The sequence below is a fragment of the Anabas testudineus genome, chromosome 15, assembly GCF_900324465.2.
Source record: "Anabas testudineus chromosome 15, fAnaTes1.2, whole genome shotgun sequence".
Lineage (NCBI taxonomy): Eukaryota > Metazoa > Chordata > Actinopteri > Anabantiformes > Anabantidae > Anabas > Anabas testudineus.
In genome coordinates this window covers 613281-757459 of record NC_046624.1, presented here as the reverse complement: position 1 = coordinate 757459, position 144179 = coordinate 613281, and the positions used below count along the sequence as shown (strand labels likewise).

General features: G+C 38.6%; 3 protein-coding genes across 8 annotated transcripts in view; 1 reads left to right on the top strand and 2 right to left on the bottom strand.

Moving 5' to 3' along the window:
- Positions 1–15090, bottom strand: part of pitx3 (paired-like homeodomain 3) — a 17498-nt gene extending 2408 nt beyond the window's left edge. The window contains exons 1-3 of the mRNA XM_026355656.1: positions 14914–15090; positions 8280–8397; positions 4725–4930 (exon numbers count right to left, since the gene is read on the bottom strand). Coding sequence (XP_026211441.1) covers positions 4725–4930; positions 8280–8388 — 315 coding nt within the window. The 5' untranslated portion in view covers positions 8389–8397; positions 14914–15090. The remainder of the gene's footprint in view (positions 1–4724; positions 4931–8279; positions 8398–14913) is intronic.
- Positions 15091–27634: 12544 nt separating this feature from the next.
- gbf1 (golgi brefeldin A resistant guanine nucleotide exchange factor 1) lies at positions 27635–117741 on the top strand. 3 transcript variants are annotated; one of them, XM_026355423.1, is made up of 40 exons: positions 27635–27906; positions 34283–34387; positions 36031–36097; positions 59342–59473; positions 69322–69440; positions 69669–69777; positions 70308–70368; positions 75813–75867; positions 80850–80997; positions 81349–81560; positions 81653–81821; positions 81942–82153; positions 82531–82629; positions 82726–82920; positions 85325–85517; positions 85788–85925; positions 86002–86090; positions 86174–86376; positions 87190–87313; positions 88340–88465; positions 96008–96090; positions 97265–97501; positions 97793–97886; positions 98821–98997; positions 99162–99226; positions 99478–99601; positions 100600–100671; positions 100888–100982; positions 101084–101237; positions 101470–101695; positions 103528–103682; positions 103779–104028; positions 105323–105531; positions 106513–106663; positions 107165–107295; positions 107495–107596; positions 109892–110005; positions 111549–111726; positions 112699–112887; positions 113171–117741. In XM_026355423.1, the coding sequence occupies exons 2-40, from the start codon at positions 34292–34294 to the stop codon at positions 113419–113421; spliced, it is 5604 nt and encodes a 1867-aa protein (XP_026211208.1). In that variant the 5' UTR covers positions 27635–27906; positions 34283–34291; the 3' UTR covers positions 113422–117741. The 3 variants fall into 3 exon arrangements, with proteins under 3 accessions (XP_026211208.1, XP_026211206.1, XP_026211207.1); XM_026355421.1 differs by having other exon boundaries at positions 105323–105543; XM_026355422.1 differs by having other exon boundaries at positions 27649–27670; positions 105323–105543.
- A 1463-nt stretch (positions 117742–119204) lies between these two features.
- On the bottom strand, positions 119205–143865 carry LOC113158990 (core histone macro-H2A.2). Of its 4 annotated transcripts, none has more exons than XM_026355425.1 (9): positions 143623–143865; positions 142192–142364; positions 139590–139696; positions 137429–137626; positions 135119–135223; positions 134606–134705; positions 134414–134503; positions 120741–120915; positions 119205–119760 (listed from the first exon to the last, which is right to left on the bottom strand). In XM_026355425.1, the coding sequence occupies exons 2-9, from the start codon at positions 142361–142363 to the stop codon at positions 119595–119597; spliced, it is 1113 nt and encodes a 370-aa protein (XP_026211210.1). In that variant the 5' UTR covers position 142364; positions 143623–143865; the 3' UTR covers positions 119205–119594. The 4 variants fall into 4 exon arrangements, with proteins under 4 accessions (XP_026211210.1, XP_026211211.1, XP_026211209.1 ...); XM_026355426.1 differs by having other exon boundaries at positions 143696–143865; XM_026355424.1 differs by having other exon boundaries at positions 143715–143865.
- Positions 143866–144179: the final 314 nt, after the last annotated feature.

Genomic DNA, 144179 nt, shown 5'->3' with positions numbered 1-144179 from the left:
ATCCACTGCCTAAATAGTAACCTTTACTGCCTCAGTACTGCCCGTTCATCCTCAGTTGTTTGTGTTGACAAAACCTTTATACAGTAGATAGCATTAAAAGCTAATTGGAATGATGAAGCAATGGTGGAGAAAACAAATTCCAGGAGATATCAGTGACCTGCACACCACCAGTCAGTAATGGTTGGAGGTGAATGGAGTGAGTCATTTTCTCATAGCTTTACTTATGATTTAGATGAATGTTTTTTTTTCATACAAGATAAAAAGCTGTTATTAAAGGAAGAAGTTATTTTTAAATTACTTTTTGCTTAAGAAATCCAAATGTGTCAGTAGTCGAGAAAGTTTAATTCTAAAGTACATCCAGTCAGAGCATCCTAACCCTTCTCAAATACTTTCAATAATATTGTGTGCACATGTATTCAGAATTTTGAAAGACATAATGATCCCAGAAAGTAAGTTGAAGTGTATCATCAAACAGTCATATTAAGCAAGGCTTATTAAAACTAATCAGTGACTTATTTGAATAGTGACATCCTAATGAAAGAAATGTCATGGAAGGGCAATCTTCACATTTGTCATTTTATGGTCCTATATTTGGAGGATATAATTTGGATTAAGCTTTAGTGGAAAATATAAATTGAGGGTTTTTAGATAGAAACGTTTAATTTCTGGGTACTATAAAAAGTACAAATACAGTCTGACAAAACCCTCAATTTTATATACTGCACACGTTAGAAAAAATGTGTCTTGCATGAAAATAATTTGGTATCAAATGTTTTGTCTCTCTAATCTTTGTAAAACTTTTAAAGGCCTTTTTTGTGTTGATACTTTATTGTCTCTCACTCCTCAGCCAACACACTGTGTGTCATCTATTTTCTGTTTGTATGTATCTGATTTATATTTGATGAAAATTTGAATCCAGCAATCCAAGACTTCAGGTGATGTAAACACTAGTGTATATTGCCTGTCTATGGCAAGTCGGAAAACCAGAATTCCCAGCAGACATGTCTAAATAAGTCTGATGCTTTGATATTTAAAGTTCCTAATGGAAAATTATATCTACAGTCATGTTGCCATTAAAGTGTAGATTGTTAAACTGGATGCAGTCAGACACAAAAGTTTCAAAAATTGCGTCACTGTTGAAGTACTTTTGATCCTGACTGTAACACGAGCCATCATTTCATGTATGCTACACAGCATCACCTTCAAAATCTGTTTTAATCTCTTTTACTTACCCTCTGTTGGAATAATATCCAATCTGAATGTTTAGTGTCAATGCAGTAGTGCAGTAGTAAGCTCATGAAAATGAGTCAGTCACATAGAGTGCTCTCACAAAAACAAATACATTATACTATGTGTGATAGAGTCAGCACACCAGTGATCCCCTGACTAAATATATATAATATTTACACTGGGCCACCAATATAAAGACTGGTGGTGACCTGGGCATTGGTGTACTCCAACTTTCACCAGTGGAGATTAACTCTAGCATACTAACTATTAAGAGAATGAGCTGTTTAGATGATGGAGGGCAAAGCGGTTTGTGTTATCACTCCCTAAAATCCACAGTTGGAAATGATCTTAAAAAGTCTATGTTCTTTCATTTTTAGTAACTAATAGAAGGACATGGCCTCATCTAACCTGGTTACGTCAGTGTTGGAAGACGGAAATGGATTCTAGGTTAATACCACTTGAGCACTTCCTTCACTGTCCTTTAATGAGACAAAAATATATTGCCTCAGCAGCTGCAATAGTGTACTGTCCAAAACCTATCGTTCAGTGGAGCCTGGCTATAAGGCTTTGTCAGCTTTTTTATACTTTTTTCTGTGTTTCCTGCAGAGCAGGGGGTAAAAAGTTTCCAGGACATACAGGACATACATCCCAAGTTAAATGCATCCCACAACTCACAAAGCTAAATGTATACAATTAGCATGAGCGCTGGTGACAAATTCCATGAATGTATGTTGAATGCCATCTAAATATTTGCAATATCAGAAAAATACAGGTGGATAAACAATGGATAAAGAAAGCAGCGTAACACACAGAATTGCTTTAGAAAGTATTAACTCCACTTTCACATTTTACAGAATCTGGAATTTATATTTTTGTTTGTTTGTCCACTTGCTTTTGTTTTCTTGTGGCCGCCTCATTAAACATTAGAAACACCTTTTAATAGAATGCACTCCAGTACAACTCCACCACCCACTATAACCTCAATAATACACATACAGTAGAATTATTTCAGTTTCCGTTTAACAGAAGAAGAGGTTTGTAGAAGGCAGATTTGCTGTATTAAATTGCACAGCAGTGCAAGTGAGTGTATGATTAATGATAGAGTGTTTGGATGTGAGCCATGGCCTGTTTGGAATTTAAAGGACTCTTAGAAGATGAGCTAAGAGATAGACTTAGACTATGCAGATATAAAGTAAATATAAATTTGTCTCAAGTCGTTACGTTTTACTCTGTGTTTAGGTGGGTGTAGGAATCAAAAACAGAGTATGTTAGGTCAGTCTAAAGCTAAAGTCGTTTAGGTCTAGAGAATGCTTGTAATGGGGCGCAGCAGATTTAGGATGGCATAGTCTGATCACCACTGTGGGAGCCAGGTAATAACATCCTGTAGCACGAATAGTGGACTTCTATAGAAATGATGAACCAACACTGTACTGATGCTGTCTTCTACTGACTTTGGTGATACCTTGAAACCTTTTTAAAATGTTTGATTTATAATCAAATGCCTGCATAACTAAAAACCGTCTGGCTGTTTAGATTTAGTCTGTAAGTGTTGTCAGAGCAAGTAAATAGCCTGATGCAAATATTTCCCTTTACATTTGCTTCAATTAAAATAAAGCCCGTAGAAAAATCATTAAAGATTGTAACAAGATAGAAAGAATGACAATTATTGTCCAGCTTGAATCCAGAATCTCCAAGCTAGAGTTCTTGGTGTTTTATTGACCAGATCTGAGATTTAGAACGTACATCAGGGTGAGAGATGTCCAAACTACAGGAACTCATCTTTGATGATTAAGAATAGCTCTCTGACAAATCATATGAATCAAGCTGACAGGCGATGTATTTTTGGGCATGTAGGAATTTGCCTACATGCAGAGGCCAGTGATCGACTTTAGGAGTGAGAAAATGTGTTGTCTGTTGTCCTTTCAAAATAACAACCAAGAGTGCAAGCTATGTGACCTTTCATCCAGCCAACATTAATTTGATCTATTACTGGTCAGGCAGGCCAACAATTGTATTGTCATCCATCAGAATGTGTCCTCCTACTCCATATAGCTACAATGACCAAACCACTGGGTGTGGGCACATTATTTTGCACCTTTGACATTTAGGTTTAGCATGTGAACTTCAGCTTGCTTGGGAGGGAATGGAATATCTTACCTAGTAACCATCTAACCTACCTAACACTGGTGATATATGTTATCTGACCGAGGCTATCTATTTAGCTTTGAGATTGATAATGGTGTATTTCTAGGTCACTGGAAAATGTGTAAAAATAATAATAAACTGGTTTCCATGTGATGAGCTTCTTATTCTATTCTATTCTTATTTTTATGTATGGTAATAAATGCATTTAAACTGTTTGAAAATTGTGCATTGTGAAATTGTGCTGCCAAAGTCTCCCATGATGTCAGACTCACAGACTGGTGTAAGAGTCGTGCCGAGATATTTGCTTATACATTTTTCTAAATGTTCCCCTCTAATCAGTCAGAGAATTTTAATTATTTCTGCTGGATTAGTAGTTTTTGGAGCTTCTTATTTATTATCATTTCATAACTACAGCTACATGAAGTGATGGGCAAAGCGTGACAGAGCATGTAGCAGAGCATGATGGAGCAGGGAGACAGAGGACTCAGTGGAGCAAAATGGACTTGTTTTGAGTAGCATACTGTGTCATATTGTAGCTAAACCTGTTATAAACTTGTATAAGACTGAGGTTTAAATCCCAGTTACGGCCTCCCTCCGGCAGAAGTTCTTGGGCAAGACCTCCTTATATTTAACCTGTGCCTGCCTTTGTACCTTTTAAGTTACTTTGGATTAATGTGACTTCCAAATAACTAAATATAAATGTAATGTAACTTGTAACAAGGACAATTTTGCTTTTTTTTTATTGAAACTCACTGATTTGGAACCAAAGAATTAAAATCTAAGAGTTACATTCAACCTCCTAAGTGGGTAGGAGGAATGTGCTGTGTTCTATGCAAATGAATCACCTCTGCACTAGGTAATAGTTTTAAACCAGAAATGTTTAAATCATTTCTCACAATATAAATTCACACTAGAATTTTGACATACACTGGATATAAGTGTTGGTGTTAAAGGAAAGGTGGCCTCGTTTGAGACAGTTGAATCTCAGTTTGGTGTTTCGCTTGTACTAGTGTGTTTTGGAATGCAGCATTATCTTCATTCTTTCTGGTGTGCCAGTTTGTTCACCATTGCCTTGTATGACACCAAGAGGCATACAATAGCTGAATTAAATGACCCAACCATTGGTGCCTAGTAAATCAAAACAAGGTAAGAACCCTGCCCAAGTCAAAGTCTTTTTTTTTTTTTTTGCCTCTGTCCATCAAAGTATGGTGTTTGCATATATCAAACAAGGCATGTATCATTTGCAAGTAACCACCTTCTTTTTTCACCTTCAGCCAGAGAGGATCTTGTCACTGAAAAGAGCTGCTGTAATGAAACCATTAGAGCACTATCATCCAGTGTGTACCTACCCTGACCCGAGCTTCAGTGAGGTTGGTCCACACTGCAATCTCCTCTCTGGTGCTCATGTCAGGATAACGGTTCCTCTGGAAAGTAGCCTCCAGCTCCTGGAGCTGCTGGCTGGTGAAGTGAGTCCTCTGCCTTCGCTGCTTCTTCTTCAGAGAGCCGTCCTCTGTGGTGGGCTCATCCAGCTGGTTCTGATGGGATTTCTCTGTGTCTGCAGAAAAACAAGAAGAACATTTATTTCTTGAAAACACTGCTGCTGCTGCTTCAAAGATAGGTGACAGTAGGCAGAAAAACAGCATACACCAGTGAGCCCAATATAATACAGGACAGTATAGTAATATAGTAATATAGTTGATTCTTGACCATAAAAAAAAAAGTATTATGACATTTAAAAGTTTAGGGGAAAGAATACAAAGTGGAGTTTAGACAGTTTCCTTTTCTGTCAAAGAGAACAAAAAAATTATTAGATTATTTAAACCCAGTTTCATCTGGTCTAGAGGCTGAATTCTGCATAAAGAAGAAAAAGTGTCATCACCAAAAATGCTGGCATATCCTGTATCTGAATCAGTATCTGTACCACAAAAAGGATAAGGGTGGGTGGCAAGTTGCAAAGAGAGAATTATTCCACACATACATTGAAACATGTGCAGAGGCAGTGAGGGATTGCATTTGTCCCACAACGCAGCGAGTTTAAAGGACCACACATCCATGTTATGTCTGCCAGGACTCCTCTATGCTAGATCTGACAATTTGAGGACCTCACAGAAAGAAGTGAAATTAGTTGGCTAGCTAATCCAACGGATCAAGCTTTTGTGACTGGGGCAGGCTGGGCTCTGTTTGGTGAGGGCTTAGCTCTCTGTGAGCTGTTTGAAATGATCAGTGGGGTTTAAAAAGAGACTACAGGGCCACCAGCAAAACCAATATGGGCCAGGCCAGGGCTGTTATCTGGCAGTAAACTGACACTGGCTAGGCTGTCACTTAAGGCCCAACTCTATAATACAATACAGAGGAAAGGGCAGGCCTTTTTAGAGGGATGCACTGACCAACAAAAACAGCAATCTGACTGATAATGTGTCGACATAACAGAGTCATTTCAGGTCAACTTCACAGAGCTTTCATCTGGAAAACAGCTAATAGAGGCTTTTAAGAAAATCACTTTTGAACATATGGCGAAAAGAGAAAACAGAAGAAGAATACAGTGTAAATACATATATTCACAGAAGTAAAAATGGGCCATGTTGTACGTTTGATTAAACAGTAATGATGACTGTCAAATCAATCTGTTTTCTCCAGGTCACAGCTTTCAAAAGCAGTCTGCCATTTGCGGTCGTATGGCTCAAATCAAAGTCAGGTTTACTGGAACAGCAAAAACAGACACAGAAAGCAAAGGTAAAGAAAGGGCGTCATAAAAACACATGCTATTGTGAGATAGTAGCCTGGGGCGTGGGCATGTGGAAAGGCGTGGCCGTGGTATTAGCCTACTCTTCAGTACAACCAAGTGCAGATGTAGGGTTCATTATAAAGGACAACAAAAGCCGACAATAGAGGACAGGAAATGTATTTGTATTGCAAGATGGTTTCCCTCTACTTGTACGCAGGCACCAGAGGACACAAACTTGGCCTTTTCGCTTGAGGAAGTGCTCCCTCAATTTAGCTCTGTGCAGATTCATGACACAAACAGTCCAAAGAGATGTTCACCTGCTTCTTAATCATTTCCACTCACAAAATTCACTATGAGTGGAAGTAGAACCATCTTTTAGCAGCAATGGAAACATCATGAGGGTCAACACAGGGTTTGGAGCTGAGACCACTTGCAGCGCCTCATTATTCAGAACTCACGTATAAATGCGCACATGATGTGTTTACTCACACCAGCGCGTGCACGGTTTGTGTGCACACGCATCCATTTTGGGCCTCCGGACATTATTATTTGCTTGAATCTCCTGGAAGAGAAAATGGCCCTGCCAAATGTGGACAGATGACAAATCTGAATACAAAGCAAAAACGAAGCTTTGTCACATCTGGAAATCTTCTTGGTTTTTGTTTTATTTTATTTTTTTATTTGTTCGGTTAAATGTAGATATATTAGATTAGATTAGATTTACAGTTGCACATTTTATTTCAGAAATCTTCACCCATACAATTATTTTCACTGTTGAGTTATAAAAATCCTTTTTAATTGTAAAATACTTCATCGTATTATTTATTATTTATTAATTATTATTTCACCATATTTTAAAGGGGAATTGAACCGTAAGAAATATGTGATGCTTTCATTGTGGAAATATGGATTTTATTTCTAAAAGATTGTTAAAAAGGGTAATAATTGAAAATAATAATACGCCATCCCCACATTGAAAATGTGGGGATGCCCCCCCCCCCCTCCATTCCCTGCAATTACGGTTTTATCTTCGAAATAAAAGAAGTGAGGAATTATTGACTGGGCCTGTTTTAATACACTCATTTTTACATTTAGACTTGTTTTTCATGGGTTACATGACAAAAATATCCCACACTTATTTCCAAAAGAGTTTGTCGGGACTGAATATGAAACCACACACAGATTAACAGTGTGTTACACACACACACACACACACACACACGGTCCCAAGCTGCGTTCAGGTTGGAGCTGAGTGGATTGCGATAGAGAAAATCCTCGGGTTATTATTTGTCTCACTTGGTCAGATTACAAAACTGGGCCTGTTAACATGGTCAGTTAATATAACACGAAGAACAAGGAGACTACATGAGAGCTCTTAATAATTCTCATACTGAACCATCACTAAATTGACCAGCTCGTGTTTACGTGACCACAGGTAAACTACAGGTAACACACAGGTCAGACACAGGTCAGACACAGGTCAGACACAGGTCAGACACAGGTCAGACACAGGTCAGACACAGGTCAGCTCCTTATTGTTTCGTCACATTAGAATTTATTTCAGGGAGAATTTTCTTTTCTTTTTTTCATCATCCATAATAAGTTTAACGTCAGCCTATGTTTCTATAAATGCTTTTCATTTTTTATCATTAGGCCTACTCTCTATAAAGATCATTGAAATAAAACAGATGATTGAATAAGAAACCCGATCAGCGTTTTCTAGCTTCTATCTTTGGTCCTGATCTCCGGGCTTTGAGTCGGATGCTCTCAGGAGGCAGACGCTGCTCTTTTGCAATTCATTTTCATATTCAAAGTCAAATGCGTGATATGTTATTACAGCCCATCACCTCAGCCTGGAAAGGTCGCTGTGTAAAGACAGCATCAGAGAAACTTAGACATCGCGATCACAGAGTGTGTTGTGGACGGGAGTCAGTCCAAGGTTGGGGGGGGGGGGGGGGGGGTGCAACCTGGACTGACTGCCCATCTATCTCAAACATTCACGCTCACATTCACACCTACGAGCGATTCCGAGTCACCAGTTAACCTGCATGTCTCTGAACTGTGAGGGGGGGGGGGGGGGCACGGTGTCAGCCATTACAAAAGAAAACATAGATAAACAAAGAACAACAAGAAATGGTTTGGCAGTCCTGGTGTGCACACGGTGCTGGAGGCTACTGACCGCTGTTGTCCTGGCCTTTACAGCCCTGCTCGTGCTGCGGGGTCCCGGAGTCGGAGAGAGACAGCGCCGGGCTGCGGGCTTCACTGTCTGTCAGCAAGTTAAAGTCCATGACCAGGCCCTGCAGACACACACAAAGACACACACGTCAGGCTTCATCCTTCATCCTTCAACAAAGAGTGTGATATCATCAGTGAATATCATGATGAGTCCATGTGCAGCTGTTTTTATTTCTTTATTAGAGGGAATCTTATGATTCCACCTCTACACACAAAGGGGCTCCAACTTAACACCATCATGTTGTTTCCGCCTAATAACTGGGGTCCTTTTGATCCCTCTCCTAATGATATTTAATCAGTATTCTTTACTATTTTCCAACATCTATTTCCTTTTTTCCAGTAGTCCAGGATCATCAGCTCCCCTCTCTTCTCTCCTGTTTTGATCCCTCATGCTTCTCATTTCCACACGATGGATGCCCACTCACAGATGTCCACATCACCAATAAAAGTTCTTATTTCGCCCTGAGTTTTGCCTCAGGCTCTTTGGGTCAACCGGACCCTCTGACAGGTTTTTGAGTCAAAGTGTTGAATCCTGACAGCAGGGAGGGAAAACGACAACTTTTAAGCATTACATTTAATTTTTATACAAAATTCAATTTCTAATTCATTCGTCGGAGTAAAAGCATTACCAGCTTCCTACTGAAAACTATCCATTTTTTAATATCAGCATAGTCTAGATGTGATGTGTGTTTGCATACATGTTTTAATTTGTTGGTGCATTTTGCTATAATATTCTGTTCTCTTCAATCTATGGCAATTACTAATCCCAGTCCCTTTACTGGAGACTACATTGACTAGTTTGGATTACATGGAGAGAGCAACATAATAATTATTGCTGTAAAATACACATTAGCATTCCAAGCTGAATTCTAGGTGGCAAGTTTGATGTTGCTCAATGGAGCCTAAAAATAGTATTTATTCAAGAACGGTTAGCACTTGAAAATAAAAATGGGGACACATATTGTCCAAGCTAAGAGAGGTTTGGGATGATTGTTCTGCTCCAGTGCTTACATAGTCAAAAAGAAGCACAATATTTGTTTACCACTTCATATATATTTTATTGAAAATCATTCTAATTCATGGCAACGACCAGGCATGTAGCCTACATTTTGTTCTAATGTGGCTTAAATATGATGTATGTGATGTCAAGTTAAAAAGAAAGAAAACACATACAAATGTAAACCACTATTATTAGAGGTATAAAAGGGCATAAAGTGACGACGGAGTCTCCCTGTGTGCAGTGAGTGTGTTGTACTTATAAGCTGTTTTGGTGAAAGGGCTGAGGTTAAATATGAAGCCTCAGGATGGGGTGGAAAGAGGTTGGGGGCTTCGTTCAGAGTATAGCATGGCATCTCACAACCAACCACCCACACTGTCAGCACCTGCTGACGTGACATTTTGAACATCAGTAAATATATAGCCTTTTATTTTAGCCAGTGAGATAATATAATTTATTTATAATTCAGGAGGGTTACATTTAAATTGTATTTATTTATAAACAATTTATATTTCTATTTATTTTTATTTTTAATTATATTTATTCCAAGAAGTATCAGAAGCGCACTGCACAACAATGCAATGTGTATACTATCATATACTTTTAGGTCCTCCTCAGCTAATTAAAAAATGAATCATGACCACAGTGTCTTAAATTCTAATTCTCTTTCTAAATTCATCTTTTTTTGATCAATTTTATCTCCTTGCGCCCCATCCAGACTAAAACATTTTTTCTCCCCCTGATAGCAGAGCGTTTCAAAAATGACAGCAGGTAAATCTGACAACACCCAGTGCGAGTTTGAGAAAACAGAAATTGTAAAAACACTGTTATGTCAGAGACCAAACAGATGGCGTCAGTAGTGCATCATTTTACTCTTAAAAGAATTTGGGGTTCTTTGTTTGAACAGAAAAAATAAGCTTGGTTTGCTTTTTTGCAATAATCTTCTATTATGTGATGAAGCCAAAACTCCTAACTCATAGTGAACGTCCTGCTCACTGTGGACGATGTGAGAAGCAGAGATGGATATACAGTACTTTACAACTTATTCACTTTTCTGTGATTGGCTGCTTTTCTGTCCTCTACACATGCTCATAATGAGGACAATCAGCCCTTTTGGGTCTTTTTATGTGGAGAAAAGCAATTGAAGAAAGAACTAGAATTGCGTGTATTTAAGCATAAAAACTGGGTATTAGAATTTACTGCTAAAGTCAAAATCAAAGTAAGCCGTCAGCAGAAATATTTTGGTAAAATATGTGTAACATTAAAAAAAAAGGTCAATCATTTAATGGTTTGCTTTGCTGTGTTTTAGTTTCTGATCTAAAATCTTTCACTGATTTGCCATAAAATCTGTGAAAAGTGCTTTTCATCTTTAAAACATACCAAGTGTAGGCTACCATCCTGTAACAAATGACGCTTTGCAAATCACGTATTTTGCTAATGAAAATGATCTGGCATAGACGGTGCTCTCTATAAAGAAATCTCATAAATAGAACAGATGTTCAATTGATCATCTAAACAAAGCCATCACTAACAGCTTCAATCACTAAAGATGCATCACATAGATATAAAGCATATCTTGTTAATGTAGAACCTTTGTTGAACACATTTATAATCCTTGAAAAGATATGGAAAAAGCCAAAGCAACTTAACACCTAATTATTCCAAATGTATTATCCACTTCAAGGTGCATGGGAAATTCATTAAAAAACAATAAACATGAGTGGTTTTGTCATTTTGTCCCCAGCCGCTGCGGCCCACGTTCTGCTGGTTCCATAAACTACAATGATATGGAATTTGCACAAAAAAGAATAATGTGATAAACTGTGGTAATTTCCTTTCAGCTCTTCCTGCCCCTCACTTCTTGTGTAAAGGTTCAGCAGCAGTTTTTTAAACCACAGAATAGCCTATATGTGACATCTCATGACTCAATCAATATTTTGTTCCAAGAAACAAATCTGCGGGTTAATTTTAGCAGAACAAACAGCATCTCAAATCTGACCTGAAGCACATTTGCCGTTAGAAAAAACTAAAGAAACATTTGCTTTGATTTCATGTTTAGCATATGTGAGAATGAATTCACAACAGTTGAGCAGGCTATCACTGCACCCCTGGGAAAAAGATGGGAGAGTGAGGATAAGGTCAAGCCCCCCAGAAGAGAGATTACCTCAGTGAGCATGCTGCCTCTGTGTTGTGGCTTTGGATTTCTATAAATCGCTAATATGGCTCGTTGGGTCATGAGGATCAGTTTCAGCACACAAATAGTTTTTTTTTGTTGTTGTTGTTGTTGTTTTTTTTTTCTGTTGAATGACCCAATAATAGCAAACAATGCATGTTTGTGTTAGGATTTCAAACCAAGAAAATGTGCCAAAACGGAAGGTTATGGGCAAAAAATGTTATGGACAAATGATCAATGTGACCAACCACTGTGCTACATTCAGGCTAGTTGATTTAAGATCCTTCTGAGTTCATTGAAACAACAGAAAACTTCTTCAAAAAAAAAAAACTTCATCTTTTGATTTAGGCAAAACTGAGGTTTCCTTCAGCACAAAGGAATTCAACTCACAAGCTTATATATTATCTTCAGCTATTTCTGTTTAATTGTAAAGCAGTGTTACCTTTGTAGGAGATGTGTGTTGAGTCGTACAATCAAAGGCAGAAACAGCTCACTGACTACAGTGGAACAGATGATTGTGTGTATGAACGAGCTAAAGCTGTGTCTCTGTGACTGCAGAGCCCTGATCTACAAACAAAGTCCCATATTTTGGTCAGAAATATGACAGTGAGCCTTTCCAGGGGGCTATGTCCACTGTGGCAGTAGTGGATGGACAGACGGTGTGGTGTCAATGTGGTGCTGAGAGGCTGGCTGACTTGGCAGCCAGGAGAGTGCAGATGATGCAAGCCAGTCATTTTGTCCATTACAAGGTGTCAGTTGCCCCCTCCGCAAACACACACAAACACACACTCCAGATGATTATATTTCCAAACTCCAACCCTGCACCCCCCAACCTCTATGCTCAGTGTGGGCTACAAGCAGTCACTGAGCTAACAGAGTGACATGATCAGCTGACAGTGATTGTAAGTGAACCACTTTAAGGCTGAAACTGCAGACCTGTGGCTGTGTTTATGTTAAGGATTCTCTGTGCTACCAAGTACACCCTAGTGTGAGATCACTTTTGAGGGAAGTTCATGCAAATCAATAACTGAGCCCATTTTGGCATAGCTACAGCACAGCTGATGAGCTATTTCCTGGAGACACTGATGGAGCCACATTCATCTTTCAATACCTCCGACATGCTGCTGCAAAGCCTGGAAACTCAAATAAAGCCAAAACATTGGGACAGTTCAGAAAGTGATCCAAAAAAAAAAATAGAGACATAGAGACCACCACAGTCTCTGGTTTGTACAAGCTGGAGTGATACTGAGACTTTAGATGTCCTAATGATAATAATAATAATAATAATAATAATAATAATAATAATAATAATAATAATAATAATAATAATAATAGAACCCTAAATCATCTCCTTCTTCTGGAGACTGCCGGGTCCATCTGGCGGTGCGCGTTGCAGACTGCTTGCATTTCCACGGACTGCAGGCATTAACCCGGGAATTATTCATAAACGCGTCGAGAATTAATTCCCCGGATTAAGAGTTGATTAAGATGTGTGTCACTTTGCTGTCTGAGAACTTATTAAGGGCCTCCTCGAAGATGCGGCAGATGGAATTTCAGTCCAATGTTTGTAGATGTTAATTTCAGCTCTCTTATAACAGCTATTTGCATATGATTGAGCAGTGAGGCCGCGGCCGTCCAGCTCCAGAATCACTGGCTGTGTGCAAAGAAAGACGCGAAATAATTGGCTCCGTGAGCCAAAAGCAGTCCACAACAGCAATAAACACAGCGCTGGTCCCCATCAAGAACGGATTCAGGTTATCTAAACCGGCCTTCACATCTCTGATTTAACCGTGTAAAACCATCTTCATATAATCTCATTCAAGAAATGAGCCGCATAACATTTTTATTACCAGTTTTATTCGGATGAATCGGCTCCAGATCATCTGACGACGGTGCGTTAGGTGCTGTAGGCTACAACCTGGAATTTGTGAATTTCAGTTTTGCAGCACAGAGACGGCAGCTCAGCTTTATGTGGAGGTAGGTGGAGGTTAAGATGCCAGGTTGGTTATTATTTAGGCTGTGTGAGTTAAGATCAGTGAAGCTGATGATGAATGAACGTGATCCAGGATCCAGCGCACAGCCTAGTTTGAATTAAAAAGCACAGGATGTAAATGATGACAACACAGGCCTTCTGTGATGCTGGCCTCTCTACAGGGTACTCCGGGACTCGGCCTTCAGACCTGCCTCTGCTGAACACGACTGGATGATGACCACTAAAAATATTTACATTGTAGCCTGAGGACAAACGTGAATTTCGATTAAACAAATCTCATTTTCATATGTGCTGGCCCGGCTCGGATGCAAAAGAGCTTATTAACCGAAAGGCCTGCTGGAGGACATGTGCCCGGTGATTGTTCAGGTGAATCTGCGTCGCCTTTGATTTGAATTGAATTAAAAAAAAAAAAAAAAAAAAAAAAAAGCCAATTTAAATTGCTGTACACATGGGACAGTATAGAAATGTATTTAATACGAATTACGCCTTTTTAGTGCAGAACTTTACAGAACAAAATGCATTACAGCTCCTCTATTCATTTAACACTGCCTCCAAATTTTCACAATGACAGCAACAATTTTTCTTTTAATTACAGACATGCAATTATTATTGTTATTATTATTTAGGAATGATTTAAAAAGGTAGAGCTTTCGTGCTTTGATATATTCTTCTACATTGACACACTCGGTCTAACAGCGGCTTTGGACTGGGCCAGAATGAACCTCCCTTTAAAATTGAGACCGGACTAAAAAATCCACCTGATAAACCGGGACTAATCTTCTAACGTCCTTTAATAATATAGTTGTTGTTATTATTATTTTTGGAATTGATATTGTCGTCAAGCTGACCCTGTGCGCGTCCGTGTGTGTGTGTGTGTGTGTGTGTGTGTGTGACTCCTATCAGTTTCCTGAACATCTCCACATATTTGACTTTAAATCATTTCCCTGCGTCCGTCCGTGCGGAGCCTTTTCGGGACGTGGACGCGGACAATCCCGCTTCTCTTCAGCAGTGTCCCTGCTCCCAACAGGCCTCGCACATGGACACAGGGGAATGAACCTATAGTCATAAAAACACCGCTGAAATAGTGGCTCATTTCGAAATGCCAATGATTATGAGTAGAATGACAGATGCTCGTTTGAATCCATCACATATTTCAATCCGCTTTCATTAGAATGTTTGGAAGTCTAAATGAAACTTCTGCTGGAGGCCACATTTTGTCCTTTTGCAGCTCTACAGGTAGGTTAGATTAGAAAGTTGCAAAGTGGAACTTAAATGGCAAGTGACCGAGCCCGTACATGACACCTGGGGGACATTTGCTCAACTTTTAGGCTCAATTTCTAACGCGCTGGATGAATGAATCTCAGACGCACACGCGCAAACACAGAAATAGGACAAAACCGGTCAAGTGGACTTACGTGGAGTCCCGAGCTGGTCAAATTAATCCGTGGAAAGTACAAACGGTTTTGCAGCAGGCTGATGGATGTCCTGGCCTCGGGTTTGCCAGTGACATGGACAAAAAGTTCCCAGTCAAAAAGTGGTAAAACGCGTCCTGAGCCGCTCAGTTCCTCCTTCTTGCTTCTGTGTTGACAGGCATGAAGACGGTGGAGGAGTGAGGCTTGATCCCCACACAGACTATACAGAGGGAGGGACGGAGGTGAGGGGGGGAGGCAGTGTGTTACAGTTCCACGCTAGAAAGGACGGCCCCCCACTCTCTCTGGCTCTTTTTCCGTTGTCTCTCTTCCGCGCACTTGGGGAACCCACATTCACGTATAGTGAGTGAGTAGCTCTCCAGTTCTAGAAGCTCCCAGTCTCCAAACAAACGCCCTGCAGCCTCCACTCCCAGGCTTTGTACCAACCTGGACTGTTACTGGTACCAGGGCCAGCTATTGCCAAGGTGTGGGAACTTCTGTGTCGTTATATTTTGTAGTAGCAGCAGCTTGTAATTGTAACACTGTGTTTATTATAAATTGAAATGATTGAACATAATGAAATATTCCCTGGTGTCTTCAACATATGAGTTGACACAATTCCGACTGTAGTTATAAATTAAGTAAAGTAGTTCCCCCTCATGTCTGTTGTGCTCTCTTCTGTAAGTATAACTTGTAAGCACGGACAGCCATTACACACATATCTGCTTTCCTTTTAGGGTTCTCAGTTCAGTCTTTTCCTAGTGTTGTTACTTTGGCACATTCTGCCACTGTCTCTTACTTCACCTACATCCTCAGGTCCCTGGTCTCTGGCAGTTCCCATGAACTGACATTCTCCATCCAGCCACCAGATGCCCCTGGACTTTCATTACATTACCAATCACCTGACCATGCACCAAACTTCGGTTTCAGACGACTCACCTGTTTACGGTTTGTTCATCAGTTCAAGTGGCTGGCTTCAATACCACCATTCATCATAACAAGGCATCATTATATTAAAATGAGGAGAAACAGCTACGACTCAATTTAATATGTCTTTTTACATATTAAACATTATTAAACATCACGTTTCATTCATAAATGGGGTTTTTACACAAAAGAAGAGTGTCTATAAAGTTCTGACCCTCTAGAAATGCATGCTTGGAAGTTTATTAATAGTTTTTCTCCTTTAAAAACTAAATTTTAAGGAATATTTTGTTGGTGGCCTAATGGCGGAGAAGTGAACTTGTGATGGGAAGGTCAGTTCCAATTCAGTTCAATTGTTCCTCACTAAGCAACACCAGTGAGGAGCCCTTGAATAACGCCCTTAATCCAAACTGATCCAGGTGTGAATTTATATAATTGTCCGCATGTTGTCTGGCTGTTCCTGTAAAAGAGAAGTAGCCTCTTAAAGGTTTCCTAGAATGCACTTTATGGACATTTCAGTACATTTATATCACTCTATGGTGCATGTTGGCCTACGCGCTTAGTATGTTAGAAGTGCACTTTCTCCCACACTAAAGTCTTTTCAATCTACTGTCAGAGCCAGACAGGAGGGACCTGTGGGTTACTTTTATTGTAAATGGACCAGTGCTGGAAAAGCTGCTGAAGATTTTACATCTCTGTGGACACCTCTCCACCACTTGAAAATAAACATGTGTTTAATACTGGGTTTGCATCGCAGCTGAGAATTGTGTAAATGTGTCTTTCTGTACAGAGGGGCAAATCCCAGTTACCCAAATGCAAGGAGGTTTCCTGTCAACCAGAGGTATCACTGCAGACTGTTGGTACACAGCTATCTTGGAGAAGTGCAGGTTTTGGCCTAATATATTACAGCTGCTTTAGATAAAGTTTACAATAATTAGCTGTTGCAGCCTTGACTAGTTAGTTACAGTGTTGCTGTGAATTTGTCTGATGTTATATTTCATAACAAAATTAATTTCGGCTACAACTCACCTGGCAACTTCAACAGCCATAAAGAAACTATCAAAGATGTCACCTAGACCTAGAGGAAGGAGATCCAGTCTGAGTAACCAAGTGGGGGAGTCAACAGACAGGAGAGTTATTCAAATTTCTCCCAGATCATCATCTAAAAGAAAGCTCTTTAATTCTAATTTCCTTCCTCTGTGAAGCTTCTTATGTTCTGTTATTTAAAGGGTTCAGCTGTTGTTACACTGTGTTGCTGTATCCTGACTGATGTTATTTTTTCTACTTCAATTTCTATTACTGAGAGCAGGCTGAACACATACACCTTTTTGTATGATGGGATTAAGCAGCAGTACAGCAGTGTATATATGACAGTTATAGCTATTCATTCAATTAATGGGGTTTTACAGCATTAGCACAAACACACAGTCATTACTAATACACACTTTCTTCTCCTTTTTAGTTTGTCATGTTGGACAAGATCCTGACAAAAGGATCCTGAAGGATGATGAGCCTCCACCAACATTTTGCATTCAACAAATGCAGGTATCTCAAGTGTTGTTACTATAATCACAAGAACATCTTTGGTTTGCTGTTAATATTATTTTTGATTTGTTTTATCTTTACTGTACTTGAAGACTGGTTCCCCCTGTATTACAATGACAATGTTCACTGACTACATCAAAACCATCAGCTGGAGACCCTTCCTTCACAGGCCACACATTCAGAACAACTGAATTAAATACATACAGAAAATATGTAATGTCATTTTTTAGTGAAGCACACAGAGAATTAAAATCTCCAACCACTTATTTTTGTATGTCTTATATTACGGAAGGTATGTGGATTATGGATTAACTTTGAGAAAATATTTGTGGACCTGTCACCAGAGGATCTCTGTGCACAACATGAGCAACCAGAAGAGTACGAGGTCATCGCCATCGAGTGTCCTGGTCTGTGTCTTGCTTGCTGGGAATCCACAAAACACACTGACTGAAACACCAGCTTATTTCCTTCATCAAGGGAGGCACCAGCACCACAGCACTCTGAAACATGGGAATCCTGAGAAAATGAAAACATATTAAATATTATTAATATAATGTTAATATAAAATGTTAATAATATGAATCGTTTTTTTTTATTTTAGGCACCTGCTACACTTTATTTACATGGTTATTTACACAATCCTGACCTTTCAGAACATCCTGTTAGAAAGGATTGTACGTCTGTATGGACCTCTGCTGAAAACTGTTTCCATGAAAAAAATCAACTTCTAGGTCTGATTTCAGCCGAACCAGTCGCCCTCACTCAGCCACAGCATCCAGTGTATTTAAGGCTCTCTTCATTATAAGACAGGCCAGAGGAGGCGAGCTACACATTTTTTCGGCACACATTCTTGAAACATCCAGGGCAAACATACTTTAGCCTGAAAAGTATAACAGGGGACCTTTGATGGAAGCCTCCAGCTCCCTCACAACAGCTCACTACAATGTCAGCATTACTTCTTTGCTACACCAACCCACCTGTCACTATACTGGTCAGTTTTACCCTCACTCTTAAGCACATATGATCTGCAAAAAATAGAAAAGCAATTCTCCCCCACCAGCAGTCTTAGTGTTCCCAGTCTCCCACACACTGTCACTGCCCTCCATGCAACACTGAAGTGGTGTAGCAGCACAACAAAGTCCAAGGGCCTTCAGCATCTCTTCCCACACCCATGTCACTTAGGGGTCACATGAGTGTGGGGTGTCTACCTATCTGCCACTTCCCCAGCCCAACCATGCCAATAAGATCTCCTTCAGCCTGATGGTTTCTTTACTTTTGGTGTTCACTGCTACAGCATCCACGTAGTCTTCTGACCACAAATCACAAAAACCACATTCGAAGTGGTTTATCAAAGGATTGACTATTCATACTATACCATATCATATACATTAAACTGAGCCTTTATTATGATATGTTTTAAAAAGTGATCAACAACTAAAGCATAGTATAACACAATTATTGAAAGTTAGGCAAAAGTTTTATAAAGCTTGGTACATATACCACCGTGACTGTCACCACGATGTTATACAAACATTTTTCATGTATGACTATTAGGTAAAAATTTTGTTTATGAAATGTCTTAACAGCTGTTGAATGTGTTTACCTGCAATTTGACAATCCTGGTCTCTTTAAAATAACCTGTAACTACTTTGTGTTTAGTGCTAAAAAGTAAATATTGGCATACTTTACTAAGATGATATACTGCACGCAGGCATTATCACTGTGACTACAGTGAGGGAAAAAATTATTTGAACCCCAGCTGATTTTGTAAGTTTGCCCACTAACAAAGAAATGATCAGTCTATAATTTCAATGGTAGGTGTATTTGAACAGTGAGACACAACAATGACAAAAAAAATCCAGAAAAATGCGTTTCAAAAAGAGTTATAAATTAATTTGCATTTCCACGAAGGAAAGAAGTATTTGATCCCTTCGAAAAACGTGCTTTAGTACTTGGTGGCAAAACCTTTGTTGGCAATCACAGAGGTCAGCCGTTTCTTGTAGTTGGCCACAAGGTTTGCACACATCTCAGGGGGGATTTTGGCCCACTCCTCTTTGCAGATCCTCTCCAATGTTTGGCAACTCGAACCTTCAGCTCCCTCCACAGATTTTCTATGGGATTAAGGTCTGGAGACTGACTAGGCCACTCCATGACCTTAATATGCTTCTTCTTGAGCCAGTGATTTGTTGCCTTAGCCGTTTGTTTTGGATCATTGTCATGCTGGAGTACCCAACCACGACCCTTTTCAATGCCCTGACTGAGGGAAGGAGGTTCTCACCCAACATTTGACGGTACATGGCCCCATCCATCCTCCCTTTGATGCGGTGCAATTGTCCTGTCCCCTTGGCAGAAAAACACCCCCAAAGCGTAATGTTTCCACCTCCATATTTGACAGTGGGGATGGTGTTTTTGGAGTCATAGGCAGCCTTCCTCCTCCTCCAAACACAGCGAGTTGAGTTGATGCCAAAGAGCTCGATTTTGCTCTTATCTGACCACAACACTTTCACCCAGTCTTCCTCTGAATCAGTCAGATGTTCAGTGGCAAACTTCAAACGGGCCTGTAGATGGGCTTTCTTGAGCAGGGGGACCTTGCGGGCACAGCAGGATTTCAGTCCTTCACGGCGTAGTGTGTTACCAACTGTTTTTTTGGTGACTATGGTCCCAGCTGCCTTGAGATCATTGACAAGTTCCTCCCGAGTGGTTCTTGGCTGATTCCTCACCGTTCTCATTATCATTGAAACTCCACGAGGTGAGATCTTGCATGGAGCTCCAGACCGAGGGAGATTGGCAGTTAATTTATGTTTCTTCCATTTGCGAATAATTGCACCAACTGTTGTCACCTTCTCACCCAGCTGCTTGGCGATGGTCTTGTAGCCCATTCCAGCCTTGTGTAGGTCCACAATCTTGTCCCTGACATCCTTGGAAAGCTCTTTGGTCTTGGCCATGGTGAAGAGTTTGGAATCTGGATTGATTGATTGCTTCTGAGGACAGGTCTCTTTTATACAGGTAACGAGCTGAGAGGGCTGCCAATGTCAGCTCGTTACCTGTATAAGATCCACCTGGGAGCTAGAGATCTTGCTGACGGATAGGGGATCAAATACTTATTTCCTTCATGGAAATGCAAATTAATTTATAACTCTTTTTGAAACGCATTTTTCTGGATTTTTTTTGTCATTGTTGTGTCTCACTGTTCAAATACACCTACCATTGAAATTATAGCCTGATCATTTCTTTGTTAGTGGGCAAACTTACAAAATCAGCTGGGGTTCAAATAATTTTTTCCCTCACTGTATGTAACCTTGCTGATATTAGTTTAAATTGTGCCATTGTGCCCAAGAACAGACAGAGACATAGCCCCTAAGATGGTGGTAGAAACATAGTCATTTACTCTGGTGTAAAGTTCAATTTCAAGTTAAATGCTTACCTTAGCATATGTTTTATGACTTCTACTAAACAGGATGATAATTGATAAATGCAAAACAATATAAACCGCATGTGATTCAAAATGCCCTTTTATTTTAAATGTAGTAGACGCTTGAAATGTAGGAGAGATAAATGGTCCTGCAGTTACACAGATTCAAAGAAAGCTTTGAATCACACTTGATAGTGTAACACATTCTTAACACAGCTGGGAACGTTAAGATATAATGCTGCTTTTCACAAAGGCAACATTTGTTATTTTAGTGACCTTTGCTTGTAAAGCTGGAACTTAGACTTAGACAAAAGTAACCACCAGAGGAACCAACAACCAAATCCAGAAAGCAGCTGTATTTGTTTTTCTGCAACACCTGGTGTGAAAATTTGCTTATGCTACATGCCAGCAACTGATAAATATGTTTTTCTGCATTCAGTGGTTCAGATGATAATGAACAATACCGATGAGGACGCTAGAGGTATGAGGAAGAAGAAGCAACCTTAAGACACCAACCGTCCAACCAGTCAAAAGACATTGCCATCCTTTGGCTTTGTTGTATGCAGCACAAGTAGTTTAATATACATTAAGTCTACAAGTAACAACATGTAGACCTGTAGTCATGCTGAAAAGCTGTGTAGATTATAGTGAGCAGCAAAGTCTGAAAGTTTGTGTTAGCAGACCGTCTTTAAAGCAACCCCTCCGATTACAGATGTGTAATTCTAGCATACTTGGTGTGTCTATATTCACCATAAAATCATATAAATCTACTAAAATGGATTTTGCATAATATGGGCACTCTGTGATAAAACAAGTTTCAAAACAGAGGGACATACTGTATTATAGGTGTGTCATGGTCAAGAGGGAAGTCCCATTCATCTAACCCAGAGACGGTGTTAAATGACCTCATGTCTGCTTCTTGGATCAGCATGAAACCCTCCCAGCTGATGAAATACATAAATTAAAGGGGAGAAGTCAACTGTGATTCTTGAGTTGATTTTTTTTATTTATATATACACTGCTCAAAAAAATAAAGGGAACACTTAAACAACACAATGTAACTCCAAGTCCATCACACTTCTGAGTTATCAAACTGCCCTCTTAGGAAGCAACACTGATTGACAATCAATTTCACATGCTGTTGTGCAAATGTAATAGACAACAGGTGGAAATTATAGGCAATTAGCAAGACACCCCCAATAAAGTAGTGGTTCTGCAGGTAGTGACCACAGACCACTTCTCAGTTCCTATGCTTGTCACTAATAAATGCTAGAGGTGCTTTCACTGTAATGGTAGCATGAGACGGAGTCTACAACCCACACAAGTGGCTCAGCTAGTGCAGCTCTTCCAGGATGGCACATCAATGCAAGCTTTGGCAAGAAGGTGTGCTGTGTCTGTCCCAACACCGCGCAGGACGTTTGGCATTTACCAGAACACCAAGATTGGCAAATTCACCACTGGCGCCCTGTGCTCTTCATAGATGAAAGCAGGTTCACACTGAGCTTGTGACACACGTGAGAGAGTCGCTCTAGAGAGACGCTGTAGAAACTGTTCTGCTGCCTGCAACATCCTCCAGCATGACCGATTTGGCAGTGGGTCAGTAATGGTGTGGGGTGGCATTTCTTTGGAGGGCCGCACAGCCCTCCATGGGCTCACCAGAGGTAGCCTGACTGCCATTAGGTACCGAGATGAGATCCTCAGACCCCTTGTGAGACCATATGCCAGTGCGGTTGGCCTTGGGTTCCTCCTAATGCAAGTTTGTATATATATATATATATATATATATATATATATATATATATATATATATATATATACACACACTAGTTTTGGGTTTACTTGTTTCAAGAGGCACTGCCTGATGTGAACCATGCCTCGCAGAAAAGAGCTACGATCAAGAATTGTTGACTTGCATGAAGCTGGAAAGGGTTACAAAAGTATCTCCAAAAGCCTTGATGTTCATGTATCCACGGTAAGACAGACTGTCTACAAATGGAGAAAGTTCAGCACTGTTGCTACACTCCCAGGCGTGGTCGTTCTGTAAAGATGACTGCAAGAGCACAGTGCAGAATGCTGAATGAGGTAAAGAAGAATCCTAGAGCGTCAGCTAAAGACTTACAGAAATCTCTGGCACATGCTAACATTTCTGTTGACACATCTACAATAAGGAAAACATCAAACAAGAATGGAGTACATGGGAGGACACCATGGAGGAAGCCATTGCTGTCCAAAAAAATATTGCAGCACGTTTGAAGTTTGCAAAAGAGCACCTGGATGTTCCACAGCACTAATGGCAAAATATTCTGTGGACAGATGAAACCAAAATTGAGTTGTTTGGAAAAAACACACAACACTGTGTGTGGATAGAAAAAGGCACAGCACACCAACATCAAAACCTCATCCCCACTGTAAAACATGGCAGAGGGAGCATCATGATTTGGGGCTGCTTTGCTGCCTCAGGGCTTGGATGGATTGGTGTCATTGAGGAAAAATGAATTCCAGAGTTTATCAAGACATTTTGCAGGAAAACGTAAGACCATCTGTCCGCCAACGGAAGCTCCACAGAGGATGGAAGTGATGCAACAGGACAATGATCCAAAGCATACAAGTAATTCAACAAAAGAATAGCTTCAACAGAACAAAATACACCTTCTGGAGTGGCCCAGTCAGAGTCCTGACCCCAACCCGATTGAAATGCTGTGGCATGACCTTAAGAGCGCCATTCACACCAGACATCCTAAGAATATTGCTACATTGAAACAGTTTCGTGAAGAGGAGTGGTCCAAAATTACTCCAGATCGTTGTGCAGGTCTGATCTGCAACTACAGGAAACGTTTGGTTGAGGTTATTGCTGCCGAAGGATGGTCAACCAGTTATTAAGTCCAAAGGTTGACATGCTTTTTCCACCCTGCACTGTCAATGTTTACATGTAATGTTCGATAAAAACATGAAAACATATAATGTTTGTGTACTATTATTTTCTTTTTATTATTTTTCAGACTGTGTTTTTCTATTGTTGTGAGTTAGATAAAGATCAGATCACATTAACAAATTAATGCAGAAAACCATGAAATTACAAAAGGTTTACAACGTTTTTCTTGCCACTGTATGTAACTGGCAGATGGTAAACATTGGAGATGTTTCCAAGTAAACAAAGAGATGGAGATATATGGATGCTGCAGTTCAGGATGGTGGATAATTTCTCTGTCGGTTATCCCATTTAAAACATTTTACTTTGTTTAGGTGGGTTCTGTGTATGGTTTTTTTGTATTGTATTCATTGTGAATTGGTGTTGCTGGTCATAGAGATTTCTATCCATCTGATTTCTTCAAAAGTCGGTATTGGGTTGAGAACGCGAGATCTTTTTCCCCTTTTGTTATGGGAACTGTTGTTACTACGTCTGTGATATGATTTTATAGAGTTTACAAAGTAATTTCTTTAAACTTGTAATTTTCATAATTTTATCTGTTAGTACAGAAGGCTGTAGTGGGTTGTTAGTTGTATTCATTTTTTATTTTATTGTGGATTTTATTTGTTGGTATTGGAGAAACCCAACCCATACTTTTCCATTAAGATATTATAAGATAGGAACTGGTTATTCTCAAATAGTTGGTGAAGGTGGTGAACTCCTTTGTGCTGCCAAGTTGGCCAGGTTTATTTGCATATATTTGTAGATGAATTGTTGCAATTACAAATCCTGCAGGTGCTCAAACATTTTGCAAAGAGCAAACAGAGTTCTGACCCAAGTAGATTTTACAGGCTTTAGATTTTACAGTAACAGTAACATGGCTGCATCTGATCGCACACAGAGATAGATAAATAAAATAATAGTTCTATTATTATAGTATTATAATAGTAATCCTCTGATACAAGGTTATTTATATATATAACTTATATATATACTGTATATATATTTTTTCATCCCTTTTTTCTTTTTAAAACAACTAAACAGAACATACCCAGCAAACCAATCTACAAACTATCATATTACAGCAGTGCAGTTTTAGAAAAAAACATGACTCAGACTTTCGAACATGTGAGTGAGGCTCACCCTGCTAACCAATCAGAGAATTTAATATATATTTCTCAGAGAGGAGTAAGATTTGGGCCATTCTTATTTTCTATTATTTCATAAACAACAACTAAAGCTTGGCAAAACTTAAGAGGGCATAGGAAAGTCGATTAGGTTAGAGTTTCATGCTACCTCTACCTAAGTTACATTGTAGTTTTAAGAATGCAGATTCCTTATTATATACCAGTACCACAGCATGTGCACACAAAATAGAAAATATATATCAATCTTTTCACTTGCCCATCATAAACGTCACTCATCATAAACAGCAATTGCGGGCAGAAGTATTAGGATACACATGGGATGCACAGTTAAAGTGCCCATATAACAGTTTTTAAGCCCCCTGAGGGGCATAAAAACTGTTTTTTGAAGTCCCTAAAATGAGCCTATATTCTGTCATGCTAAAAGGTTGACAACACTGGGACTGGTTTAAAGGTTTATTTTTAAGAGACTCAGGAGGAGAAATAGGGAAAATAGAAAGGGGAACAATAACAAAACTTTGAGCCAGGAGTTCTGGGCAGGGGATTGCAGGACTGCTGAGGATTCCAGGAAATGTAGTACTGACGGGGAGTCCAAAACAATAGAGTGGGCAACAGAAAGTGAGGAGCAGGGAAACTAGGAGAGTGCAGGAGACTGGGTCAGGGGATTGAGCAGGGGATGCTGTGAAATGTAGTCCAGGTAAGGGATAGCATGTAATGGTGGCAGGCATGTGAATGAGGTCAGTCTGTGAATAATGGGGCTGAGAGATTTGCACACAGCAAAGCAATATCTAGAGCAGAGGTCAATTCAGAAACAATGCTTACTATCTAGGAAGACAGTCAGAGGTAAGCAAACAATTCGAAGTCCAGAATCCAAAAGACAACTCCAGGAGAGCAGAAACAGGTCGGTTCAGAGGGGGGACTTACAATTACCAGGGGTTGGTCAACTTTTTAAAGTCTGAAGTGTTTAAGGTGAAGAGGAACGATGAGAGAACCGTACACTGGGCCCCAGTACTACAAACTAACGCAAAGGACATACAGTTGAGTATCCTGACAAGCATCGATATTCTCCAACTTTTTCTCTCATTGCCCTTTGTCAGCGTTTCATGGTTTTTAGAAATATCGGTTGTTTAAGATAAGAGCTAATATTGATAAAATTTAGGTATGTGTTTTCATTCAGGACTAATTACACTTCAGACTACATAGAGAGGAGGAGCTCAAATCAACCCACAATTGGGTAGATATACAGTATATGTATATTATACACTGCCTGTCCAAAAAAAGAAGTCAAACACTCCAATATTTCATTGGACCACCTTTAGCTTTGAATACTGCACACATTCACTGTGACATCATTTTGATAAGTTTCTGCAATGTCACAACATTTATTCCTGTCCAGAGCTGCAAAATAATTTTTACCAACATCTTGTATTGATGATGGGAGAGTCGGACAGCTGTGCAAAGTCTTCTCCCACACAGACAATGGGGTAAAGCTCTGGACTCGAAAATGGTGTGATGTGTCATGCTCCCTGAACCACTCTTTCACAATTTGAGCGCAATGAATCGTGTCATTGTCATCTTGGAACATGCCAGTGCCAACTGGCAGGAAAAAAAGTCAATTTATGAAATAACCTGGTCATTCAGTACATTCATGTAGTCAGCTGACCTCATTCTTTGGGCACATAGACCTGACCAACTGCAGCAGCCCCAGATCATAGCACTGCCCCCACAGGCTCGTACAATAGGCACTAGGCATGATGGGTGCATCACTTCATCAACCTTGTTACCCTCATGTGCCCATCACTCTGAAACAGGGTAAATCTGGACTCATCAGACCAAATGACGTTCTTCCATTTAAAAGTTTATCAATCTCCTCAGATGTTTTCTTTGCTTGATTCATGCCAATAATTTGACCCTTCTGAAACAGATTAACATCTTTTCCACGGCCACAGGATGTGTCTCTCGACATGGTTATTTAAGAAATGAGAAGCTACTTACTGCATAAGTTATATAACATGTTGAATTACAGTTAAATTCATTGCCAGCTAGAAAAGAAAAATAATAATCCATGCAGTAATTATCCAATGGGAGACTCTTAGTTAGTTAGTTAAATCAAGGTGATAACATAATAAAGTCATGTAATATAATATCATAAAATTATAACAATAACAGATGTAGGTAGAGCAAACATGACTAAAAATTCAGTTTTGTTTTCTTCTACTGAACCCTGTAAATTCCTCTAAAATCGTAATGCCATTGTTAGGTCACTGCTCAAAAGAATGCATTGTCATTAGTTTTCTAACTCAGTAGATTCAATATAATTTTCAGTTTCAGCAACAAATGGCTCAGTGGATGTAAAATTTGGACTAAAGGATATAGCACTTATAACATATATAAGCAAGATAGCATCCGTTGCATTTTATGGTTGCAGTTTTCTTAATTATCTTAATTATAACTGTTTTCAAAGTAAGCCTACAGTGTGCGACGTATTATGACTCACCGACAACGTGCTTTCGTCATCAACCCGGTGCAACCAAACTTACGCTATTAATGTAGGCTTTGTCCCGCCCTCTTTCTCAAGTCATATTTTGTTTTCTTCACGGTCTCTCTGAATCTATGTGACTAGAACCCTACTAGAATTCTCTAGAGCTCTCTAGAGCTCTCTAGACGGGTTAAGGAGAAATTCCCTGATGTATTTTAAACCCACATGCCTCTTGAACCGGTCAGTTTAATAACCTGTCAATCAAAACTGTATCACCGTGCTAGGTTGAGACTGCAGAGCTTTTTCCACGTCAGTGTGTTTACGAAGACCAGATTGACAGCTGCAGGAAGGTGTTTAATCTATTCACTTATGGATAATTTTTCTGAAAAGTGAATGACATAGCGGTGTTTGTAAATAATAGTATATTAAGTAGTGGAATGCCCGAAGTTTGTAGCATTTCTGTTTGTAGTAGTGAAGTGAAGTTTGGTCATCTTCATTCACTGTTGGCCGGCTAGCCTGCTAGCTTGCCGAGCTAATATAGCATTAGCTATAGCAGGACTCAATCTTTGGAAAGGGCACAAAACAGGTAATACATTTACTTCTGGATATCCACTAAATTGTGGTCATTGTGTATTAAAGTGTACATTGGTTTGTTTGTTTATTAACGTTAAATGTTTTAAACATCTAGTAACCCTTATCCAGCAGTGTCGCTAGCTAGTTGAGCTAGGCTAGTTTGGTGTCTGTCACGTTTATGTGCAGATATGTTTACACAATTCAAGCAGTACAGTGATAGATGATAACTGATTTTATTCTACGTGTTCTCTCATTGTATGTTGTTTATCCCAGAGGACTGTCAACATCTTTGCACTCAAGTAGTGTGATGGAGGGTTAGCATGTTGGCTTTGTCTTTGAGTAGACGCTACTGACTTAATCTCATTAGCCAGCCGGTAACTTAGTATCTCACCTGACAACCTAGGAGCTGGCCTCTATCACTTGCTTACGGTGTATGATGATGATGATGATGATGATGATGATGTATGATTATGTTGTTCTTAAGACGTATTTCATTATGACTATATTAGGGTTAGGGTTAGGTATAGGTTTGAAATTGCTTTTGCTTGTTATGTCGACCAAGTTACAAAGATATTTTCAGTATCCTGGAAAGTTAATTTTTTTCTTTATTCAACAGGTGAGCCACGCATTTGTTTTCTCAAATACGACATACTGTAGATTCAAGTTTTTTAAGATTGATTGCATCCATGTTTCCCTGTCTTGTGTCTTTATTGGCGTCCCATCAATAGCATTCCAACTGATACTTCCAGTCAAAAAATGATGGTTAAATGATATGAGAAATTCTTACCACTCCACTGTGCTCCTCTTGCCCAACATAAACCATCATCATCATTATTATTATCCTATTATCCACCTGAGAACCTAGGAAAAAAAGTATCTTTCAACTTCCCTTCCATTCCTTTTTTGTGATTTCATTTACATTTACATTTAGTCATTTAGCAGACGCTTTTATCGAAAGCGACTTACAAGTGAGGAACAAGGCAAGCAAACAAAATCAAGTAAAGACAGACAAAAGTCAAGGAGAAAAAACATCAAAGCAAAGTGCTATCAAAAAAGCGTTTTTGTTTCAAGATGTGAGTACAAAAGAGCAGAAAAGTGTTTTTTTTTAAGTGCAAAAGAAGATGTGGAAGAGTTCTGATTGTTCTGATTTCCTGCCTCTTTTGAGCTAAAACAAAAATTCACAATTTAGAAATTTATTCAAATATTTTTATTTCTTTATTTTACAGCATGTCCACTGAGACATGTCCACAAGATTTGCAGACCATTTTGTAATAAAACTTTCTAAATCAAACTCTTTCTCTTCTTCACTCTCCTCACTGTCATCTTCTCTCTTGTCAGTGTTCTCAGGTTCTAGGTAGTTAAGCAGCTCATTTAACAGCTGCAGGTTGAATTCCAGGAATTGTTCAGTGTTTTTTGCTGATCGGTTAAGAACTATGCTGTTAGACTTTGTTAGAATTTGTGATGGCAACATCAAAGAAATGAGCAATCAAACGCATGGTCAATTTCTTGGTTTAGCTTGTCATGTGATAGAAGCTCTGAATGCTGTCACAGAGGTCCACACCACCCGTGTCGTCATTGTATTCCCTAATTACTGTGGATCTTCTCACCTGGACTTTGGACCATCTGCTGCAGATATCTTTAGGATCTTTCCCATGTGCAGTAGAAGCCATCAGGACTGGCTTGTTGTCATACTATTTTGTGATTGCCAAGTCAGGATCTCCTGACTAACATCACTGATGCTCCCCTCCCTTTTCTTTTCAGTTGTTTGTCATCAGGCAACCGACATGGCTTTGGGAAACGTTTTTTTTGTTATGGTTCCTATAGCTAGTTAGCTACTGGCTAACCCCATTAAAATGTTTATATGTCCCTTGCAGTTGACATTCATAAAAGGGCAATTATTTTTCAAGACAAAAAGTTTAACTGAACCACAAATTGTTATTAATTCCTGACATGTTGAAATACAAGAAAATAAGTGATTTTCATAGGTAAAAATATATGATATCTTAACAATATTTGACAAACAAACAGTTTATTGCTGAAATACCTAGACTCTCCTCGTCTCATCTTATAATTGTTTGAATGTCCCATGGCAACTTTCACTTTAGGAAATTTTCTTGATTACCTTGAACACGCTTCTAGCAGAACTCTGTTTGGATAATTTGTTGGTTTCCAGGCACAGATGTGATTTTTAATGTGTGCGAAATATGATGTACCATCGGATTTCACTACCAGTAAACTCAAGTGAAACTGGCTAACCTGATCTGCCTGCTCTCAGCCAAAAGGTTTGGTTTGGTGTTGCTGTTGCTGCTTGTGAACTTACAAACTTTGTTGTCTACTGTACTTGACCTCCCTAGCTGTATATCTTTTTTATTACAATTACACTATTGGTCTATTCTGTCATTTTGTATTTTGTCATTTATGTGATTTTTACTCAGCTGCTATGATGTCAATTTCTCATTTGGGCGATTACTAAAGTGTTACGTTATCGTCAGTTTGCAACATAACAAATAAAAAAAAAAAACAACCCCAAAAGAGTATGCTGACAATCAAACAGTGAGAGGACCACATGTGAGTGTATCAGTGACAGCTATACAGCCAGCGTCTACAAGACCAAAACAATTCAATTCAATTGAGTTTATTTATATATTGCCACATTACAACAAAGGACAAAACAAACAACTTCAGTAACATATTTTAGAAAGGCACTTAACAGGAAAGGGGGATACTGGAAAGAGGTAACTGATGCAGTAATGTTTATAATTCCTTTAAAAAAAAAGTGCAAAATTAGGGTTTCAGAATACCACAAAATCTGTGGTATAAGATCCTTTTTTTTTCTTTTTAACATGGCTATTTCCCTGTTGAATGCTTCTAATAGATCCAACACAAAATTGTATTTTTTTGGGGACTTTGGGACGGTCATGCCAAAAGCTTGATGTTAACCAACTTTTTGCATTCCACTGCTAGCTTTGATGTGTGCCTTTATGAGCAGAACACAGGCATTTTAGCCAGTGTAGTGCCGCGGGGGAACAAAAGTCTACTAAAAAGTGTGTGAAGATTACCTTCTAGTTTTAAATGTAAGTTTTTATAAATTCTTTATCAGGCAAAACTGGTAATTACCCGCTAATGGAAATCCAGTAGTATAATGTACTACAATATCTACCTGTGTCTATTGCCTAGATATCAAGCAGATCTTTCAATTCAAATGAAACATGATAATGATTTTCAATTTTCTGTTTTTATCAATAAGTTCTGCTTTTTGCCTCCTGCCCTTAATTGAATTTCATTTTAATAGTAATAATAACAGCCACATGATTGCAAACAACCCATTATTTCAAGGTTTCAACTGTCTAGCAAATGGTACGCTGAAAGTTTTTGAGATATTCACCCTCTTTCATTATTCTGTCCACTCTTACCCCTTTTTGATCATCACCAACTTGGTGCTAGTTCTGGACTGGTGCTGGAACCACATCATTACATTGCCATGTACGACTGCATAACGCTACCTATCTGCCTTCACACAAGTGTTTCTGACTTTGCAAGCCTAAACTTGCATCCAACACTACTGATCTAACACGTGTGCTGCTCGTTGTAATTTCTATGTACCGCAGTTATGTGCGGGGTAATATGTTTTGGTCTTTGGTAATACAAAATATCTGATCTTAATGTTAGCGTTTGTTAGCTTTAGCTAAGTAGCATCAAATTCTTGATGAACTGTTGAAGCCTTTTAGATGGAAGGTACAATGTCTTTAATAACTTAAACCAAGTCCAATTGTGATTGAACAGCATTTGCTTGGGATAATCATGACCTGGATTATGGGTGTTTCTAGGATCAGACCTTTATCAGTGCTTAGACCCTAATAAAAATGTGAGATGCATAGTGCCTTGCTAAAAGGTTGAACACATCTGCTAAAACACTAATTTTATTGGATAACAGTTGCTGCATTATTTTTTTCTATAAAAACATAATATTTAAATTTACAACAATACTTAATATTGTTTTTGTAACACAACTGTAATTGTAATTTTGGCCAACCTCAATTCAATCACTTAATTTACAAAGGTAGTGGGATTATACAAACTACTCAATAAATAACCACATTAAAAGACAGTAACTTTTGTCATGAACTACTAGTATCAAATTAAAATAACCTGGTTCCTCCTCTCTCTTTCTTCTGACTCCATTCTGCTCCCTCTCCTTCTCTCCCTCTATGTCCTCCTCTCTCCTTCTTTGTGCTGTCAACCAAGTGGCAACATAACAATCAAATAGAGAATTTATAATCTAATAAGATCCATAGAAATACATAATGTTATTTAACTTAACATTAACTAAAGAGCAATAATATTGAATAGGTTTCTGCAGGAGATCTTTCTTTTTTTCAATTTGGTCAGCTGCACATTTTAGTCGAGAAGGTGTAATTTCTTTATGCAAAAGCTTCTTTCTTGGACAATCTTTCAAACCATGGCAGTGTAAACCAATTATATGTCAAAACATTTTGAGGAAATATTATACATCATGCTGAAACATCTAATGGAATGATCAGAAATCAGGTGAATATTCCTGACTCAACCTGTGGCTCCTGAGTTGCTGTGCCATTCTGGGAGGATTCCTTTGTCCTTTTCCTGTATGAAGAGTACTGTGCAGCTCTATTGTGTTTGATAGTATAAAGGCTTAACACCACTGATTTAGATTAGAATTGGCAGGTAAAAAAATAATTGGTAGATCTCTAATGAAGTCAAATTTATATGACTGTCATCAGCTATAAGCCTGTCATCTGGCCCCTACACCATCTCCTTTCCCTCTTATACTGTCAACCTTTTATTATTTAAACTGGCATCTTACCATGAATTTAAAAGTATATGGCCTCTGCCACTCAGTCTTTATACTCATAAATCTTCATGTAAAGCAGAAGTATTATTTGGCATTTCTTTTATGACACAAGGAAAAAGGTTAATCCAACCATTTTAGGGTATATGGCTTGTCAAATAGGAACAGCCTGTCATTTTGATTCTGTTTGGTTATCTGTATTGGTTCTTGGCATTGTCAAGGTAGTCATGGAAATTTGCTGTCTGGTTCTTAGACTCTAGAGTCACTTGATGGTTAGAATTCTTAGTTTGACTGCTTTTTATATACTTTTTGAAACATCTTAGATAGTCAAAAATGATTTATTATGTCTCTGAGAATATTATTTCCATTACTGTTTTTTATATTTTTGCAGTGAGAAATGGTCTTTCAGCATTCTGCATTATCATATTTGTGTGTGCTTCAGAGCTTTATTTGTATTCCTTTGCATTATTTGATGGGTTTATTAAAAAGGCTGGTTTATGTAATTGGTACTATATAGATAAAGTGAATCCTAAATACACAAGAGAAAAGAAGACTCTTAAAGAGTTTCTTAAAATGAACTACTTAAAAATATTTTTATTGCTTAAGTCTTTCAAAACTAAAACCATTTATTTGATTTAAGGCCTATTTTACATTATGGGTTTTAAGAAAATATTTTTAAAAAATGGAAATACTACTACTAATATACATAAATACACTCCCTCCAAAAGTATTGGAAAAGTGAGGCCAGTTCCTTTACTTTTGCTATATACTGAAAACATTTGGGTTTAACATCAAGAGACGAATATGAGACAAAACTTCAACATTTCACCTTTCATTTCCAAGTGTTTACATCTAGATCTGATACACAACTTAGAAGATAGCACCTTTTAGTTTTGAAGCCACCCATTTTTCCTGTGAGCGAAAATATTGGAAAATGTGCTTGACAGGTATTTTGTTGCCCAGGTGTGTCCTATTATATTGATTATTCTAACAATAAATAGCACTGGATGCTCAGTTTCACATTTGGGTTTTGCCTGTTCAAACTGCATTAAAAGGTGTAACCAACATGAAAACCATAGAACTATCTATGAGTGGAAAAACAAGCAGCTGTGGAGCTGAAAGAAAATTGAAAATCAATCCATTGCACAAACATTGGCCTTATCCAGTATAACAATTTGGAATGTCATGAAGAAGGAAAAATAAACTTGTGTACTAAGTAACATACTTCAAACGGGTAGCCTAAAGAAGACAACAGCAGTTGATGACAGAAACATTGTGAGAATTGTGAAGAAAGACCTTGAAACAACTGTTAGTGACAACAACCTCTAGAGGGCAGAAATAAAAGTATAACATTCTACTGTTCACAGACTTCATGAACAAAAGGATTGATTGGTATTTGGACAGCATCCTCTTCTCAGCTACAACTACTTGTTCTATATATCATATTGAACATGATATAATCATAAAATAATTTGCAACAGTACATGTATATAGAAAGACTATGAATAATAACATAATGCTATTATGCTAAAATTGCCAATACCCTCTTCTGTCATTCTCTCAGAAATACAGCATGGTCGACAAGAATATCTACATTGTTCAAGGTGAAATCAGCACTGTTGTTGGAGCTATCAAGAGGAACTCTAGATGGAATACCCACACACCACTGGTAAGTTAAATACAACAATTACATATACAGATTTTTAACAGCGTTAAGGTTTGATTTACTAAAAATATAAAAACTGACCAGTGGCTAGGATGGAAATTCATTATGGTCACCAAAGTTGCAGGGTAAGGCAAACTTAATTTTCAATAATGTGTTACTGATTTTGCATTAAGGGTTGGCTTATAATGGCTGATGTTCAGATTGAATGTTTGTATAGTCAGATAGAGTGACACAGTCTGACTGAATGAACCAATCAGGATGTGCTTAAAATGTGAACTCTTTCTGCTAACAGTTGACTGGTTAACAGTTACATGGCAAAATAAGTGCTATTCTCTTGTTAGTTTATTTACACATAAGCCAATAAAAGGTCTACATGTGGTATAAATTGTTAATTGTCTGTAAGAAGTCACTGAGCTTTTTGGCTTCATATTGACATCAAAGCACTGTTAGTGTAAAGCTATCATTAGACTGAAAAAACATAATGAATTTGCTTCATAAAACCTCTGGTAAATTTAAATTAGCATAATATATGGTAGAATTTAATGCTGTTCATGAACTTAAACAGCATTAGTTACATGTCAGCATTTTTACAAACTGTTAATGAACCACCGCTTCCTTACATTTGCACGAGTGGAAATCAGGCAAACATTAGCAGTGCTGTGTGTGTGTATATCAGATTGATGATCTGATCTGACACAAAGATTTATGTCATCCATGTAAAGGAGGTAGCTGATGTTGACTCCATTCTATAGTCAGTATCTGTAACTGGTCTTGCTGATAACCTGGCTTGGGGGGGTTCAGCAGTGGGGAGACAGCATCACCTTGGTAAATTCCTCATGACTCATGCATTTGGTTTGAAATTAGCCTCTAGGGTTACTGAGCAGTAGTTTTGTGGGATTGGTTCCATCAGGATGAGGGTGGGTCCCATTCATAAGCAGCTGGTTCGTTTTTGCTGTGTGTGGTGTGTCTATATACACATGCCAACTTGTTTTATGGAAATTCATTTATGGGGACTGAATTAGGACTGAATTCAAAGGCGCATATACAGTATGCCAATGTTTCTGGTAACCTTATTGCTCAGACATGTGGCAAAATGGCTTTAACTTTAAATAATGACATACTCGTTGTTTTGCTAGCATTTGAGAAGTTACACAATTTTAAAAACTTTGAGACTGTGAACTTATCCTAATTTAAAGGTTCTCTGCCTTGGTTGTATTTCTCCCTTGGCAAAGTCCACTTAAATGTCTGAACGTAAAAGTCTTGACTTCACTTACATCATGAGTGTTTAATTTAAAATTTAGTGTGGTGGTGTACAGAGGCAAAATGCTAAAAATAAAAAAGACCCCACATAATTGTGCCAATATTTATGAACCTGACTTTGTAATACAACAATGTGCTATGTCTGTCAAGAATCAGCATGTTGGGTATTTCTTCAGAGGCAAAAACAGCTAAATAGGGTCTCCGTGGACACAGAATTATAGATTGCATACAGGTGTAAATGGAGAGTCTGTCCTGACCCTCACAATTGAGAACAGAGGAAATTTAAGATCATGGAAAACATTGGGGGCAAGCTGAAAGTATATATTGGCTTTTAGATGTCTTGGCTTGTTTCTATTATGTATCTTATCATGTATTTTTCTGCTTAGGATGAAGAACAAGACCCATTACTCAACACCTTTGGCCACCTCAAGGAAGTACTCAACAACATAAAAGGTATGAAATGAGCTGTAACACGAACCAGACCAGCAAATGCAGTTATTTCGAACATGTTACAGTGCAGCGGCTGGAAGGTGTAGTGCTCACCTTTTTGTCTGGGTAGTAACTTATTTTAATGATAAACAGGTTTTATTTTAAACAAGTGCTCTGAATAGGTTTCCAACTTGTACAGAGAACAGATCAAATTAAATATGTGACTCTGCTCTAATCTCTGGACAATATGCTCTGTGGTGGCCAGTGCATTTTTGAAATTGATGTGTCATGCTCCCTGAACCACTTTTTAACAATTTGAACCCGATGAATCCTGTCATTGTCATCTTGAAATATGCCCGTGCCATCAGGGAAGAAAAATACATCGATGAAATAACTTGTTCATCCATATATATATATATATATCTTCAGTTGCCACATGGCCTCATTCTTTGAACACATAACGTTCAACCTAGACCTGGCCAACTGCAGCAGCCCCAGATCATAGCACTGCCCCCACGGGCTTTACAGTAGGCACTAGGCATGGTGTGTGCATCACTTCACATGCCTCTCTTCTTACCCTGATGCGCCTCTGGAACAGGGTAAATCTTGATAAAGTTCACAACCAGGTGGTGATGACAGCACAGCCCCTTTCTTCACCTGAGTGTCTAAGATATATGGTCGGAGGTCAGATGACACAATCACAAGTCGATCTCCAACCTAGGGTTTACTGGTGCCATTTGCTGTGACGGACATCCTTATGCTTGAACATGGTGTTCGTTATAGACAAGGTATGACTAGCACAATAGTGTGAATTGATATGTCAGCAATGCGTTAAGGTAATTTCTTCAAATTTGCTACAACTGTCCACTTGGAGATCAAAGGTCAAGGTACTGAACATTCCCCGGAGTTCAGTGAAATTCATCAACAAGAAATGGAAGGAATATGGCACATGTCTAAATCTGCTTAGAACAGGCCGTCCACACAAACTGAGTGACTGTGCAAGAAGGAGACTAGTGAGAGAGGCCACTAACACACTGATGACTACTCTGAGGGAGTTACAAGCTTCAACAACTGAGATAGAAGAGACTGTACATACAACAACTGTTGCCTGGGTTCTTCACCAGTCAAAGCTTTATGGGATAGTGGCAAGGAGAAAGCCACTGTGGAAGAAAACTTATGTTAAATCACAACTTGAGTTCGCAAACAGGCATGTGAAAGACTCCATGGTCAAGTGGAAGAGGGTTCTTTGGTCTCATGAGACCAAAATGGTGCTTTTTGGCCATTAGACGAGACCATCCCCACTGTGAAACACGGTAATGGCAGCATCATGCTGTGGGGATGCTTCTCGGCAGCTGGCCCTTTCAAGGCTTGTTAAGGTAGAGGGTAAGATGAATGCGGCAAAATATAAGACAATCTTGGAGGACAATCTTTTTCAGTCTGCAAGAGCCCTACGGCTTGGGAGAAGATTTGTTTTCCAGTTGTCTTTGTTTTTTCCAAGACAATGACCCGAAGTATAGAGCGAAAGCTAAACAGAAATTGTTTATCCTACACCTATCCACACGGACTCCATGATGTGACTTCAGCCAAAGGTGCATCTTCTAAATACTGACCTGAAGGGGGTGAATATTAATGCAAACACTGATTTCACCATTTATATTTTTATTTAATTGACATTACTTTGTAGTAAACTGTTCTCACTTTGACATTAATGAGGTATTTTTTTGAAACTTTTTTGTCAAAGTCGCCACTGTTTATTGACCATGATTGATTTATTATGTCAATAAAAGGATGAAACATCCAAGGGGGTGAATACTTTTTATAGGCACTGTTTGTAAACAGCAACTTGACTGGTTTGTGGAGGTCTATAACCTTACTCCAAGTGTTTAGCCTGTGCTGACTATTGCATTTATTTGTTAAATAAAACATCTAACATTGACAGTTGCAGGTTGTTTCAGCTGTCACTAATGAACTTTACCAGACATTGAATCCACGGCTTGACTTAACTTACCTTTTCCCCAAGAGCACATGTGTTCTTAAGTTGAAAAATTCAAGAGAACATAAAGAACTTTAGGAACACATCTGCAATAAATCTACAAATACATTTTTATTTTAATGCTGTTTCAGAGAGTCTACAAGATCTTGCTAGGCTTTAAAATTAATAACACATTTGTCAGGTTATATAAAGTCCGCTTTTGCTTTAGCCTGTTCATAGCACTTGTTTAGGACATACTGACATCAGATGGGAGACCACAGGCAGAGCTGACATTGCCCTTTTTCTTCAAGTTTATGTTTGCTTGGTGATAAACAGTTTGTACTCAATTTTTACTTATAAAGCTTTTAATGCATGTACAGTATTGCGTGCATAGATGTTGCCAACTTTAATAGTGTCTAACCTGACCTGATTGTGTAAAGGACCAGAGCCTAACTCTGAGTCAATAACAGACACACAGAGAGGAGAGACTGCATCATAAAACAGACAATTCTATTTTCAGATCTGCTAATTTCTGAACTTTGCTTTTTTCTCTGCTATATAGTTCATCTCTTTTGCTCAGTTACAGACTGCATGTGCAGAGCAGCTGTCCCACTCTCTTAACCATATCCATGCTTTATCAGTGCTGTGACAAATGCCAGATTTCTATTGAAATTGAACGGAACAAGAAATACTAGTTAGAGCTAAATAGTCAACTGAGACAAATAGTGTGCATTTTTTTTAAATACTCTTGAGGTTTTTTTTTATCTGTTGGTGGGGGAAAAATACATTTGATGGCATTACAATGGGAAATCAGATGACAGGACACAAGCAGAAACATTTAAGTCCTTTTCTACTTTTCTGATTTGAATGTTGTTACTGATCCTTTGGTAGTCCAGTTGTGTATTGCCTGAGAGTCCCCTCACCCCACCCTACCCCCAAGTTGGCTGTGAGGACAATCCTGCTGTTGTATGTTGTCATGCCTTTGCTATGAGAGTCCAGGCAGCTCCCACCACACAGTTGTAGATGCAACACATGGAGCTGCATTGTCTGGGCCCCCACCACTGCTGCCTTCCTCTAGGGAATGCCTCTGCTACTCAGAGATGGACAGGCACTGCTGGCTGAACAAGGCTCCACCACACTGGTTAACCCTTCTCTTTCCCTTTCTTCTCCCTGTGACCCTGTCCCTTCAGCACTTAAATTACCAAAGGACTAAGTAACTCTTTGACATTCCTTAAATGTTTCCATATACTTGGTGTATTTGACCAGAATGTCAAATGAACATAATGTTGAAATCTTTTCAGTCAATGTGTTAGTAATGAGTCTACGATATTTGTAGGCCTGCTTGTATCCGTTAGCCTAAATATCAAATATTACATTCATGGCCTAATGAGAGACAGAATGTAGCTCAAATAACTATAATAGAGCAGAATTCTGTGGATGACAGACTGATCAATTTGTTTTGTTTTTCAGCTGCACAACAATCTAACTAGCTGAGTCTTGGAAACATAAATATTGGTAGGTAGGATATCTTGTGGGTGGGCTGTGTTGTCTTGCTTTGAGGCTTCCCAGCAGCCCAGCTGTCTACTTAATGAAAGCACAGTAATTCCATTCACTCTGGTGTGTATCTCTGTTCCCTCTAGCAACACAAGCCAGCCAGCAAAGGAAATATGAATTTGGGCCTCTCGGCCCTTCTCTGACTATCGTCTTTTATTTTTTTCTTTCTGTGTCACTTTCGCTTGCTGGCTGAGATTCTCACTCCTCTGGCGGTCTTGCTCTGTTGTAACTAGTGTGATTGACAGGACCATGTGCCACAGGGCTGGAGAGTAGTGTATCATCTGCGATTTTAGTTGCGTAAATATAGCATGGAGTGTTGTCAAGCAGAGATAAATAGTTCTGGGAAAGGAAGTGTTGTCTCTGTTTTCTGAAAGCAGCAAAAAGCCTTCTTTCAACTCCTGGAAAATCTGAGGTTCTCTCAACTTCTGAACAATTGCAAAACAGTTAAAGAAATGGGGACAGAGATGGACCTTTGTTTGTGATGCTTCAGCCTTGCTTAATCAGCCCTAGCAAAGGGATGTAGTTTTACCTAAAAAATAAATGGGCTTGAAATATTTTAATAAGGTTTTAGCTTATTTCAGATAGCTAGTGTGTGGAGAAAGCAGTGAAATGTTCACTTGTATAATATTAAGCAATATTAATTCATACATGTCAACATTTTAACACACAAACCAGTAGCTATTATTTTTACATCTTATTCAGGCAGTGCTGTGGAATTGAAAATATAATTTATTCAGTGCTTCATATAAATGTAAAGATGGACAGAGAGCCTTATTGTAATTGGTAACATTAAATCTGGTACAATGTTTTGGGTTGTGGATTGAGTATTTTTCTCTTATCATCAGTCAGACAAATCTGCCTTGATCTCTTGTTGAATAATTCTGTGGATGTATTTTATTCCTGGGCTCTACCTCAGAAAAACTGTGTGGAGAACAGCCTTACCTTCTGATTCTGTTTGCTTTTTACTTTTTTCTTATCTGTACCCTTTTTATGCAGAAATCACTGAACCTCAGCTTGTCAAATCTTTCACCCTCTACTTCTGTCAACCCCCCTCTGCTGCAGCGAAGGTCAGATTATTTGACAAGTCGGCAATGGAAACAGTCTGTTCCTAAATCCCTTCATTTTTATTCATAAAAATAGAGGTTTAGAAGCCCTCACAGACCCCAGATACAAAGCCAGAGTGGCCTTTTGACTGACAGCTTTCTTTTCATCCAAACACTAACGAAATTCACAAACACACCTCTAATTGACTTGAATCACCACCGCAGCACCTGAGGTATCAATCAGAGAGAATGGTGGTAAATCTGCAGCATGAACATTGTGGAAGATGATTACCCTCCAGCTGATTCTTTTAAAGTAATTATACTGGTTTACCCAATTTTCTAATTTGATAATTTTTGGAATAATGACAAAATAACACATACATCACATAGTTTGAGGTCTCATTAATTTATCTACTCATTTATCTGTGTTAAAACAAAGGCCATCAGTCAACAATGTTTTTCTTTTCCCTTTTCACATTTCACACAAATCCATGTATCATTGGCAACCTTACTAATTGATTACATTCTATTGTCATGTCAGTCATTAAGACAGTATACATAGACATTTCAAGGTCAAGAGTGGCTGTGTGTGTGTTTGTGTGTTTCATCACAGTTCCCTGATGTGTACTTTGGGGGTTACAGCCAAACACTTGGGAACTGGATGTGGTGTTTAACCCCCCTTCCATCCCATCCACCCACCCCCCATACCTCTCCTGTTCCATGCCAAATGATCTTCACACATATATCACTTGCAATTGAACCAGCAGAAGGCAGCTGGCAAATGCCAACAAAGAGGAACCATAATTCATGTTGCTGAACCACTTATGCAAATATGTTTACTCATGAAGGCATTCTGAGCAAGAAGAATGTGCCTCATGGCAATTCTTTACATGTCTGCTGCATGGCCTTGGTGTCCTGTAGCTTTAAGTATGAGATCACAGGTCAGATTCTCAGTCCTGCTGTTGGTGTTATTTTTATGACATAGTCAGAAGACAATAAACCAAGTAGGCTGAGCTGTCATTTACAGTTATGTCTTGTCAGATTTACTGACATTGCATGACATTTAGTAAGCATTGAACCTGAAAAATTGAGTCACTTTGAATTTGTGGCTTGTGAATTGAGATTGGAAATTGGAAATGTTGATTTTCTTCCAATTAACTACTAGATTGCTTAAGCTCTAAAACAGTTTACCTAAACTTTGCTTTAGTAGCTCCAATTGGTCATTTCTTTCTTTCTGTCTGTCTATCTATATGGTAAGATAGTTCATATTGATATATAAGTTGATACAAACTACTTCTATTGATCTATCTAGGTTGTTAAAATCCCCATCAAAAAACTATGATTAATCAGAGTGCCCCACTCCTGCCTCTCCCCTCCCCAGACAGACTGCCACCTAGTTTTAGTCAGTAGCTGTAAATCTGGCCAGTTAACATTGTCCTAACTGGGGGCTGACAGGCAGGGCTTAGGCTTAGTGTGAAGAGGGGATGCAACTGTTGTCCTGTTGCAGAGGCTCTCAACAATGTGCTGAGTGGATGAAGAGTCCCTGCATAGGGCTATTAATCATGTCAGCCAGGGTGTCTCTTGGGTGGGTGAGGGGGTTAGATAGAAGAGAGGGTTGAGGGTGCCGCAGAGGATCTGGATGTGCTGACAGGAACAGTGGGCAAGATGTGAGCAAAACAAACTAGCCCCCATGAGCCCCAAAAGAGGGGAAAAGGAGGGCAGTCTGGACCAGGGCTTGGACAAAAGAAATGTGCTTTGCATTCATACCAACTCCTCCAGCATGCAGCGGGGAGTCTGCACAATTTTGATCTTGTTTACATCAGACTTTTTACACCTAACACGCATTAGTCACGCCACAAATTGCAGTCAGTTCTTTAAAACTGGAATTTATCTTAGAAAACTGATTATTAGTGTTGTTGCTGTCCTAAGTGATAAAACCTGTCACTTAACCTAATTGTGATCACAGTTTATTGTTAAAAGTGAATACTGATGTATGATCAGATTGTTTATACTTCATATATACATTTGCAGTTAGATTTAATGGTTTTAAAGTCAGTGTCAAAGTGGACCTTAACAATGTGCTATGCTGTGGTGGACTATAACAGGTATTTTGGTATGACAATGCAAAACTAAGGTAGAGGATACATGCAACATACAGGACGTTAAATGATGTTTGTTCTCTTATACACACATTTAACTATATAGCAATTGGTATATAATGATATAATATATAATGAAATAATAGAAAACAACAGAGTTTGGTGTTGGATGCTACATTGAAATTAATGGCAAAGCCAAGCAATGTGAAATATTATTTCAAGAAGTTATCAAATAAAGTTATCTTTGAATATTTAGTGTTATTAACATCTTGAATTGCCTTTAACAGTGGTACAATGTGTATGTATAAGATCTCCACTGTCAGTCCGTTTACATGCACTCAATTAAATATAGGTTAAATAGGTTACTGGAAACACATGTATACAGGCAGCAGATGAGTAATCAGATTTCTCCTCTACCTTGGGGTGATTTTGGAAGCTGGGTTCACAGATCTTAACTTTATGGAGACAGAACAGACTGCTTTCTGACTTTTTTTTTTGTCAAGCTGACTGTCAGTGCTCCTTTTTATAGTGCAACTTATCTGAATTAAGGAAATACACTGTGAAAGGTGACTTATTTAGACATCTACAGGGCACTTGTTTGTCTGTTGCTTTCAGTTTAAGTTGGATTTTGGCCAAACCTGATTTAAATGCAAGACAGCATCACTCCATGTAATGATCTCCTGTTTCATCCATCCGTACTTTTTAGTAGCGTAGAGTCGTGTTTGCAGCTTTTGTTCTGCACATGCACTCTTGCATAAAGCTGATTAGAAACCTGGTTACGTGTAGACATGGCAGAGTAACTGGAGTTCTGTGGGAGAAATCTACCTGGGGAAATCAAGTTTTGTTATTCCCCTACCCTGGTTGCAGTAACCAGGTTTCCTGTTTACATGGCAGTTAGGAAATCAGCTTACTCGAGAAAGCTGACTTTAGCCCGGTTACTTGAGTCCATGTAAACACACTGATTAACATTTTGTAGTAAGGGCAGAGATCAGGGCAAGTTTATAAAACTATTTTTAAACCTGTTTACAGGTTTGCATGATTGGTTGGTCAATAATTGATGACACCGTGAAACAAAGTGAAACTGAAGAAGATTGAAACGACCATCACTGTCAAGTCAAATTTTGTAACCTGCTGGAAGGCCGAAAACCCAAGCATTAATGAGGGCATCATGAAATTCTTATTAGTTTTCTAGTATTTACAGTGGCAAGAAAAACTTTGTGAACCTTTTGGAACTTCATGGTTTTCTGCATTAATTTGTCATAAAATGTGCTCTGCTCTTCATCGAAGTCATATCAATAGAATAACACAGTCTGCTTGAAATAATACACAAAGATTATATGTTTTCATGTTTTTATTCAACATAACATGTAAACATTCACAGTGCACAGTGCATACAGCTCTGAGGCCTGAGATACCTGCAATTGGGTGGACTCTCCTTATGTACATGTCCCTAGCTGTAGTAAAAATAGAAACATATTCCTATCCCAGTGATTTGTAACCACAAATTGGCCTTCAGGTTGTAAGACTTTAGTCTAGTTAATGGAATTGCACCCATTCTATTGTCTGCTGTGCTGCCATGCTTGTGACTTTGGAGTGTGGGTGGGGGAGGGTTGTTGTGATAGAAAATAATGGCTGATATTAGTATTTTGGAGAAGCACTGTCTTGCTTGTGTGGCGCTCACATCCTTAAGCCTTTGGTGTCTCAGTGTGAATCCCACACTACCTTGATGGACTGGGTTAATAAACCTCTCAGCAGCCATTCCCCAAAATACACACACACACACACACACACACACACACACACACACACACACACACACACACACACAGCTGCTTGTTATTTCATGCTCCATAAGGGTGCTGTGAACACAGACATTGTAATACACATATCCAATTAGCTAAGCACACTGGTCTTAAGCTGGAGTTCTCACAGATACATACATGCTCTGTTGTACTGGATAGTATTTATTTTCTTGTCTAGTCACAGATCAGTAAGCATGGCTCTTTGTATCAAAAAGGACTTCATTCACATAGAATTTCACATTTTTAATCCTTGCAGATTCTTTACTGTCTTTCAGTTTGTCTGATCCCTTCTTGTTTATAATATCTTATCTATCTTGTTTACAAATGCAGTTTGCAGTCCCTCTCAAATGATTTTATATGCATCTGTATATGTCATATGATACAGTGAGATTTAAAGACAGTTTATAGCCTTATTATTTTAAGTTCTATCTGACAACTATCAGTCGTGGAACCAGTTTAAATACATTCACTTAAGGGCTGTAAAATAGTTATGTTTGTATGGCAAACTATATAAACTTTTTAAAAATGAAAACTAATAAAACAGGCCTCTACAAAAATGATGGTATCTGTAGAAAACATTGAAAATAATTTGACCATAGGGACATGTTAAACTAAAGTCCTATAATTAGCATCACAGGCGTCTTCAAACTTGTCAGTCTGACTTTCTAAAATGTATTCACTGTGCTGTTTAGTACCATGGTGTGTGCCACACTGAACATAGACAACAGAAAATAAATGTTTAATGGTCTGCACGTATATAGCGCTTTTCTACCTAACTGGTACTCAAAGAGCTTTTACACTGTGCTCATTCTCCCATTCGCACACACGCCAATGGCAGAGCTGGCGTGCAGCTGACCTGACCCACAGATCCGGTAGATGACTGCTCTATCTCCTGAACCACAGAGGCTGCATGAAAGGAGAGAGTTGCCTCAAAAGATTAGAAATACAATTAGCCACAAACATGTTTAAGGTAAAGGCTCTAAGACGATCTTTAAGATGTTCCTGTGACTACAGTTGCACATATTATTTAGACGTTTAAGGTACACAGGACTGTAGCCAACCTCCCTGAATGTAAATGGTAAATGGTAAATGGTCTGCACTTATATAGCGCTTTTCTACCTAGCTGGTACTCAAAGCGCTTGACACTGCTTCTCATTCACCCATTCACACACACAAGCACGCACACATTCACACACCGATGGCAGAGCTGCTATGCAGCTGACCTGACTCACCGGGGGCAACTAGGGGTTCAGTATCTTGCCCAAGGACACTTTGGCATGTGACGTGGCAGCCGGGAATCGAACCACCAATCCTGCAATTGGTAGTCAACTGCTCTACCTATTGAGCCACAGCCACCCCAATGTGGCTGCAAAAGGAAAATTTATGACAAATTGAAGAGACAGATAATACTAATGGTAACCAAAGAGCCCAGATGAAGTTCCAAAGAGATTAGATTTGAAATCTAAGGACAAGGTACATCAGAATCAGATCACACCATCAGTCAGTGTTTAAGCCAAAGTGGACTTAATAGAAGACAAGTGGGGAGGACCCCGCTAATGAAAGTAAATTGTAAAAGAAAACAAACCACAAAGCTTCTGGGAAAATGTCCTCCGGACAGATGAGACGAAACTGGAACTTTGGAAGTCACATCAGCTCTATGTTTACAGATGCAAAAATAAACCATACAAAGAAAAGTACACTGTACTTACTGTGAAAAACGGAGGAGGCTTGGTTATGTTCTGGAGCTGCTTCGCACCATCTGGCACAGGATTTCTTAAATCTGTGCAGGGTTGTATGAAATCTCAAAACTATTCTGGAGCAAAACATGCTGCCCAGCGTCAGAAAACTTGGTCTTTGTCACAGGTCATAGTCCTCCGACAGAATAATAACCCAAAACACAGCTAAAAAACACCCAAGGGTAACTAAGAACAAATCACCGATTTTTTATTTCAAAAAAAAAAAAAAAAAAAAAAAAAAAAAAATTTGATTTCAAAAGGCTGTGCACCATCATTTTTGTCCAGGCCAGTTTCATTAATTTGTTTTTTTAAAAGCTTCTTTTGAACCACAACTCAAAAGCAATGCCTGAAGTTTTTTAAAGTATATTTTTAGCAAAATTTAATTTATTATTACTTTTATTCTATAAAATAGGAATAGGATATAGGAATATAATTTTTAAACCTGAGACAGCTGGAGCAGTTTGCTCATGAGGAGTGTGCCAAAACCTGTGGACAGCTACAGAAATCTCTTGACTGCAGTGATGGCCCTTAAGTTTTAGTAAACTTTTATTTAGTATTACTTTTGTCATTTTCGCATCAATTCAATGACCGTTGTGGGTTTTTCTTTCTTTAACCATACGGTACTAACATTTCTTTTCACATCTGTATGTACCACCATCTTCACTTCCTGCTTTCTAGGCCAGTTTGTACATGGCATTGGACTGCATAGAGATGTAGCTTAGACATTCTAAATTGTAGATGGCATGACTGAAAGAAGCTCTAACTAATTTCAAACTATAAATATTAATTGTGATTGTGAGAACATTCAGATTTTTTAAACAATAAGTTGGCTAGTTTTTATTAATAAAATGTAATTCAATTGTATTTTTATAGCGTCAAATCATGTCAAATCATGTCAAATCAGTCTTAAATGTAAAGAGAGTGTCGGCCTATCCTGAATTGTGAACTGGTTCCACAGGAGAGGAGATTGATGGCTAAAGGGTCTGCCGCCCACATTTGGACACTCTAGGAACCAGAAATAGACCTGCACTCTGAGAATGAAGTGTTCTGCTCGGAAAATATGGAACTATGAGGTCTTTAAGATATAATGGAGCTTGAAAAATAATTGCTTTATGTGTTAGAAGTGTTTTAAACTCTATTCTGGATTTTACAGGGAACCAATGGAGAGAAGCTAATGTAGGAGAAATATGATCCCCTAATTATGGTCAGAACTCTGGCTGCAGCATTTTGGATTAACTGTAGGCGTTTTAAGCAGTTATTGGAAGATTCTATGAATTAGTCTGAATTGTGGAGTAGAAACTTAAAGTACATCTAAACCTTTATGTATTTTATTCATGCTTGACGTTTAACAAATTGATTTGTTTCATCTTGTTTCATAGTTAAATTTAGCTGGGTGTCATCTGCATAGCAATGGAAATGTATTGTTTCCTAATAATATTTCCAAAGGGGGTCATATATAAAATGAAAAGAATCTGTCCAAGCACAAACCCCTATGGAACTCCATAACTAATTTTTGTGTGCAAGTCAGACTCATTAACATTAAGTTAAATATACAGTGAATCCAGAAAGTTCATTGGACATGATTAGGAAAGGCATACAGCTGTCTATATAAGGTCCCACAGTTAACAGTGTATGTTAGAGCACAAAACAAGCCATGAAGTCCAGGGAATTGTCTGTACACATCTGAGACAGGATTGTATTAAAGCACAGAGCTGGGGAAGGGTTCAGAAATTTTTTTGCAGCATTGAAGGTCCCATTGAACACAGTATTAAGTATTGTTTAAGTGAGGCTTCAGTATAACTGGATAATTCACTTGTACTGTAGTAAAGTTAGGATGACTGTCCCCTTCTGTGTTGGTACCTCGCACTGAAGTAAATGATGATTTAATACATTTTAAAAATTTGTCAACAACGTTTTCAGATAAACATCTACTGTAGTGTAATTTTTATTTGGGTAAGGTAAAGTTCAGTATAGTAAATTCAAAGGTGGGGTTTCGGGGAAAAATATTTAAATGATCAATTTTAGCACTGTATGTCAGAACAAGATTAAGGGTATGATTTAAACTGTGTGTAGGCTTTGATCATTATATATAATTTGAGTAAAACCAATAGAGTCAAGCAAATCAGACAACTAAGGAGATTGCTGAAACTACTAAAATTGGGTTAAGAACTTTCTAACGCTTTATTAAAAAATGGTAGGATAGTGGGGAACCATTGTCTTCGAGGAATAAATGTGTTTAGGAATAAATCTTGAATGATCGCTTGATCACTTGAAAGTTTAGTAAAATCCAATTGTAGAAAACAGTAGAACTTATGGCTATGTTTAATCGTGAAAGTAAGAGCATTTCCACACGCACAATGCAAAAGTAACTCAAGGGATTTGGACTAAACAGCTGTGAAGCCTTAAGAAAACCACTTGTCAGTGAGGCTAATCGGGGAAAAAAAAGCTTTGATTTGCGAGTGAGCATAAAGATTGGACTTCGGAGCAATGAAAGAAGGTCATGTGGTCTGATGAGTCCTGATTTACTCTGTTCCAGAGTGATGGGTGCAGAAGGGTAAAAAGAGAGGCAGGTGAAGTGATACACCCATCATGCCTAGTGCTTACCGTAAAAGCCTGTGGGGGGAAGTGCTATGATCTGGGGTTGCTGCAGTTGGTCAGATCTTGGTTCAGCAACATTAAGTGCCCAAAGAATGAGGTCTGCTGACTATGTGAATATACTGAATGACCAGGTTGTTCCATCAATATTCCAAGATCACAATGCCAGGATTCATCGGGCTCAAATTGTGAAAGAGTGGTTCAGGAAGCATGACATCACACATGGATTGGCCACCACAGAGTCTAGTACATTTTTCCTCTTTTTTTGCCAAATATTTTTGACCTCACCTTTGTCCATCAGTTTTATTTTTTATATACTGTTGCTTATGGTCAACTTTTTTATCTTATCTTATTGTTTTTCTGTTTGACGACTTTTTCTTTTTGTCAGCTTTTACTCTTCATCAACTCTTCTTTGTGATGTTTTTGTAGATAAAAACATACATGTATATAAACTTACGATTTCAACATCGGTCAGCAGCTTTTAAACTGTCCGCATCTTTTTGGCAACAGATCAGTTCTCCCATGTAATTTCTTCAGAAATAACCTCATTTCTAGTCAAGTGTTTAGTGAATCATTTTTATTTACATACATGCATGTGGTTAAATACTTGCATTATAGAGAGGCTAGCAGTCCTAAAGTAAAGTAGTGCTACAGCACAGGTGGGATGGATAAAACACAGTAGGGATAACAGCAGCAGAATGAATGGCTTTATTTTAGCGAAGGCTAAACATCTTAAAATTTTAACGATTCTTTATGACTGGCTCAGGATATCTCTAAGATGAATTAATTTTTACAGCTATGTCTTTTGCAGTGATTGTGTGTGGCTTAAATTGTTTCAGGCCACAATGTGTCATGTGACTGCTATGTTGAAATTCCCTCACAGTCTATAGCTGTTCTTAGGAGCTTGTGATCATCTAGGTCCTTGGTTTATGATGAAAGAACCTACTAAACTAATGACATTTCTGTCAGCCTCTGCTATACTTTGTGTCTAGTGCCAAGTTTGGAAATGTTGCCATACTAATAAACTAAACTCAGATGGTGGTGACACCACATGGTATGAATCTTAACTTTGTCATTGTGCCATCCACTACCAATTACTTCACCATGACTAGTGAAGTAAAGAAGGATCTCAACTGAATTTTGGACCTCAGTGTTATCCAACTTTCAGTTGGTTTGCTGTGCAGAGTATTACAGCTAAAAGGCCTATTTTGTAAACTTTTATTTGGGCTGTAAAGTATTGTAGTTGTTTCCTGCTGATGATCTATATGAACTAAGATATATGTACTGTAGATGTTAAAGTAGCTGTCTTTGAATAGATCATCATAGCATCGTAGATTGTAGACAGATTAAAAAATAATCCCGTCCTATCCTATCACAGTGTTGACTAACTAGAAACATTTAATTCTGTATTTTTTAAGGAATCTAGTGTTAATGCAGTATAAATATATACTATATGTTTATTCTGCATATCTCTACTGTTGTTTACCGAGACATTGCATTTAGCCATACAGACAATATCAGCTACACTCACAGACACACTACCCAAGCCATTTTCTTTACAGGTGACAAAAGGGGTAACCAATTGTTTTTCTGTTTATCAGAGGTGACATGACCAGTGGCGCAAGGGGGTGAGGAGGCCCTGTGTTGCGATAGCTAAATATACATCCCTGACAGCTCCATAATAGGTTCCAGGAAGTTCAGTCGAAAATAAAAACAAAGCAACATTTCTAGCTGATTGGCTTTGAAAGGCCGTTTTTCCTTGCTGAATGGGAAAAATGTGGACTTCAGCATTCCATGGCCGTGATGCCAGTCAGATTGGATAGATGCAGCCTTGCGTGTGCAGAACAAGCTTGGTTAGAGGGAGACACATTGCACTGCAGAAACCAACTTTATGGGAAAGAATTTGTCTAAATGTTTTGAATAATATTTTTTTTATATTTTGAGTAGTGCACATAAGTCAGTCTTGTGTTATAGCCGACATTATTGCGGATTTTTCCCAATTGTTGTCATTTCTTTGCTTATAACTGTGTATATATTGTAGTTTTCAAACATTTATCATTTTGGACATTGTCCCCTCTTCACTTTTTGTTTGGAGCTAATGATTGTAAAACCTCTATCCACAACAACTGAAAACCACTTACTCCTAGTGTGTTTCTGTCAGGTATCTTTTGCATTTAATAATATTTTATAGCCAAAGCCTTCAATTTTACACATTTCCAGTTACTATACAGTGTGATGGCCATTTTTGAAAGGGTGGTGCCTGCAGTAAAGATGACACTTCTCACTGGAGTGATAGTGCAGGCAGAAATTAAATTACATCAATACAGGCAAGTTAGAGCCTTATATGTACTGTACATGTTTGCTTTTTAACATTCTATTGTCAGAGCAGACCACCAGTGTGTTTACAAACACATTCGCCTGTGTTACTTTCAGTACAAAATTTTGTCATGAATTTATAAAGATAATGCACTCCCTGGATCCCATCCCAGCCTGGTTTAGAATTACTGCACTCCTGGCAAGTATAAGACTCCAACACTCCTTTAGTAACTTATATTTGTATTCCATTTTTTTCTTTTTCTTCCTCTCAAGTTTGGTTAAATTATGTGCTGAGAGATGGTTTATGACAAACAGCAAACCCTAGGGAAGTGCACTTTATACGTCAGTGGAAGTGGGCTGTCATGTGAACTGCAGTGGCTCATTTTTTCTCCTCCTCGACCACTTAACCCCCTCCTCAAGTTGACAAGCAAAAAAACAGAGGAAACCTGGATCTCGTGTTCAAAAATATTGTTCATTCTAAAGAGATTTACCACAGTTAGTGGAAAAATAAGATTAAAGACGCATTTGTAAGAAATGCAGTGCCTTTCCGGAGTAAAGAAAGTTGCCTTTTCTTCCTGATGCCACCTTTATGTAGATGTAGAGGGACTGCTTCAGTTTGAGTGTTGGAGGTAAAAGGGGGTGACCTCTGTCCCTGTGCTCTATGAAAATCAAATCCTGTTGCTCTTCGGTTTTACCGAAACTGTTTCTAGTATTGCGGACATAGAGTACACAGGGGAGTAATTTATTACAGTTGTCACCTTGGTCTGCAAAGCCAGTGTGGGGTATCTCCAGCCACTCAATTCAATGCCCCAGTGGGAACAAACCAGATAGGGCCTAGTATTTCCTTGCCATGGAGCCTGTTTGGTTAAAAATGTTTGATGTAAACCCCTGTTGTTACCAGTGTATTATGGAAAGGTTACTTGTGCTTTATGGACAGCTTACATGACACTAAAACATGCGCATGCTTGTCTGTTGTGTAAGAAGCTGTTAGGAAATGTAAACAACATTATAAAACAACTAATTGTAATCCGTGTTGCATCTCATGTAATTTGATGAAGTTCTTGTGCACCTCCCCCTTACACCTGCTGCAGTGTGACGAGGAGGGGCATCCAATAAACGTTTTAGATTTCTGAAATAGAAGATTAAACATCGACGTACAACGGGGTGAGGGATATCTATCGAGAACAACAATGTCTTAATTGTTTTAATGGTGTGTGTGTGTGTGTGTGTGTGATCTGGTTTTATTGAATATGTCACTCATTTTGAAAAAAATCTAAAACATTACTTAAAAGCTATGTAGGATAGACTGCTGCAGAAGTGTACTGAGAGTGTGTGAAGTGTGCGAAGTGTGCAAGTATAAGAATACATGGTTACCGCACTACAGAGGGGTAAGTGAGTGGATCATTCTCACTCACTTGGAGGTGATTTAGCTTTGAAAAGAAAGATGCTTAAAAGGTGGCAGACTGAAAACTTTCAAAATTGCTATTAAGTAGTGGTCAACAGCTTTGTTTCACCATCTTCACACTGACCACCACACAGAATATGAAAATCTTAAGAAGGGAGCTGTCCATTATATATATATTTTTATGTATATGTATGTTTTTATTTTCTAATCAGCTCAGCCAATCAAACTAACACAAATTGAAGAGATGTTTCAGGCATAATGAAGTGGCCTTGTTTAGTAAATGCATTGAAATGTTGCCACAAAATGCTCCTTGTATATTTTTGGCCTTCCTGTTTTAGAGTTTTTGTTTTTTTGACCAAGGCTGGCCACTCTTCCCTGATTTCAGTCTATAACAAACTAGACTATGTGTAATTCCAGTGTTTGTCTTTGGGGTCTTGTGTGAACATGTGAGAGCTGGTATGTACAACATGTGTTTTCTGAAATCTTCCTTACCCCATGGGAATGCCATTAGTGAGGAGCTGAAGGAGTGTAGCAGGTGAAACGAATAAGTATAATAACTCCCAACCATTCTCTCTCTTTCTCTCTCTCTCTCTATCTCACACACACCCCTTCACAACCCCTTTTTCTCTCTCTCTCTCCAGATCTCTTATATTCTTGCTTTCTTTTTCTCATGACAATCTATTTGTCTAGATTTTGGATTTGACTCAACTTAACAAAAATGGTAACAGTACGTGGATACACATACATACGTATATCACAGAAGAAATCTTCATTTGGCTGTTTGGCAAAATAACTATGTGTGAAAGGCCGCAAATTAAATTAAATTATAGCACTGTATAGAGCAAGAGAGCAAGATGTTTTGTGCTCTGCACTGGCCTCATAGCTTTCTACTTAATTACTGCCCTGTAGAACCTTTCACGCCCATATAATGGCATAATAATAAGAATCTTGAATTCTGAAACACAGTACGAGTTAAAGGATGTGTGCTGGCTTACCCTACTGAAAGGATGCTATCTGCAGCTTAATACTATACTGAACCAACACTGAGCCCTCCAAACTGCACTACCCCACATGTATAACCCCTTTCACCCTCACTTTCCAAATCCCTTCCTCACTCTCCTGTCAACTTTTTCCTCCCAGTGTCTTCACCAAAACACATGCTGACATTGTCAAGGGTGCATGCTTAAAGGATTAGATGGAAATTGTCTTACTCTTGACTGTTTGTTTTTCTGGAAATAAGTGGCAATAATATGACCCTGCCTCACTGGAAAGGCACTTCACTGTGATGCTGCAAGCAAACACTTATGCATGAAATTGAAATGGAATGGTTTAGATTGTGTTGGCTACTTTTGTGTGTTGGCAAGACAGGTCATCTAAAGAAATGTTTGAATAGTTGCTGTTGTGTCAATGGAGGTATGTAAAATTAACTATTCAATTCATCTGAGGAATGCTATTTTAATGAATTACTTCAGGCCCGCAGTGCTACAAAATATTTCTCTTCTATACACCACGCATTCATTCTGGAAATGTTCATGTGCACCTAAAATATGAATTTGAGGATAAAAGTCAATCACTTTAAGCTGAATTGTGTTGTGCCAGTAAAAATAAAGCAGGTGCATTAAAACTGCATGACTTCATCCAAATGACAAGCTTGCCAGTCACTGCATGGCTTTGCACCTGTTATCCTGTACATAAAATGTATTTTCTATGCTGCATACTTTGCACAGAGGCTACATTATTCTAGTAAGGAACTGCCTGGGACTTAATATCCACTTAATGTGTTTCACAGCCTGTTGCCCGCTCTGTGATGGATGGACATACTTTACGCTCAGTGTATTTATAAATAACGGATGTTTTATCATGCTCAATTTAATTTGTTACATACATAGTCTTACACAGCATGATATGCAGTGAAACCCTAATATGACTGCCTATGACAAAAAAGGACAAGGGTGTCTGTGCGAGAAAAAAAAAAGTGTACTAGAGTACAAGTACATTTAAAAAAATGAATATTCGAATAGAGGAAAAAATAGTAAGAAAAATAGTAAGAAAAAATATACAATATAAAGAGCTTTAATCTGAAAACGTACAATATTGCCATATAATAAAATTAAAAATATGCGTATGAGGTGGTAAGTGTATAAATTATATAGAATAAGTTAAAGTTAAATTACAGCTGAGTGCAGTTAGTCCTTATTTGTTTGGAAAAAAAGCTATTTGCAAACAGGAAAATGTGCCAAATACAAGGAAGTATGCAAATAGTAAATTTCTAAATGTGCATTGTGTGCAAGTGTGCAACGAATGTACTACGTCCTGGCAAGAATGTAGGGAGAGTGATTATTTTCTGATTGAGCAAAGAAGACAGTTAGGATTGTTTAGCTTAGTTCGTTGTGGTGTTCTGGTTGAGGGCCCGAACTGCCTGTGGGAAGAAGCTTCTCCTCAGTCTCTTTGTTGGCCTTTAGGGAATGATAGGCCAACACAACAGAGAGAAGAGTCTATTGCTGGGGTGGCTGAAGTCCTTCACTATCTTCTTGGCCTTGGTCCAGCACTGCTTGCTGTAGATTAAGTGCAGGTCAGGGAGCTGTAAAGCAATAGAAATAAGAGTATTTCTGTAGTGCCTAATGTAATCCATAGTGAAGAAAAAAACAAAGATAGAGAGGTCAACGAAGTTGTGACAGCAGTGCACTAATAAAGTATTTTTGGTTTGATTGAAGTTCCATGTAGTTTCGGGGCCTCTGTCTCCTGACAGAATAGAATCCCAAATTAAATTCTGGGAAAATAAAATGTTGGTGTTGTATATTAGTAAAGCTGTGCGATAGAACCGTTAAATATTTCTATTTGATATTCTTGCAACATGCAAAACGTTTCTCAACTTTATGGACCACAAACATCCAGTTTTGCCAAGCAGCAAGGCATTAATAATCTACTGACTAATTTTTTTGATCCCACCAACCTGATACCTCTAGATAACGGTTAGCATTTACAACCAAGGCGTATGCATACTGTTCTTCAGTTGGGGATATGTACATTGACATGTTTCACACATGCACACAACAAAACATGATGGCAGTTTTAGACAGCAATATCAATAAAGAGTGATTGGGATGTTGACAAAAACAACTTAAAGAAAGAGCAAACATCCTCAAAAGCAGTAGTATTGTCCTGGAAAATAAATTTTACATTCTTCCCTTTTCTTTTATCTTGCTGACAGTGAACCACAAGATCTTCACACCAAAGCTGTAGATTTTTTTAATGTGAGTCCAGCTAGGTGAAGTTGATGAAGAGGATCCTGTGTGCTGTGCTTAAAGTCAGCTGGTTGCATGTGCTGCCAGTTGTTCTGAGCAGGAGTCCAAAGATTTTAGAGCAGACTTAATGGAATGGAACTAGCAGATTATAGAGAATGTCAAGATTAATAGAATGTCCTAAAGGTTTAAATCTTCCTAAATAGGTGCTGCTGGCACTTCTGACTGACATTCTCCTCTTTGTTGGAAATGAAAGTGTGATCAAATATTGTTCCCAGATATTAATATAGATTGTGTGTACAGTATGCAGTATTATTACTCTGCTGCATGCATCTTCCTAATGAATATAGTAGGTTTCACATGTAACTGTGTTTTGGATTACTGGATTCTGCTTGTTAATTAGGTTCAGGTTTGACAAGTATTGTTTGACATTTTGTTTTGTTTTTTTAAAGAGTTGTAGACATCTAGTGGTTGATTAAACTTCAAGAGTTTATAAAAGCAATGTAAGGCCATTGGTTGAGCCTTCTTCCTCCTTGAACAGTTCAATAAGTGTGCATACAAAGGCAAATTATATTACATGCAACCCTTTAGGAAATGCTCTCCTGTAGCAGCCATTATAGCTGTTCTTCCAAGCTTTTGGAAAAGTTTTAATTTCTCTGGGGCTTTTAAATTGCCTGTTTAGTTTGCACACAAGCATTGTTCCAAGCAACTTTAAAATACCACTGTGGTCCAATAAAATGACCATATGGAGCTCCATTGCGTTGTGCAATCCTAATTGCCCCCTAGTACAAGTGTCAATTTTATTTAGAAGAATACATGGTCCAAGTGCAGAAAGGAAGAATGGAACAAGGGTGGAGGCTTAGGGACAGGGAGACTTGATCAAACTTCTCCTAACAGGTAAGAATTTTTGTGTAGACTTTATTCTGCTGATGAACTGCAAAATTCTCCCTGGGTTTCATTTAACCTTGCTGGTCTTGTTAAAGCACCACCTCACTCCTCAGTACAAGGAGCCTCAACATTGCAACTAAGGAACTCGACTTTTAGCCACCGAAGAGGTTTAGACCATAACAATCAGTGTTGGTATTGGGCAACAGCTCTAGTCAGAGATGGGGAATTCTTCTTCTCTACTCTCCCTGCCTTTGTGCACCTTACAGAAGGTGTCCTTTTGTGGTGTTACTGAAACCTTCTGAACTCTGTGTTAGTGTTGAGACTTGAGTGTATGGGCTATGCACACAGGTGTATGCTATAGTCATGTGGCACCTGTATGTTTGTGAACCCTGACGATTTTTCTCAATTTCTGTCACCTAAAATGTGAACATTTGGGAGGATATGCAATGAAATTGGATAACTTTATTTAATTAAAGTGGAAAAATATCATATCCTAAATGTTGTATGTAGCAAAAGTATGTAAACCTTTGCGGCACTAATTGAGGACAGCACTAAACTTGGTTGAGGCCAGCTAACCCTGAGCCTGGTTCTGCTGGAGCTTTCTTTCGTTCCTGTATCAAGTGTCTGCTTCAGGTCCTTCCACAGCACCTCTTTTAATAAATTATTTATTAGTATTATTGTTGCCTTTCCAAAACATTACATTTCTTTTGCTTTGATTGATCGACTTCAGTTCAAGCAATCCAAAAGAGGCACAAAAATAATTAAATAAAAATACAGCTAGCTCAGTTTTTCATTGAAAGGGCATATCTAAAGTAGCAAAAGCAAAACGATGAAATTAGTGTGATTCCCAGCAGAACTTAAACCTATTACTCTGGCATCTTAAATAGTTTTTTTGTTCTTCCTCTTAAAAAAAGGAAAGTAAGAGAACCTTATGAGTGGTACCGTAACTGATATATTTTCTATTGTTACCTGTAAATCTTATATCTTTAAAATACGCCTGTCAGTCAACATTAATACCGCTAACGAGGACTAACTGCACTCACAAATTTTATACACTTACCACCTCATACACTTCTAGTTTAAATTTTTTTCTATAGCAACTTTTTACATATTGTACTTTTTTCAGCTTAAAGTTTTTGTTTTATAGTTCATATTTTTCTTACTTAATATTTTTATTAATTATTAAATTAATATTAAATTAATTTATTTGTATGCTGGACATTTTTTTTCTCGCAGAAAAATCTTCCTTTCTCGTTAGGGCAGATGCATTAGCATTTCACTGCACATCATCTGCATGTGACAAATAAAAATTTGAAGTAAATGCAGTGTCAGTTTGCTAAGAATTAAAAGCTGCTGGCTAAACATTTTCTGCACTGTTTAATGATAAATACAGCAGCATCGGAGTTTGGGGCATTTTGCCAGCCTCGCTGTGTGAACTCTGAGACTCCAGCTGCAGATTCTCCTGTTGTTGCTCCCTGTTTTCTGAACCTTTTCTGCTCCAGTGCCAATAGATGTGCATGTATTAAAGATGGCCAGCTTCATCTCTAGGTGCTCTCTGGGGGAAATGGTTTCCCTCCCTTTCTCTCTTTGGAGGGATAATTTGGAGAAACAATTCAGACATGGCTGGATACTTTTACTGTAGCTCCAAGCAGAAAGATGAGGCTTCAGCATGTTTGAGGGGTGTAGGCTTAAGCTCATGGTGAATTGTAATAGGCTCATTTCACAAATGTCGTTTTGACCAATTAAACTGAACTTGAGTTGGACTTCTATGCACTCTTAAAGCAAGAGTTGTATCCAATAAACCCAGTCCTTTTATGGCAACATCGACTGTTGGTTGAGCCACTTTAATCCTGCATTTTTTTTTTTTTTTGTTTGTTTGTTTTTCGTCAATGTCAGACAGAGGTCAACCTGGTTGCCTCACCATGGCCACAGCCATCATTGTTTATTTCAACAACAAGCCCTGGACATTGAGTTGAAGTAGAGAGCCTGTATTTAGACTTTATTTAGGAAGATTGATTTTGGCCACCAACACCCTGCTCCAGTCAGCCCTGTGTTCACTGATGGCCAGCCGGATCAATACAACACATTTATGCTTTCCAGTCTGTGGTCTTTAGAAACGCAGCCATAGCACATACAGGGTGATCACCTCTCATGAAGTCTTTATCAGGATCTAGAGACAGATTAATTTGAGCTCCCCTCTCTCTCTCTCTCTCTCTCTCTCTCTCTCTCTCTCTCTCTCCCTCTCCCTCCACATCTTTCCACACTGTCACTGACCAATGACTTGCCTATAAATATATGTTGCTGGCAGTAGTGGACAATCAATTCTTTAAATAAGTTATTTGCAAAATCTAAGGAGGCTACTTAATAAGGCTAACTAAGCTAACAACAGAATACAGCTGGGTTGTTGAGATCAGGATGCTGTACTTAGCATGACTGTTAGTCAACTCTGCAATGTGTTAAACTGCATTTCTTGTACAGTATAATAAATGTGGTAACAGTCTCAGCTTGATGTTAGAATTGTAACTATTATAACTACATGTAACTAAATTAATAAATAAATCTGGTAACTGTTAGATTTACATAATTGTTTACATGACTCATGACTTTGTGTTTCAGAGCTGTCAGATGTTGAGCCCAATGTTTTCCTGAGGCCCTTCCTTGAAGTTGTCCGCTCTGAGGACACTACCGGACCAATCACAGGCCTTGCCCTTACATCTGTCAACAAGTTCCTTTCCTATGGCCTCATAGGTAAGAAATTGTGATCTTGACTTAATTGTGACGTACACTAGTACAGAACTGTTAGAGTACACAATACTCTAACAGGTCTGTTTGTTGTGCCCCCTGCCGATCATGACCATTTTCCCCAAGCTAATCCTTATACACTGCGACTTTAAATGGTTTCATCATATGTAGCACTTTTCTACCTTACTGGTTTTCAAAATGCTTTTACACTGCTTTTACACATAAGTACACAGACTCACACAACCATAGCAAATGTGCCATACCTGAGTCACATCAGTCAGGTAAGCTATATCTTGCCCAAGGACACTATGACATGTGACAGGAGGAGCCCTGGAATTGAACCATCAGTCCTCCAATTGGTAGACAACCTCTTTACCTCCTCTACCACAGCCACCTAAAACCTTAAACACACAAGTGAAGTAATTCATTCAGAATAGTTATTGCAGGAAAAAGTGTAATAAATGCCCAGGTGATGTCAGGTAACATCAAGACACTGATCATCATCTGGCTAATACAGTGAAGCATAGTAAGGCCTGGAGTTTGCCAGAGTGCACCTGAAGGAAACAAGATTAAACCTGAATGCCAGGCGTCATGTTTGGATGAAACTAGGCACCTATCACCACCAGCATCATACTGTGGGGATGTTTTTCAGCAGCAGGAGCTGGGAGACTAGTCAGCATCATGGGAAAGATGAATGCAGCGATGTACAGTGAAATCCTTGGTAAAACCTATTCCAAAGCTCTCTACACCTCAGACAATTTTTATTATTTTATTTTTAATACATTTGAAAAAAAAAAAAACACCACCTCTTATATCTCCAAAAATTTATTTCACTTCTTTTACCATGACTCTTTGAACATGTAACTTTGAATGAGCAAAATGCTAAGTAAATCTTTTGTTATAGCCAGATGATTTTTGCACGGTGAAGCGGGGCATCGTAAAATTTTTCACCGCTACTTCTGCTTTTGAAAGACACTGTGTTGCATCCGCATGTTGGCATCAGTATCAGTAAAAATATCCTATACATTTATCTATTCCATGCATTTATTAGTGTGCACGCTGACTGTGTAGCTAAATCTGGGAACAGGGCATCATAGTTGAAAAGAGATCTTGCTGTTCAGATGATGAACAGGTAAACAAACTAATTTTATTCTCTGACCATGCAAAAAGCAGCAGTCCCTTCCTTTAGTTCCTAAAGATGTATGGACCCCTATGAAGAGTGCAGATCAAGAGCTTTTTGTGTGTTGCTTGCTTAAAAATCAGCCACTCTTTCCTTTCTGCTTGTTCACACTCACATCGTGTCTTTGTTTTTTGTGACCAGAGTTTGATCTAGTGTTTTATGTTGCAGCTGATTCAACCCCTTTGACTTTGCCCACAGTAGTAGTACCTGGCGCCGCCTCAGGTGGCTGCCTGTTGCAGTAGCTCCCGTTAGATTTGTAGTTTTGTAGTTATTTTGGGCGTTTCTTTTTCTTTCCTTACTTTTCTCTTTTAACTCTCCTTCGAAACAACTTAATCCACGTTGGAATAAGAAATGATCCCACCGTCATCCCCCTCCTCTTCCTCTACCATACCCACCTCCCCTACCCATCTGTCAGTGACCAGCAGCCAGGTGAAGAGGCAGCTGGAGAAGCTGAACCAGAATAAGGCAGCAGGACCTGATGGTGTCAGCCCCAGAGTCCTGAAGGCTTGTTCTGAGCAGCTCTCTGGGATTCTACAGCACCTCTTCAACCTGAGCCTGAGAATGGAGCAGGTGCCAAAGGTTTGGAAAACATCATGTCTGACGCTGGTTCCAAAAACCTCATCTCCTTCTGCTCTAAATGATTACAGACCAGTCGCCCTCACCTCACATATCATGAAGGTCCTGGAGAGACTGGTTCTGACTCATTTGAGACCTCAGGTTGAGACATCACTAGACCCACTGCAGTTTGCCTATCGTCCCCGGGTTGGAGTAGATGATGCTATTGTCTACTTGCTTCAGCGAGCTCTCTCACACCTGGACAAGGCAAACAGCACTGTGAGGATCACGTTCTTTGATTTCTCCAGTGCCTTTAACACCATCCAGCCTGTCCTGCTGAGAGAGAAGCTCCTGAAGATGCAGGTAGACTCCTCCACAGCCTCCTGGATCACTGACTACCTGACAGACAGACCACAGTTTGTACGACTGCAGGGATGTGAGTCTGAGCGGGTGGTCAGTAGCACAGGAGCACCTCAGGGGACTGTCCTCTCACCGTTCCTCTTCACCCTGTACACCTCAGACTTTCAGTACAACACTGAGTCCTGCCATCTGCAGAAGTTCTCAGATGACTCTGCAGTGGTTGGGTGTATCAGAGGTGGGGAGGAGACAGAGTACAGAGGTCTGGTGGACAGCTTTGTAAAGTGGTGTGGAAACAACCATCTCACCCTGAATGTAAGCAAGACCAAGGAGATGGTTGTGGACTTCAGGAGGAGGAAAACTGGCTTTGGCACTGTGTCCATTCTGGGTGAGAAGGTGGAGGTGGTGGAGAGGTACAGATACCTGGGAGTTCACCTGGACAACAGACTGGACTGGAAGTTCAACACAGAGGCTGTATACAGGAAGGGACAGAGTAGACTCTACTTCCTGAGGAAGCTCAGGTCCTTTAATGTGTGCAACAAGATGCTGCAGATCTTTTACCAGTCTGTTGTAGCCACTGCAATATTCTTTGCTGTCATCTGCTGGGGCAGCAGCATCAGAGCCAGCGACACTAAGAAACTGAATAAGCTGATCAGGAAAGCTGGCTCTGTGCTGGGGGCTTCCCTGGAACCTTTAGAGCAGGTGGTGGAGAGGAGGATGCTGCACAAACTGCTGAGCATCATGGAGAACAGCTCACATCCTCTCCACAGCCTGCTTATCAAACAGCGGAGCGGTTTTAGCCAGAGACTTCTCCAGCTCCGCTGTGACAAGGAAAGGTTCAGGAAGTCATTTGTGCCAACAGCCATCAGCCTGTACAATGACTCCCTGACAGAGAGTCAGTGTCCACGCTGACGTGTAACTTAGTCACTTTACATTCAAGTCCTACTGTGTGTTTTGTTGGTATTACTGTCTATTATGTGTGTTATTCTTGTACTGTGTCTCGTGTATTGTTGTGTAGATCATGTTACTTAATGTTCAATGTTTTTGTGTGTAATGGCTGCTGCAACACCAAAATTTCCCCTTGGGGATCAATAAAGTATCTATCTATCTATCTATCTATCTATCTATCTATCTATCTATCTATCTATCTATCTATCTATCTATCTATCTATCTATCTATCTATCTATCTATCTATCTATCTATCTATCTATCTATCTATATCCTTAGGCACAGATACACATACTGAGCCTCTGCTTTCCTTAGTTTTTAACAAACCCCCAACCCCTCCTTTAGACACTGCTTGTGTAGTATGTGTGCCAAGACAAGGATTAGTATTTTATATCACTGACATGACATTCTGCTGGATCTCCGTGTGTCTGCAGTTTCTCCTTCTAGCTGTTATATGTTTTCAGTACAACTGCCGTGCTTGTTGGCTTTTTGTCTTAACTGCCTCAACCACATATAAACCGGTTCTGATTACTTAACTAACTTCTGACTGACATACTGTATATACTCCAGTTATCTTTTTTACTGCCATCAGTTCCTTTCCCAGGAAAGATTTAACAAAATTTAGCTAATGTTAACTAGTAACTACATGCTCAAACAGAAAGATTTAGAGTCACTTTAAACCATGAGCTGCCCAACCATTCCAAATATTTAAGTCATCATGTTTACTCTGTTGTTTTACTTTGGTAATCATCATCACACCTCCCTTCCTTCATCTTTTCCCCCATTCTTCTGCTTCGCTCTCTTTTTCCTTCTGCTTATTAGTTAATGAACTGCTGCTACTGAAGGCGAGAAAGAAAAACAGTCTGCCTTCACACATACAGCCGCCTGGTCAGGTTTCAAAATCAGTGGCTGCTGTTGCTGACAGCCTGTTGCCAACAAAAGGCCAGGTTTGGTCAGTAAAACACAGAGTTTTTACTTACTTTAACTTTAGTTTTAAGGACATTATGAATATGTTTACATGCTAAGCTGCTTTCCTTGATTGGTAAGATATCATAGATTAGACCTTTATTGTCATTGAAATTAGAAAACAGAAAGTTAAATATGACAAACTACAGATAAACAGGTAAAAATATACATCAACATGTTGTGCATTAAAACCACATAATAAACAGTTAAAAACACTTAAACATTTTTAAATAATCATGGGTTGTGGCAGGAGAGGGAAAAAAATGTTGTTTGGCTGAGGTTCTGTGAGAACTAGATAGGGATAGTGTTCAGTTCAATTATAACTCTACCAACACTGAACTGCATGCTGTTTTACCAGTCTTTATGAATGGGGCTATTTAATTTTTTACCCTGTTGCATATCCTAAAAAAGGTACAGGGTGAAGAAATACGACAAGGGTATGTTCTACAGTGTATACTAGGCATTATTAATGACCCTGTAGGGCTCCCTACTGCTAAGATGTGTCTAACTCTGTGTACATTTACAATTATTGACAGGTCTCACCATATTGTCTTGTACTACACATGCCGTATGCATGGCATCAGCAAATATCAAAACCTAACTGATACAGTAAGTGGCTTCAGAATTGATCACTCTACAGGCACAGTCCTCCTGATGGGCATTAAGTCCCTTTGGACTTCAAAAACTACATCCCAGACGTCTGTCCTAGTCCTAATCTATCTGTCTGCAGCCTTTGAGATTGTAAATCACCAGATCCTCCTGTCTGCACTTTCTAAATTGGGCATCTGTGGTTTAGCTCTAAGCTAACTCAGATATTACCTATATACTGTAGGTGAACCTTCAAGGTGCCCCTTCCCAAGGGGTGATACAAGACATATTTTTTTCCTGACATTGCTACTTGAATGAAAGAAATGTTATTGAAAAAATTATTGGTTACAACAAAAGATTCTCATATTTCCCTAACCATGTATATACCAAGTAACTGTGGAAAACAAAGATCAAAGAGAGATCAATATACAGATGTGGAGAAAAATATTGGTACTCTTCAATTAAAGAAAGAAAAACTCACATTTCTCGCTCACAATTACTTGAAACTGACACAGGTAATAGTAAATAACAATTTGATGAAAATGAACTCATAAAAATCAGACATTGCTTTTGAGTTGTGGTTTAACAGAAGCATTTTAAAAAACAAACCAATGAAACTAGCCTCTACAAATGTATGGTACCCCTAGAAAAGATTAAGCACAGGGACATGTTAAACTAAAGTGTGTCCTGTAATTAGCATCACAAGTGTCTTCAAACTTGTAATCAGTGAGTCTGCCTGCTAAAAGGGTGAAAAGTACTGACTGTGCTGTTTGGTATCATGGTGTGTACCACACTGAACATGGACCACAGAAAGCTAAGGAGAGAGTTGTCTCAGGAGATAATGGGCAACCATGTTAAAGGTAAAGGCCATATAGCCATCTCCAAACAGCTTGATGTTCCTGTGACTACAGTTATAAATATATTATTCAGAAGTTTTACAGGGCTGTAGCCAACCTCCCTGGATGTGACTGCAAGAGAAGGAGAAATTGATGACATTTTAAGGAGACAGATAATACGGATGGTAACCAAAGAGCCCAGAACAACTTCCAATGATATTTATTCTGTGCAGAGTACAATGACATCTCAAGACTGGAGCAAACATGCTGCCCAGTGTCAGAAAGCTTGGTTTCAGTTGCAGGTCATAGGTTCTCCAACAGGATAAATCACTTACAGGGATTTAAAGGAGAGAGGCTTTCATCTTGGTGGCTGCTACTTGGTGGCTAAAACTAAATACATAGTTCTAGTGCACAGTGACTGAAGTAAGAGTCATAACATACGCTTATACTACTCAAGCCCCTGTTCATAAAACTCCTAATTTTTGAATTATCTTGTTTTTTGAGGTCTGCTAGCTTATTGTATAGCTCATCTGTTAGCCATGGTTTCCTCCTCTTCTTCTTCTCCCTCTGCTTCTCCTGCTCTGACCTGCCCTGTGTGTCTGATGTTTAGTTTCTCCTCTGCCCTTTTGTATTCATAGGATAGTCATAGGATTTGTAATAAATGGAAGTTATTTGCAGCATTGGATGTGAGGCTGACCGAATTGGAGACTCTGCTCCACACTATGGGAAAACAAGCCAGCCAGCTCGGTCCCAGTAGCCGGTGGGTTGCCACCTAGCTTAGCTTCCCGAGCAGCTGGGAAGTCAGGCTGCCTGGGTGACAGTTCGTAGGAAGAAGAACCCCAGAAAATCGCCCAAGGTTCACCACGACCAGGTTCAAGTTTCTAACGGATTTTAGATTAATTAATTAACGTGGAATCGGTATGCAACTTTGCTAAAAGGTTGTCGGACATAGTTTTCTCTGGACCCTTCCTAATCCAGTGACGACATGTTTTGCTGCTCGTTACATAACTGCTGGTGTCCCGCAAACAACGTAGGCTACATAGTCGATTAGAAAACCTTTTGGAGAAAACCTGGGCAGAAGAGACAGCTTCCATCCCACTTTAGGTGGTGCGTCTCTACTATCTAGAAATATGGCCGTTCATTAGACGACCTAAACCCTGACATCTCAGAGTGGAGCCCAGTACGCAGAGATGCGGTCTTACATGCCTCTCTGCAGTTTCCTTACAGCTGTCACCCCCACCCAAACTACCAAAACCCATAGAGACAGTGTCTGCTCCCTGACCACCTAAATTATAGGAGGAATGAGACATAAGAATTTAATAAATATAAAGCTGACTCCTCTCAAAGAACAAAATAAAAAGAAAACCATCAAATGTAGACTGTTAAATATAAGATGTTTTTCTCCTCTGAATCCTTTTTTTTTTTTTGGTGAATTATTTGATAAAGTGACTATCAAATAGACTTATTTATCTACCCAAACCTGTAGCAGGAAGAATATGTCTGTGGAAGAGTAGCAGCAATCTGCTACTCAAGCTTGTTTATGAACCCAGACACAAACATAGTTTTAATTCATGCAATAGCCTCACTCTCTGATCCAAACTAGAAAAAGTCAAAAATCAGTCCTGTTTGCTATTGTGTACCATCCTCCTTTCCCCATTTTTTAACTGAATTCTCAGACTTTCTATCTGATGTAGTTCTTAGTTCAGATAAAGTCATTAAATTGGGTGACTTTAACATCTATGTAGATCTTGATAACTGCCTCAACACTGCATTCAATTCACTATCGGACTTTCTTGGTTTTACTCAAAATGTAATTAAGCCTATTCACTATTTTAGTCACACCCTTGATCCACTAATTTAGATTAATCTTGCCTAGCCTGGAAACACAGTTTAATAATATATATTTTTAAAAAAGCTCTCCGTAAAGCTAGAACCATGTATTTTTCATCATTTATAGAAGCAAATATGAACAACCCAGGTTTCTTTTCAGCACTGTAGCCAGGCTGACAAAGAGTTATAGCTCTGCTGAGCCTAGTGTCCCTTTAACTCTAATTCCTGAATTTTCTTCTACAAATAAAATCATAACTATTAGAGAAAACAATGATCAGATCCTCCCTGCAAATGGCATGGACAAACTTATATGTACAACAGCTCTAGATTACTTAAACTGCTTCTTTCCTGTAGGTCATTCTGAATTAATTTCAGTAATTCTAATTCATCAACATGTCTCTTATACCCCATCCTGGCTAGACTGCTCAAAGATGTTTTACCTTTAAACAGAATGTGCATATTAGATCAGATCAATCTATCTTTACTTACAGACTACGTACCACAGGCTTTTAAGGTTGCTGTAGTCAAACCTCTACTCAATAAACCTACTCTTGACTCAGGGGTTTTAGCAAACTATAAAAAAAGAGACCAATATCCAACCTGCCCTTTATCTCTAAATTTCTTGAAAAGGTAGTTTCAAAGCAATTATGTGACCACCTGCGCAAGAATAACCTGGTTGGCATTGGTAAGGGTCATTAAGGATCTTCTGTTACCATCAGACACTGGACTTCTCTCTACACTCATTTTATTAGAGTATGCTGCATTTGAAACTATACTGTGGATCACAACATTTTATTACACAAAATGGAACTTGTCATTGAGGTTAAAGGAACAGCACTAAGCTGGCTTAAATCATATCTATCAGATAGATTCCAGTTGTTAAAGGTCTTCCATGCACACAAAAGTTAGTTACATGAGTTCCACAGGGTTCTGTGCTTGAACAGATTCTTTTTACTACATACATGCCCCCTTTAGGCAATATTATTGTGAAACGCTGGATTAATTTTCATTGCTATGCAGATGATGCCAGCTATATTTATCTATGAAACCAGAAAAAACTAATCAATTAGTCAAACTTCAAGCATGTTTAAAAGACAAAAATGCCTGGATGTCCTCCAATTTCCTTCTCCTAAATTCAGACTAAACAGAGGTTTTTTTTGTTTGGTCCTAAAAATCTATTAGATATTATATCTAATCACATTCTTACCCTAGATGACTTAGCATTGGCCTCAAGTAAAACTTTGAGGAATCTCTGATCTTTAACCAGGATATCACCTTCACTTCATACATAACAAAATCTCTAGAACTGCCTTTTTCCACCTGAGTTTTGCTAAACTTAGGAGCATTTTGTCTCAAAGTGATTCTGAAAAACTAGTGCATGCATTTGTTACTTCTAGATTATATTATTGGAATTCACTTTTGATAGGACGTCCCAATAACTGATTTAACAGCACAGTTAATCCAAAATGCTACTGCCACAGTTCTGACTGTAATTAGCAAAACAGATCATATTTCTCCTATATTAGCTTCTCTCTATTGGCTCCCTGTAAAATCCAAATTAGAATTTAAAATCATTTTCCTCACATATAAAGCACAATCTCACACACACACACACACACACACACACACACACACACACACACACACACACACACACACACACACACACACACACACATATAGAGTCTGCTGGGGGACTTCTACTGATACACTGAGCTCCTCTCCTCTCCTATGTCATGAATTTTGGGTATTCTCTCTCTAGTAATTGTACTTCCTCCTCTCTGTCTCCCTCTCTCTGTACTTTTCTGCAGGTGTCCTCATCCTATGTATATCTCCAGAGTGCAGTTACTGGCCCTACCGACCTGCCCAATGTTTTTGCTGCTTGTTGTTTTTGTTTGTTGTGGCCTGCTGTTCTTTTCTCTCTCCTCTTTCCACTCACCCCAACCGGTCGAGGCAGATGGCTGCCCACCCTGAGCCTGGGATAGCCCTGACACTCACACTAAGAGAAGCTATACAGTAGCAATTAGCTTTCAAACAAAAACCATGGACATTGTGATGAACTGAAGGGTTATAGGGCTTTCACCACATTTTTCTCCTCACCAGGGCACTGTGGGGCAGCTGCACGAAAAGCAACACAGTGAAAATAACATAATATAATATTCTTTTTTCATTATCATTCATCACCATTTTAATACTAGTCCATTAAATCCCTGATGTTTTGGTGCACAATGCTCATAATGTTACCTGAAGGTGAACTGAAGTGTTACTGCTTCAAGTCTAACAACTGCTGTCAGGTGATGCTGAAGTAGTTCATTGTTGTCATGGTTTCATGTTACAAAAGTTCTTAGACTTGTTGGATACATAATTAAACAAATTGCTTGTCATTCCTCCAATGAAAATTACATTTTACCTCAGAACCTATTCCACACTCAGTTGCAGAATTGTATATCACAATTTCAATCATAAGCAGTAACATGCCTTCCTTTCAATATTCTTTCATTTTAAAACCTTTTATTTATTAAGAAATTGTTTGTTTTGAAGATAGAATTGTAACCATTTTGTGTACAAATTTCTGTTTCTTGATAAAATGCAGATGCTAACCATGAAGCAGCAGCAGAGGCCATTGAGAACATGGCAGATGCAGTCACACATGCTAGGTTTGTGGGAACAGACCCTGCCAGTGATGAAGTTGTTCTTATGAAAATTCTACAGGTATAGTACATGTTACCCAGATTGACTACAGTAAATTGGTCTTGCACTGACCTTTTGGCCATGACAAATGAGGTCCCTGTTGTATCAGTCCGTGTTTAAGTAAATCCAGAAAAGTGCAGTAGCCATTTTTAATATACAGTATGATTATTTTCAAATTTGTCATCTTAGAAAGAAATGAACTAGAGTGATTAGACTTTGGATTTTAATGCACATTGTGTTCTGTTTCAGGTCCTGAGAACTCTGCTGCTGACACCAGTTGGTGCCCATCTGACCAACGAGTCTGTCTGTGAGATCATGCAGTCCTGCTTCAGGATTTGCTTTGAGATGCGCCTAAGTGGTGAGTTATGTACTTAAGACTGTTTAATGAAATCTTGCAGTGGGGAAACATTTTTAACTAATTGGGAAGGCTCTCAAGAATGGGTAAAGTGACTCCCTCTATGATAACGAAATTGTGTTACTTGAATATATTATGAACTTGGAAGTGTGTTGCAGCATCAAACTTAAATTGGATTATACATTAGTCAGGCAAAGAAAGGTTCAAGATAACTGACCAAACACATTCTTTTAGTGCAATGCAATATTCAAACACCTCAAACACCTCCTGTAAAACACTATGACTTCGAACATTGTATAAGTGAATTTGATCTATTACTGTGATCTTTTTTGCGTTTTTGATAACATGTATGTTAGCTACATATATTACATGAAAAAAGTATTATATGATTACTTATATGCTAAAACCTCAAACTGAAACTCTTTTTCAAGTTTGTTAAGTTGTCTCTCTTTCTAGTTATCTTTCATTGTTATTTCTGATATCTCTTGATTTGTTTTGTTTTCATGAAGTTAGTATCTTTTCTGTGTTTACAGAGCTCCTCAGGAAATCAGCAGAACACACATTGGTTGACATGGTGCAGCTGCTGTTCTCCAGGTAAATAAAACAGCCATTGGTGGAGGAAAATGTTTGTAGTGTTGTGATTTGTGTTCATAGTGTAAATTCAAAGTTATTATGACATTATATTATTATATTATTATTATAATGCTTTTTAGGGACTGTCTTGCTTGGTGAACTGAAAAAACGCGAACCACTGCTTTAAAGTGTTTTTCTTTCGCTTATTGCGAAAAGCTGGAAAATAAAGAAATCCTGTGATGTCTCAGCACAGATTAAGTGAAGGCTGGACTGCTGCTCTATCTCCTCTGAATTTTTGATTCTGCATACATCTTCTTCTCAAGCCTGATTATTCAATTTCAAGCTCATGAATTTCATTATGCACTGTACACAGGGTCAATGAGCCACTCATTTACTCATGCCATAACATGATTTCCCCTTTGGCATTTAGTATATAAATGTCACCCCCACCCTCCCACCTCACTCTACCTCTACTCACCCAAAACCTAACACACATGCACGCACACACCCACACATAGGCAACTTGTCTACCCCTAACCCTTACACTAACGTAACCTATAACTAATTGAAACCTTAACCCTAACACCAAGTCTTAACCCTGAAACAGTGCTTTAAATGCATGTGATAAGTAGATGACTGGTCAAATGTCCTCAAACAAACCATTCCCACAGACCACCTTGTCCAGATACATCAGATTGTCAGTCACTTTCAGTCACAGATAAAGGGACGAGCCAATTGAACTGGGCACTGTATGACCTGCATATAGATGAAGCTCGTCTCTGCTTCAGCAGCACAACCCCCAGTCTCATAAATACTAAAAAGCATATGTACACATAGCCACCCACCCACACACAAACACACACACACACACACACACACACACACACACACACACACACACACACACACACACACACACACACACAGACACAGACACACACAGAAAATTATCATTGCCATTGTCATGCCAGACAAGAGCAATCAGGAAAATTGGTTACAAATTAACTTGTCTGCTCATCAGAATGTGAGGGAGCACACCTGGAGAACAAATAGAGCTCAAGATAAAATTAGGGTATAATTCATTGCCTCTGTGAAGGTGTGTAGTTCTCCATCAGGATTATTTGACGCAAGATTTGTTGGAAAGTGATGGGTTATCATCCTTCTAGTAAAGTCTATTGATGTTTTTTGCCAAGTCTGTCACCATTCTCTGATGCTCCTTCCAAGCATTCTTGGCCTGTTTTTATTTATTGGCAAGTGTCTTGTTTAGCACCTTGTTATCATGCCCTCTCTCTGGATTATACTGTCAAAGAACATAAATAGAAAAGTATTGCAGTCGTAAAGAGAGGCATTCACAGGAAATATAAATGTAGTGATAGTGCTAACACACATAGCTTTGCCCCACATCTCATTTTGCTCATGTTCAACCACCAGCCCCCACTCATCCACAGACTTTAGATAATAAAGATATGAGTGGGTCTGGGCTACTGCCCCCCTACACTTCCCATCAGAGAATAATGAGCAGCAGCTCTCTCTTCAGCTCCTCAGAAAGAGGCTTAGATTGCCTGCTGAAAGTATTAGGCCTGTTAATCTGTTGAACCCACAGATCATCTAATATTCGTGCTTGCAAGACAACACTATTAACTGATGTTGGTGGTGGTGTTTGGGGAGTGTGGTGGGGGGGCAGAGCTTATTTGTGATTCAGGTTGGCATAGTTAAGATACCACCATGATTTTGCCTCTTAAGCAGCACCTTTCCTTTTGTACTAATTGTTTTATCTGTTTTGTACTTTAACAACAATTCAGGACTATATTATACTTTCATGGTTTAAAACAAAGTTTATAAATGGTCAAAATCAATGCAGAAGAGGCTATGACTGATTACCTAATAGGTAATCAGTCACTTGTCACTTAACACTACTACTAATAACACTACTATTGAACTGTAAAACAGTTTTAACAGCATGAGTAATACTACCCATGACATGGTGTTACTTGTTATATTTTGTAAACTTTCCAGTCTTATTTTGCCTCTGTCCTTACTTGTTCTGTGCTGTTATGTTGCATCTTTTAGGTCCTACTTATACAATGAAATAGAGAAGATTTCAAACAAGGTTTAAAAAGCAGTATGTTAATTTAAAAATATTATAACACAATCATTGTTCAGTACATCTTTGTTCACACTGTGGTGAAAGATGAGTAAAAATACATTTCTTATTTTCTGTACACAAACTCTATCATGTTACCTATCTAAAAGCACTAAAGGTTGTTATCTTTATTATTTGCATCAATACATTTGGAAGTACAAATCCTCTCTAAATCCATGCATTTTTCTCATCTTTTGCTCAGGTCCATTATTGCAAACCCACAACCAATGTTAACTTTAGTTAAAGACATACACTAATTAGCTACAATATTCACACTATGACTTTTTTAATCTTGGGGTGGACCAGTGTCAGCATAGACACTCAGGTCTGCGGCTAAAACAGTTTTAATTACAACAAAAGATCAAACCTCCATGTCATGTTACTATTTTGGCTGATCAGTGTAACCACTCAGTATAAAACTCACCCAAGCGGCAGGCTGTTTGATAGGACTCTACAGAATAACTTGTCTGATTATACTGTCTCTGTCAGTTGTGCAAAACACTTCCATGTCCAGTCAGCTTCAGTTGCTAAGTGGCACAAAAATATCAAGTTTTTGACTAATCATCTGTCCACATATCCACCTGCTGTCAGTCAGCTGGGTATTCAGTTATGGAATGGAAGGATAATTGTCTATTGTTGTCCTTAGAAAGGAAGGCTACTCAATGTGAGAAATTGCAAGGAAATTAAAAAATTATTTTCATGCTGTTAGCTACTCCCTTCAGAGAGCAACACAAACTGCCTCTAATAGGGACAGAAAAAAGAGTGGGAGGCTCTGTTGCACAACTGTGCAAGAAGAGAAATATCTAAGAATGTGTAGTTTAAGACAAAGACACCTCATATGTCCTCAAATGGCAGCTGCAATAACTAGTACCCGTCAAGCACTGGTGTCAGCATCAACAGTGAAGAGGAGACTTTAAGATGCTAGACTTCATGGCAAAATTTCCAAGAAAAAGCTGTATCTCAGACTGGCCAAGAAAAGCAAAAGACTGAGAAAAGAGCACAGACATTGGACACTGCAATACTGGAAGAAGGTGTTGTCTACAGATGATTCCAAGTTTGAGGCATTCGAATCAAACAGAACATTTGTGAGACACAGAACAAATAAAAAGATGCTAGAACAGTGCTTAATATTTTTAGTTAAGCATGGTGGAGGCAGCAGGATGGTCTGAATGCAATTTAGAAGTAGAAAAATAAGAGATTTGTACAGAGTGGAAGGGACCTGGATGAAGTAAAGCTATCAAAAATGACAGAATGCTGAAGGTCTGCCAGGCTGTAATTACTGCAAGAGGTTAACTAATCTAAATTGAAAATTCCTGTCAAAATGAACACTGGATGAAGTCATGTTGTAAATACTGCTGAGAATCTCTCAGGATAAATAACAATTGTTGTTGGTCTTAAAAATATGCAATCAAAAGTCACTCCCCCTCACCCCTAAATCCAATCTCAAATTTTCAACAAAAGCTCTTTAAAGTCTATTGTGGCTCAGATTTTAACGAGATTGGACTCTGACGCAAAGTGAAAGAGGCCGGACCTTTTTTAAATGCTTAAACACCAAGAATAAGTTCAAGCTACAGAAAAACGGCATCTCAGTTTGTTTTATATGAACTAAATTGTTGCACACAGATGTCCCTTTATTGCTTAAGAGGACAAATATATAGAGACTCCAATCCAAAAGTATTAGAAAAATACCAGGCCAGTTCCATTATTTTTGCTGTACACTGAAAACATTTAGGCTGACAATTTAAATATGAATATGACACAAAACATTTTAGCTTTTATTTGCAGGGGTTTGTCTGAACTTGAACAACTTAGAAGATACCATCTTTTGTTTGAACCCACCCATTTTTTATGTGAGTATGTAAGTGTTGGGAGATGCAGACTTAAAGTGAAAAAGACTTTAATATTTATTTGCAAATCATTTGCTTGCAATAATTGCATCACCTTTGCCATTCACATCACCTTTGCATTCTTCGTTTGTGATGCTTTTCACTGCACCCTCTCTGTTGTTTGTTTTGGGGGTTATCCCCATTCAGTCTCCTATTTAGCAGCATATAAAATTAGTTTGAATAGGAATTTTAGCAAAAGAACAGGACATTCTGACATTGTCAGAGTTAGAAATAATGATTTTAGTGAAAATGATGAAGGTGATGGTGTTCTTTTAAGTTAGCCTTAATCAAAAAAGCATAACAAAATAAACACCTAGCAGCAATTATGGCCTGACAGCCTATAGGCATTCTAGCTCTCAATTCCTAATCATCATAATCTGATGAGATTACACATCATGATTCCTGGAGCATTTACCACAAGGTGGATTGGCTTGATGACAAATGTTCTTCTAAAGAAAACCCTAAACACTGTCCACAACACCTTCTTCCAGTCTTCCATTGTCCAATGTCTGTGCTCTTTTGCCCATCTCAGTCTTTTGTTTTTATTGGCAAGTCTGAGATACAGCTTTTTCTTGAAGTCCAGCATCCTGAAGTCCCCTTTTCACTGTTGATGCTGACACAGGTGTTTGCTCGGTACTTTTTAGGGCACAGCCAGTTGAGGACTTGTTAGGTGTCTTTGTCCTAAACTGCACTCTCTAAGATATTTGTCTTTGTGCATCAGGGCCTCCCACTCCCTTTTCTGCCCTTGTTAGGGCCAGTTTGTGCTGAAGGGAGTAGTTAACAGTATAAGAAATTTTGAGTTTCTTTACATTTTTTTGCAGTGAGTAGCCATCCTTTCTAAGGACAACAATAGATTGACAGGTGTCTAATGAAAGGCTATTGGCTATTTTGAACCTATAAACAAACAATTAACCAAGATCAATTAACCTAAAGAATGCAACACAATTCTCTGCTGTGCAACACAATTGCAAAAGGGTTTCTCATAATCAATTAGCCTTATAAAATGATTAACTTAAATTAGCAGCCATACCTGGAGATTGATGCATAGGACTGACAATTGCTAATAATAAGCCTCTATGCAAAAATGTACATAATTCTTTCAAAATCATCTGATTAATTTTAGATGCTTGATTGGATGCATAGATTTAGATGCTTGTAAAATTCATACAATTGTTTGAGAATTGCATGAAAATGTGTTTTTCTTTGAAAAATTAAAAAAATAAATAATAATTCAAAGTCATCTCAATCTTTTGACCGGTAGTGTATGATTTCAGCAACATAACAAAGCAAGCAATTTATTTACACTTTTTCAGCTTATCAGTTTCTTGTACCATATAAGGTGACGCATGGACAGTCTTAAGCGTACATACCTGTAAATTTTAAAATGTTGTCTTACAAAGAATGTCTCAATTGAAATGTATGTTTTTCCTTTGCAGACTACCACAGTTTAAAGAGGAGGCCAAGAGTTATGTGGGTGCCAACATAAAGAAGGTAAGAGGACTGTTAAATGCATTTTTGACCTGCTTACCTATAGTGTGCTCTTCTTCACCATTTTTCCTTTTTTTTTTTTTTTTTTGGTTCTCATTGCCATTGTACTGTGTTTAAGTTTTGTTTCTGAATGTTCTGTTGGTGGGTGTGTAATGCAGTTTATTTACTTAACTGAATGAGATATGTGAACATGTTCCACCAAATATCAAGATTGGATGCATTATTTCTGCCTACTGCCATCAGTGGTACTCTATTACATTACAACATGTTTGGCAAAATAATCATGATTCATTAAGCAGTTAAGTGCCCATAGTCTGGTCAAAGTCAATTCCCTCTGATCTAATTTCTGCCCTTTCAGTTTAGTTTTGCTAACTTTAAGGTTTTGATGAAGCATTTGAATTGCTCATCTTTCTGTATGCTGTCTGTCTGAACGTTTTCCTTCCCACAGACCTCATCCTTGGGTGGATTCCTATGCCCTTAGTTTGTTTTTCCTTAAACCCTGATCCCCACTTAACCTGGAACCTTTTCCAGTCCTCCATATTGAATAATGTTCCAGAGCCTCTTAATTTCATTCTGAGGAGCGAGTATCGAGGAGTAGAGATATTCGAGTAGAGATAAGTGAGTGTAAAACTGCTAAGAGTGGGGAGGAGGACTTTTAAGATGCTTAAGAGTTTCTTAAGCAGAGGACAAAATGGTGCAATGCCAGGGATAGTGAAGAATGATTATCCAAACACTGAAAGACAGTGTAGGGATTTTTGTGGTTGATCAGATCAGTTGAGAGATTATCTCATACCACCTACTCAACACAAAAAAGAGAAACCAGATACAAAAATAAGATAACAATGAAACACTGACTTATATCTGTTACAGCTTTCCTACTCAACACAAGCAAGGGAAATTCAGCTATGCCACCATGTACCAATCAGAGCATTATAGATTCAAAGGGAGCCCAGCCTCAGGGCAGGAGAAAAATGAGAAAGTCTCCGATACAGTTCTACTACAGCCAGGTAATAGCCAATTGGTAGCATTTTATTTCCAGAAGAGTAGAAGCTCATTGCTGTGGCTGGCAGATTATTTACGATTATTAGGGTCTATAGCACCTTACAGTAAGTTATCACCTCAGAAAAAGGAATTACTTGTTGGTTATTCGCATTGCTGGTGTTTGTGTAATCAGAGGTCTTCAGCACAACACTCCTCCATACAGCTTCATCAGAGCCCAGCAACAGCAAACTACTGTATATATGACACACATAACAAGTAAGCTGACCTCTTAATGGCTTAAATTGAATAAAATGTAACCCATAGTAACCCAGACCCATTTCTACTGCAAGGAAAATTGTGTGGAATATGAAATTAACCATATGGACCATGTGGAACAAATTTCTTAAAGTGATACCCAATCAAGAGGAGTATACTACACCCTAATTACACCTTGGTAAAATCACATACTCCACTTGACAAAGCTAAAGTGTCCAACAAAAGGCATCCAGTACCATGCTACACTACAGGACAGGATACAGTTTAAATAAAAATAGTACTAATTAAATAAAAATTTAAACAAAAAAAAGGGGGTTGGTAAAACCTGTGTCACCATGGGTTCTTATGGGTTTTGGAGTGGTCTAGTCTGAACCTGCATTATCTATAAAGGTGTAGGATTAGGTATAGGATATTTTGGATGTTTTAGTTTCAGACTTATCATTTTAAAAAGTTTGCTCTGTTTGCTTTTGTTTTGACAGAAAAGTCAACAAGGGGTACTTAAAAATATCGCTTAATATCAAAAGCTGAAAACTCAGTATACTAGTTAACCCTTTACTACACCTTACTACTTTACTACATTGTAATTTTGAGATGAGAATATATTTATATATATATATATATTCCAGCCCATCATAATCAAGTATGGACTAGAAGTCTGGGAGTTTTGGGTTAAATCATTATAACAAGAAGGTCAGTACAGTACCTTGATGACTGAGAAACTTCACCATCCACTCATGTCTTCTCTTTTATAAATCCTAAACATAGAGTTTAAAAACTGTTCTGATAAAGCTTCAAAGTCACCATCCCTATATAGACGTGTGGAACTGTTATTTATAAATGTTGTTCAAAACAGCCTAGGCCTTTGTTATATCGTAGCTTCACTCTGTTGCTAGCAGTATGGGTTGATATATCAAAAATCAACCTCTATTAAAATTACGAGTGAGGGAATATTGAATTACTCATAACCTGACTATCTTGACCAACTGATCTCAATCAGGTCCTCAATCTACTTGCTGAAGATCAGAATAAAGACAGAGAAACCCCTACAACAAGCAAGCGCTAAGGGTAGTTAGAGCGAAGATCCGGGAAACCATCACATGGGAAGACAGAAGTGTCTTATGATGCCTATGGGTTAAAGACTTAAGGCAGTCATTCACTTCAACTTATTCTTCACAGAATTTTAAAGAGGCCATATTATGCTAAATCCATTATTTGCTCATTTTTGTACACATGCATGACTCTGGTGTATGCAGACACACACCAAGTAAGATAGATATGCGCTTACTCCTTTTTTAACATTTACCTGTTTCGTGAAAACAGTCCACCAATGGTTCATTCAGAATTCACGATCAAACATAGTCCCTCCTCAGGCTGGGCCCTAACACCGCTCCTGACAACCTCAGCTGAAAACATACAACCTGCTATTGTTTTTCGTTGTTACAGAACACTCACTCTGAAAACAGTGCAGGGAGAGAGGGAAAGGATGATGCAGGCAGATACAGCATATACAAAGTGCGTACTATCTGACTGCATAAAAGAAGTCCAAGGTGGAAAGTGACTTATTTATATTGCTACAAGGCACTTTTGTGTTAGTTTCATTTTTTGGACTGTATGTGGACTTACAAATTAGGTAGCATCACTCCGTAGTGATCTCTATATAAAAATTTCTCACTAATTTACTCTCCCTGACAAGTTGCTCTCACTTTGCACACTGGGCTTGTGACATTTGGCATGCCAGGGCACATAAATTTGTCACTAGATTGTGATCTATAACTGAAATATACTTGTATTATTATGTAAAAATGTATACTGGTACTATCATAGACAATATAATATGGCACAGCCCTAATTACAAGATACGTATAGTTATTTTATTGTTTTTGTAAACCTGTTCAAATTAAAGCTGGGACTTGGCACTTTGAAGTCGTATCCACTGTTCACTTGCACTGTGGATTGTATGTTTTGGTTTTATAAGAGAAGACTGCTAACAACAATACAATATTTCTTCTCAGATTTTTTGAGTAGGAATTTTACAGCACACCCCCACATGCTGTACATTAGAATGTGGTAATTAGGAATAGGTTGAAATTGAGCTTTGATAGCTTTTCTGCTATTCTTTCTACTATGGTTCATACTAATGAAAACAAGCTACATGCAGTATGAAAATCTGCTAACTTAAAATTTCTCCATGTGCCGTGCTGCAGTTAGTATGTATGTGGAGTATTTCTAAGAGACTTAAAAACTGAGCTGGAAACAGTGGTCCAAGGAGTTGTTTTTGCATGCTCTGTCTGCCTGTCCACTCTCACTGCCTGTTCATGAGCTGGCTTCTCATTTTCTAGTGGTTAGAGTCTACTCTGGCTGTGTCTTTTACTCTACACCTTGTGCCGTGTTTGGATCCCCCTACCCTCGAGCATAAACCTACATGCTCAAGTGTTATATGTTTTAGTCCCACTGCTGACATCTTTTCCTTCACTAATCACGGGCCCCTGCCCATTCCCCTTCTTTTCTGAGGCTTACAATATCTTGTGGAAAAACAAACGTGTGCAGGTAAGGAAGATGACATTAAGTATTTAGAGTGGGGAACCTCTCCCTGTAACCTTTCCCCTGCCCATGTTAAAACCTCACTAACCTCCCACTTCTTTAGTCTGTAAATTAGGCTTCTAGGCTCTGTTTTTTAACATTTGAGCCACTAACGTGGGTTATTCTTGCTTGTCTTTATCATAATTCCATATGACATGCCTGTGCTTGTGAACTCGCAAGTCATATTTGCAGTATTACTGAATTTAGTTTTTGTTTATTGAATGTAGTTTTTGTATTCTGTTGTGTTTGATTTTAAGCCCTTATACATATGTCTCAGCTGCTCTATCATCATGCTGCCATTATGTTTTCTCTTCTGTTGCAGGCTAGAGCATGTCTTAGTAGTTTGTTTTTTGTAATAAAGGTTAGCTAAAGTCACAAAACAGATTTACTGAATTTACAGATTTACACAGTTACTGAAACACATATTTGATTAAACAACCACGCAAATTGAACCTTTATTAAAGTATGACAAAACATTAAAGCAAATTAAACATGTGGAAGTGAGTCTTATTGGGTGTACAGTATTTTTGTGCATGTGCATACTGTGCTGTTTTTTGTGCATTGACTTATGTAATTTGTTGGAAAATTCACAGATTAAGCTGTGTTTGTTCCTCAGTAGGCCATGATCAAATAGGATGTGCTGTTTTAAACCGTTTTTTCCAAAGTGAGATAAATAATGCTCGGGATTAGGGTAACCAAGGGGATTTCTTTTCATGTTGCTATTTTTATTTTCATCTCTTATTTTGTTTGATTAAAAATGTATAAGTTGATTATGAGAAGGGTATGCCAATGTTCATCATCCATAGTTATTTTGAGTAACACTGATAGGTATGATAAATAACTTTCCAAGAAGTTATACTGGATGTCACAAGCATTGCATTATGTGTCACATTCTCAGCTAGCCAGCTAGTGATGGCATGAGACTCAAATTCTATCCATTCTCCTCTGACTTCTTAGTTTCATTTTGCCTTTTTCTTTTTGCATCATTTAAGCTTACAGTTTGTTTCTGCTTACACTCCTTCAAAGATAATTTTTTTTGGAGAAATAAGGCATCCAATCTGATCATGGCCTTAATTAGTAATGATAGGACAGCACAGCACTGTGTATTTGGAGAGGCATGTCTCAGTGATTCATTCCTTTTTCTTTAGTTGAAGATGCGTGCCGGTGGAATGGGTGAGTCATCTAAATGGAAGAAGCAGAAACGCTCGCCAAAGCCACCTCACCACATGGTCCGAAGTACCTCCTGTCAGATGGATTCAACACAGTCCACCACCCTCAGCAACAACAACCTTTCAGGTAAGACACACACCTTTATAAAAACACACTCATCAGTGACACTTCCGCAGCTGAAGGAGAAGTCCCATAAAGTTCTGAAGTTGTCCATTGTCTTTTTACACAATGGCAACAAGGCATTTTTCTCAAGAAATTGTAGACATCTTTTCCAGCCTGTTTTCTAAATACTTTTCTTAAGGACTCTGGTGGACCTTATATCTTGCTGGGTTTTTTTTAAATAATAATAATAATTATATAATAATAACATACTTTATATCATCAGTTATATCATGAATTATTAGATTTTTGTCCATGTATGTGATTTTTAAAACCCTTCCTGTCAACAATTCTATGACCACATATATTTCCCATTAGGTGGCGTTCCGTTTATTGATCAAGGCTTGTCCACCTCTAGCATACCAGCCTCAGACAGTGTTGGCTCATGTATTCCCAGTCCTACAACCACAGACAGTGGCCTGGACTCCTGTTCCAAAGCCACATCCAGGGAAGACCTTTCTGACCTGGAACAGTGTAGCTCATCTGCCACCTCACTCCCTGGGACTGGACCTGGCTCTCCAGATGCCCAGGTAGACCTATCTGGATTATTAATGTGTTCTTGCACTAACAAATGTATACTTTTTGACCAATATTTTTTGGTTTGTCCAAATTTTGTGTGTAGTTTGAGGGCAGACAGGTTGGACAAGTTCAGTCAGCCTCAGTGGAGTCCATCCCTGAGGTTCTGGAGGACAAAGACTCCATTATAGAGCAGTCAGACAGCACCTCTGTCCATGACATGGATTACGTCAACCCTCGAGGAGTCCGTTTCACACAGTCGACACAAAGAGATGGTAGGATGCTGAAGACCTCTGATTTCTCTTGTCCTTCTTTACACATTTTACTGTGTGATGGAAAACAGACAAAGAAATTGTAGTTCTTCCTTAATTGTCTTTTTCTTGCCTCCCTTATAGGAGCATCCCTCATCCCTTATGGCCTGCCATGTCTAAGGGAGCTTTTTCGCTTTCTGATTTCCCTGACCAACCCACATGACCGCCACAACACAGATGCCATGATGCACATGGGCCTGCAGCTGCTAACTGTGGCACTTGAGTCAGCACACATTGCTAACTACCAGTCTTTGCTAGGCCTGGTCAAAGATGAGCTCTGTAGACATCTTTTCCAGGTGAAGTAGAAATGAATGCCTGTAGTAGTTTATGTTGGCACTTGGCAGTGGATAGATATTTTCTCATAATTTGCTTTTTTACCATTGCATTATATATGTATGTTGGGTACTTTGAAACTCAAATAATTACTAGATTATTTACTGTATTTTGTGCTACTGAAACCCCTAGTTTTTCTTGTCCAGGAGGACCAACAATATCTCCCAGACTGTGCAGTATATTAGCTTGCTTGTTGACAAATCTATGAACTGAAACTGAACGGGGTTCATTGTGTAATTTTATATCACAGCACAGTGTCAATATTTTTACCTTCTGTTTTTTATTCCAAGTCAAATACAAGAAAGAAAAAAACACTTACTTAGTTCTATTTCTGTTATAGTTACTGAATGCTGACCGTATGAACCTGTATGCGTCATCCATACGAGTTTGTTTCTTGCTTTTTGAAAGCATGAGAGTGCATCTGAAGTTTCAGCTTGAGGTGAGTTTTTATTTAGTTTTTATTTTTCTATAAAATGATCAGGTTATTTGTTGACTGTCTAGAGTTACTTACTATGCAATTATCCTGAACTGGCAGATGTACCTAAAGAAACTGATGGACATTATCACATCAGAGAACATGAAGATGCCTTATGAGATGAAGGAGATTGCTCTAGAGGCTCTGGTGCAGCTGTGGAGGATCCCTAGCTTTGTCACCGAGCTGTACATAAATTATGACTGTGACTTCTATTGCTCCAATCTGTTTGAAGATCTCACCAAACTGCTGTCCAAGGTAACATCCTTAGCATATTGCTGATGACATTTTTTGAAAAGGTGTTATTGAGGTATTATCTGGCTCTGATCTGCCATTTTTACCTAAGAAACAAAGTAAGAAAACTTATCTTGAAAAATAGACAGCTGGGATCAGTTTAATGAACAAGTAGTTGAAAAACAAACAAGCCTGATAATGTATTGTTATGTAAAGTTGTAACACTATTTCTATTGCCAGCCACAGTACTTAGCTGACATATATTGACATATGATAGCAAAGTCAAATGTAAAACTTTTTAGACTTATATATAAACATATATATATATATATATATATATATATATATATATATATATATATATATATATATATATATATATATATATATATATATATATATATATATATATATATATAAATGGTCTGCAACTTGTACTCAAAGCACTTTACACTGTGTCTCATTCACCCATTTACACACACCCCAATGGCAGAGCTGTTCTGCAGCTGATCTGACTCACCGGGGGCAACTTGGGGTTTAGCATCTTGCCCAAGGACACTTTGGCATGTGACATGAGAGCCGGGCATTGAACCACCAATCTTATGATTGACAGACAACTGCTCTACCTATTGAGCCACAGCCAGACGGATAGATAGATAGATGGAAAGATGGATAGATGGATAGATAGATGGATGGATAGATGGATGGATGGATATACATATATTTATTTATTTATTGTAATATGTTAATTAGTTTCAGCTGCTTTGGTGTTAAGGAAAATAACAACAGGTGAGAGAGGGGCAACAATGAGACAACCCCCAATACAGGAATGGTTTTACAGGTGGAGGCCACATTTTTTCCCTCCGCATCTTTTCTGACAGTTTTTTCACAAGTTTTGCATTTGGCTATAGTCAGTGTTACTACTTGTAGCATGAGGTGATACCTGGACACTACAGAGGTTGAACAGGCAGTCCAAGTCCTCCAGGATAACACATCAATTTGTGACATTGCCAGAAGGTTTGCTATGTCTTCCAGCAGTCCCATGAGCACAGAGAAGATTCTAAGAGACAGACAGTTACTCTGGGAAACCTGGACAGATCCGTGGAAGGTCCTTAACTCAGCAGGACCGGCATCTGCGATTTTGTGCCAGGAAGATCAGGAATAGCACTGTCAGAGCCCTTCAAGATGACCTCTAGCAGGCCACTGGTGTGAATGTCTCTGAACAAATGATCAGAAAAAGACTTCATGAGGGTGGCCTGAGGGCTTGACTGTTTAAACCCATTTAAATTTTGTGTTTTGAAAGTCTGTCCCATGACTGTTGGCGAACTCAAGTTGTGATTTAACATGTTTTAACATGTTTTCTTCAACAGTGGCTTTCTTTTTGCCACTATCCCATAAAGCTTTAACTGGTGAAGAACCAAGGCATCAGTTCTTGTATGTACAGTCTCTCCTATCTCCGTTGTTGAAGCTTGTAACTCCCTCAGAGTAGTCATCGGTGTGTTAGTGGCCTCTCTCACTAGTCTCCTTCTTGCACGGTCACTCAGCTTGTGTGGACGGCCTGTTCTAGGCAGATTTAGACATGTGCCATATTCCTCTCATTTTTTGATGATGGATTTCACTGAACTCCGGGGAATGTTCAGTGCCTTGGAGATTTTGTATCCATCCCCTGACTTATGCTTTTCAATGACCTGTTTTCCCAGTTGCTGGGAGTGTTCTTTTGTCTTCATGGTGTAATGGTAGCCAGGTATACTGATTAACCAGTGACTGGACCTTCCAGACACAAGTGTCTTTATACTGCAATCACTTGAGACACATTCACTGCACTTAGGTGATCCTCATTTCACTAACTGTGGGACTACTAGCACCAAATATCTGGACCTCTGTTGGATTAGGTTAGTCATTTTAAAGTGGGTATTATTATTGCAAACACTCATTTCACCTAACATATTTTATTTAATTGATTTGATTGATTTATTGAAACCTGTTTTCACTTTGATATGAATGAGATATTTTTCTGAAATGTTTTTGTCAAAGTCGCCAACTCTTATTGACCATGATTGATTTATAATGATTGATAATATATTTAAAAAAAAAGCTCTGTTGGCTCTGTACACACACACACACACACACACACACACACACACACACACATATATATGTATATATACTATAGAAACCCTGATTTTAAAATAGTCATTTTACTACTACTTCAACTTTGTTTCAACCCGACCATTTAGACAATACCAATGTCACATAGAGGCAAGGTGATGATGAGGTAAATAGTGATGACTGACACATTAATTATTATTATTATTATTATTATTATTATAATTATATAACACCAAAGTCAACCTAGCCTCACGTTCATATTAGCCGCTAAATTACTGTATGTCAAATAAATAAAAATATGTTTTCCCTTTTGCTATAGAATGCATTCCCAGTGTCAGGGCAGCTCCACACCACCCACCTCTTGTCTCTGGAGGCTCTTCTCACAGTGATTGACAGCATTGAAGCACACTGCCAGGCCAAGGTGCTTAACACCACTGCTCAACATGATCAGTCAGAAACACTGCTGGCAGAAGGAGAAGGTTCAACCAGAGACGGACCAGACACTACAAATGGTAAACACGACCCTTGGCATTTGGCTTTATGGACATTTGACATGTGAACTTCTGTAAAGCTGTAAAGCTATTTTTGCTAGAATTTGTCTTGTGTTTGTCATATATGTCATAATTTTCTCTTTCTTCTAAAACCAGTAATACATAACAGTGTTTTTCTTTAGATCAAAATGCTTAAAATAGTCCAACATGAGTAGCTTTAGTGCAGAAAAACAATATAGATTGTGATAGTTATTTTGTTTTTAACACATCATATTTTATTTTTTTCTTCAGATCTTAATAGAATTAGCTGTACAAATGGTCTGAATGTTCCACCAACTAAAAATGCACCTGCATGTCCACCGAACAGTGGACATCTAATGGCAGAAAAGATGAAACTGGGTAGATTAGATCAAGGAGACAGTGATGCTGGTAAGACTTAGATGTTCCATTGGATACATTGGATGGTAAGTTGGAGTTTAATAAATGTTTTGTTCTTTTTATTCAGCTGAGAAGAGAGCCCCGAAAAAGCCTCAACGTTTCTCATCAGGTTTACCTGATTCCCAGGAGTTAGTGGAAATTAGAACAAAAAAAAAAGTGAGTGATATTGATTGGTCTAAATCCACAGCTAAATTATATAATCTAATACTCCATATTCAAAGCTGTTGTCCTTGTGTCAGCTGCTAATCACAGGCACAGAGCAGTTTAACCTGAAGCCTAAGAAGGGAATCCAGTTCCTACAGGAAAAAGGTCTCCTTAGTAACCCCATGGACAACAACCAGGTGGCACAGTGGCTCAGAGAGAATCCCAGATTGGACAAAAAGATGATTGGCGAGTACATCAGCGATCGTAAGAACATGGAGCTCCTGGACAGCTTTGTGAAGTAGGGTGACATTCCAGGGCTTTTTGTGCATTTGATGACCATTTAAATGTTATTTTAAAAACAGTTTGTGTCTGTACACAAAAGTGTATAGAGATGTTACAGTATACCCAGTATACATTGCTGTAGGGCTGGGTGATAAAATCATAAAGATTGAAAATCACAATAGCGCCGTGTGAACCAGTGTTGTGACTTGAAAAGTTACAGCTAAGTCAAGTTAGGTTGACGCGTACAGCACAGACCGTATCAGATGGTACCAGCACACTTGCTAATGTGTTGGCTACTGCAGCCATGCACAGCAGTACATCAGGAGCAAGAGATAGATAACAGAAAATGTTAGCAGAAACATGAGCATCAGCAGTATCAAAGAAAATATTCAGAAGAACACAGTCCAAGCAAAGTTTCTTCAAAGACAGGTAATACCATTAGTCTTTTTACCATCTGAAGCGCTATAATCTAGAGCATGCACAATCCAAGACTTTAAAATCCCAGACCCAAGCAAGTGCTGGTGGTTCCCCTAAACCAGTGCTTCTCAAATATTCTCTGTTACGCCTCAACTAGGAAGAAGTAAACATTTGCACAAAAAAATTACTTTAAGTGGCCTCACATCTAACTTAGGACTAATGAGTAAAAAGAAGGCTATAAGCTTGACAAAAATGGTGATTTAACTTATATCGAGATTTATATTGATATTGACTGATATGATAAACATTATTGTGATAGATTTTTTTCCATATTGCCCAGCCCTACATTACTGTATTTGACGTCACTGACCAATCCTTAAAATTGATATTTAAATATGAATCTCTATTGCAGCACATTCACCTTCCAAGGGCTGCGTATTGACGAGGCCCTACGGCTCTACCTAGAGGCCTTTCGACTACCTGGAGAGGCTCCTGTAATCCAGAGACTCCTGGAAACCTTTACAGACAACTGGCATGTAAGATACACTTCCTTGGTTTCTTTACTGTGGTTCAGCAGAATTATGATAATAATAATACAATAATATAACAATGTCATTAACACAACATTTAAGAACTGAATATTCTGCAAAGGTGTATTAAAAAGTGATGGACATGTAGATCTTCATGTCTCTATGTAGTTACTTGCTCACTGTAAACATTTACGTTGTCGTCCGTGCTGGTTGGTTGCATATGTTTTGTTAAGTTGCAGCACATTGAGCTCTCAGGGCCACCGTAGTTAAGACTTTAATAAGGTATGGCACTTCAATGTGGTCTCCAAATCTAATATACTAAAGAACAAAACATGTAACTAAATACATTATGTGCACTTGTGACTTTCAAAATGACTGCTACAGCCTTGACATGAAACACTAATCGTTTTGTGCTTGATTTGCTTGATTCCAACTGCTAAATACACTAGATGATAAGACTCAACCACTATTCATGTGCGTTACTTACTTCCTGACCTGAAACACCCCCCTTTTTGCTATACACATCAAAGCGAACCTGATGACAAATGGCCTTTTCCATCATCACATAATTTCAGCTGTTGTAAAGGTGGTGAAAATATATATCAAACCCATGATTAACCATCCAGATTATAGTAGGATGACATAAGTGTTAACACAGACACACACATGTGCATGATGAATAAAGGACAAACTCAACAGGGGGGAACATTTGACTTCTCAAAATAGCAGGAGGAGCCATGTGTCCTGGAAACTATTCTTGGTAATGTCCTTTTCTTAGGCTGACCACATACACACAAATTGTGCCCTTGAAAGAGTTGATGAGTAATTTTAGGCAGTGACACTATAAATGAGTTTTCCACTCTGTGGCGGTCACGGTAATATCAGCAAGGTGAGATTCAGTAAAAACAAGGTTAGCTGTTCTTCTGTAGCATGCAGTGAAACGATCCTCTAAATGACATTTGGTTTGAAGTGACTTTAACCCTTTTATGGTTAACTGCTGTATTATAATATGCCTACTTTGTGTGTTTGTAGAAAGTGAACGGCTCACCTTTTATGACCAATGACGCAGGCTTTGCCTTGGCCTACGCTGTCATAATGCTGAACACTGACCAGCATAACCACAATGTCCGCAAGCAAAACATCCCCATGACTGTTGAGGTGAGTGATCTTTGTCTCTCTCTCCCCCACACACATACACCATGTCCATTGTTTTTCTACACTGCTTAAAAATATAAAGGGAATACTAAAATAACACAACCTAGATCTGACTAAATAAAAATATTCTTATTAAATACTTTGTTTTCATAGTTGACTGTGCTGAAAAAAAAAATCAAACAAAAATTATCAATGGAAATTAAATGTATTCACACTCAAAATTGAAGTAGAAAAACACACTACAGGCTGGTCCAACTTTGATATAATGTCTTTAAACAAGTCAAAATGAGGCTCAGTAGTGTGTGCCCTCCGCCTGCCTGTATGACCTCCCTACAACGCCTGGGCATGCTCCTGATGAGGTGGCGGATGGTCTCCTGAGCGATCTCCTCCCAGACCTGGACTAAAGCATCCGCCAACTCCTGGACAGTCTGTGGTGCAACGTTCCGCTGGTGGATGGAACGAGACATGATGTCCAAGATGTGCTTAATTGGATTCAGGTCGGGGGAACGGGCGGGCCAGTCCATAGCATCAATGCCTTCGACTTGCAGGAACTGCTGACACAGTCCAGCCACATGAGGTCTAGCATTGTCTTGCATTAGGAGGAACCCAAGGCCAACCGCACCGGCATATGGTCTCACAAGGGGTCTGAGGATCTCATCTCGGTACCTAATGGCTGTAGGGCTACCTCTGGTGAGCCCATGGAGGGCTGTGCGGCCCTCCAAAGAAATGCCACCCCACATCATTACTGAACCACTGCCAAACCGGTCATGCTGGAGGATGTTGCAGGCAGCAGAATGTTCTCCACGGTGTCTCCAGACTGTGTCACGTCTGTCATGTGCTCAGTGTGAATCTGCTTTCATCTGTGAAGAGCACAGGGCGCCAGTGGCAAATTTGCCAATCTTGGTGTTCTCTGGCAAATGCCAAACGTCCTGCACGGTGTTGGGCTGTAAGCACAACCCCCACCTGTGGACGTCGGGCCCTCATACCATCCTCATGGAGTCTGTTTCTGACTATTTGAGCAGACACATGCACATTTGTGGCCTGCTGGAGGTCATTTTGCAGGGCTCTGGCAGTGCTCCTCCTGTTCCTCCTTGCTCAAAGGCGGAGGTAGCGGTCCTGCTGCTGGGTTGTTGCTCTCCTACGGCCTCCTCCGTCTCCTGATGTACTGGCCTGTCTCCTGGTAGCACCTCCGTGCTCTGGACACTACGCTGACAGACACAGCACACCTTCTTGCCACAGCTCGCATTGATGTGCCATCCTGGAAGAGCTGCACTAGCTGAGCCACTTGTGTGGGTTGTAGACTCCGTCTCATGCTACCATTACAGTGAAAGCACCTCTAGCATTTAAAAGTGACCAAAACATCAGCCAGAAAGCATAGGAACTGAGAAGTGGTCTGTGGTCACTACCTGCAGAACCACTACTTTATTGGGGGTGTCTTGCTAATTGCCTATAATTTCCACCGATACATTTTGTTGTTTAAGTGTTTCCTTTATTTTTTTGGGCAGTGTATATTCATAACCACAACCGTCAACCTAAGATGTTGATGTTCTCTTTGGGAGTGACGAGGACGGATAGGATCAGGAATGAGTACATCAGAGTGACAGCCCATGTGAGATGTTTTGTAGTCAAAGAGGCCAGATTGAGTTGATTTGGACACATTTAGGGGAGAGATTGTGAACATATTGGTAAAACAATGCCAAGATTGGAGCTGCCAGGCAGGAAGTTTAGAGGAAGACCAAAAAGGAGATTTCTGACTGTAGTGAGAGAAGATATAGATGTTTATATATACATATACATATACATATATATACACACACGCGCACACACACACACACACACACACACACACACACACACACACACACATATATATATTATATAGAGACAACTGCTCACTGACTACTCTACCTATTGAGCCACAGCCACCCCTATATATATATTTATAGTAGTAATATGTTAATTAGTTTCAGCTGCTTTGGTGTTAAGGAAAATAACAATAACAACAACACTATGTTTGGGTCTGCTGGTAAATGCTGGAATGCTTACACTCTGCTCAGCCTCTGCCCCGTGACCTGGTTTACGATGAAAAAGCAACAACACTATAAACCTTGTCGACAATACAAAAGCCTAATGTTTAACACAAAAACCCTCTGCGTTCTATCAGCGTCCAACATTTGTAACCCAAAGTCTCTTGTGTGTGTGTTATCTCTGAAACGTGTGTGCACTGTGTAATTTGCCAATGCAGTTGAGGACAACGCATGGCTCATGCCCCCAACTGTGTTGGTCAATGCATCCCCACTATATTATGATTGTGTGTTTGTAGTGGGTGATAAATCTATGTGTGCCTGTGGCACCTTCTTACAGTGATTGGTCATAGAATCTCTTTTGTTTCCAGTTTGTCTTCCTGTTGTTTCGATGGGCAGTAAATCTCCTCATTTCGAATTATGCATGACTCCGGTGGCTGGAACTGGCAGTGCAGCTTCAACCTGGAATTAATAAGTGGGAGAGAGGCAGAGAGAGTTACACGATATTGCAAAATAGTCATCACACAGTGACTTTCACTGGATTCAGTCCCGTTTTAAAACCCGAACCACTGTCACATGGTGGCCTTTGCAACCACCAAGACTCTTAGTAGTACCTTTGCTAATGTAGAAGTGTTTTGATAAGCTTTGGGAACATTCAAGTGCACAGCATTCATTTTTAACTCAGTGAATCAAACTTGACTCGCAAACATCTGCAGCATAGTTTGAAATTTGTGTGTAATTTGTAAGTTGTGTGGTGGCGTCTGCACACAACTCCCCCCTTATTGACATGATCTTAGCCATGTAAAATGGTGGCAAAATACCTGGAAAAAGGGATAGACTGGGCAAGGTTGTTGGTGTGCAACACTTTTGACATGTGTGCAATACTGGTAGGGTTTCCTCTCAAATGAAAAGGAATTGTAACAAAAAAAATAGGAAGATAATTTGCAACCTCAGATGCTCTGGAATATACAGCATTACTGACTGCAGGTTTTAGGTTAGGCTTGCCAGAAAATTTAATTATCATTAATTTAACTTGAAAATACAGGATCAACTCAAACACTAGTTTTACCAGTTATCTATTCTATTCTATTAAGATTGCAAATCACAGTAATATGGAGACAGAGAAGAAGAAGCACAATTACCAAAGAAAGAGGACATAAAATAAATGACAAACAATGATGGCATATACTGAGCCTAAAGCTTTAAATTAGAAAGGGTGTCTGACCCCAGAACCTGAACTGCCTTCGATTCTTTATTTGGAAATTCTAGTGAAAAACACGAAACAAGTTCATTGGATGAAGCTAAGAGAAACTTGGCGACTCTCAGTGATGCTGCTTCGGTCCTATGATGTACTCCAAATCCTGACTTTTAATCTTCCTACAGGTTCCTGCGCATGCATGGAGTCACATAATTGCTTTGTAACTACTTTTTCAAGGATTTTAGAAATAAATGGCAAATTGGATATCTGTCTTCAACTGGCTGAATCGCCTAAGTCAACCTGAGAGTAGATTTTTTTGCGTAGAGCTTTGTGAACAACCAACTGTTGTTTACATCCCATCCTCTGCCAATGAGGACAACGCATTCAAGGAGCTACACAAGTGAAACTGGTTTATCAGTCTATAAGCTCTGTGGTCTCAAAGTTGGTGGACCCCTAAAGTTTACCTACCGTCCACCCAGGTCAGTGTACAATTCAATTCAATTTAATTCAGTTTTTGTATATCATCTCAAGGCAATTTACAGTGTTTAAGGTTTAAGACCTTACAGAGTATAATTATACAAAAAATGATACATAAAACCAAACAATCCCATTTGAGCAAGCTTTAGGCAACAGTGGAGAGGAAAAACTCCCTTTAGAGGAAAAAACCTCCAGCAGAACCATACTCATAGTGGGCGGCAATCTGCCTCAACCGATTGGGGTGAGTGGAAAGAGGAGAGAGAAAAGAACAGCAGGCAACAAAAACAACAACAAGCAGCAAGAACATTGGGCAGGTCAACTGGATTCTGGAGATATACAGCTCCAAAGAGGAGGATACCTGCAGAAAAGTACAGAGAGGAGGAAGCACATTGAATTCATATAGGAGAAAGGAGAGAGGAAAGGAGCTCAGTGTATCAATAGAGGTCCCCCAGCAGACTAACCTATAGTAGCATAACTAAGAGATGGTTCAGAGCCATCTGATCCATCTGTTAACTATAAGCTTCATAAAAAAGGAAAGTTTTTAGTCTAGTCTTAAATGTAGAGAGGGTGTCTGCCTCCCGAACCTGAACCTCCCAGTTCAGGTTTCACAGGAGTAGAGCTTGATAGCTAAAGGCCTCTGCCTCCCATTCTACATGTGGAAACTCTAGGAACCACAAGTAAACCTGCAGTCTGAGAACGGAGAGTTCTGTTTGGAAAATATGTAGCTATGAGGTCTTTAAGATAAGATGGAGCCTGATTATTAAGGGATTTATAAGTGAGGAGAAGAATTTTTAATTCAATTCTGGATTTTACAGGGAGCCAATGGAGAGAAGCTAACATTGGAGATATATGATCTGTCTTGCTAATTCCAGTCAGAACTCTGGCTGCAGCATTTTGGATTAACTGGATGCTTTTTAAGGAGTTATTGGGACAAACTATTAATAATGAAATACAGTAGTCCATTCTGGAAGTAACAAATGCATGCACTAGTTTTTCAGCATCACTTTGGGACAGGATGCTCCTAATTTTAACAATATTTCTCAGGTGAAAAGTTCTAGATTAAGATTAAGATTTCTTTGATGTATGAACTGAAGGAGATATCCTGGTTAAAGATAACTCAGACATTTCTTGCAGTATTACTTTAGGCCAGTACTAAGTCATCAAGGGTGAGAATGAGATGAGACATAGTGTCTCTGAGATTTTTAGGCCCAAACAAAATAACTTTGGTCTTGGAGGATTTAGGAGATGGAAATTGGAGAACATCCAGGCCTTTATGTCTTTTAAGCAGCTTGAAGTTTGACTAATTGATTAGTTTCTTCTGGTTTCATAGATAAGTATAGCTGGGTATCATCTGCATAACAATGGAAATTTGTGGAATGAGTGTTTTCTAATAATATTGCCTAAGGGGGACATACGTAAAGTGAAAAGAATCGGTCCAAGCACAGAACCTTTTGGAACTCTGTAGCTAACTTTGGTGTGCATTTTGATTCATCATCAACATGTACAAACTGGAATCTGTCTGATAGATACGATTTAAGCCACCCTAGTGCTGTTCCTTTGATCCGAATGACATGTTCCAGTCGGTGTAATAAAATGTTGTGATCTATAGTGTTGAATGCAGCACTAAGATCTAACAAGACGAACATAGAAAGTAGTTCATTGTCTGATGCTAAGAGAAGATCATTAGTAACCTTTACCAGTGCTGTTTCTGTACAATGATGTTGTCTAAATCCTGACTGGAAATCTCAAGTTATTGCTGCGCAGGTGGTCACATAAACTACCTTTTCAAGAATGTTAGAGATAAAGGGCAGATTGGATATTGGTCTATAATTCACTAAAACCCCTGAGTCCAGAGTAGGCTTTTTGAGTAGGGGCTTGACTACAGCAACCGTGGTACGTAGCCTGTTTGTACAACACAGTAGCCATGGCACTGCACATCTGGACAAAATGGAGCATATGTATGCATGCTCTTTCTGGATTAAATTTCTGCTTTCAATACCATTTGGCAAGTGAAGCTGATTGTGAAACTGAAAGATTTGGGGATACCAACATGTACCAGCAACTGGATCTTGGACTTCCTCACGGATAGACAAAAGGATGTGGATCAGTGAGGTTGGGAAACAAGCTCTCTGGTAAGTTCCAGTCAGCACAGGAGCTTCTCAGGGCTTCTGCCTTAGTCCTAAACACTTCTCCCTCTGTAGCCTCTCATCATCAATCCTTCACATTTTTAAAGACTATGAAAATAGTAGGGAAAGCGAAAAAGCAGTTGTATTGTTTGAGCCTGCTGAAGAAGGCCAGTATGAGACATCAGCCCCTCACCCTGGCCTACAGAGGACTTGCTGAGAGCATTCCCACAAATGTAATTATTGTGGCTTGACAGCACCACACAGGCTTAGAGAATGAAGCTGCAACAAGTCATTATAACAGCAGTGAAAATTGTAGTCTCTGAACCTTGAAGACTAATACCACCTTTTTAAACTGAACAACTCCAGATACAATGTACAAGCACCTTAACACAACAGTCTTTTTAATTGCTGTTAGAACTGTAGCTAAAGATATTTCACTAGGCACAAAATACATAACATAATGTAACATTCAGTTTCATGTAGTCAGAATACAAACTTAAGTGAAACAAAGATGTCCCTGTAAACATAGTAAAGAAAAAAATACACAAAAAAGCTGCACATGTGCTTATCTTTTTCTTCTCTTAGTGGGACATGCTACCATTTGAGTCTGATGGAATTTGCACTTTCTCAGTCTAGTAGCTCAAAAGGTCCACTGTCAACAGCTGTAGCCAGTGGTGGTCTGACTGGAGAGGTGAACTCATCATAAACAGGCTGTAAGGGGGTGGGCAAGAAGGGGTCTTGCTCTTTGTCTTTCTTCATCTGCCATCTATGTATTCATTTTTTTCTGCCTTTGACTGACAGCAGCTGACTACACAGAGTGTCTGGAGCAGCTTGAGAAAAGGTTGTGGGTGGGCCACTCTCACTGGCAAACAATAGCATGTACTTACTTTTCTCCCCCTCTCTTTCATGAGCACATTCTTTCTAGAATTGATATATCTTCACTCGAGTCATACCTCATCTTACAGCTGGTGCTGTATGTTCTTTAAATTATCCCTACACATTCCCAAAAGGTCAGTTGTGGTTTGGTGAAAAAAGCTTGTTGACCTCCAGACTGTGACAGACAGAACCGGCAGCAGTTTCCACACAATAGTTAGGCCAGTAAATGTGGCGCCTAGTACTTCAGTTACAAAGCAGCTTGCAATCCATAGTATTCACCAAAGCATGTGTTGGCAGCGGGTTATTTTTGAAATGGGAAAACTATGTCCAGCATCACTGTGTGTAAATCATATCCCGTTTCCAATGATATTATAATGAGATGACATATTTTGATAGAGGTAGAGGCAATGTCAGCAGTGTATTAATTTTGTCCATTAAAAACATATTATTCTCTTTCATTTTAAAAAACTGAGTATGCAGTGTTTATCTTTCTGTCTATGTATGTATGTTTCTCTTTCACAGCCAGCAGTAAAACAAACCCTTTCAAGTTAAGGCATAAAGTAGAGCATGGATGCTGTCAGTCAATGCTGGGTGCTTATGTTTATTTACAGGAAGCCCCTGGCTCTAATCCCTGTTTTCCTAAAGCTGCAACCAGAGTGTATTAGGTGCCCTTTAAATTGTTAATTAGATGCTCGGAATGGATTGTTGAGATGCAATGACAGATGTGTTGATAGTGCTGACAAATGTTTTTTTTCCTAGAAGCATGTGAAATTTATATGAAATTTTAGTTAAAGCACAAATATTTTGCTACTAACTTAATTATTACTTTTTTCACTTTGAACAGCAATTCAAGAAGAATCTGAAGGGAGTAAATGGAAACAAAGACTTTGATCAGGACATGTTGGAGGATATCTACAATGCTATCAAGTAAGACTATTATTCTTGTGTGTGTGTGTATGTGTGTGTGTGTGTGTGTGTGTGTGTGTGTGTTTATTTATTTATAGATGTGTCATGAAAGCCCTTTGAAAGTCTCAGAAACCTGACCTGATGTAGGCTATAATGTTATCTCCAATTTATGACTTCAGAAAAGGTCTTGCATTCTCTAAAGTTGTTGTGACAGTGACACAGCATCCAAACCTCTTCATGTGAGAGAAAAACTACAACTCACTCGCAAGACAATGCTTTGGTTGCTGATTATGATCATAGGAAGAAGCCATTGTTGTCATAAATTTGATAGACTGTGTGCAGGATTTTTGGGTTTTATTTTGCAGTAATGTTGGAATGTTTTTGTTTCCAGTTACAAGGCATGGATTTAGGGGGCTGTCCTTGAATGAATAAATTAGTCAAATATTTTTCATACATGTGCATGCAGTTTAAAGAGCTTTACAGATAATTGACAATAAATAAGAGTAAATGTGAACATTAAAATGAATATGAGGCTAAAATACACCTTAAAGCAAATAATAAAACTGCCACTGTTGCACATTACAAATTTAAAATATTTGTAAAAATGACACAGAATAAATCAGAAATTATCACAGATTATGTAAGAGGGAATAAAACATTCTAAACATAGCAGACAAGCTGCATTCAGATTTTCATTTTAAAAATCAGCATTGGAGCTTATGGGCACTGACAATTACCAATGCAATGAAACAGTTAATGTGTTGTCTCCTTCTGGTTCTGGTCAGCACTTTGACAGCAGAGATCTGGATGAATTGAAGCACATCTTATAAAGGGCAAGTGCTGATTTTGGTGCAGTCTTAAATTAGTAATTAGTAACTGATTAATCTGTCAGTCCATCTTCTGCCACCTTTGTGGGTCCACACCACATTAAGTGTTCTTATATGCACCTGGGAAGTACTTAAATATTTCCAAAGTGGAATTTTAGATTATTATGTCCAAAAATACATTTGTGCTGTTAAATACTAACAGATCTCTGATAAGAGTATTAATTGTATTTAATATTTTTGATCAAAGGGAAGTAATTAAGTTAAGAGTTAATTTTGTAGAGAAGCATGCTTAAATTCTTCAACTTAAGGCATCAACAAAAGTAAAATTAATAAGCTCATGCCACACAATTTGTGTTTTCCCTCTGTAGGAATGAAGAGATTGTTATGCCAGATGAGCAGACAGGTTTAGTGAAAGAGAACTACGTATGGAGTGTGTTGCTACACCGCGGCGCCACACCTGAGGGTATTTTCCTGCACATACCCCGCGGCAGCTACGACCATGACTTGTTCACCATGACTTGGGGTCCCACCATTGCTGCCCTCTCCTATGTTTTTGACAAGAGTCTGGATGACAATATCATCCAGAAGGCAATCACTGGCTTCAGGTACAAAATGACTTAAAATGGTCTGCAGCTAAGCTATTGGAAAAGAGAAACACTTTCAGTAATAATTTAAACATATGCTGAAACAAGCGTTACATATCCTCTCCAACCTTTTTGTTCTGGAACAAAATTTCTCCACCCATTACAAGGCTTTTTGTGTTTTTTGGTGTACTGGAAACATTACATTATTCATGTCTATAGTCTACAGTCACTAAATTCCTTAAGAATTTAACCTTGTATTTTTTAGATGTTTGTAAGGGTAGGTGTGTTTCATCTATGTTTCTGTCTCTGCAGGAAGTGTGCAATGATAGCAGCTCACTATGGCTTCAGTGATGTTTTTGACAATTTGATCATCTCCCTCTGCAAGTTTACCACTCTCAGCAGTGAGGTGAGACTAACTTCAGCATCCTGTTGAGCTAATGTGGTCCAAATATTCTGAAGTGTGGACATCAAACTCTAATTTGCTGTTTAAGCTGATATTTTTACAAATCTTTTCACCATTTTATTGAAAATCTGTTTTAAATAGATTGATAGATTTTTTTATGTTTACAATATAGCATTGTTAAGTCATATAAATTAAATGACAGAATCATCTGTTTAACAGCAAAACAACACATTATCAAACTTTAGACTAAGTAGTTACTTTGATTATAATTTGAGCTCATATTTTTTTAAAATCTGCTAATCTTAACATTCTCCTGCAATATGGTGTAATTTACTTTTATTTCACTTGTTGAAGAATTTTCTTAGAAATTCAGTATAACTTGAAAAATAGTGGAAATGTGATTTATCTATTAATTTATTATTTTATTATTATTTATTATTATTATTAGTTTTGCACTGTGGGAGAGTGGAGCTCAGTTATTACCACCACAACATTCTGCACGACATACACAACACAGCATTAACAAAAAATAACTAAAACCACACACAATGTAGATTTAGATCTACATAATATGTACACACCAGTAACTGGTAGATATTGTGAATGTTTTTTGTTTTTTTTTACCATTGAAGGTGCAGGTACATACATTGAAAAGCTGTAAAAGCGTATATAAAATAAAGAACAAGTACCGCTGTTTGTTGAGAACAGTAAATGCAGATCAATACGTGCCTTCACATCCGGGTCTGCAAAAGTCTTCAATAACAACAAAAAAAGTCACTAGTCGTGTTTGACAAAAAAGTCGCCAAGAAGGAAAGTTGCCAGATTTAGAGAGAAAGCCGCCAAATGGAACAGTGGTTACTCTGCGCACACACACACACACACACACATATACTGTATTCTGTTAACTTAGTGTTGGTGTGTCATCTGCCCCATGTAGTCTGTAGAAAACCTTCCTACAGTATTTGGCAGCAACAGTAAGGCACAGACAGCAGCCAAGACAGTGTTTGACCTCGCCCATCGGCACGGCAACATCCTAAGGGAGGGTTGGAAGAACATCATGGACTCCATGCTGCAGCTGTTCAGAGCCGAGCTCCTGCCAAAGGCCATGGTTGAGGTCAGGACCTAATTTCTAAAGTCTAAACACCCTTTTCCATTCTGTCAGGGACTGGCTCATGCTTTGTCATTGTGTTGTGTGGATTGGAAAAAAAGACACTTCATTTTGGATGTTCTGCTGCCACCTACTGTTCAGTGCTCAAACACTGTTGTATGTCTGCTCAGGTGGAGGATTTTGTGGAACCAAGTGGAAAAATTTCTCTTCAAAGAGAGGAATTGCCTTCAAATCGGTATGCACACACAACACACATCATCTACTAATGTATCTACGTTAGAATATAAAAAGAATCTGTTTTCAGGTTATCACAGTATGAAATTTTTTCATGAAAAGCTGCAGTGATAAATCTTTTCATGTCATTACTCATTGCTTTTTCATCGTTAAATCATAGAACATAAGGCAAGTTTTCTGCATATTTCTAAGGAAATCTTTCTAATGAAGGCCAAAAACATAAATGCAATTTTCCTATTTGTTGCATATCAGTGGTGAGTCAGCAGTTCTGAGTTTTGTCAACTGGCTAACCTTGAGTGGAGCGGAGCAGTCAGGACTCAGAGGGCCATCCACAGAAAACCAGGAGGCCAAGCAGGCTGCCATTCTCTGCATAAAGGTATTGAACACGGGGCATGATGTCTCAACACTGTTTTTACATGTACAGCACAGATGTTGTACACATGATGTCACACTGCAGTTACACTGCCACTGAGTGGCAAAAGCTGCTTGATTGGCAGTGTTGATTTTGTAACAGCTGCTGTGTGATTTACTGTACAAATAGATTATTCAGAATTCAAAAATATATTTTTTAGAGTGCTGAAATCTAAAGATAGGAGTTTTGCTTTGTGAATTTTCCTAGCATTGAAATCAGTAAACAAAGTAAAGTCAGCAAACTTGATTTCTTGCCGCGTTTGTTTATGTGCACTCATTTAAAAATAAGTCCACCCAAAGTCTGGCTAAAGTTTAAACTAGCACAAAGTGCCTCATCGACAAATAATTCACTTTTCACCACGTGATAATTTAATTTAGACAATTTGTTTGGGAAAAAGGAGATTGTCTGTCTGCATGTCTGAGCTTTGAAAGAGGCAGTGACTCTCCATAAACCAGTGGGTCTTTGATAAGTCATGAAGATCACTGTTAAGTCCATATGCCTTTACTTTTCCCCTACTGAACGCAGCTTGGTTACAGCTTTTTGCAAGTGAGCATACCCTCTTTACATTGAAATACCATCTAGTTTAAACTAGAATTGCAGTTAATTGGAATTTTACTCATTGCCTTTTTGTGACTTCAAAGCTGTCTCTGACCTAAAATTAGAACCAAATTATTCATGTCACACATGGGCCAGTTAAAACATTACTTTCTAATCTAATTTCCTTCTTTGTCTTTTATTATTTTCTGTGCACAATAGCAATGAACATGGACAATGAATGCTTTTTTGGTTTTGTTAAATGTTTATTATGTTATTAGCTGAATTGTTTTTATCTGTTTATTCAATGCACTGCTGTGCCTAAATTTCCAAATCCAAATAAAAAGAGTAAAATTAAATTAGCTGTGACAAATGTTCTGGCATTGTTTTTTATTGTTTGTATATATATTATGTCTCTCTCTTTCTAGCAATGTGACCCAGAAAAGCTGATCACAGAGAGTAAATTTCTTCAGCTGGAGTCTCTGCAGGAGCTAATGAAGGTTATTTCATTTCTTAGCATCATATATATATATATAATATACTGTTCATAATTGTCTTTCTATGTATCGTTTCAACTGATAATACAACTGATAAAACGGATAATTTCAACTGATAAAAACAATACAACATTGTTTACTAGGCTGATTTGAAAGACTGTATCAAATATTGTTCAGTCATATAGACAATAAATACCCACTAGATTAACCTCTCTACAGGCTTTGATATCAGTCACCCCAGATGAAGAGACTTATGATGAGGAAGATTCTGCCTTCTGCTTGGAAATGTTGTTGCGTATTGTTTTGGAGAACCGGTAGGAAGAATATTTAGTAACCGAATAATACTGTACAGCACGTCCATTTGTGTCTTTGTCATTTTAACACAGTGACCATTTTATTCTGTCTGGGTATGCAGAGATCGTGTGTCCTGTGTGTGGCAGACAGTGCGGGACCACCTCTGCCACCTTTGCGTCCACGCAACTGAGAGCTGCTTCCTGGTGGAGAGGGCTGTAGTGGGACTCCTTCGACTCGCAATACGCCTGCTACGTCGAGAAGATATTAGCTCACAGGTATAGCAAACACACACTTACTGACTGAAACAAAGTCTGTAAATGAGGTGACAAAATATATTGCGCTCAAACAGCAAGCTGATGTGCATTACTGTGCTCAAATACACTAGACAACTTTATAAACACCGAGTCTCTCTCTGTACATGTAGTTTGTACATAAAATATCAAATGAAAAAGACAACAATCAGTGAACCACAGTGAAAATCCATTCCTGTTCTTTTCTCACCCTCAGGTTCTCCTCTCACTGCGTCTCCTGCTGATGATGAAAACACATGTCTTGTCCCGGGTCAGTAGGCAGGTGGCCTATGGCCTCCATGAGCTCCTAAAGACTAATGCAGCCAACATCCACTGTACAGATGACTGGTACACACTCTTCTCACTGCTGGAATGCGTTGGTGCTGGAGTGAAACCTCCTGCCTCCTTCCAGCTCATCTCTACCACTGCTGACAATGACACAGGTTCAGTATTGCTCTCAGCATCATGTCTTTGATTTACATATTAAGGAAAGATTTTGATTTTACACTGATTACACTTTGTAAATCCTATGCCTATCCCAGCTGTCATCAGGCAAGAGGCGGGATACACCCTGGATAGGTTGACAGTCCATCATAGGGCTGACATATGAAACAAACGTTCACACACACATTCACACCTATGGGCAATTTAGAGTGACCAATTAACCTAACATACATGTCATTGGAGATGGAAAGAAGCTACAGTACCTTGAGAGAACCCACACTGGTAATGATAGTTGTTGCAATAGTAATCCTGCTCAGTACAAGAGGAACACAGGTTCAGGCATTTTGTGTATGTGCTTGGCTGAGGAGCCAGTGGTGTGATTCCACCATCTGTGGGATTACTACTGAATGCCTCTAAGTCAGAATCCCACATAGATGTAAGTATGATATAGATATGTAGACATAGAAATAGACATAGAAATTGTGGGGTTTTTTTATTATTAGGATTGCTTATAAAATTATGTTTTTTGGGGGAAAACAAGAAAAATGCAATTGGTTGTGGGCGCATATGTCCCTTGTGTAGTGACAGTTTTCATTGCAGCAAAATGACAAGCAAAGTGTGTTTTAATAACTAAATGGTAAATGGTCCGCACTTATATAGCGCTTTTCTACCTAGCAGGCACTCAAAGCGCTTTACACTGCTTCTCATTCACCCATTCACACGCACAAGCACACACACATTCACACACCAATGACCTGACTCACCGGGGGCAACTAGGGGTTCAGTATCTCGCCCAAGGACACTTTGGCATGTGACGTGGCAGCCGGGAATCGAACCACCAATCCTATGATTGGCAGTCAACTGCTCTACCTATTGAGCCACAGCCAATAACTACACTTTTGATAGTAGTTTCTTTCTGTGCTAAAGCTAAGCTCTTGGATCTGATCATCTGGCTATGTTTGAAAAGTCTTGTTACCTAGTTGGGAAACAAAATGACACCACATTCTGAAAATCTGCTGTTGCACAAGATGTTTTTGTTTAAGTCTGAATCTGCTGTACAACAGCAGATTCTTAACCTTAATATTTGGGATTAGTTGCCACTCAACACCACTTTAGTCGCTTATAATCAGCTGTAGCAATTACTTGTGATAAAGATGCAGAGTAAGATAGTTCACTTGGTCTTGAGCAAGCTGTAGCACGGTATTCTTTTTGGAGAATTTCAAGCTTCCTGGTTGAAACTCTATGGATGTTCTCCTGATGGTGGACTCTCCAGACTTTGAAAGTGAAGACCCACATTTATCTTTGATAAATAATGCAGGACCTCCCAATTAATTGTCATCCTCCAACTGAACATTAATGCAGATATAGAAATGATTAAGAGTTTGCAAACCTTCTCTAACATCCTCAAGTGGAATCTGTAAACTTCAGGATATTGTTTGCATTATTTGTATCTTAGAGAGGCAACTGTGGTCCTCTATAATTGTTGCAGTAATACATGGCCAGTGTAAAATTCAAATAAAAAATAGATTTAGGTTTGTCAGCAGTTTTTGTTCAAATAGATGTGCGAATGTTTTTCTGTACTGTGCAATGGTTCTCTTGATATAATTCTAGACTGACCCTATGATGTTGAAATCAGGGCGCTGTAGGGCCATACAATCTGCTTCAGTACACCTAGTTGACTCCAGACTCCTAATGGCTGAAAAAAATCATCATTTTAGTAATGTTTTTAAAATGATTAAGTATGAACTCAGTTTTCATGATGATTTAACATGTAAAACAAGTCAGACTATCAATTTAATAAAACATATAATTCTCTGCTATATGTCTCCAGGTGCCCAGTCAGACAGTGAGCTGTCTTCTCATCATCTTAGTGAAGTGACATTGGACCGTGGTTACACATCTGACTCAGAGGTCTACACTGAGCACAAGACCAGGATCCCTCGCTCTACAACTGATGTTGATGTAGCAAGCAGTGGATGGCTTGTGGTCAGCACACAACAACACATTTGTTAAGCATACAACAAGGGAGAATGCAATAATGTTTAGTCAGTTTCTGATTTCTTATATTTATATTTCTTCTAGGTTGGCAAAGATGACTTAGAAATGGGTAAGAGCCCTCCAATAAGCTCTAAAGCTCAGCTGAATCACCCACTGGTCAACCAGTACATACTGACTCTTGGTCAAGACCTGGGACAGCATGACACAAAGTCTCTCATTAAGTGTGTGGAAACACTCTCTTTCATCGTCCGTGATGCTGCACATGTCACCCCAGAAAACTTTGAGCTGTGTGTAAGAGCTATACGTGTGTTTGTGGAGGCCAGCCTCAATGGAGGTGAGATACTAAAATACATTTTAAATTGTATGAATGCTTTTTAAAATTTCAGTTAACTTAGTACTTAACTACAACAGAGTATTAGGCCATGAGAAAGATTTTTCTTTATTTTAATAAAATTACCATAGTGCAGAGTGTCAGCAAAATGCCTTGTGTTGATGATCTGGTGACATTGTACTTCAGAACTGGTTTTAGTATCAAGAGTATTATTTGACTTTTAGCTCATAAACATAGTGGATAATAAGAATTAGGACTTTAGATTGTGCTGATAATTACATCTGTTCAGAAAGAGAAACCAGACAACTTGCAGTTGTACAAAAGGAAAAAGCTGGTAATGGACAGATGCTAGGATGGCTGTATCTGTGTGTAATACTGACAGCATACAGAATGTTTGTACAGTCTGCTTTCTAGGCCCATGTTAATGAATGAAGAGTTTAATTGAAGCTATTCATTAGCTTTAGCTTCTTGCTTTATAGCCATTCATGATTGCTATCCATTGCATGTATGGATGACTGGAGTGAATACCTTCTAACAGGCAGACAAAGTATCGTAAAGCTCAAAGACACTTCCGGCATCCTCTCAAGCACACACAAAATGTAATTAAATTGTCTGTTGCTACTTTTGGGTCATTGTTTGTCTGTCATGCCATCATGTTACAGATATAATGGGCAGAACTGTAATTTAATCAAAGTATACAGAATATGTTTGCAGGTAATGGCACTACGCTCTGGTGTGGCACATCTGGCTGAATTCTGGCAGCCATAAACGCCAGAGCATTGAGGGCTGAGATGTGGCAATGGTTCATTTATGTTTAGGCATTAGCATTCCCAAATTTCTTTCTCTTAAGCCCTTAGGCCATAGAATATGTGCTGTCAAAAGAGGTTTATAAACATAAACGAAGATAATGTGTCTATCAGAGCACTGCACTGAGGAATTTCCCTAATCTGTAAGAAACAATAAAAAGCGCAAAACCAGCTTTACTTTATCTGCTTTTTTGGCCTGACTTCATGGAATTTATGTTAAGTGTTTTTAAGATAAATAAACATTTTGGAAATGTCTTATTGCTTCATGGTTGTTTTAGATAAAATTATAACAAAAGTTTTTGTATGATAATAGATTATACCACATAACACAAGCAATGATCAATGTCTGCATGCCAGTTAAAATGGCATACTATTTGGTTTTAGAGGTGACGTATATGTTTCAAGGATCTGCCAAGTGGGGAAAAAAGACTACTAATGCCTCTATTCTGAGAACGTAAATAATAATTTCTTTAAATAATTTTCTTTCTTAGGTTATCGCAATCATGACAAGAAAAAGAGCCACAAGTATGACTCCTCAAAGTCCCGAATGAGGAAGAAGGCTGGGGGGAGGGAAAAAGAGGGCGGAGGCGCCACAAGGCGAGGTGGTAGCCGGGCATCCAACCAGCGCCCATCACGTTCCCACAGTGACGATGAGGAGGATGAAGGTGTCCCAGCCAGCTACCACACGGTGTCATTACAGGTTAGTCAGGATGTAAGTACAACAGCCCTCTTCACACTTTTACCGTATGTCAACTCAAGCCAAGCTATCCCAAAAACCTCTTGTTTTATCCAAAAATAATAAAGAAAACGTCCAACTTTTCAGTGGCGGTGTAAAAATTATTTAGGCTTTAAGCTAAGGTAATTGTGACATCAAGATGCTTCTTGCTTTAGCACCCACGTAGACATTCAGTATGGGTGTAACTATGTCTCTGAAATCAAAAATGTAATATAAAAAAATGTGTGCTTAACAAAACTTTCATTTCATTTGGAGCAAAATAACATTGAATCTTGAGTATCTAAGCTGAACATTACACTCCTCCTGATGTCAGTTGCCCTATGTTTTTTGCATGTTGTTATTGATTTTATAATTATCCAGTGTATCCAGAGTGTTTAAAAAAAAATACACAAACCATCCCTGCAGAGACCTATATTTATTTTGGCAACCCACACCACATCCTGAGATACTGTGCACACACACAAATGTACAGAACGAAAAGAAAAACTGTGTACAAGACAAGCTTTAATATCTGATATTAGTCCTTACAATTTGCTTTCCTGCTGAATGTGCAAATATAAATTAAACACATGCATGGTAATATGTTAATTACTGAGATTTATGAGTGTTCAGGTTATTCATCACTGTGACATTTTAGTAAATTATATGAAATCATGGTTAAAACTGTTTTTAAGATATTAACAGTTTTTAAATGAGGGCTACTTACAGTCTAATAAAATATAAACACTTTATGTATGTTACTAGTAATAATCCAAATAATGTCACTCCACTTGACCACCGTACACTCAATATTTTGTCTCTTATTGTAGATATAGAGTCACCCACCCTTTTATTGTTAACACTGTGTGTGTGTGTGTGTGTGTGTGTGTGTGTGTGTGTGTGTGTGTGTGTGTGTGTGTGTGTGTGTGTGTGTGTGTGTGTGTGTGTGTGTGTGTGACTGTGCAGCTTTTAGACCTGATGCACACCTTGCACACCCGTGCTGCCAGCATCTACAGTTCCTGGGCAGATGAACAGCGTCATCTAGAGGCTGCCGGCAGGAAAATTGAGGCAGACTCCCAGACTCTCTGGACCAGTTGCTGGTGTCCACTGCTGCAAGGTGGGGATCATACAGTAGATCTAATGCAGAACACCACAACAGTTCTTCTAAATAGCCACTTAGAAAAGCTTATAATGTTATTTTGTGACATGGTGACTTTCAAGCATTAACATGAAATTGAATTTAACTGAAGTAGGGGCAGCTATGGCCTAGGAGCTACAGTGGGTTATCCATGGACCAGGCTCCATGATTTTGTTTTTTGTAGTTAAAATGAACGGTTAACTGTTAAATAACTGTTGTAAAGAGTCCTGTAAGGTTTCCAGAGATGCTGTTGACATTGATGCTTTTGTTGATAATAAGCTCATTTACACTTTGTCAATGAAAAGTCAAAATGACTTGTTTTGCATCGACGAATGAATATTGCACACTGACAAAGTCACAGCCAAAGTGCTTATTGTATAACATACTGTATTTGACTGACTTGGTTAAAAAATGGGCTTTAGGTCAGATTTTGTTCTACACAACAGCTGATTTTTGCTGTATTGTTATTGCCCACTTCAGGCATTGCTTGGCTGTGTTGTGATGCTAGGCGACAGGTTCGAATGCAGGCTCTCACCTACCTCCAGAGGGCACTGCTTGTCCATGATCTGCAGACACTTGATGCAGCAGAGTGGGAATCATGTTTCAATAAGGTAGGAGAGGAGATGAGAAACTATTTGTCTATACTTCTTTTTGTTTTGTTTTGTGTGTAAAATTAAATAACTGCTTGGACAAAGTAGTAATTGATTGAATGTTAACATGATTGGAAAATATAAACCAAATCATTTTATCTCTCACAATCCAATTTCATAACTTTTCATTGCGTGTGTGTCTGTGTCCGCACATGTGCAGGTGCTTTTCCCCCTGCTGACTAAGCTGCTTGACAACATTAGCCCAGCAGATGTGGGGGGTATGGAGGAGACCAGAATGAGAGGCTGCACTCTTCTGTCAAAGGTTCAGCAAGCCACAGTACACTACCAACAATCAGCATATTCTCCATTATAGTACCAGTCAAAGGTTTAGACCAGGGGTATTCAACTAAAATTTAAAGAGGTCCGGTTACACAATATTTTTGGAAGCAAAGGTCCAGAAGATTATAATGTCTAACTATTTACCGCAATAGATTATCAAGTAGCCTGCATGTAATCAGTTCTTGACTGTCAAATCAAATTGATTCAGTACAATTCAAAAACCTTTTGACAAATTTATTGTTATGTAACATTGAACTGAGCATGTGGCTCAAGATCCTGGTGGACTGGTCATATTGGGCTCTGAGAATCGAAACTTTCTGTGATCACACTTCAGATTTGAGTGGGTATGTGTGTTCAAAACCTTTGTGTTTTGTCTCATAATGCCGTTTGACATTGGTACCTTTAATAAGAGCCGCAGTTTCTGAACACTGGTTTAGTGCTCCGATTAGGTAATCTGAACAGAAAGAAGTCTGTTCATTCTGGATTAAAATTTTTTCATTTTCACTGTCCACTCTTCTCTTTTTGGACATTTTTATATTTATCTCTTTCTTTTTCACCATCTCACTGTCCTTTTATCAACTTTCTCCTCTCCGTCGTCTGTATCTCTCTCTTCTCTATTGTCTGTATCTCTCCCTCTCTCCTCTCTGTCGTCTGTATCTCTCTCCTCTCTGTCGTCTGTATCTCTTCCTCTCTCCTTTCTGTCGTCTGTATCTCTTCCTCTCTCCTCCCTGTTGTCTGTATCTCTCCTCTCTGTTGTCTGTATCTCTCCCTCTCTCCTCTCTGTCGTCTGTATCTCTCCTCTCTGTCGTCTGTCTCTCTCGTCTGTCTCTCTGTTATCACCGTCTTTGTTTATTAATTTCTTTCCAACCTCGAACTTTCTCTCATCTACTGTTGATTCGCTAAATTTAACGCCTGTGATCCACACAATCGATTGGCTAAGTGAAGTCACGTGGGATGGCTTAACTCACATTCAATTGGCCAATGCGTTCTCGCGTCCACTAAATAACTACCGTAAAGATTGCAATAGCTGCGCCGGTTAAAATGAAGATGCCCCGCTAGATCTTGAATCAAAACGTTCGGTTTGGTCTGTAGCTCCGGGTCCGTATGGGACAGCTTCTGGGTCCGGATCCGGACTGCGGTCCGCCTTGTTAGTGACCCCTGGTTTGGACACACATTTCCTTCAGTGTTTTTCTTTGACACCCTGGTACACTCATGGCGTTCTCTCATCAGAAGTGCACTACACTCTATTCTATAAGTTCATGAGGTAGTCTCTGGTACTGTAATGTGCTTTAGACCATAAGCTATCTTGTGCAGAGGAAAGGAGGGTACAGAGTCAATAGCCCTGGTCCTTTCGTCTGATGAGTTGAAATTGGAGATTATTTGGTTTTTATTACCATGTCTTAGATACAGCGTGAGCACACAGTTCCTGAATGTGTGGTTTCCACTGTTAAGCATAGAGGAGGAGGTGTGATGGTGTGGTACTTTGCTGGTGACACTTTTGGACAAAATTGAGGGCATACGTAAGGCAACAACAGCATTTTGCAGCAACATGCCATCCCAACTGATCTGCATTTAGAAGGACCATCATTCGTTTTCCAAAGACCACAAAAAAGCATAATGATGGAGGGCTGCATTAGACCTGATTGCCACAATCACTCAATCTAAATCCAGTTGAGATGGTTTGAGTGAGTAAAGGAAAAGCAGCAAACTCAACACCTCCAGGAACTTCTTTAAAACTGTTGGAAAACCAAGTAGATTTGGATGGTCTTTCACAGATGGATCATTTTTGTATTTGATTTTAGATACATGAAAATGTTAACATATACTATAGTGTAATGTTTTGCATAACTGTGGTGATTGCTCTAAACTGGGATGTTTCTATGTTGCCTTCCAAGCTAATGTTATTAAGTAATATGGTGCCAGTTTATCTTCCGATAAAATGTGCAGAAATACAATACCAATGTCTTACTTTCCAGTTTTACAATAGAAATGTCTGTTGTAGAAGTGAAGATTAGGTGGAACAGAACTGAAATGTCTGTTATTATCTTACATTACAACCATAAGTAGGCCAGAGAGCAATACAGTAAGTAGAAATCCTCTTATCTTCATACTTTAGCAATTAAGGTGGAAAATAAACATTTTAAAAAGAAATTTTGACAGGAACACTGCTAATTTTTCTTAGTGAGGGTGTTGGCTGTCCAGAAGCCAAGTGTAACAGATTAACTGAGCCCATTCTCCTGGAAGGAGCTGTGGCTGATCTATGTTTTTTTTCCTTCAGGTTTTCCTTCAACACCTCTCTCCTCTGCTGTCCCTGCCTACCTTTGCTGCCCTTTGGCTCACCATTCTGGATTTCATGGACAAGTACATGCATGCAGGATCCAGTGATTTATTGGTAATCAAAGCAACGAGTTAAAAAGCCCCAATAACAGGGGGCAACTTCTCTCTTTTTTGGTCAGTTTTTTTGCTACTCATACAGTTTGCTATTTGAGTCCAACGAAAGTTGATTAGGGACTTCCATTCCATTTACTGTATCCTCCGCGATAATTTCCTTTCTTCTATACTTCTATTTCATTAATATTGTGATGTGCTTATAGGTTGCAGGTAAACAGCCTGACATTTTTATTTTCATTTTCCACAGATATGATGCTGTTTAAAGCTTGATTAAAGACTATTGACATCAGGACTATTTTGGAATGATTTCATATAAATAGATGTCAGCTGCTACAATATATCACAATATATCATTTATTCTTTCCAGTAGGGCAGAAATGTGTATACTATATGTAAATGTTACACTATTTGTTTATGGCAAATCCCAAGTCCTCCATGATACACTGCATCTAGTAAGTATTCACAGCGCTTAACTTAAAAAAATTATTTTCCTCAAAGTTCTACAAACAAACGCCCCATAACGACAACATAAAAGAAGTTTGCTTGAAATCTTAGCAAATTTATTAAAAATAAAACCACTTAGACATCATATGTACATAAGTATTCACAGCCTTTGCTCAATACATTGTTGATGCACCTTTAGCACCAATTACAGCCTGATGCTAGAAGCTTGACACAGCTATTTTTGGGCAGTTTCTCCCATTTTTCATAGCAGTACCTCTCAAGATCCATCAGGTTAGATAGGGAGCTTCGGTGCACAGCCATTTTTAGGTCACTCCAGAGATGTTCAATCTGGTTCAAGTCTGGTCTCTGCCTGCGCCACTCAAGGACATTCACAGACTTGGCCAATGGCCACTCCTTTGTTATCTTTGCTGTGTACTTAGGGTCGTTGTCCTGTTGAAAGATGAACCGTCATTTTAGTCTGAGATCCAGAGCGCTCTAGAACTGGTTTTCATCAAGGATGTCTCTGTGCATTGCTGCATTCATCTTTCCCTTGATCCTGACTTTTCTTTTTTTTTTTTTTTTTTGTATAAATTTGCAAAGATTTTAAACTTCCTTCACATTGTCATCATGGGGTATTGTTTGTAGAATTTGGGGAAATTTATAAATTTTATCAATTTTTGAATAAGGCTGTCCACAAAATGTGGAAAAAACTAATGTGAATGCACTGTACATTACAGCTTTTGTCATTTATGTCACCATTTATGACACAACTTGTGTCCTGTTTGTATCACTCTTAGAAACTCATCATTAATGCATCTTATGCATATTCTGTCATCAGTTTTCTCCTTCAAACTGTTTGTGATTAGGACCAGTATTGGTGAATAAAAAACCACAATAGTTCAGAGGCTGAAAGAAAATATAAAGAGAAAATGCTTTTAAAACAATTTATCAGCCTGTGAATTAGGACCAATGTCTAAATATATACTACACATATTTATAAGAGTGTTTATTGCATGTATACAAAACTCACCAAATTAGAATAATATTTGCCAGATTTTTAAAGGTGGAGCCTAATGTGCTGACACTCTGTTGTTTTGCAGTTGGAGGCAATCCCAGAGTCTCTAAAGAACATGCTGCTTGTGATGGACACAGCAGGGATTTTCCACAGTGCTGACTCTAGGACAGGCTATTCAGACCTGTGGGAAATAACCTGGGAACGAATTATCTGCTTCCTGCCTCACCTGAGGGAGGAGCTCTTTAAACAGACTGTCATACCAGGTACTACCTATGTACATAGGTATATGTACATACATAGCTAGGTTCCAGCCTTCCTCCTTTTCCTGTCACCTTATAGACTGTGTCTAGATTTTATAGTAAACACACCCAGTGCCAAGTGCCATTCATTAGATTATAGTTTGTTTATATCATGCATTTACATTTATTGCCATTTTACCATAGTTGATGGGATTTTATTGATGTAACCACCAAAGTTAAATTTTGCAGTTTTAAATTTTCAAAAAAAAAAAAAAAAGATTATATATTTGGATTCAACCTTACCTTTAGTCATTTGGCAGATGCTTTTATCCAAAGCGACTTACAAGGGTAGGCAGGGTAAGCGTAAGGAGGTCTTGCCTAAGGACCCCTACTGGAGGTAGGCCAGAGCTGGGATTTAGAAATAACACTAAAGGTAACCTGACAACAGTAAAAGTAGAATTCACAGTAGAGCTGCTGTGTTGGATTACATTAGATTGCACAGTGTATCTAATAAAGTGGCCAGCGAGCTTCCATTTGTTTCAGAATGGCAAAGCATTAAAGACCAAAAGTTTTTCTCAGATCAACAGCAGCATTAAATCAAACATCCCCTAGATTCAGAGGGATTGATATTTTTGAAGTCATGTCCTTGCCTTGGGTGTAGGAAATTTTTTTTTTTTTTGGAAGTTTGATAGTGTGTTCTTGTTGATAAATCACATAGTGGCAATAAAGCTTTTGGCATCACATCACTTCAGTATAATAATTATTGAAATGAAGATAATTGTACGAAACAAATAAAAATGATGCCCCCTGTACACATTTTGGCAAAACACAGATTACATTAAGTGACATAATAGGCTTCTAACAGAACAGGAACCAGGTGTAAGTAATTTAACGTGACTGCATATATAGATTATTTACTTTCACAATACCAGACAAGGTAATGTTCATCTCAAAGCAAACAGCATGATTTAATTACACGATACTCTTTAATTTTAGATCCAGCACCCAGTTCTCCAGCAGACATCGTGCAGTCGGCACCGCCAGCAGGTCAACTTAAAACACCTCAGGTGTCTTCACCACCTGTCCAGCCACTCTCTCCAATTGCAGTTGGGGTGACCACTGCAGAGACACAGTCTCCCGTTAGGCCAGCATCACCCCAAGAGCCTCAACCAACCAGTGCCATTGGTAAGACTTTCTGTTTCAGCACAGTCACACACTCAGTGATCAGCAAGGCTTATTGCCACCAAATATTGCCACCTTTGTAGAAGAAGCAGGCGTTAAGCTTTTTCCCAGTTTCTGCGTTTCGCAAACTGAAGACATACAGGGACTAGAATAAAGATTTGATTAAATGAGATTTGAAGGGACCAACGCTTTAAGCCACATGGAGAGGGAAAAAATGGGACTATAAAATGTACAAATAAAATTGGTACTGAAAGGTTTTACTATAAATAACTGTTTCATTTTCTAGGATTAGATCAGTCATCTCCAGGACAAACCTGCATTCCTCCTATGCCAGTGCCATTAACATCTCCTGCCCGGGCTCCCTCACCCCTGAACCAGCCCCCACTTATCCTGCAGCCCCTTGCCTCTCCTCTGCAGGTGGGAGTCCCACCCATGTCCTTGCCAATCATCCTAAACCCTGCCCTCATTGAGGCCACATCTCCTGTACCGCTTCTTTCTAATCCTGGACCTACAAGCCCTTCTGACGAGGTCAAGTAAGCTACAGTACACTCCCATGATCTGCTCTGGACCCAACAGACTTCAATTATAACTTCAGGAGCTGCATGTCACCAGGGTTTTGAAATAATTAAATATAGATTTATGAGATGATGCCTCATTTATATCACATTTGATTTAAAGCGTTAATTTAAAAATGTCACTTAAACAAAAAATCACCAAATGCTGACATCTGTTGTGTCATTTTTATGTTCTGTATTTTAAAATGCCTATGGTTGAATGACATAAGAAAATATATAATAGACATACAGTATAAAAGACTAATATCAAAACAGGTTTAGTCTAGATTCAGCGCTGTCATGTTTAAATTCATATGAAATGTGTAGAAAAAGACAGAACACATTTTCAACCCTACATGTTATTGATTAAATTGAATTTCCAGAGTTTTTACTTTTTTCAGATGTTCCAGATGTCATATTTCATTTTTATTTCAGAGTACAGAATCTATTCTGTTTTCATTTTCCAGCCAAAAATTCTTCTACCCAACATTTTTTTTGTTCTACATGAGCCTTTTGTATCTAAAACAACCCAAACAAGCTTCTCAACTAAACAAACATGGATTGGGTACAAACAAATCCCTCCTCAGATGGATTGGAGATGTTACATCTACAACATTCCAAAATGTAAGAGTCTGCTGAAGAGTTACATATTGATGTAACTTTAACGTGTATATGTAGCTTGCTGAATACAACAGTGCACACACAAGTAACCCCAGGAGCTCCTTATCTAATACAGCTGAGTCACTCTTTATGTTATAATGGAATCTGTGGAAGCGAATAACATTACTACCATTCGTAGTATTAAAAACCATCTTGTTTTATGTGGTGTGATCTTTTTCAGCAGTTCATGTCAGGTGGTGAAATTTCAGAATTTTGATTTCAATTTAGTAACTTTTTATAACAGCATTAATTGTACAGAGATACAAAGGCATCATAAAACACTTTATCACTGCCCACTTTACACCATCTTGCTAAGTTAATTATTAAGTCATTAAATCCAAATTTTCACAAACACCTTTATTAAAAACAGTCACAACAAATATTGATTTTATTATTTTCTTTTGTCTTTACTGTACTTTCATAAGTCATAGTTTTAAATTATTAACCAGTTTAAAAAACAAAGGCCAACATTTAAATTTACATTTCACTTACATTTTTGGTTGTCAGGATCATAATCAAATAAGATTTTATGCATGCTTTACATTTTTATAATGTACCAATCTTAGCCGGTTTGGATCACATTATGGGATGTTCAGAGATCAAACAATTCGGTGTCAGCAAAAATAAAGGTGAAAACTGTCACACTTTTTTATACATTTTACTATTTCTCTCATTTTCTGTTACTTTTCTAGGTCTGGAAACTATTCAAAGAATTTCCAGGTTTTCTTTGAAACATATGAATTAGGTATTAAATCTTAGGAATTTGCTTTTTGACTTGACTTTAAGTCAGAATGCGCAACTTACTAAACAAGCCAACTTACTACTCTGGATTGTCTACATACCTGTGTGGAATTGAAACCACATAAATATGGTACATAGAGTTTAAAGTTGTTATATTTATAACTTCAGATATATTTACATTTCTACAAAGTATTCAGTTGTATTTAAATTAAACACTTCTTAAAATTAAAACTGTTTCCCTCCATAGATATCTAAACATCCTGCATGTTGATTGTGCCTTGTGTACAATGGCATTACCCTGACAAACTGACCGCTGAAAGCATAAAACTGATTCAAAGTGGCCCTGGGAGTCTCTATGATATTTCATGTTATTTATTAAATTTGGGGAAAAATAGATGGACTTCACTACTGCTGTACAGTTGACATGCCAGTCAAACACTATAGCCTTATAGAGCCACCAACCTTTGGAAGCTGTGTGTTTATTTGTTGTATGAGACTCTCTCCAATTCCTGCTTAAACAGGGAATTACATGAATATAATGTGTATATATAAATGGAAGGTAACTTACCTATAGGATAGGATACTTTTGAATATGTAATAAATATAATATAAAGAAAGTTGCTATTGTTTGTGCTATTTTGTTTTGTTTTTCTCTGTGAAACTGAGAAAATTGTGAAAGGATGTTCTAAAGTTATATAAATTAGTCAGGAACAAAGAGAACCCCCAGACCAAGACCAGGCATTGTTGCTGTGGATAACATCATGTTTCAGATCATGAAGCTCAATATATAAATGAACATCCTTACTAGATGTAGACTTTGACAATGTAACTGAATACCATCGTCATCAAGGAACAGATTAAAGTCTGAGACTAGTTGTGAAAATACTTATTTGGATTAGTGTAGAATATAATTAATTACAATTCTAATCAGATTATCAATTTAACAGATGATTATTGCACTGGAGCAGGCAATGACGTTTTTGTACACACACAACAGTACATGGAACATGAGGCACAAAACATATAACAGGTAACCAATCCTTTATTGTAATTTCACATGAATGGATAGATTTATCATCATGGACACAAGGGTAAGAGTTATCTATGTCCACATTGCAGAATTTACTGGGGAGTTTTATGTAAGTTGTCCCTAGTCACAAAACTTACAGCACAGTATATAACCTCTAAAAGTAGTGAAAACAACACAGTCAATTAATTTCGCTGTACACTGAAGACATTTGGGTTCAACATAAAAAATGAAGATAGAGGTAATGAATTACAGGTTTTATTTTCTATTTGTATCTAGATGTATAACACAACATAATACATAGCACCTTCTGTATCAGATCACCCACATTTTAGGCAAGAAAACTGGGTCTGGCAGTTTTAATAAAAATAAAACTCAATATGTGGTTGCTAATGCCTTTTTTTTTTTGCAATATCTTCATTAGAAGTGTGATTACCTGACATTAGGAAACTGTTTTTGTTTTGTTTTATCTTTTTTATTAGCCTTTCTGGGGTTGTACTGTAATCTTATTCAGCTGGCTTATGTTATGGCTGTTTTTCAGGGGTTCTCCCTTTAATCTCTTTTTCAGCAGATAAAATTAATGTTGAGTTGAATAAGGGTCTGGTGAATGATCTGTTCAGTATAAAACCATAACTTCCTCTTCTTCCTATGGAGTCATCTTCAAATAATGGGCTGTGACATACTTTCCCATGTTCTGTGAAAGTTGTAGTGATGTCACTATTGTGAGTTTTTCTGTAGAAGCATGTTCCATTACTTTTGCCCACTTAAAATGTGCACATCAGATACTAAAGGTGCTGTGTTCAACATGTTACCTGGCAGTTCAGTTGTGTCAACTGGAATTCTTTCTTGTTACGTTGAAACATGTAACTACTCATCCTAGTAGCTTCATCAATCTGAGGAAAGGTGGCTAGGATACCCTGACAGAACCATACTGGAGGTTCTGTCAGGGTATAGTAGGCTTTGGAATTGGGAATGTTATGAATATTTTGGCAGCAACAACTGCAATAAAGCATTTGCCATAACTGGCAGACAGCCTTTTACATCTACAATTTTGACCCACTCTTTCTTGCTGAATTATCACTATTTCCTCAGGTTATCTTTGTGTTATATTAAAATTGTTTGATGATTTGTATTATCAAAACAGTGTGACAGAGATGGAAAAAAAATCAGGAAGCGCTCAATTACTTTTTCCCATTACTGTTTGCAATTTTATTAGCCTACTGTATTGGAACCCTGTGGAAAACATTCAATACACATAAATGACAGTCTAGCAGCCTTCCAAGGCAATGGGGCAGATTAAGTGGTTTACCTAAGGTTGCTGCACAACCCAAGAGTGGTTGATGGGGCCAATTTTCCACATACTACTCACACAAAAAAATCTAAACACTGTTTTGCACAGCAGAATAGAACAAGTTTTTCAGGAATATTGCATATTTTTTGTATTTATGAAACACAATTTATTCATAGTAAAAATATGACAAGAAATAAGCATCAACTACAATATATTTATTTATGTAAATATAGCCTGATGTCTCTGTATACAGTAAATGTGCTGCTTTACTTTATGTACGCTAGTATGTAGTGCAACTATACTGTAAATCTACACACTACTCGCAAATATTGATAGCATTGGTCTTTTACTTTTTCTGAATTATGCTAGGGTGGTGTTTTTTAATAAATTTTTACTGAACAGTGTAGCTTGACCCTTTTAAAATATAAACTACAGTTGTATTTAGAAGTGGAATTACATAGGTCTGACAAACTATATTAACAAAGAGTCTCCTGTTTTCATGTGAACAGTCACCTCTGTCCACCCTGACCATTTTTCAATTACACATAGGCCATAATGTGAATAAAAGTAAATACTAAAAAGTATTTGTTCCCTTCCTGATTGTTTTTCTTTTTTTTTTTTTCTTTGCATATTTTTGTCATACTTAAATGATTCAGATTATTAAACAAATTATTCTACACAAAGATAACATCATAATGAGGGGAAAAAAGCTGTCTAAACCAGCGTAGCCTATGTGAAAAATAATTTCCTCTAAACCTAATCACTGCAATCAAGCAATAACTGGCAACTCTATTTTTATTCAGCCACAGCATCTCTGTTAGATTTAAGTCAGTATTTGACTAGGTCACTCCAATGCCTTAATTAATTTATTTTTATTTTTTTGAGCTATTCAGAGATGAACTTATGCTGGTGTCTTTCTAATCATTGTCCTGCTGTAAAACCCAAGGGCGCTTGAGCTTGAGGTCATAACCAAATGGCTGGGAATTCACCTTCAAGATTTTCTGATAGAGCACAGAATTCCTGATTCCATCAAGTTATGGTATTTTGTCCTGGTCCAAAGCAACCCCAGACCATGACACTACCACTAACAAGTTAGACTGCTGTATGATGTTCTTTTTATTAAATGCAGTTAGTTTTACTCAAGCCGTAACAAGACATAAACTTTCCTAATAGTTAAACTTTTCTCTGCATTATTGGCTCTCACCATGGTTTGCTGGAGTCCCAATACCTTAAAATGGCTTAATAACCCCTTTCAGACATAAATAAATAAATAAATTGATAAATTTATTCAAATTATTATTATTGTTTTTGTTTATTTTATTTAGTTTTGCTCGTGTTCTTGAATTTCTTTAGATCTTTTAGTGTGCTTCACTGACAGCTTTCATTTAGGGTGATATCTTGATTGAACAGGTCTGGCAGTAATCAGGACTTAGTACTTTCCAAAAGGTTTGGTTATTCATAGTAGGAGCAATTATTTTTTCACATAGGTTCAATGTTAGTTTGGACAGCTTTTTTTTTTCCTTAAATGAAATTATTTAAAAATGTATTTTGTAATTAATTGGGTTATTTTCGTGTGGCACTAAAATTAGTTTGATGATTTGGTTTAATAAATTTGACAGTTTTGTTGCGAGAATGGAATTTAATGTTTTAGTGATTCAGAAAAACTGTAATGTTATGAATTATGGGTACATACTGTACAGCTGAGGCATTTTCAAGGTGTATTTTATGTCTTCTGTAGCAACCAACCAACCGACCTTGAAACCCCAGACAGACAAACACATTGTTGGCTTGGGTCTGCTTATGGGATTTGTTCACTGTAAGTCACATGATTTATCCTTTAAGAGTTTCTCCTAACCTGACTAACTTGTTTAGGTACAACTTAGCCTCAGGAGATTTACTGCATATGGCTGATATGATATGATTCTACACAGTGTGCATGTGCCTTTATAAAGTTGTAAAATAGTATATAGACTATTTTGTAAAATGGGAAATTTAAAAATAACACACAATAGTAAAAGGTAACGTGTAAGTGTTGAAATTCAGCAGACCTCTGTTGTAAAACACTGGAGATTTTATTCAAAAGTTGAATGACCTCAATTTACTTAACCACAGTTGTTAAGTAAATTAACTATAACAGAAACTACAAAGATCAGAAAAAAACAGTTTGTACATGTATGCAAAAATAAATGTAAAACATCAGTGAAACAATAAACCAGAATGGCAGACTGTGCAAATTTAAATCATCTATAAAGAATGTAATCACTTGAGGGAACATTTATGTTGTGAAGGTACATAAATGTGAACATTATTCCACATTTCTTTCCCTCTAAACCTAAACAGAACCAAAATCTTGCACTATCATATCAGCTATCTACACCATCAGGAACAAACAACATTTAGAAAAAAAAACCAAAACAAATCCTTAAAACAAAACTCCTCACTTGGCATCCAGCTTAGCCATTTCCTGAAGGTATATTCCAATGCTTTCACTGTCAAACAGAACAAAATAAATGTTTTTCAGGGAAGAGTTAGTGGCTGACACAAAATGGTTGGAGATAGCCTTAAGGATGAGCTGGGCAGCCATTTGCTTTGGAAATCCATTTCTGTAAGAAAGATTCAAGTTTTTAAATCAATGTGTAATAAAATGAAGCATTTTATCTTATACCAACAGCAGTAAAGAAAGGACACAGAAGAGTATGGATTTGTAAAGACTAATGTACAAGTTGCAGCTAAAAATAACAATTTTAAGTTATGATGACATGAATTTCACTGTACATCGAAACTAAATTGCTCAAGTTGTTTTTTGCCTCCACAGTTACATGATAGTCATTACTACTGTTGAACAAGTATTCTTCACTAATAAGAATAAGAATAGCTTTATTGTCATTGTACGTTGTACAACAAAATTAGAGTGCAATCATTTCGGTATAATAAATTTTTCATAAATAAATAAAAACTAAAAACTGCTAAATAAGAAAAATATAAAACACCAGTAGGTTACACATATGTACTCCAGCTATTGTACAGTTCCCTTAAAAAAATTAACCTTTTTTAGCAGTGTTTAATGCAACGATGGCTCTTGGATAAAAACTGTTTTTCTGTCTTTGATAGAAGACATAGAAGATACATTTGATTTGTGTTTGACTGTCCTTGAAAATGCATGAGATTGTTTGGTTTCAGTATATATGTGACTTAAAATTTCCTTTTTTACAAATTACAATCAGAAATGTTTCTATGATATAGTTCAATAATAATATTGAACTACAATTACATAGATTTTGTTTTTGCCTGCTGTCATCTTTCTAATTGTTAATTTTCTTATTGATTGGATTAGCTTGTATTCAGACTGGAGTAGTATTGCATGCAGGAAGTTGCAGAAACAACTTTGTCGACAATGCAACAAATCTGCAATTAAAGGTTTGTTGCATGCATAACACTGCACAACGCCATGGTAGACAATTTCATATCCCTGGCAAGTTATTAGGGCAGTATCTCATCTTTCATTGTGATGATCATTACAAATAGCTGCGCTAATCATTGGCAGAGAGGTTTGCGGTGAGCAGTGTGTGAGAGCAGTGCTCACCGTCCAGCAGGGAGTGAAGGAAAAGCCACAGACTTGAGCTTCTTCTCCTCTGCCGCTGAAAGGCAGTTCTTCACAGTCTTCTCTAGCTGGTCCTCACATTTTTCTGTACCCCACAGAGGGACATGACAGTGGATGATGAAGCGGGCTGCCATTCCACTGGCCTGGCTCACTGCAACTGAAAAGTTGTAAACACTTAAATTTGACAGTGTAGCCTTAAATGCATAACTCAAGAGAACACATTACATGTTTAACTCATTCATTTTAGTTTCTACATTCTACAAGCCCTACAGTCTTCAAAGTGTCAGAATGGTCATTCCATAAAACAGATAGATAGATAGATAGATAGATAGATAGATATAGCATTCTTGAAGAACATAGGTATACATATAGGTGGTTTTACATTTAGTCCAACATAGAAAGATAGATATAATGGAAATACATATAAAGTCTATATTATATTACATATATTATACACATACATTGTATATTACATTTGACATAACTATATGTCTTTCTATTTAATGATGCAGATGTAACCATTCCTGTTGAACACCTGAGCATGAACAATTAACCCTCTTAAGTCACTTAGATGTTTTTTTCTTCATTTTCATCCCTAATCTGTTTCAGCTGAGCATTTTTATGCCAGGCATAGAGCAAGACTGGACAATACATTTCTAAATTGTAACATGCAGTGCTTCTGTGTGGAAGCATAAGTATTAATTTTAATGATATACTTAATTTATCCCCTTGGGGGACATAAAGCCAGGAGGAACCAGGAATCGAACCAGTAACCAGTCTACCAACTGAGCTAACTGCCATCCTAATTACTTAATTTTTGTAGTGGTATGCAGCATACAGAGCAGAGTATGAATAATTGCTAATACTAACACTGCTTTCAACAATCAACTACAACTAATAGCGGTGTTGTCTTTTTGTCAATGTGTAGGCTAATTAGTGCAGCCAATTGGCTCCTAAATGTGATGAAGTGAAAGTGGTTATCTGGGGATTGGTCAATGCTAATATGTGGGCTAAATATGATAACATTCATCTAAAATACACATACATACAAAGATCTGAGCTGATGGGGGCCCACAGTTTAGGTTTGGCCTGAACGGATCACATGTTTTTTGTGTGTTGAGTAAATTAAGCGTGTGTATTCAGATCTTGCTCGACCTGCAGTTTAGGGACAGGCTCCAAATTAAATTATTGATGCCTTGCTGCTAATTAATTATTGATGCCTACTTAGTGGCCTATAACCAGCCTGTACCGGTCCTTGGACGCTCCTGCTCCTCCTCCTACTCTAGGTGTATTGCATCACTTCCTGTTGCCAATGCTGACTTGTTATACAAATCAACTTTAGCCCTTTACCTTGTTTTTACGCTAAATACTTAGTTTTATTATACAGCGACTGAAGTAAGAGTTGTAACGTACGCTTGTGTTACTTAAGCTCCTGTTTCTAAAACTGCTTCAAAATAATCTTAACAAGCTCTTCAGTTAGCCGTGGCTCCTTCTCCTGCTCTGTGTGTCTTATGTTTGGTTTCTCCTCGGCCTCCTTTAGTGAGAAGGGAATCTGTAATAAGTGTAGCTTCTTTGCAGCATTGGGGGCTGAAGCTGAGCAATTTGGAAACTCGGCTCCGCACCATGGAATACAAGCCAGCTAGTCAGGTCCCAGTAGCTGGTGTGGAGCCGCCTAGCCTAGCTCCTGTTAGCTGTCCTCCAGCACTAAAGTGATTGTCCTGTCCGCGGGAGCGCGCACAGCATATTAAAGACGTATCGCCCAGTGGCTCTAAAACTACAGCTGATTATGTTGTTCTAAACCAGGGGTATTCAACTAAAATTTAAAGGTTACACAATATTTTTGGAAGCAAATATCCAGAAGATTATAATGTTTAACTATTTACTGTGATATATTATTAAGTAGCCTGCATGTAATCAGTACTTGACTGTCAAATCTAATTAATTCAGTACAATTCAAAAACCTTTTAACAAATTTATTGTTATGTAACATCGAACTGAGCATGTGGCTCAAGATCCTGGTGGACTGGTCATACTGGGCTCTGAGAATAGAAACTTTCTGTGATCACACTTCAGATTTGATTGGGTATGTGTGTTCAAAACCTTTGTGTTTTGTCTCATAATGCCGTTTGACATTGGTACCTTTAATAAGAGCCGCAGTTTCTGAACATATCAGACACACTGGTTTAGTGCTCCCAGTGGTAATATGAACGGAAAGGAGTCTGTTCATTCTGGATTAAAAACTCTATTTTCACTGTCCACTTTTCTCTTTTTGGACATTTTTATATTTATCTCTTACTTTTTTTCCGTCTCACTGTCCTTTTATCAACTTTCTCCTCTCTGTCGTCTGTATCTCTCTCCTCTCTGTCGTCTGTCTCTCTCCTCTCTGTCTCTCTGTTATCACCGTCTTTGTTTATTAATTCCTTTCCAACCTCGAACTTTCTCTCATCTACTGTTGAGTCACTAATTTTACCGCCTGTGATCCAAAGAATCGATTGGCTAAGTGAAGTCACGTGGGATGGCTTAACTCGCATTCAATTGGCCAATGCGTTCTCTTGTCCACTAAATAAATACTGTAAAGACCGAAATAACCGGACCGGTTAAACTTAAGGTGTCCCGTTAGATTTGGAATCAAAACGTTTGGTTTGGTCTGCATCTCTGGGTCCATATGGGACAGTTTCTGGGTCCGGATCTGGACCGCGGTCCGCCTGTTAGTGACCCCTGGTCTAACCCGTCATAAAGTGCAAAAACAGTCCACTAAATATATAACCCCATGGAAACAGCATATGTCTTTATAAGAATTGAGGACATCTTAACTAAATAAATGGTAAATGGTCTGCACTTATATAGCGCTTTTCTACCTAGTTGGTACTCAAAGCGCTTTACACTTGCTTCTCATTCACCCATTCACACACACAAGCACACACACATTCACACACCGATGGCAGAGCTGCTATGCAGCTGACCTGACTCACCGGGGGCAACTAGGGGTTCAGTATCTTGCCCAAGGACACTTTGGCATGTGACGTGGCAGCCGGGAATCGAACCACCAATCCTGTGATTGGCAGTCAACTGCTCTACCTATTGAGCCACAGCCACCCCATAAATAATCATAATAACAATCTGAGGAATCCGATGTCAGTCCTCAGTTGTAACTGTTACATTTAAACCTTTATGTCATAAAGCCAGGAGTCAGGCTGTTCAAAGACAACTCTTGCTGCTCTGTATTCTGCAGTCATCCAGTCCATTTGACCACTTTCTATACCTGTTTAAGACCAGTTAAACCAGTAAAATGCTGTTCATAAATTGCCAAATAGTGATTAAGGCTCATATCTTTTTTACTAATAGGTCTTTTCTGTCTAACCCTAGATGACATAACATTGGCCTCAATTAATACTGTGAGAAATCTCAGCGTTATCTTTGACCAGGATATCTCCTTCACTTCATACTGTACATCAAAGAAATCTCTAGAACCGCCTTCTTCCACCTGAGAAACATTGTTAAAATTAGGAGCATCCTGTCCCAAAGTGATGCTGAAAAACTAGTCCATGTATTTGTTACTTCCAGACTGGACTATTGTAATTCCTTATTAATAGGGATGTCCCAATAACTCCTTAAAAAGTCTCCAGTTAATCCAAAATGCTGCAGCCAGAGTTCTGACTGGAATTAGCAAGAGAGATCATATTTCTCCTACGTTAGCTTCTCTCCATTGGCTCCCTGTAAAATCCAGAATAGAATTTAAAATTCTTCTCTTCACTTATAAATCCCTTAATAATCAGGCTCCATCTTATCTTAAAGAACTCATAGTTCCATATTTTACCAGCAGAACTCTACGTTCTCAGACTGCAGGTTTACTTGTGGTTCCTAGAGTTTCCAAATGTAGAATGGGAGGCAGAGCCTTTAGCTATCAAGCCCCTCTCCTGTGGAACCAGCTCCCAGTTCAGGTTCGGGAGGCAGACACCCTCTCCACATTTAAGACTAGACTTAAAACTTTCCTTTTTTATAAAGCTTATAGTTAGAGATGGATCAGGTGACTCTGAACCATCTCTTGGTTATGCTGCTGTAGATTAGTCTGCTAGGGGACCTCTACTGAGCTCCTCCCGTAGTTGTACTTCCTCCTCTTTGTCTCTCTCCATCTGTATGCCTCTGCAGGTATCCTCAGCCCCAGAGCTGTATGATTCCAGAGTGCAGCTACTGGCCCTATCGACCTGCCCAGTGTTTTTGCTGCTTCTTGTTGTTGTTTTTGTTGCCCGCTGTTCTTTTCTCTCTTCTCTTTCCACTCACCCCAACCGGTCGAGGCAAATGGCCACCCACCCTGACCTTGGTTTTGCCAGAGGTTTCTACCTCTAAAGAGAGTTTTTCCTCTCCACTGTTGCCTAGTACTTGCTCAAATGGGTTTGTTGGGTTTTCTAAATAATTCTGTGTATGGTTATATTGTATTGTTATATTTTTAGATTGTGTTATATTGTAAGTTCTTAAACCTTAAACACTGTAAAGTGCCTTTAGTAACTTCTGTTGTGAAAGGGCCCTATACAAATTAAATTGAATTGAATAGAATAAGTTAGAAAGTTTAACTGCTTGGTGAGGTGGTGATAGCTAGATGCTTGTAGCTGATCACTCAAAGAGCTAAAGCTTCTCTTAGAGACGGGTCACAGTGTGAGTAAATGGCTAGGAAATTACCCTACAGAGCTCTGTAAATATAAAAAAATATTTTTATTTTATTGACATTACTTTGTAGAAACCTGTTTTCACTTTGACATTAATTAGGTATTTTTCTAAATGTTCAATCAAAGTCACCAACTTTTATTGACCATGATTGGTTTATAATGTCAATAAAAGAATAAAACATCCAAGGTGAATACGTTTTATAGACACTGTACATATTAGAAAGGAATCACAGGGTCTGAGAACAACAGGTGATTAAATTGAGATGAAATTGAGAAATGGAGTGAAAGAGCACAGAAGAATGCATCACCATGGCCATCAGAGGGAATATTTAATGTAAGACAGTGTGCTGAAATGGAGGTTTGATCAGGAATGATGAAATTCAAGATGAGTTAGAGCACACTATATTGCAATTTTGCTATATGCTAAAATGCTAAGTAAGAAGACAGCCTAATACTGTATATTGAAAAACAATTAGAACAAAGGAAGAAGTATAATGCAAAAAACACAGAATCGGGGGGGAAAAAACAACCTCCTCCATATGCTGGACAGATGCCTGTGCATGAGCTGAAGTTCATAGGTGACTATTTAATGTCTGACAGGAACTACATTACATACATTAGATTTACCTTCCATTTATTGCAAAGAATTAAAGATTATAGAGTGGGATTCCACATGTGAAAGTGGGTTAGTTACACGACCAGGGGGTGAATGCATTGCATGATGCAGAGACAGATAAAAAGCATGAACAGGGTTGTGTTGTGGCATAGGAATGGGGAGGGGGGTTGCAGAGGGGTGCCCAGGCAAGAACAGAGGGATTCCCTGTGGGCTGAGGTAGAGGATGTCTTGAGGGGTCATGGAGAAGTTGGCCTGCACTGAGATGCTTTTTGGACAACTGGGGGAATGTGGACATAAAAGAGACTGATGTCCTGAATGGTCTCAAAGCACATTCCCACAAGATGGGCAGAGGACCTATTATCCCTCGACATTGTCCTCCTGGCAGATACTAGGGAGGTCCTAAGAATAAACAATGACGCAGAACAAATGCTAACAGTAGTTGTGGCTGGGAAAACTACTGAAATTATGGCACATTTTAGTGCAGCATACATCTTTTTGAGTCATACTGATGCTGGTCTCTTCCGAAAATCTGGACAATGTGTCGAATTATCATCCCCCCCCTTGCAATTTCAGAAAACCTGTCAAACTACCGGCATTCATATCAAACCAGACTCCTTTGCTAGAACCTGATGCCTTGAATAAACTGAAATGCCGGCTGGGGTGATTGTTAATGCTATAAAGCACCAAATGACTGTTACACGGGATGAGAAGACAGTGTATTGGCTTCGGGACTTGCTTGAAATCTTTATAAAACAAGCTGAAACATGGATGGATTTTTAAAAACTAATTTGACTGATTTTAAGAATGAGTCTGAAATACAGCCAGACCGCTGGCTTATGAGACAGAAAAGGTCCAAAAATGTTCCTCCGTATTTCCAAAACACCTGGGACCTATGTTTCTAGAAGCATAGAAAGCAAAACAGAGAACCCAACAGAAAACTAGAACATCTGGCTCAGTAAAGACTCTTAAGATATGTGCATCTGCTTCAGGCAGGGCCTATCCACCTATCCATAGGCTAGCTGTTACCAGCCTGCTACCAGCACAACTGAGAAAGAAATGATGGCCAGGGTACCAGAGGATTTGTGGTCAAAACATGACACTGATGTGGGATTTAATAAGTCTGCACAACTAGTGGAAGACCTAGAAAACACAATATATGCTGAAGGCCGAGTCTGATATTGAGCCAATAATACAAGGCCTGTTGGATGCAGGTGTGTTGTAGGTAGAACCAACCCCATGTAGTAGAACACCAATCTTAGGCATGTGTTGGAGAAGACTTTGCACAGCAGTCCAATTCTCCCATAATAAATACAAGTTCTTGGCAAAAAATGTATGCAACTCTGGAAGGGAATAAATGTTGTGACATTGCAGAAGCTTATCGAAACAATGCCAGGTCAAATTTATGCCGTAATAAAAGCTAAATGTTGTCCAACAAAATATTAGAGAATATTAAAGTTGGACCTCTCAAGGCAGCATTTAAGAGCATTAAGGCACTGCTGAAGCAGGCTCTTTACTATGGGTAAGCCCGTAGAGATTTTATCACACCACTGGTTGGTGAACTTGATTGAGAAAGGCAAATGTGGTAACCATGCAACACCACAGTGATTGTCACATCTGGATACTTAAGAAGTCAGTGATAATGACTATGTGCAAGGTGAGGAATCCTGTACATTCCATCCCATTGCTGTTTGCTTCTGCCACACACTCATGTGGCTCACCTTCAGAGAGTTATGCTAAGTTATGCACTGACTTGAGTGCTTGATAGTGTAGTGTTAACATCACCACACTCCATGTGGGAAACCAGGGTTTGAATCTCTGTGGCCTACCTCCAGTAGGGATCCTTAGGCAATACCTCCTTATGCTTACCCTGCCTTTGCTTTGTACCTTGTAAGTTGGTTGGGATAAAAGCGTCTGCCAAATGACTAATGTAAATGTTACTCTTGAGGATGCTGTGCCACTTGCTCTTATGGCATGCAGAGCAAGAGCCCACAGAATACTGGGACTTACACAGCATGAGACTCTAACAGGGTGAAGCCCTCACTCATGTGTAGGGCTGTGAAGGGTCCATCGCTGGATCTGTTAACAACAGACATGAGATCTTATGTACATACAAGAGCATTTCCTTATGTGTTGTTTATTTGCAGGCTAGAGATGCCCTAGAGAACAGAGAACCTAAGTTGAAGCGTGGAGATTTGGTGTGCACGAAGGTGCTCAGGAGGAAGTGGGACTACTCCCAAAGGGGAGCTCTGTATGAGGTGATTAGAGCAACTTCCAGAGCAGTGCAAGCGAAAGGATTAATCTTCGTAGTATCATCTGAACCACTGATGATAGGTTCAGATAGGTTCTAGAAGACTAAGACAAACTAGGTTTGTAAATAGCCGAAAAAAAGGAAAATGTAGTGCATGATGAGAGGAGGAGCCATGATGCTGCTCCTAATGATGATGATGATGATGATGATGATGCTGATCGGGATCCAGCTGTATTTTCCATAATCCATCTTGCCTGAGGAGGAAAGGTTAGCTGGGCATGCTAAAAATGTAGGAAAAGCCAGGCAGTAGGCATAGTAGGCATTCCTTTATTTGGGGGGCAAAGCCTGCATTATATACGAACAATGGAGCAAGAAGTTAACTTGAGTGATGTTTGGGTTGTTAGAGTAGAGTTTAGACTTCCATGTACGGAGTAAGGCTGAGAATAGCTTTTGCCTAACGGGTTTGTGATGAGAGTTAAAGGGATGGATCAGATAGATGAGGATTATGACAAAGAGGCGATTAGTCTTAGTGATGTCCTAGAGCAAAATAGCTGGTGTAAGACCAATTTGCACTAAGGTTAGGCTAGATACATTGTTTAGCTTTGTGGAGTGTAGCTGTGAGGTCTAAGTAACCACTCTGAATCACCGACCATGAGAGTTTGTTGTTTTTTAGGATTGCCTTTGTACAGACAGGTGACTAATTATAAAGCAGCAGGAAGAACCAATGCCCAGGGATGTGGTGAATTAGAGGTGACAATGAGGGACAAGAGTTCATTGTTGGGGAGTCTGACTGGACTGGATTGTTGCTGTTGTTGAGTTTAAAGCTAGACAGGATTTGAGTCTATCTTACTCTGTACAACTGCTAATAAAAATACTTATTAGATTAACTTGAATTTCTATAATCAACAAAGATTCAGTACCTACACAAATGACGCTCTAGTGTTCTTAGGAGAGGGGTGAGTGCAACTAGTGGTATGACATGGCAAAATCATCAGGCTCTAGACTGGATCCTTGCAGAAAGAGGGGGTGTATGTACTCCCATTGGAGAATAATGTTGTACTTATATGCCAGGACATAAAACTCCAATAGTGCCTTTACCAAGACAAGGCATTGAAGACTTAAGTGAGGGACAATGCTCTAGTGATGCAGATGTGAGTTAGATAGCTGGAGAATACCACTAGTGGTTCCTGAGTGGATCCACGTTGGACCAGGAGAAGAAGAAGAGGGTGAGTTCATCACTGCCAGGCCGGATAATATTTTTGTACTCTCATATTTACTATTTACACTCGCAAGAAAAACTTTGGAAACGGCTAAACACTTACAGTCAGGTCCATGAATAATGGAATATGTTTTTTGGAATTCTTCTGTACACCACCATATTGAATTTGAAATGATGAGTCAAGTCAAGACTGATCAAGATAAGATTTAATTCAAGGAGTCTGACAAACTGTGGCATTAGCATTCATTACAGCTGTTTTCACACACACAATCTCAAACTAAATGGAAGAACTCCATCTTTTAATACTTGAATCCGTTGCAGCCAGTGAACACCTGAAGTCTGGAACTCGTTAACTCAAATGACCAAGTGCTGATTTTCCTTCCTGGAGATGCGCTGCCGATGTCAGGCCTTTATTGCAGCTTTCAGCTACTGCTTGTTTGTAGTTCTTTTTGCCATCAGTCTTCTTGTCTTCAATAAGTAAACAGTATTTAGCACAGGTACCTATACCTGTGTGGCATTTCTGCCTGACACATGGTCATCAGCCAAGAGCCACCCTCCGTTAATATTTCACCCCCAAGATCCCTGCCTTACCCAGAATTTGTCCATCCTTCAGAGCCAGATTCAGAAGCTCCCCTTTCTCTGCAAGTCTTCAGTAAAGACCTGGCTCTTTTCAGGTTCATGTCTCTGATACCTAGAGATTTTAAGAGAGTGGACACTCCAATGTAGCCTCTACACTCAACCTCCAAGGTGACTGTGAATGCCCTCCACCCAACTTGTGAGCACTCTGCTGCCAGCTCTGCGTACTTATCCTTCTTCATCTCAAAGGCAACCCCCATTTCATCCTCCCACGGGATTGTCAACTCAGCAATGAAGACCATCTTTGTCAGCAAAGACCACAACACAATGTTATGTCAGAGGTTGAGGTGATCTCCTGAGGGAACCTGAACAACCAATCAAGGTCTGCTATCAAGTTCCACTCAGCTCTAGGAGACATCATCATCATTACCAGAGGTGCGGGATATGGGGATCTGGAAGAGTGTCAGATGTAGCAATCAGGAAGCTGGACTGTGGGTATCTTCCACGTCGGTCCAGGTGACAGTCGGCCCAGCACTTAGCTGGTTTGATCCTCATCTGGGCCCAGGTGAACTGTTCTTTCAGTCTTTTCAGGAGCTTGAAGGTGCTTGCAGCCATCTGGAGGAGAGTAGTAAGATTGTCCATATAGCTCCATAGGGCTGGGAGTTGCTGCCCTGACTGATTTGAATCCGCGGACCATCTGCCTGCTACAAATCGGTATGATCTCAAATACCACTGAAGGGATTGGAGCAGCCCATTGCTGTCCCTTTCTCTAGTTGATGCCAGCTGGTAGTCACTTCTGGGTTGTGTAGCAAATGTGTGTTTGTTTTTTTTTATGAATTCCTACCAAGCTCTGGATGCATGATGGAATGTGGAAGAAGTCGAGTGCAAAGGTTATAAGCTGGTGAGGCACAGTCCCATGGGTGTTAACAAGATCTAGCCTGATTACTTGGAGGTTCAACTTGCTTCACTTGGCTGATTGGAGCAACTCCCAAATCATGGCTGGTATCAATATAGTTATGCGTTTGGCCATCACAGAAAAATATCTTTTCCTCTTTGCTCAGGAGTCCAATGACTCTGAACTGGCTGATGTTTTGGAAGACCTTAAGGGATTAAGGTTGGGATGACTCTGCTCCATTCTGATGGAATTGTGTTGATTATATATATATGTATATATATATATATATATATATATATATATATATATATATATTCATATTCATATATATATATATATATTCATATTCAATAGAGATATATATATAGGCAAGAGTATAGAGCTAGAGAGATAGATATATATATATCTATCATATATCATATAATATATATTCTCTATATATATATATATTCATATTCATATATATATATATCTATACAGCAGAGAGATATAATAGATCTAGATAGATATATACACTATATATATATATATACACATATATATATATACACATATACACATATATATATATATATATATACACATAGGATGGATTTCATGCACCCATCTCCTGTTCCGTTTGGGAATGGTCGTGAATGCTCTGTGGCAGCTTGGTGATTACACTGCTTCTAGGCTTATTTCAAAGCCCCACCAATAATATCCTTTGACTTTAAGTTTGCCGGCTGGTTTCTCTTCCTCCCCTCTTGTGGGTATTACACTAGTTTTGCTGATTGCTAGGGACTATGCTGATCTAATTGCACATCCTGCTGCAAAAGCTGTTCGCTATCTCACCAAAGGCACTTGTACAATCACAAGAATCCTCCTTGTCTGACCTCCGTTTGGAGTGCAAGCTCCTGCAATCTGGTTACAACTTACACATTTAGCCTTCCCCTTGCGGATGTGCAGGCTAAGGTATGCTGTCATCTTGAACCATCCACAGCCACACTTTCTGAGGATCTGCTTTCTGTTGTCATTGTCATGTAAGTTACTATCCATCCTAATTGGTCCATCTTTCAGCTTGCCTCTTTTTGACCACTGCCTGGTCCACTGTCTGGCTGTCTTGTCTTAGTTACCCTCCAGTCTTTCCTGGACACCAACTGCTCTATTGTTAGTTGTCACTCCCAAGCCAGATTTGCAGTATGTTAGCACAATTAGGACTACCTGCATGGCATTTCTGCCTGGAGCATCTCCAACAGTGCCCTTCTGCCAGCTGCAGATCAGCCAGAAGCCACCCTATATTTATGTTTCTCCCTTTTACTGCACCTTTCAGCTCCTACTTGTTTATGTTCTGCCTTTAGTCTTCTTGTCTTCAATAAGTGAACAGCATGCTCTGTTTTTTGTTTGAGATCAGGTGACTGACTTGACCTGTGGTTAAGGTTTCTACTGCACCATGGACAGAATTCTGCAGTCATCTACTTTCATTTTTATTCATGATATTCCAGGGATTTTACTGTTACTGAGCTGCAAGTTAATTCCTATATAAGATTTCCCATTTCCTATCTTATTCTTCATCTACATGTTTATTGTGTTTTTTTAACTAATGATAGCCTTCTTTACTTGCTTACACACCTTATTAGACATGTTAGACTTCTTTCAAACTGCTACCCAATGCTAATATAAAACAGACAACGACCTCAAGGCCATTTATCCACTTGATTAGTCATGGAGTAAAAAGGGGCAGGTCACACCTGGCCATGGTCCCCAATATAGGGGTGTATATATATGCAAATGGAAGTCTTGACTTTCATTAGTTGGTTGTTGTTTTATTCAGTCTTATGGTTGTCAATAGATAACAAAACACAAAAATAAAGAATTCATTTTTAGACATATTTGAGCTTAGAATAATGGTAAAATTTGCATTTTAAACTTTACAGTGCCCTTTGCAGCAATTACTGTCTGAGAAATCTGTGGCATTCTACTTGCCAGTTTTTTCAGATATTCAGGTGTGATTTCTTCTCAGGCCTTATGCAGTAATTCTCAAATGTCTGCTGTGCTGGTTGGGCAATGTTCTCAAATTATTTGGTCCAGCTTCTTGCACACCAGCTTGATGGGGTTCAGATTTGGTGATGTAGCTGGCAAAGCCATCAACCAGAATATTCCAGCAGCTACTTTCATCTCCAAATAATTCTCACACAACCAGGAAGAATGCTTTGGGTCAGTGTCTATCTGCAAAATGAGGTTATACCCAATCAGTCGTTGCCCAGATCAAAAGGCCTCTTTAGTATGGAGTGGTATGTATATGTACTGATATGTATAGAGGATGCCTTGAAGACAATCACCCACTCACCCATTGCCAAAACATCCCCAGATCATCACGTTTCTACCTCCATGTTTCACTGGTGGTGATAGGCATCTATTATGTTTTCATGAGCTCTGTACTGTATGTTCTTTGTTTGGATCCAAATAACTCAACCTTGGAAACATTAGTCACAAGACCCTCTATTGGTCCACCTTGGCCCACTGCACCTTTTCTTCAAAATGTTTTTTGGCAAATCTGCCCCTTCAGCCAGCTGACCTGAGCCTCCTCCAGATGTATGCCTGCACATGGGTTTCTGCCTTGTTCTATTCAAGGATGCAGCCGATTTAGGAGCAGTAAGGCATCTGTTTTTTAAGGAGGACACTCATAACTACTTGTCTTTTAGACACATTTGCACTTGGGCCTTCCATTCCATCGTATGTCCTCGTTTTTTTCAGTTGCAGCATATCTCTGGAAACAATTGTATAGTGTACACCTTTTACAGAAATCTTCAATGTCTTGGATTTATTTCATATACTCTATGAAACTCTACTCAAGACAAGTATAGACTAATGAGCTTCTAAATAAAGGTGTTTTTGCTTGTCCATTTTTGTTATAATGTACACTGAAACTGACACACTTCATATGGAGGAACAGCCAAATATAATCTCATATTATTGGTTTACTGTACATGAACTTATTAGACATATTTTAAAGATATTTTACCACCCAGAAGGGCATTCATGATTGATTTACACTTGAGATTCTACACAAATAGTTGCAAAGCCTTTAAGTTTAACACTGATTAAGTAGAAAAAGGCAGTTGTCTGTTGTTCTTTACAGTTTTAGATAGTTTGCATGTTTCTGTTTGTTCTGTGTTTTGGTTGCATTTACATTTTAGTGTAAACATACAACAGTGCCTTGATGTTTCCAAACCTTTTCTTGCCAGTGTACATAAAAATCATATAAAAGACTACAGCATGAATAACTTTGAACTTAAGTTTTAGTAAGTTCCAAGAAACCTCAAACCCAGATCTAGGTGAAACCGACTGGTCATTACAACAGATATAGGAATAGAGCTTTTTATCACAAACCTTGACAAACCTCAGTTAGCACACCTGATACAGTTTTCATGCAAATTCAGTGTCAAAACAAGATTTACCTGAAGCCACCTCCAAAGGCCCCTGTGCTTTCCTCAACTCCTTAACGCCATCCAGGAACTCTCGGCCTCCTGCTTTCTCCAGGGCATTACCTCAAAATAAAGCACAGCAGCAGGTGAACAAGACTAGATAGGAAGAGAAAGGGTTAAACGTTTTAATGCAAAATAAAATACATATGAAGATATCTTTCTCACCCACTCCATCTTTGAGGTCCATTTCTGCATTTGTTGGGTTAATTATCGCTTCTACCCTGATTGTTCCAATTTTGCTGAGTTCGCTTTCTGTTAATGAAAGCTGTGGATTAAGAAAAAAATTTTTTTTTTAAATTTTGTGTATCATGTTGATTGGCCTTTCACCAAAACATCTTTAAATTACTATACATTTACAATGGTTGTCACTTGAAAAATCTCAATATGAACTGGCTGATGAGTTATTTTTATTACCTGTCAGCAGATTCAGTTCACAAAATATCAGTACTACTCTTAATTAAGTTAAGTTTTTGTTCTGTAGATTTACCAACTGTGTACAACTTAAGGTGCAGTTCCTCTCTGTCTTGTTCTGTTAGATGTGTATTTTTTTCACGTGTTATTTTTCATACTTTTATCTTCTGCCTGTTTCTCTGTGTAATGGCTACTGCAACACCAGAATTTGCCTACTGGGATTAATAAAATATCTATCTATCCATCTATCTCTGTAAATGCACACACCTTTTGTCCAAGGAACAGGCTCTTTGCTGACAGTATAGTGAAGCCATCTCCAGGACCGTCTTCTGCCGTGGAGTTTGGCACAGAGTCTTGGTCGTTTTCTGTGCCCTTTGCCAGATAGAAAAACAAATCTTATAACAGGATTTCAAATATAAGCCTTACATTAATGTATTCAAAGTTTTTAACTGTTTTTTCAAACTTTCTTGTTTGAAAATCTTTCAGAAAGGTTTACGTCTTAGTGCAGATAATGTAATTATAGTGAGTGACAAATTGACCATATAACAGTCTTTCCCCAAAACCCTCTTGTCTGACCACAGAGAATGACAGTCATCTTAACTTTGTTTACCATTATCTTCTTGATAATGCTGCAACTACACTATGAGTATGATACTCAATACTGCTGCCCCTCTGATTGTGCACCTGGACTGATACTTTTCACTTTAAACATGTTTCCCCTAGGCAATATTATTAGCATTATTATTACAATAAATAACAACAGATGACATAGTCATTTCTACATCTAAACTCATAAAAGATGAAGGTTCTATTTAGGTAAAAAAAAAACAAAAAAAAACTCAGAGGTATATTTAATCTAATCATACATAATTACCCCAGGTGACATAGCAATGGTCTCAAGTAGTACTGTGAGGAATCTTTGACCTTTGCCTACTATATGAAAGAAATCTCTAGAACTGTCTTTTTCCACTGAGAAATATTGCTAAAATTAGGAGCACCATTCCTCCTCTTCCCCTTAGTACCTTCCCTTTCACTGTTGCACCAAACAAGCCTATTCAGGTAAGGTGTGAAATTAAGCTACTTGGATGAGTAGTAAAATGTTTCAACCTAACAAGAAGGAAGTCCAGTTGCCATGACTCAACTTCCAGATCTCAACTTCACCTGGATGACCGAGAATCTTCATCGACATCCTGTCTCAAAGTAATAGTTAAAGACTAGTCCACTAAATTGGACTACTGTAATTCACTACTAATAAGATGCTCCAGTAACTCTTCTGTTCTGACTAGATTTAACCCACTTGTTCTTGTTGCTTTTTTGCCTGCTGTTCTTTTCTCTCCCCTCCTTCCTCTTACCACAACCAATGAAGGCAGCCTGGTACCGGTAAAAGTTTTTTCAGTTAAAAGGGATTATTGGGTTTTCTACACAATTCTATATATAATTATATTCTGTAAGGTCTTATACTGTAAAGCCTGGAGATGACTTTTGTTGTAATTTGGAGTTATATAAATACACTAAATTGAAAAATGTAATTATCAAGAGAGAACATATTTCTCCTGCATCAGCTTCTGTCTGTTGACTCCCTGTAAAATCTAATTCTCCTTATAAATAAAGAACTTAATAATCGAGCTTGATCATATCTGAAAGACCTCATAGTACCATACTATCCCAACAGAACACTTCACTCCCAGAATGCAGGTCTACCTATGGTTGCGAAACTTTCTATATGTAGAATAGGAGGCAGAGCCTTCAGCTTTTAAGCTATTTTCCTGTGGAACCAGCTCCCAGCTCAGGTTTGGGAAGCAGATACCCTCTCTACATTCTACTTCTCTGGCCTTAGAGCGGTATGTTTCCAGTGCTGGGTTATTGGAGATACTATCACATATTTAGCTTTCATCAATCTGACCTTGCTGTCAGAAAACACAAACTGGTGCTTTCCATTTGACATACGTCCAAGACTCATTTATGAAATCCCCCATCAACAAAGAGAAAAAGCTGAAAGGAATTATCAGAATACGGGAAATCCAAAAAAGAAAAGGCAGCTTGTGGAGGAGGAGGTGAGATAAAAGGATTAGGCAGACTGACCCAAGACTATCTCAATGGCGAGCCTACTGTTAGTTAATCTAAGCTTATCTGAAAAGTGAAAACTCAGTTGACATCTGGGAAATTGAAGTCTTTCAGATAAGTTCACACCTTAGACCCTAAAGCAAGGCTCTAATGAGAAGTCTCTGCATGTTCCCTGTCAAATACGTGCATCAATAACAAACAGGATAAACTACAAACCTCAAGCCAAGTTCTGTTGGCTCAGCAAACTATCACAAACCATCAAAAATAGTAGAAATTAGTTTAAAATTTTTTACTGACATGCCAGCTCTGAGTTTATTGCATGTTGCACTAAAGATGTATTTTGTATATGTTCACACAGATCTGCTTCTACCTGAATTAAATCCACAGACCCGTCCAATCATTGTGTGTATGGTCAGCAGAATCTTTTGAATAAAATCTACAAAAGATTTTAATTGCAGCACAATGAGACCTCAATAGTACAATTTTCTTGTGTATTCTGTAATGTTGACTGACCTTTGGCTTGCGTCCTCGTTTGCCTTTAAACTTCTTGAGGGGTTTGATGGTTTTCTTGCTCTTTGAGAGCTCTTCCTGCTTTTCAATGACAGATACCTGGCTATCTACCTTCACCCGGCCTCCCCTCTTTTTGGAGAGCAGCTCTGGATGTATGCGAGGCAGAACACCTCCATTTGATATTGTCACCCCTCGTAGAAGCTGATGGTGAAAGGATTTCATGAGTTTCACTATATACTATATATTGTCCTATAATAAACAATAAGAAAGAAACGATGATGCAGATTTAAAATGTCCATAGTTTCAGAATTCACTACAGATTTCTGCACAGCAAACCTTTTATTTTGCATAAACCTTGCACAAATTATCAGTAGAACCATTGGTTGGCTAATATGGAAAATGTCTTCATAAATGGTAAATGGTCTGCACGTATATAGTGCTTTTCTACTTAACTGGTACTCAAAGAGGCTTTTACACTGCATCTCATTCACCTATTCACACACACACACACACACACACACACACACACACACACACACACACTGATGGCAGAGCTGCTATGCAGCTGATCTGACTCAATTTGGGGTTCAGTATCTTGCCAAAGGACACTTTGGCATGTGACAGAAGGAGCTGGGAATTGATCCACCGATCCTATGATTGGCAGACAACTGCTCTATCTATTGATCCACAGCCACCCCAAGTAGATGTGGCTTCACGTCATACTAATTTATTGATATATGTCACCACTCAATATTTCCATCTCTATTAGGTTGACGTCTGGGCACCAATCTGTGCAATAGAAAAGTTGGATTTTGTTTTTCTAAAGCCATTCTGTTGTGGACTTGCTTCGGTGTTTTCGTTTATTGTCCTGTTGCATCACCCAACTTCTAGTTTTGGCTGACATACAGACATGTTGAATAATAATAAGTATCCTGAATAATTTTTTGATACACACTACCCCTCAATCACTGCAGGCTAGGGCAATGCATCAAAGAAGGCCCAAATCATGATATTTCCTCCACCATACTTTTTAATTGGGATGATGTTTTCATGATAATATGCTGTGACCATTTTATGCCAAATGTAGTGCTGTGTGTTCTTTCCAAATGGTTCAATCTTAGTTTTATCAGTCCAAAAAACATTTGGCTGTCACTTGGGGTTGTTTCTTTACCTCACTGAGTGTTTGTTGTGCTCTTAGGGTCATTTTGATAGAGTAGCCACAGTCCCAAAGTGTCTCCATTTGTTGTTGTGATTGTTTGCCTAAGCGTAGACTGGTGAGTTTCTAAAGTCTTTAAAATCATTTTGTAATCTTTTCCAGCTTTATGTAAATCAACAGTTCTAAATTTTTTTTTTTTCGTAGATCTTCTGAAAGTTGTTTTTGGCTCATGGCTCACATTCTTCTTGTACAGAGCAAACTCAAAAAGTTTGAGTTGTTTTTGTTAGTCAAAGTAGCTCTAGTCCACACGCTTTAAATACATTTCTTCCAGGTATGCTAACACCTCCAATTATCTTTTTGAAGGTTATTATTCTTTTGTGTTATTATTTTATGCACATTGTATTTTATAATACTCTTGACTTTTCTGATGAAGATCAGATCACATTTTATGACAAATTAATGCAGAAAACCCATGAGATTCCAAAAGATTCACATAATTTTTTTTTGTCACTGTATATTGTAGCCTAAACATGCATATTTAATACTTACATTAACAGTGAGTCATTGAACAGTTTTGACAGTCTTGTATCTGACTCTCAGAGACTAAAACTCTCAGCTTTATAGCCATAATTTAGAGAATGGACTGCTAATCAGTGGGTCTGTATGAGAACATGTATCAGCATTATCAGCTGAGCCAGTAATGTATTCTACAAGTAATGTCCCTTATTGGCACATTAGATTTCTGACACTTTTGTAATTTCAATATTCTTCTAGTATTTTTTCAGGATAATTATAAATTTCTCTCATTTTCAATTACACAAACTAATCTAAAACTGTTCAGATTTGCTAGTATGCATGGCAAATCAAGCCATTGTGACTGAGTCTGAGGAGTTGTGTCTGCTTGTACAGGATTATGTTGTCTTGAGCAGCTTTGCCATATTATAGGTCATTGTGACTATTGTTCATCCACATACATATATCACTTAGCAACTTGTATATTATTGTTACCTGGTTGAGCTCCTCATCATTGGCTACAGCCAGCTTTATGTGCCTGGGAGTTATTCTGCCTTTTTTGTTGTCTCTGGCTGCATTTCCTGCCAACTCCAAAATCTCAGCTTAGTGGAGAGAAAACACAGTGAGCAAACCTATCAAATATGCAATGTGTGTCACACAGGTAGATAAACATATTGACTTTCTACTTACAAAGTTACCCACTACTCAGGCAACACAACTGATATTATGATCAAACTATAGCTGAGATGGATCTATAACTGCCATTTTTTCAGATCAATTTGAAATCACACAAGCTCCGATGACAATTACAGTATGTTTTGCATATGGATTCTCATAACATGGGTACAGAAAACCACCCCATCTGCATCCATCTATTTTTGCATTCTTGAATACAGACGTGGACAAAATTGTTGGTACCCTTTGGTTAAAGAAATAAAAACCCACAAAGGTCACTGAAATAACTTGAAAATGACAAAAGTAATAATTAATAAAAATGTACTAAATATTAACTCATGAAAATCAGACATTGCTTTTGAGTTGTGGTTCAATAGAACTGTTTCAGAAAACTAACTAATGAAACCCCTGATGAAACTGATGGAACCACTAGAAAAGATGTAAAATGATTTGACCATAGGGACATGTTAAACTAAAGTGTGTCCTGTAATTAGCTTCACAGGTTTCTTCACACTTGTAATCAGTCAGTCTGACTATTTAAAGGGTGAAAAGTGGTTACTGTGCTGTTTGGTATCATGGTGTGTATCACACACATGGATCACAGAAAACTAAAAAGATGGTCTGAGGAGATTAGAAAATAAAAGATAGACAAACATGTTAAAGGTAAAAGCTGCAAGACCATTTCCAAGCAGCTTGAACATTCTGTGACTACAGTCGCACATATTATTCAGAAGTTTAAGGTCCATGGGACTGAAGCCAACTGGACATGGCTGCAGAAGAGGAAAAGTGATGAAAAAATGAAGAGACAAAAAATACAAATGGTAACTAAAGAACCCAGAACAACTTCCATAGAGATTACAGGTCAAATCCAAGGTCAAGGTACACCAGTGTCAGATTGCACTGTTTAAGCCACAGTGGACTTAACAGAAGACAAGGAGGACTCCATTGAAGAAAGCAAATCATAAAAAAAAAATAAATAAATAGAAAATGTATATTGACAAACCACAAAGTTTGTTGGAGAATGTCTTTTGGACAGATGAGACAAAACTGGAGCTTTTTGGCAAGTGACATCAGCTCTATGTTCACAGCCTAGTGTCCCCTTAACTCTCAGCAGAAATTACTTCATGGATTTCTTTACCAATAATATCATAGCTATTAGAGAAAATAAATGCTTACATTCTCCCTGCAACTGGCATGGATGGACTTACATGTACAGCTCTAGATTCATTTGTCAGACCTCACTGCTTCTATGCCATAGATCATGCTGAGTTAATTTCAATAATTAATTCATCTAAACCATCAACATGTCTCTTAGACCCCATCCCAACTAAACCGATAAAAAATGTTTTACCTTTTATAGACATATATTTACTAACAGGCTATGTGCCACAGGCAGTTATAGACCAATATCCAATCTGCCCTTTAGCTCTAAAACCATTTAAAAGGTAGTTTCAAAGAAATTATTTGACCACCTGTGAATAACCCATATGAATATTTCCAAATCAGCATTTATAGTAAGTAATAGTATAGTAATAGTAAGTAATGCTTTGAGGAATCTCTGAGTTATCTTTGACCAGGATATCTCACACACATAATCACATTATACATAAAAGAAATTTCTATCTGAGAAATATTGTTAAAATTAGGAGCATCCTGTCCCAAAGTGATGCTGAAAAACTCGTCCATGCATTTGTTACTTCCAGACTGGACTATTGTAATTCCTTATTAATAGGATGTCCCAATAACTCATTAAAAAGCCTCCAGTTAATCCAAAATGCTGCAGCCAGAGTTCTGACTGGAATTAACAAGAGAGATCATATTTCTCCTACGTTAGCTTCTCTCCATTGGCTCCCTGTAAAATCCAGAATTGAATTTAAAATCCTTCTCTTCACTTAATAATCAGGCTCCATCTTATCTTAAAGAACTCATAGTTCCATATATTCCAAGCAGAACTCTACGTTCTCAGACTGCAGGTTTACTTGTGGTTCCTAGAGTTTCCAAATGTAGAATAGGAGGCAGCTCCTTTAGCTATCAAGCCCCTCTCGTGTGGAACCAGCTCCCAGTTCAGATTCAGGAGACAGACACCCTCTCTCTCTCACCAGTTATAGATGGCTCTGATGACTTTAAACCATCTTTTAGTTCTCCCTGGGGACCTCTACTGACAAACTGAGCTCCTCTCCTCTCCTACTATCTAACCATTCAAATGCCACCATTGCATGTCATTAACTTTGTGTCTTCTCTCTCCTGTAATTGTGTTTCCTCCTCTCTGTCTCCCTCTCTCCGTACTTTTCTGCAGGTATCCTCGGCCTTGGAGCTGTTATCTCCATAGTCAATCCCTTATGTATTTCAAAATTGAGTTTCAACATATCAATCTTAGTTTTAATGTTATGGAATATCAACTCAATGTCACGTCATACCCTACCTGCTAGGTACTCGATGACAGCTGCCATGTAGACAGGCGCCCCCATTCCAATGCGGTATTTGTGTGTGCCAGTGCGAAGGTACCTCATCATCCTCCCCACAGGGAAGATGACACCCGCCCTGGCTGAACGGGAGAGCTTGGTGACCTTCTTCTTTCCTCCTCTGGCAGACATTCTGCTCGGGACACATAGTACAATCACAGTGAGCAAATAACAAAATAAATAAATAAATGTTACACATGCAGAAGTTTTTAAAACAACAAATCTATCTTTATATATTTAAGAAAGGGTCAGCTGTCCTACATTACATAAACACTGTATATCAATAGAGATACATTGCTGTCACAGTCACAGTGGACTTTGTTGGGATTCTTATGCGCTTCAGATTTTCTGATTTCTGATTCAACCCCAGTATACCGGAAGTATTCTCTCCTTCCAGAAACACGATCCCTGTTTTCTAAGAAACTTGTAATCCCACTCAACGTGGGCAAATGTATATATAGAAAAAAACTGCTTAATTGTTGCAAACTCCAGCACTCACTAGAATTGTAAGTGCTGGAGTTTGCCAAAATTCAGGAAATAAACTTTTTCCCCACAAACTCTTTTCCTTGGATCATTTTTTGAAAGGCTCTAATTGAAAATATGCCCACATACTTGACTTGATTCATTTAGGAGTTGTGTTAAATGCAGAGTAAAGTGATCAGAGAGGATAAGACGCTTTGTGTCATCATATGTAAAACATGATAAACTTCAAAACAGGTAGTGAATAAAAAGTACAGTACAACAGGCCTCCAGGGAATCTATGCCAGGTTTGTTTTCATCTCAAACCTCAGTTGTCAGTGAGGATGGTTTAGCTTTGTCAGCCTAACTCCCATTTGTACGAGAAACTGCGTATTTATTAAACCTACCAGATCTATACTGCTGTACTATCAAACATTGTACATGTCTACATGTAAGTGTGCTTCGATGAAGGCCAGTGATTTATTCCCCAGTAAAAAAAAATGTATTCCGAGTCTGTTCCAGAAGAAAAGTAGCAGCTTTCCCCGGAGGTTTGCATGTAAACAGTTCCTGTAGCGAGCAGTGAGCGAGGCTGCGGCCTGCAGCGGCTCCTCGTATCCTCGTATCCTCATATCATCATATCCTCATATTCATGTAGGCACTAACATTCATTTACACCGTCGCTCACCGCTGATGTTAAACCGAGATCCAAATGGAAAGAGACGGGAATGTGTCGTCTAACGTTACTGTACAGAACCAACATTACAGGAAGGCGAGCGGCGCTTTCTCGCAGGAGGTAATAACCACGTAGCCACGTTTGCGTGTTATCCTATAATAGTTAGGCTTTATTTACTGCAACAACCCCCCCCGACTGACACCTATTGTGTCCACCTATCGAGTAGCCTCCAATCTTGTGCATGTGTGTAATCACATACGTGGAAAGTAAAGCTCCCCGTCAATCCGGATATGCGCCGCAGCATTAACATGAACCGCCATCCCAACTTTCACCTGTTTGTCTCCTTCTTACCCGAGATGTTCCTGCTCGGAAGACAAACGAACCCCCGCAGACAGACGGTGCGTTTGTTTATTTACTGTCCGTGTGCGTAATGTTGCTCTCCAGCCTTAAACAGCCTCAGTGAGCAGGAACAGCGGAGTCTGCTGGAGGCTGCTGGAGGCTGGCTCTGTGCTACTGATGCTGCAAAGGGGAAAAATTCATAGAGGCAACATTCAGGGAAACGCTACACGACATAAACATAGTGACATAGTTTAGAAATAAAGATGCACACGCATATGTTCTGAAGGCAAAAGAAATGGAAATATATATATTGATAAAAACATGACGTGCATAATGTATTCATATTCCATCTCTTTGAAGTGTGAATGACACTGAAATAAGTAAACACGTAGCCTTCTCCAGCATGCAGACTGTGGGACGTGAATCTGACAGATGATACTGGAAAAGAGAGACTGAGAGACTCACAGTAGCCAATCA

Coding starts and splice junctions, on each gene's coding strand:
- gbf1 (XM_026355421.1), top strand. CDS start 34,292: ATGGTCGACAAGAATATCTACATTGTTCAAGGTGAAATCAGCACTGTT. Junction 69,778..70,307: donor CTTTGAGATGCGCCTAAGTG/GTGAGTTATGTA, acceptor CTGTGTTTACAG/AGCTCCTCAGGAAATCAGCA. Junction 107,597..109,891: donor GCTGCACTCTTCTGTCAAAG/GTTCAGCAAGCC, acceptor TTTTTCCTTCAG/GTTTTCCTTCAACACCTCTC.
- LOC113158990 (XM_026355425.1), bottom strand. CDS start 142,363: ATGTCTGCCAGAGGAGGAAAGAAGAAGGTCACCAAGCTCTCCCGTTCA. Junction 139,697..142,191: donor TGTCATCGAGTACCTAGCAG/GTAGGGTATGAC, acceptor CTCTCCACTAAG/CTGAGATTTTGGAGTTGGCA. Junction 120,916..134,413: donor GCCTTTGGAGGTGGCTTCAG/GTAAATCTTGTT, acceptor ACAACTTTTCAG/TTGCAGTGAGCCAGGCCAGT.